The sequence below is a fragment of the Lissotriton vulgaris genome, chromosome 7 (assembly GCF_964263255.1).
Source record: "Lissotriton vulgaris chromosome 7, aLisVul1.2, whole genome shotgun sequence".
In the NCBI taxonomy this organism is placed as follows: Eukaryota; Metazoa; Chordata; class Amphibia; order Caudata; family Salamandridae; genus Lissotriton; species Lissotriton vulgaris.
The window spans coordinates 97,665,949-97,810,127 of record NC_141695.1 but is presented as its reverse complement, the minus strand read 5'-3'; positions in this window follow the sequence as shown (position 1 = coordinate 97,810,127).

Here is a 144,179-nt window from a genome sequence, read left to right as displayed (position 1 = left end):
TTCTGTGCTAACCAGAAAGGAATTTGTTCCCGTTTTAAGGGTGTTTTACCAAGACCAACTCCTCCCCTCCTAAGCGCCTTGAAACCCTCTGGGTACGTAGTGCGCTATATAAATGCTATGACTTGACTTGACTTGACTATGTTCTGTGGTGTAATTTTATTTGTGTTCCCCTGATGAGGGGCCAGCTGTGGTGTATTAACAGCTGGTTGGACTGTTGCAGTCCGCATTACATATTGGACTAATTGCCTTTGTATTTTAATTAGTGTTTTTAGCTGTACTAACAGCTCTTCCTTTGACATTTTCGCAATGTCAGGATGTGGTGTGTAGCTGGCTAGAACCGGCCACATTGCTCCTGGTCTACCTAGTGGACCGAGCCTAGTTATGTGATCATTGTGTTTTAGGGCGCCACTAAACCAGAGCAGGTGCTCTTGAAATTTAAGAGGAATTTCAATCTCCTCGAAAGGAGCGTACTCTTCCGGAGGTTCCCCTATTTTGTAATAGTGAAACTCTTTTGTTCTAGCGTTTACCGCTGGAAAGTTTATCCATGAATAGAATACCTCTGTCTGCCGATATTCGTGAGCCTCTATCACGAAAATTACTGTACCACCTTGTGGTGTTAGTCCGTTTTCTATAAGTTTTAAAGTTATAGATTTTCTTAAGTGTGCCGGGATGATTATTGCACCCGGTACAGTATCGTCAGAATCCTGCTGAGTCGCATTTACTGCACCCCCAGTGGTTCCGTTATTTTCTCCTGGCATTGTATAAATGCAAGGTTTGCAGAGTAGGTCTCCAAGGAGACAAAGATTAGGTGCACAATATTTTGGAACACTGTATCCTTCAACGTTGAATAAACCAGAGCTTTACATAGGAATCTCTTCCTACTAAGGTTGGGCGGATTTTAACCTTTCACCCACTCCAGACGTCTATTGGAGTATTTACGGGAGAAAGGGGTCTGTGTGAAATATGCACGACTGAGTTACTCTAACCGTCTTGCGTTAGTTTATCGCCTTACCAAACGTTGGGCGCCATGTAGTGTAGTTCCTAGTTTCCCACTAGGCCCTGCGCATTGGAATAACATAAACAGTAGTATCGACGTGGAACTGCGTATATTCCAGGCCTCCACTGACTATGCTAAACTTAATTGGGTGTGTTACCAACTAGCTCAGAGGTCACTGGAAATTTTCTTCTCTGCCTGGGAGGTGATCAGCTTCCCTGGCACAGACAAGAAGGGATTCAGTTTTCCAACAACCGTGCAACATGACAACTTTGCTCCTCAGATCAAGAGTCAATCTCTAGGGTCGTGTGAAACAATAGACATGTATTTCACTCAGTCAGATTAGTGCAGTTTACTTTCACGGTATGTAGAGAACAGAGAGACGGGCGTTTGTCAATAAAGGGTTAACATTTATTGAACAGTCTTTCTTCTCGTACAAGAGAAATGAATTGCCACAATTGCAAGACTTGTTATTATAAAAAGTACGTACAGTAAGATAAGTATTGCGAGATAAAACTGTAAAAGCATTGATATGGTTTCTTAGCCATACAATGGTTTAAAAGTAATAAAACATATATACAGTCATATATACATTAGGCTAAAATACTCAACTGGTGCTTCTAACTAAGCCTACCCCAGTGTGCCTGACCTAAGCCTAACACGTGGAAGGGGAGTAAGTAAGTAGCTTTAAGTTAAGTTGGTTTTGACAAGGTTTGCTTCAAGAATTCTCTTCTAAGGGTTTAGTCAACACCATACCTCTGAATAGAATGATGGAGGTTTGGTATCTCCTTCAGGGGAAGCTCGATGTCCCTGTCACCCGCAAGGGTAGACCGGAAACGCCGGAGCTGGATTTCTCTGCAGGAGAAAGGCAGCGGCTCTTCTTCAGCGCGTCGAGGAAGGAGGGGGGACAGCGTCCGCGGGCAGCTGGATCTGCTGGGCTCTTCGCAGAGGGACGGCTGTTCAGCTCCTAAGCATACCACACCATCGTTCGCGCTTTAGCAGCGATAATGGTATCAGTAGCTTCACCACCACAGGGACAGCAGGCTGCAGCGACAGGGTCTTGCAGACAGCTAGCAACAGTAGTTCATTGCTTAAGGCAACGTTGGTAGTATTTATACCTGAAAGGTGCCTGGTTTGACGCAAGTTTGTTGGACATAAGACGTCAATTAAAGATATCACTAGGAAGTGATAGTTATCAGTTGCTCATTAGAGTTCTATTACTAATCAAAACAAAGCAAGGGGGATTTCCCAGTTTGCTGAGTTTTTATCTTGTTGAAGAACTCGGAGTGTTAATCTAGGAATATCAGATAGTGACTTCTGCTCTGTCATTGCACTAATTGGTTGCAAAGGAAGTGGCAGAGAGATATCCTTGAATGTGGCTCTGTTCGTGTGAGGCCAGAGATGACTTTCTGAATATCGCACTTGACTTTCTGAATATCGCACTTGAACGGTTATGCCAATATAGGGAATAAAATAGATTTATAGCCGCATAGGGGCATAAGGTCGCAGTATCGATCAGGAGCCTAGATAAACACGCAACACCCACTCCACGAATTCATGTCCATCAAATTACTAAAACTAGAGCAATTAGATGCATGTGTAACATTGCCCACCCCAAAATACATAAATGCATTCGAAATAGGCGTATATTGTAATACGTGAAATATAGGTACTGTACGTTTTTGAAGCATAAAAATCATTCAAAAATTATTGCATATGAAATCAATGAACGATTATGCACAAAGAATTACACATGAAGTATCTCTGACAGAAGAAGGGCGAGATAAATCATCACATATAAATGCATTCCAAAATGTGTGCTAGAGGCTAATGTAAGTTGTTATGTCTCTAGATGTGTTTTTAGGAATAGAAGTTTGAACTTCTGTTCTCTAAGAATAGTTTTTACCTTAAGCAAAGAATTGTTCGTGCCAAAAAAAGGTGTCAATATTAAAAAATATCCAATTCAACAGAATTATTGCCTGAACGGGGAAAAAGAGTTCCAACGCTTTTTGCAGCTTTTTTTGATCAAAACTGAAGGCCGAATTCAGAGTTCATGGGAACACTGTGTGTCAGAAAGCTTCTCAAAAGTTATTGTTTCTGTACGGGTGAGAACATCGTATCAGACAGGCTCGCAAAGAATTGGTCTACAAATTCAGGTGACAGCTCAACCAAATTTGATAGCGCTGTAACTTGGCAGGTGTGAGAATGATTGCTGTCATCGAAGGCAGGATCAGCAATGCTCACTGAACGTTGTACCTGGATGATGTTGCTTTTGTCACTCGCTCCACTGTTACCACTTGGTTGTAGTACAGAAGTCTCCACGAATGCTGTCATCAGGATTGGTAGCCGCTGGGGACAACACAATGCGTGAGCCGTTATTTGACTGAGCAAAGTATCGACGTCCATTGGTACTGCTGATGGAAGTGAAAGACAGATGTCCAACACGCATTCATCTCCGCAAAGCATACACCGTAGCACAGGTAAGATGCAATTTTGCCATACAGGTCTGAATGAAAGGAACCAGGTCATGTTTAGATCTCTCAGCCTGGCCAATCCAAGGACTTTAGTTATCCTGTCCCGGTAGCGCATTGCTAGGATTGTCTCTTCCATTCCCATGGGAGCTATGTCTGAGTTTCGGCTTGCCATAACGAAGCAGGAGGGTCAAAAATAGGATCCCTTCAATGAGTCCAAAAAATAGTGGAATGCCGCCAAAAACAGAGTGAACAAAATTAGGAACGATCCCCAAAATTGCTTGAAACGGTGTTAGCAGTCCCGTAAAAATCGACTTAAATATGCCTGGGATGATTGTGGCACTATACATGTTAAGGAGTTGGCTTAGCATTTCTACGAAATGCACGGGGCAATTTGTTGATAAAAGTTCATGAACTTCAGTAGCTGTCCTTGCAACTAGAAGATCATACGTCTCTTTTGATGACGTTATAGGCACTGTTGTCTGTAAAAGTACAGATTTCATTTTGCTTAAAGTATCAATTCGTATAGAATAGAGATTCAGACGAGGCCAGATGGGAGTCACTGTGTCTGCAGGCCCACTCGGGAACAATGCCTGCATTCAGCATTTGACCATGGATGTTACGCTTACTAGATAACTTTTCCCTGGCACAAGGCCACAACATCTGTGATCCGTTCTAAGAATGTAACTCCCGTTTGTGAGTTGCGTAAAGAAGGGCTCTATCTGAGTTGCAGGTGTGACTAGCTGGTGGCATGAAAGGTTGTTAGAATTTCCATCACATGCGCCGTGTAAATTAATACCCTGACACAAAAGTATACAGCTTTAGTGAATGTTTACAATTGTCACCACTAAGAAATACATTTTTGTCGCTGTCACTATAGCAAGAATGTGTGTATGGTAATTTCCATTCTGATTTTACATATCCTTTACCCAATTGTTCATACTGGCCAGCAGGTATGTACTCAAGGCACTTTTTAAATTGGAAAGTTGTTATCGGAATTGTGATAATTCCATGTATTATCCATTCAATGACAGGACTCTCTGACATTGTCAATGGTAATCTCTCAAGTTTTTCGATGCTCAGGATTGTATAGTCTGCTCCTTTCTGTGCCAAACTGATCTGTTTATCAGTAAGGTTAAAAATGGAAAATAGTGATGTTGTGTTGATTAAACGCCAAGGCACATAGCCTGAACGAAGATTTTGCAGCGTCCAGCCTAATTGTATAATAGAACGTAATTGAGATTGGCCATGTTGTAACATTAGCAAGTCTCTATCTATCACATCAAAGGCAGAGGATACAATATTGTCCAACGAATATATTCTGGAAGACAGAGTCATTAACCCATTGTCTACTACAGAAAGTGATTTCTCCAAATTAATACGATCAATTTCTCGTATTTTTTCTGCTGTTTCAATTTGTTTGACTTTTAAAGCCTCGTTGTACGCAGCATAGATACTGGTCGCTATGAAACGCTTTTGACGCTGTTTGCGTGGTCCAAGAATGAAGTCGCGCAAATCAGCACCATCTTTTAGTAAAGACAAGTGTTGCTTAATTTCAACCAGTGTGGATGATGTTAGCCATTCGAGGCAGAGTTTCCCTACACTGTATGTTGTTATTATCCCTGGATGTTGTCTCTGGGAATATCTAGGCTCTAGTCTGGTCATTTTTAACCCCTGTGTTTTGTTCAGGAATCTATCTTGACAGTTGTTTGTGTCAATAGGCCAGATTAACCACTTTTTCCAATCAGGAAGTGTTCTGTTCAAATGTAAAATTTGTGTTACGTCTAACTCAATATCTGCAGTTGCATTTTCAGGTATTGGCTTTGGTATAGACGGTTTTTTAAGGTCTTTGATCTTAGCTAGGCCAAGACAGGATGTTTGGTGTATTGTGTCATTTAAAAATAACATTTGTTCTGGTATCATGCAGGTTCTAAATAGTGCTTCAATGCCTTGTACCTGCCAATCTTTTGTACCCCAGATTGTTTTCGTTTCAATGTTATTTTTCCAAAAATCAAAACCAAATGTCATCATTTTTTCATAAAATGCTTCTGAATATATCAATTTAGAATTTGTCAGCATTGTTTTCATTCCTGTTTTATCTAACAGTTTATAATAAAACGTTTCTGCATCACTGGTGTTAAACCCTGAGAAGTATTTGAATTTCTCAAAAAATGCTTTAGAACTGCTTTTAGGTGGTGTAGCACAATGTTCCCATTGATTATACATAAAAACATTTCTAGGCTGTGCAGATTTATGCAAGTAATGATCACCATAGTGTGTGTAACAGAATAACTGCTCATAACTAGATGAACCTTGTAAATAATCATGATCTGTGAATCTAGCTGACATTACTAAATCAGACATCATGTCATTAATACTGTTAATGTCCCAATCATCAGAGAATGTACTAGGTGTTACAAAGTCACTTAAGGAAACCTTTAGTTGATGAGGATACTTCAGGATTTCGACCGGACCATAGATTTCATAGTCTGTTTTCTCCCATACTACCCCACCAGGTATTGGAATTGCTGTGACATTTACTGTTGACAGTTCTCTTTTCTTCACGTGGGATGATCTGTGTGGTTTGAGGACTAAGTTGATGTTCTGACTTGCTGTGTCCATTGTAATATATTTTCCCTCAATGAATTTTCCCAAACAAAGTACCATGATGAGCCAAAGCAGGAGGAAAAATACACCTAGACCGAACCAGAACTCTAGCCAAGGGGAAATAAGGTAGATTTCCTTCAGTTGATGAAAGAGTTCCGTTGCTTTTTCTTTAAAAGACTTTTTTATTTCTGGCATCACTTCGGGGTCATTTAAATCTTCAGAGAAGTTGTCGAAGTTGATGAAATAACCAGAGGCAGTTCTGTCAATTGATGGGATTGTTCTTTCAATCTGTTTCTCCGTAGCACTTTCTGATGCCACATTAGTGTAGACTGGTGTTGTTTCTTGACAAATTGTTTCAATCTGTGTTTCAAGAGGCACGAGTTCCATGGCATTATTGCATAGTCCTTCATTGTGCACTGCAGGCTGATCGAATGTGATTAGTCTTTCAGTTTGAACCTCTTGGATTGTTGCAAGTTTGGGTATTCTGTTGTTTCTTGGGAGTCCACTGGGCCTACTGTTGATTATAGGCCACATGCTTGTGGTTTTACCAGGTCGATGGACACAACTCTGTTCTCCTTTTTACAAGCAAGGGGCGGTAGCACAACTGATCTTGTTCCGGTGACTGCCAAGACAGGTACTGCTTTTCTGTAAGAAGGCCCAAATTCCTTCTTTACCGCGATCTTTTCTCTGACTAGATCCCCAATCTTTGGAATCCAGACAGGCCTTGCTGGGGCTGTTGCTGGTGGTGCCTCGTCAGTGGTATCTGGCTGTTGCTTTAACTTTATGTTGCTTAAGGATTTTCTTGTTTCGTTCAGTTCCTGTAAAACAGCCAAACGATCCTTTACATCAAAGTGCGTTGTTTCTTCTTGTACCACTGACATCTGACTATCGAGGTCCTGAATACGCATTCTAATTCCGAACAATAGTTTGTATGGGCTGAAACCTTTTAGAGAATTTCTTGGCATGTTATTAAGACTAGTCTGGACACTTATTAAATGTTTGACCCACCCAGCGCCTGAACCTAATACCTTCGCTGTTATAGATCGCTTTATATCCCGGTTTTATCTTTCTACCACACTATTCCCTTCGGGGTGCGACGGACAAGAATACCGCAACCCAATTCCCATGCTGACTCAGAGTGTGTATCACGTGAGTCTTTTGTAGTTCTTTTTGTAAAAGAACTAACTGTTCCCAAAGCATTTTATGCTTTATCATGCCACCTTTTGCATCTTTGAAACCGTTTTCCACCCAATTCTGCAAGTATTCATTATAAGATTGTACGCAATAAAAAGAATCGCACACTATTAGTGTGGGGAATTCGCGATCGGTATTTTCTAGCGCCATCTTAAATGCTACTAATTCAGCTCGTTGAGCCGAGCAATCTCCTAGTGATTGTGTTTTGGTGACCATTGGTCTAAATTTACCTTTGTGCCAGCGACCTTTAACAATCGCGCACGCAGCACTGTAAGCTTGCTTACCCCCAACTGCGGGTTGTGCTGATCCGTCAGTATATATAATACTTCCGTATTCTTCGAGAGGCAGAATTTCAATTGGCAGAGGACATTCATATTCATATTGTAAAAATTCCTGTGTTTTTAAGTTAGGATCAAATTCGTAAACTACGTCTGTTGCAGCAAGAGAATTGACCCACTGAATCCATCTTGGATGCAAAGCTTTGGCATTAGGAATGCTTGCTTTAGTTACCGCTTCTAAAGCCGGTATAGGAGTTACGATTATTATTCGTTTACCTTGTGCTAGGGGCCTTTCTTTTGCTACCGCAGTCTGGACCGCAGTTAGAATTTTCTCCGTTGAACTGAATTTTATTTCAGCCTTTGTGTACAAATGTGATTTGTAAGCTATTGGTACCTTTTCTCCCTCATTGGAGGTTACGTACGTGAATCCGCATCTTCCTGGGATGACTCGGATTACAAGATCACGTGTGTTGTCACGTGTGTCTAATTTTGTTTTAGCTAACATGTCTGTTTGCAGTGATCTAAAAATTTCTGTGTGTTTTTGAGTCCAATTGATTTGTTTAAAATCAGGTTTAATTAGTTCGTAGAGAGGTTTAACCCTCTCTGCGTAATTTAGAATCTAAGTTCTTCCGAAATTCAGAAAACCTAGTATGGATTGTAAATTCTTCAGCGTTTTTGGAGCTTGGAGTACAGCGCACTTCTCTAAGAAGTTGTCCGCTAGGCTTTTCCCTTCACTTGATAATTCGTACCCTAAGAATAGTACTGTCAGATGGGCAATTCGGGACTTCTTAAAGTGTATCCAAGTCGTCGTCTGTGAGATAGATATCATCTACGTAAGATAATGCCTCATCATCATAGATTTGTAGTAACTCTGTTACCCTAGCTGAGAATAGTCCTGGGCTGTTCTTGAACCCTTGTGGGAGTCGACAGAATTTTTTCTGTGACCCAAATGCTGAGAAAGCGGTCAAATATCTGCTTTCTGGAGCAATGTTTTGACAAAAGAAACCATTAGATATGTCTAATGTCGTTTTATATTTTTTCCTAACTATATTATTCATTAGGGCTGCACTATGCGAGTTTTGTACTGCAAAAGTTTTACAACATGTGTTGAGATGTCTGTAGTCCAAAACTAGACGATATGAATTGTCTGGCTTGGAGACAGGAAACAAAGGATTGTTCATTTGTGAGGTGCATGTTTCAATCACCCCCTGGTATTCAAGTTGATCTAAAATCTCCCTGACTTGTTTTTTAGCTTCTTGCTTTATGGGATACTGCCGTTGGGCAGTTGGTTCACTTTTTAACTGGATTTTGTGAGGAGGAGAGTCCTCATCCCATCCTACATGATTTTTATAAAATGCAGGTGCCTGGGCTACTGCCCATTTCCTTGCATAAGTATATTTGTTGTGAATCGGAATATGATTCGAGAAGGCAGGCATAATAACTTCTTCGCCACGAGGGCACTCCCTGACAAACTCTGGGGGCCAATCTTTTTCAGCTAACAGAATATCATAGCCTTTTGAGAGTTTATCCCTAAATAGACCCCTAATTTTCCTAGTCTTATCACTCTCCATACGCAATGTTATTTCGTATATTTTATGGGCTCGCTAAGTCTGGTGTCGGCAGTTTCAACCTGAATGTATTCATTCGTGTCCACTGTCTCCAGATGACTCATCAAGATCTTGCGCGCTATACTGATTTCTGCTGCACTGTCCAACATTGTCAATGCCCACTCCCCGTTTTTCAAATGTGTCCTCAGTATTCTCGGCATGGTTGATTACTCTAATACTGGCTACCTTCTTTTTAGGAAATTGTGATTTCTTATTTTGAGCAGGTTCCTTGTCTTTGGACTTGGTGTGCTCTCCTGGGTCTGACCGTCCTCTTCTTTCCGAATTCTGTGGAAAAGATCAAGAGGGACGTGTATCAATACTTTGATATCTATCAGGTTTTTTCAGATTATCCCTATTTCTAAGGTTATATCTTTTCTCAGAGGGCTCCCTCTGGGGAGACTGGTGTTCTCGAGTCGGAGTTCTTTCCCTCCGTCGAGGAGACCTTCCTCTGGTCTGGAAAACTTTTTCCTTGGGATTGGACTGTTTATTTCCATCCCAGTTCTTTTTAGGAGTGTTTAAATTATTTTTAATAAATAATTTTTCTGGATTTTCGAGTAGTTGGGGCTTAACTGGTTTTCCACCCAAGCTGTCTCTACCGAATTCTTCATAGCATTTTTCTTTGATTTTGGCAAGCTCGACAGGCTGCTCTGTTATATCTGTTTCCTTCAACTTCTGGTGGATCGCCACAGATGCTGCTTCTCCTTTTATGTTGGCTAATAATATAGCCGAGACCTGCTTGAAGTCTTTCAGTAATTTCATACCAAGAGTTAAAGCAGGTTCTGGACCGTATTCATTCTGAATCTGTTTTAGCACTTCTGGTATTACCGCCATTGACGGAACACCGTGTGTTTTTGTGTAAATGGAAGCAAAGACTGTACCCCAAGTGTCACAGTCCTCCACGTGTGGTGCGACCCCCATTGGAAGGCAGATGGTCAAGATTCTGTGTTTCTCTATAGGGGTAGTATCAGGAAATACTGCCTCTATTTGAGTGATTTTCTGTGCTAACCAGAAAGGAATTTGTTCCCGTTTTAAGGGTGTTTTACCAAGACCAACTCCTCCCCTCCTAAGCGCCTTGAAACCCTCTGGGTACGTAGTGCGCTATATAAATGCTATGACTTGACTTGACTTGACTATGTTCTGTGGTGTAATTTTATTTGTGTTCCCCTGATGAGGGGCCAGCTGTGGTGTATTAACAGCTGGTTGGACTGTTGCAGTCCGCATTACATATTGGACTAATTGCCTTTGTATTTTAATTAGTGTTTTTAGCTGTACTAACAGCTCTTCCTTTGACATTTTCGCAATGTCAGGATGTGGTGTGTAGCTGGCTAGAACCGGCCACATTGCTCCTGGTCTACCTAGTGGACCGAGCCTAGTTATGTGATCATTGTGTTTTAGGGCGCCACTAAACCAGAGCAGGTGCTCTTGAAATTTAAGAGGAATTTCAATCTCCTCGAAAGGAGCGTACTCTTCCGGAGGTTCCCCTATTTTGTAATAGTGAAACTCTTTTGTTCTAGCGTTTACCGCTGGAAAGTTTATCCATGAATAGAATACCTCTGTCTGCCGATATTCGTGAGCCTCTATCACGAAAATTACTGTACCACCTTGTGGTGTTAGTCCGTTTTCTATAAGTTTTAAAGTTATAGATTTTCTTAAGTGTGCCGGGATGATTATTGCACCCGGTACAGTATCGTCAGAATCCTGCTGAGTCGCATTTACTGCACCCCCAGTGGTTCCGTTATTTTCTCCTGGCATTGTATAAATGCAAGGTTTGCAGAGTAGGTCTCCAAGGAGACAAAGATTAGGTGCACAATATTTTGGAACACTGTATCCTTCAACGTTGAATAAACCAGAGCTTTACATAGGAATCTCTTCCTACTAAGGTTGGGCGGATTTTAACCTTTCACCCACTCCAGACGTCTATTGGAGTATTTACGGGAGAAAGGGGTCTGTGTGAAATATGCACGACTGAGTTACTCTAACCGTCTTGCGTTAGTTTATCGCCTTACCAAACGTTGGGCGCCATGTAGTGTAGTTCCTAGTTTCCCACTAGGCCCTGCGCATTGGAATAACATAAACAGTAGTATCGACGTGGAACTGCGTATATTCCAGGCCTCCACTGACTATGCTAAACTTAATTGGGTGTGTTACCAACTAGCTCAGAGGTCACTGGAAATTTTCTTCTCTGCCTGGGAGGTGATCAGCTTCCCTGGCACAGACAAGAAGGGATTCAGTTTTCCAACAACCGTGCAACATGACAACTTTGCTCCTCAGATCAAGAGTCAATCTCTAGGGTCGTGTGAAACAATAGACATGTATTTCACTCAGTCAGATTAGTGCAGTTTACTTTCACGGTATGTAGAGAACAGAGAGACGGGCGTTTGTCAATAAAGGGTTAACATTTATTGAACAGTCTTTCTTCTCGTACAAGAGAAATGAATTGCCACAATTGCAAGACTTGTTATTATAAAAAGTACGTACAGTAAGATAAGTATTGCGAGATAAAACTGTAAAAGCATTGATATGGTTTCTTAGCCATACAATGGTTTAAAAGTAATAAAACATATATACAGTCATATATACATTAGGCTAAAATACTCAACTGGTGCTTCTAACTAAGCCTACCCCAGTGTGCCTGACCTAAGCCTAACACGTGGAAGGGGAGTAAGTAAGTAGCTTTAAGTTAAGTTGGTTTTGACAAGGTTTGCTTCAAGAATTCTCTTCTAAGGGTTTAGTCAACACCATACCTCTGAATAGAATGATGGAGGTTTGGTATCTCCTTCAGGGGAAGCTCGATATCCCTGTCACCCGCAAGGGTAGACCGGAAACGCCGGAGCTGGATTTCTCTGCAGGAGAAAGGCAGCGGCTCTTCTTCAGCGCGTCGAGGAAGGAGGGGGGACAGCGTCCGCGGGCAGCTGGATCTGCTGGGCTCTTCGCAGAGGGACGGCTGTTCAGCTCCTAAGCATACCACACCATCGTTCGCGCTTTAGCAGCGATAATGGTATCAGTAGCTTCACCACCACAGGGACAGCAGGCTGCAGCGACAGGGTCTTGCAGACAGCTAGCAACAGTAGTTCATTGCTTAAGGCAACGTTGGTAGTATTTATACCTGAAAGGTGCCTGGTTTGACGCAAGTTTGTTGGACATAAGACGTCAATTAAAGATATCACTAGGAAGTGATAGTTATCAGTTGCTCATTAGAGTTCTATTACTAATCAAAACAAAGCAAGGGGGATTTCCCAGTTTGCTGAGTTTTTATCTTGTTGAAGAACTCGGAGTGTTAATCTAGGAATATCAGATAGTGACTTCTGCTCTGTCATTGCACTAATTGGTTGCAAAGGAAGTGGCAGAGAGATATCCTTGAATGTGGCTCTGTTCGTGTGAGGCCAGAGATGACTTTCTGAATATCGCACTTGACTTTCTGAATATCGCACTTGAACAGTTATGCCAATATAGGGAATGAAATTGATTTATAGCCGCATAGGGGCATAAGGTCGCAGTATCGATCAGGAGCCTAGATAAACACGCAACAGCACCTCAGGGCACTGTGGCTACAGGTGAATCTATACATATAGAAAACCCTCAGGTTATAGCGTCTGAATGTCATGTTGTTTCATGAAATATTGCAGGTCTGGCTGCCAAAATGTCTGATGAAAATTGGGTGACCTATATAAAACAATTTATGATCATCTGCCTACAAGAAACATCGGTGGTGGGGTGTGATCTTTTTCTGGTAGGGTACAAGGCCTTCTACGTGCCAGCCACACCATCAACAAGGGGTAGGCCTAAGGGGGGACTTGTCATTTTTCGTCTCTATTTCAATATCCTGTGAAGTACGAAGAATTGAATCACAGCATACAGGTGTGATGGGCTTAGTTTTGTCCGGAGGTAATTGCCATGTTGGCATGGTGAATTTCTATAATGCAAACCAAGATAGTGCAGGCATGAATCAAATTTCAATATTAAACTCTTTTGTTTCTAGTTTTTTTAAAGATCTGGGCCATAACCTCATGATTATGGGGGATTTTAACCCTTTCACTGCGGCGGCTATTCCGCCGCAGCGCTAAGTGGGCAGGGCGGTCGCTCGGCGGCCGCATGCTGGTGACAGAACCGCTCCGTCACCAGCCGCGGTTGAGCTGTGCTGGTGACGGAGCGGTTCCGTCATGACCCGTCCCGCTCATTAAAACTGCCGCGCAGGCGCGAAATCAGCGCCGCGCAGGCGCGGCGGCCAGGCCATGACGGAACCGCTCCGTCATCAGCACAGCCCAACCGTAGCTGATGACGGAGCGGTTCCTTCATCAGCAGGGGAGGGGTTAAGGTGCACCCTTGTGGTGATCCGCTCAAGAAATGCTTATCAGAACTGTATTGTGAACGTATGGGTGGTCTCCATATGGAACACACCAAGGAGGGGGAATTATGTAATGATTTGTTGAATAATTTTGACCTTTCCCTGGCTATGACACTCTGGGACCCGTTACATTGTTTTGATATCCCTACTTTCAAAGGGCATGGCAGGGGTACCTTTATAGATCACATACTTGTCTCTCTGACAATGCAAACTTTCTTATATTCATTCAGCATTGTCTCAGGCGAATTTAGTGACCATAATCCTCTAACAATCTGTCTAAAAAGTTCTTGGGTAAAAAAGGTAAATAAGAATAATAGCTTAGGCAGGTTGGGAACAACAGATGGGAGGAGGCGGCTTAAATGGTCAATGGTCTCTGCGGATATTCTCTATAAAAACATTGCTGAAAGGTGTGCGGAGGATATCAAAGACTGTACCACTGAGGGGGGAGATCCCAGGCAGGTCCTAGCAGCTTATCAAAACGCATCGGAGAAGGTGTCAGAATTATTATCTGTCCCCAATCAGAATCAGGTGAAAGTAGGTCCGAGGTGGTTCATCCACGATTGCACTAAAGCTGCATGCAAACTTAGGTCTGCTTTGTCAGCTACCCCGAGGAACCGGGAGGATGTAAAATTGTGCAGAAAGGAATACAAGGTTATCATTGCTTCCCGTAAGGAGTTTTTAAGAAGAGAGGCCTGGGATGAAATACTTGACCCCTCCACCTTGAATTGCAGCACCAAGTTCTGGGCACTGGTCAAAAAACCTTTTCTGGTAGATGAACCAGGTGACGGACTTGACTGCTGCATAACTAAGGAGGAGTGGGAATGTCATTTCAAAAACCTTTATTATACAGCGGATCCTGTAACCATTGATGTTGCCTCCTCTGACAGGGGAGGCAATATTAAATTTGATAAAAGTGAGGTATTGGATGTCATAGAGGGTCTCACAGCAAATAAAGCTCCTGGACCAGATGGAATCCCACCGGATCTCTATAAATCAGATCCAGACTTTTGGGCACCCATTCTGGTAGCAGTATTTAATGCTGCTGCCACAGTGGGTTGTCCAACGTCTTGGGGATTGTCAACTATTGTCCCTGTTTTCAAGAAGGGAGATAGGGGAAGTGCTCTCTGCTATCGCCCAATATCACTAATAGATTCTATGGTTAAGGTCATGGGGAGAATCTTACTGCAGCGTTTAACAAATTGGTCCGCCGATAATAACATTATGTCAAATTCCCAATACAGCTTCTGTGAAGGCCGTTCTACTATAACACAGTGCCTTAACCTGTTTCTCATTTTGAATAAATATACTGTTGTACAGAAGGAGCAGTACACCTTGCCTTCATGGATCTGTCATCGGCCTTCGACTGTGTCAACAGGGGAAGGCTGTGGCAGACCATGAAGGAGAAAGGTGCTGACAGGGGGATTGTGGACTTTTTGGTGGATTTGCATAGTGACACCAGAGCCAATGTTAGGTTCTCATCTAATGGGGAAACCACGGGAAACTTTAGTATTAAAAAGGGAGTGCAGCAGGGCTGTATCCTGGCCCCATTTCTTTTCAATTTTTATATTAATGACTTAGATGCCGTACTTCAGGAGGTAAAATCAGATTGTCCTAGAGTCGGCAGGAGGGGTATTCCTGTACTTTTATACACAGATGATGCGGTTTTAATTTCAAGAACAGAAAAGGGTCTCCAGGCACTCCTGAATGCTTTTAACAACTTTATGATGGAAAGGGACCTTAAGGTCAACAATTCTAAATCCTACATAATGCATGTTGGCCGTCAATCAAAAAAGAAGTTCATTTTTAAACTAGATGATGTCCTGATCCCCATCACTCATACATTTTCATATCTCGGTGTTTTATTTGACACAAAGCTCAGTTGGGCCCCACATGTGGCTAGAAAGAAGGGGGAAATGACAAGAGTAAATGCCTCCATTTTTAACTTTGCTACTAAATTGGGGAAAAAGCCAAACGCTGCCATGATGAAAATATACAACGCCAAATCGATAGCTACTGCAGATTATGGCAGTGAGATATGGGGCTATGCCAGTGGCGATCAGCTACAGATTACTGAAAACTATTTCTTAAAGCGCCTGCTCTGTGTCCCAGCCAGTACATCGAACTTGGCGGTACACGAAGAGCTGGGAAGTCAGTACTTATCCGACATTGTTGGATTAAGACCACTGACATGTTGGGTAAAGTTGTGGTTAAATCATGATATTCCGTTAACCCACCAGATAGTGAAAGATCTTGTTTCACATGATAATGCAATGTGTGTACCCTGGCTTAAATATTTGAAGTCTCAATTTACTTGATGCTTGGACGCTTGAACCTGTTTGAAAACCCGATTAAGATAGTAAAGGGTGATGTGGCAGCAATTAAGAGGGCTTTTTACATGGACCGAAGGGCCCAAAGAGAAGAAGCTGAGCTCTTGAAACCCAATGTTAGGAAATATGTCATGTTAAGAACTTGTGATACTATGGAACTATACCTAACATGCTCCTTTACCTCCCATAAAAATTTTTTGCTGACACGGTTCAGGTTTAACATCTTTCATCACCTTTTAATCAGACCAAAGTTGGACATTTTTAAGAAAACTGTAGTTCCCTGTGGCTGCGACGGGAAGTCTCCACAGGATATGCTGCATTTTATATTTTTATGTAGATTTTATGAATACCCCCGTAGACGCTATCTTGTCACTCTTTTAAAGAAACTAAATTTTAATCAAATAAGACCTGCACTCATGTACTTACAGCTTTTGCACAGCGACAGTGTCCTCCAGGTGATTGAATTTTTAAAATTAACTGTGAGAATAAGAAAATGTTTAGATGAGTGACTATATATCCCTGTAGGATGAAGCACTAACGCACTTTGTTGTACTTCGGTACTACCTGCATTTTAACTGTGACCTTGATTTTGCCTACTTACTCATTTAAGAAAATTGTATGATTTATGAAATATGCATTATTTGTCCAGATGTAAAGGTGATTTTAATTATGAAATGTTTATTGATTTTGTGCTTTTATGGATTGAAATATATCCGAAATAAAGTCGAATTGAATTGAATTGAATTGAAGTGGCCCTTTAAACATGTCTCAGGCCTGACTTTATAGTCTATGTGTGCATTCTTAAACTGCCATGTCGACCTGGCAAATGCAACCCTTTCCAAAAAAGTGATTCAAGAAAAAATGTCTTGAACAAACTGTGCGCACTGCTGTATGTAGTCCTTTTGCCAGGTTCAAACATTCCTTTTTAATGCATAAAAGTGACCCCTAGGGTATGCCCTGGATAGCCCAGAGGTCGGGGTACAGTATATTTGAAAAGTCGGACACATACTTTCAAGTATTTACATGTCCTGATCAGTATCCCCTCTGGGTTGCACGCGCGCATCCATGCTACCCCAAGCTCGCAGTTTCTAGTTTAAGCGTGCACACTCTTCACTTCGCATCACATCCAGCAAGAGAACTTTCACGCCAGTGCTTTTTAAAAGCGAGCGGCGTGAAAACTGTCATTTGCTTGTTGCGGGGTGAAGTGGAAGCGATCTCGTGGGATGAGGAAACCACCGTGAAAGAGAAGAACCGAGCGGAAAGTAAATTCCTCTTCCACAGCAAGTGGTTCCTGCAAATGCCACTTGCTGCATCCCTTTCAGTAATAGGAGTGCGGCTGTGGGGGCTTGTGTGGCTTTTTAAATACATTAGGGATCATGAAAGCACGTGTCATGCTTTGAGATGGTGCTACTATCTCTCTTTCAGGATCACTAATATCTCTATCAATCATCTCAATCACACCTCTATGGCTGTGAGTTGTTGGTTTGCTGCGGACGTTTCTCTCCACCAAGCAGCCCTTCAAGAAATTATCAAATCTCATTTTGTATTGCAGTAGTTTTTGCAGATTATTTTGGTTTTAAAAAGCAACTGCTAGTGTGTTCCTTGCCTCCCGCAATTTTCAGCCAACTGTTAAAATGTCAAAATAACTCCAATGATTAATGTTCTTCCTGGAGAGAGATCGGAGTGTTGTGAAGCTAAGATTTTTACTAATCGTAAAAAAGCACGGAGGGTTAATATGCCTGCTGCAACGAACGTGTACCACGCAGATCACAAAGTGCATATAGTGTAAATAGGTCAGTGGGTTACTACTGTTCTAAGAGACATCCTTTTGTTACTTGCAGTTTATAACTTAAAATCCTAATATAGAAAAGTGAATTAGTAACTGTCATCAAAGAACTGAATGTGCACTACAAAGTATAGTTAGAGCATAGGTTAATGTTGCAAAAACGGTTCATTTGGATAGAAATTGATTCGTTTGTTTGTACAAGCTTTATTCGAGAAAATTTCTCATAAAAGCACAACATAAAAATGTATTTATTTATTTATTTATGCAATTTTTAAAGCGCTGCAATTACCCATGGGTGTCTCGGCGCTGAGGGCTAAGGGCTGCCGCCAATAATTAGGACTCTAGATAGCAATTAGAAGGATAATGATTAATCGTAACGTTGAGAGAACAGCCATGTCTTTAGCTGTTTTCTGAAAGTGATAAGAGATGGGCTAGATTTTATATTCAAAGGAAGGGAGTTCCATAGCTTTGCAGCTGCTATGGTGAAACATCTGTCTCCCCATTTAACTCTCCTTGTTCTGGGTATCTGAAGCAGATGAGCCGTGTTGGAGCGAAGCGTTCTGGAGGAAGCCAGAGGCTTAAGGGAACTTGTAAGGAATTTAGGTCCCATATTGTTTATTGCCTTATAGACAATACAGAGGGCTTTAAACTTCGTACGACTTCTGACTGGAAGCCAGTGCAGTTGGTCCAGGTAACACGATACAGAGCTAGATTTTGGAATGCCCAGAAGAACTCTGGCAGAGGCATTTTGTACCATTTTTTAGAGATGATCTTTTTTTGTGCGTTGAGGAAAAGGGCGTTGCAATAGTCAGTGCGTGAAAACACCAGTGTAGATATAAGTGTTTTTCCAGCAGTCATGGGTAGATATGGGAGCAGTTTTTTTATTTTCCTTAAGATGTTAAATGATGATGATACTACCGCGTTCACGTGATGATGGAAAAGGAGTTTATCATCAAATATTACTCCCAAGTTTCTGACTTTACTGACAGGTTGCGGTGGGGTTCCCATTTCCTCCGGCCACCATAAGGGGGACCACAAAGGCTGAATACTTCCAAAAAGCATGACCTCTGTCTTAGTTGAATTAAGTTTTAGGCAGTTGGAAGCCATCCAACTGATGGCCCTCATGCCGTCCTTGAAGTTTGCTGCAACCTCGAGTCCATTTCTATGTATGGATAGTACCAACTGGGTGTCATCGGCGTATGTTGTTAGGTTGATGTTGTAAGCTTTGATTACCCTCGCTAAGTCCGAAACATAGATATTAAAAAGGGTCGGACTTAGCGAGGAACCCTGAGGGAGACGTGAAGGTACCTAGCTTTTTTTTTTTTTTTAAACCTTTATTTGGAGACAAGCAGGTACAAGGGAAGTGTACATTCAAAACATACAGTCACATTCGGCCATTACAGTGGTACGTCAGTGCCTAGAAAACATACAAAAAATAAATAAATAAGGAGACACAAGGAAGTACAGGGCAGGGCATCAGTCAATACAAGGAGCACCATCGAAATGTGCAAGAGATATTAAAATACAATGATCCAGCATGGGCAGGCGAGCCAATAAGACAATGCAATATGAATACAGTACATCAGCGAGAACACATGAGCCAGAGGGGACACAAGTATGAGGAGCACTGGATAGAAGGGTGCCGCATAGGGATACAATCTGGATTCCCGATAAACTACCTATCCGAAGGGAGACTCCCACCCCCCTATAGCTCGCAGGAAAAGGAGACAGTCAGCCCCCCCCCCGATATCGAAAGAACAGCAGGTGTCGTGTAAAATCCCAGCCCACCATGTTGTCATCAGCCTATCCCCTCACGGTCCTCAAGTTCAGAATCAGAGTCCCGCGCCGCCCTGGTCAGGAGGTACACCTGGAGCGGACTCCAAAAATCCTTTGGTCTGCATCGAACAGGCATCAAGTCAGAATAGATGTTGTACTGATCCTGACAGTAAATGAGGTCAGTCACCCAGTCTTGAAAGCGCAGCACCCTACCACGACCCCAGCAACAAGCAACCCTACGCTTAGCCAACAACAAGGCCACGTCAACAAATCTACGGTGAGAGGCAGGTACGTCCTTAGAAAAGCCAAGTAACATCACCAAGGGGTCAAACGCCACCCCATCCTCCGCCATAACCTGCAGGGCTTCATGAACCTGAGTCCAATATTCCAAAACCCCCGCACAGCTCCAAGCCAAATGCAAAAAATCAGCGCCTTCCGCTCAACACCTAACACACCTATCATCCTCCGCCAAATGAAACCGCAGTTTCCTCGCCGGGGTGTAGTAGTACCTCTGAACAACCTTATAATGGATAATTTTAAGGCGACAACTAGAAGAGACATTGGCCGTGAGCCCGCAGCAATATTTCCACTGCTCGTCTGTAATAGGAGCACCCAATTCGGCAACCCACTGCTCGCGCACCCGATTGGTCGGGACCGATCGCTGTCGGCGAATAGCCCCGTATAACTTCGACACCAGGTGTCGCCCATCTGAAACCAGCAGCACATGGAGGGGGAGGGTTACCCCAGGCTCCGAAGGGTAGTCCGGTAGCAGAGCACGCATGCCCTGCCGCAGGCGGACAAAGTAGAACAGGTCTAGAGGGGAGCAAGCAGCCGAACCGAAGAAATGAGCCTGCGTACGGAAGGCACCTTCATGAAACAAGTCGCCCCACGTGAGGATACCTAGCCGCTTGCACATTCGCTGAAACCCCGTCTCCAACAACAGCGACAGATCCGGATGATAAGCCAGAGGCAAGGCCGGCGAGTAGAGAAAGGAAACGTCTAGCAAATGAGCCATCCGCTTCCAAGCATCCACCGTGCATGTCACCGTCGTGCGGGGCGTTTCCACATCTGACACCTTGCCCAAAACCATCCCCTCCAGTGGGAGCGGGTGGGCGACCCAATGCTCAGCAGAAATCTGGGGCATGAATGGCGTGGGGCGCATCCAATGATAGGCATAATGCGCCTGAGCGCTGAGATAATAGAGTTCAAAATCAGGGACGTCGAAACCGCCATCAGCGTAAGGCAACGTAAGGGTAGCCCAGGCCACCCGCGGCTGCTTGCCCCCCCAGAACAATCGCAGAAGCTCAGAGCGAAGTCTACGAAAGAAATAAGCACCAGGATGATATGGGAGGTTTTGAAAAAGATAAAGAAAGCGGGGCAGAACCACCATCTTGATGAGAGACGCCCTGCCGGGCATGGAGAGAGGTAAAGACATCCATCTGGTGACATCATCCGCCAGTTTAGTAATGGCCACACCATAGTTGAGCCGAACCGCGTCTCCCCTATCCAAGGACACAACAATACCGAGATACCGCAACTCCGAGTCACACCATTCCAAAGGGTAGTCAAGAGGAAACCTGGCCACCGCAGCCGTGAGGGGGAAAAATTGAGATTTCCGCCAGTTGATATGAACCCCGGATACACCTCCAAAAGCGACCAGCTCCCGCAGGAGCGAATTAAGGTTGTTCTCAGGGTCCTTGACATAGAGTGTGACGTCATCGGCGTATAAAGAGATGCCGACCTGCCGCTGAAGACAATTAAAGGCGCTCTGCTGATGAAACTGACGTATCCTGCAGGCTAGCGGCTCAATGGCGATAGCAAACAAGAGGGGTGAGAGGGGGCAGCCCTGTCGGGTCCCTCTCGTGAGAGGGAACGAGGGGGACAGCACCCCATTCACTACTACCCTCGCCATCGGATCAGTATATAAAAGCTTAACCCAAGAGATGAAGATCCTGGGGAACCCCATCCGACAAAGAACATCAATAAGGTAGCCCCACTCGACAGAGTCAAACGCCTTAGTGGCATCAAGAAAGATAGCGGCAACCGGGACAGTGGGATCGATGGTCGACACAAGCGAAAACAAAGTACGAAGATTGTGAGAGGTGGCGCGACCGGGCACAAATCCCGACTGATCCGGCAACACGATAACGGGCATGAGTTCGGCCAATCTCACCGCCAAGACCTTCGCGAGAATTTTAACATCGCAGTTGAGCAATGAGAGGGGCCTGTAGGAGCCCACATCCAGTGGATCCTTACCCGGCTTGAGCAGCGACGTGATGGCGACCTCCCGCATGGAGCCCGGTAGGCGTCCCTCCTCCAGAGACTCCTCAAACACCTCACGGAGCACAGGGGCCATGATGTCAATATAACACTTATAAAATTCAGCAGGAAGGCCATCCAGCCCGGCGGCCTTCCCATTAGAAAGAGACATGATGGCATTCCTGACCTCCTTCACCTCCAGGGGCCTGCCTAAGAACTCCCGATGACCATCCGATAGCCAACAAAGCGCCAACTCATCGAGGAATCCACCGTATCGAGTCTCACCCGTCTGCTGTGTCGTGTAAAGGTGTGCATAGTGTTCAATAAAAGTGCGCTGAATCTCCGAAGTGTCTCGACAGCGAGTGCCATCCGGAGACACCAATTCCAACACGTCCGACCCATGCCTAGGATGTCTAGTAAGAGCAGCGAGGACCTTACCGGGCCGCTCCCCTTCGCAGTATCGCCTCGCCGTCCAGTATTTCCCCCTGTGCTTAGCCTCACGAGCAGCCTCCTCCTCATACTCGGAGAGCTTAGTGCGGAATTGTGCCAAAAGATCGGGGTCCGAAGTCACCTGCATCCTGCGCTCCAAGTCTCGCAAGTCAGCCTCCAACCTCTCGAGGGTCCGAACAATCAGACGGAGTACACCGCAACTTTTAGAAATAGTGACACCCCGGATCGTGACCTTGAATGCCTCCCAAATGACCTCAATGCTCTCCACAGAGGTCAAGCAAAGCACTCGGAAACAAACGCCAAGGCGGGCGCGGTCTGTGCAACCCGGGGACGGACAAATCAACCTTCACCGGACAGTGGTCTGAATACGTCCTAGCTAAATGTGTGGCCCCCCTCATGCCAGCCACCAACCCTCTAGAGAGAAATACATAGTCCAGTCTTGCCCATGAACGAGCATGTGTGGTGTAATGGGTGCCCTCCCTAGTGGCAGGGTGGGTGTACCTCCAGCTGTCAACCATCCCAGCCTCCTCCACTATCCCCCGCAGCACATCCCTAGCCTGTACATTGTACTGAGGGCTACCCTCAGATCTGTCCAACTGGGCCTGAAATGCAAAATTGAAGTCACCCCCCCACACAATGTGAGTAGCATCCACAGCAAGAACATGACCCCACAGAGTGACAAAAAAGATTGGCGTATCAACATTGGGAGCATAGCAATTAACAAACAGTATAGTGTTCTGCCCAAGCCGTCCCCACAGCAGCACATAGCGCCCCTCAGGATCCCCCATAGATCCAAGTTCCTGAAATGCAAGCGACCTCTTAACAAGGGTGACAACCCCACGAGCATAAGAAGAGTATGAAGCAAACCCCCTGGCCGCAGCCCACCTTCCGCCGAAAGTGGGGGAGGGAGCGGGGCGCAGATGCGTCTCCTGGAGAAAAGCAACATGAATAGCATGCCTGTCCAAATACTGTATCACATTGCGACACTTCCTGGCATCATTAAGGCCCCGTACATTCCAGGACAAAATTGAGATCTGATCTACAACAGCAGTTGACATCACATAACGTAAGGGCCCCACAGGACCCTATAACCAAATACAGGGCATCCAACTACCAGCAACAGCCAACGATAGGTCCACGCCCCAGGGCACGGGCCGACCTCCACATACACTCCATACATGTCCCAGTCATCTCCAAAACAACCAAACAAGAACACAACAACTCCCCCCCAATCTACCCATCCATGCAGCAAGCACTCAGGACAGACTACGCGCCACACGCCGCCAAGCCATTCCACACGGCCCACATCTCGCACACGTGCTACGCGCGCAGAGTGCGCCCCGGCACGTGGCAGCCTAAAATGGCGGCCGGTGCACTCGGGCCCAAAATGGACGAGAGCACGGATCCCTGAACCCGTCCCGTAAGATAGGAAAGTGGAACAGCCCGGATAGCGGGCGCAACGACATTTCTGTGCACTCAAACAACAGTAGCAACTACCAAAGCGAACCAAAAGTCCCAGGCAAACAGACATGGACAGCGACAACCCCCCCCCATCCACCCACCTGACACCACCCCAACTATCAGGCCACATACACCCCCCCCCCCCATCCCTCAACACACATCCAGTCAACCAACTTAGGACTAGAATCCAAACAAAAGGTAAACATGGGGCACACCCTCCGGGGAACCTTCCAGAGGTGCACGACGCCATTCCCTCACACCACGCCAGTGTCCGCGCCAACGAGTATCAGGCGGCCCCAGGCGCAGCGCGGGGGGGTGGGTGCCCAGAGCGCGACATCCCATAACACCATCCTGCGGTGCCATCCCAACCCCACGTAAACAGCAAAAACGCACTCACTCATCGTAATACAGGCACAACCCACGCATCAGCAAAAAAATCAAAAACGGACAATAGCTAGGCCGCAAATACTGAGAAGGCAGCCAACAGGTCTCAATACAAAAGTTACACGTCCACAATACTACAAGAGCCGGAAAAGAGATAAACAAAGTCCAAAGTCACCAAAATCAGGCGACCTCCTCCTCAGCAGCCGATTGTTCACCCTCCGGATCCCGATCGTCACCACGATCCGCAGCAGCGCGCTCGCGCTGGAGGCGCTTCGCAAAGTCCTCAGCATGCTGTGGGTTGGTGAAAAAATGTTGTTTAGCCTGATGCGTCACTCTAAGTTTAGCCGGATAAAGCAAGGCGTAGTCCACTTGAAGGTCCCGAAGCTTCCTTTTCACCCCCAAGAACTTCCGACGCTGGTCCTGCACCAACGGTGTGAAGTCGGGGTACATGGTGAAAGACACCCCTTCGAAGGAGAGAGCCCTGTTAGTGCGGGCAGCCTGAAGAGCAGCGTCTCGATCACGATAGTTCAAGAGGCCCGCAATGATGGGACGCGGTGCAGCCCCAGAGGCCGGACGAGGTCCCAAAGTCCGATGCGCTCTCTCGACGATGAACTGGGACGAGAAAACTTCCGTCCCAATGGCGCCCACCAGTAGCCTCTCCACATAAGTCTCCATTTTGCCCACATTCGTGGACTCTGGCACACCTACTATGCGCACGTTGTTGCGCCTACTCCTCGCCTCCAACTCCTCGTTCTTGGCGGCAATAACACGCAAGATATTGTCCATTCTCGCCAGCTGGGTGGTATGGGTGGCCGCCGTGTCATCATGGTCCGAAATGCGCTGTTCTGCCGCCGTCAAGCGCTCCTCATGCACGTCCAATTTCTGAACGACCGCATCCATGCGCGACGATATCTTGTCCACTTTGTCCACTATAGTGGCGAACCCCTGCCTCATTTCCTGCATCATTTGGGCGAAGTCCGGCGAAGGTGGGTGCGGGACACTCTCAGCGACATTCGGGGGGGGGGACCGCGAAGCCCCAGCTTCCTGGAGTGAACGCGTCCCGCGCCTGGCCCCTCCAGAGTCAAAGGACAGTTTGGACTGTTTAGTGTCCGGCTTCCCCATAACGATGGTACAGAAGGGAAACGAGGCAAATGGGAATCAGGATACAGTTCGGCCAAGGGACCCGGCCAAGCAGTAAGCAGCTCGAATCGTGGGGGCACGAGCAGGCCAGCACGCCCCGCCACTCCCACCGACGAGTAAAGGCCGTCGCCATTCCCAGCCCAAGGGGGGCAAACCCTCAAAATCCAAGTATTAAATCCGTTGTACCTCCGTGGGCGATGGCATCTGGGCAGGCAGATGGGAGAGCCGAGAGATAAGTCCGACAACAAGGGAGAGCCAAGCGTCTCGCCCGGCCAGCGACCGAGCCTGGCGGAGAAGGGCGGGGCTAGGCCTACACCCCACGTGCAGAGCCCCGGACTGGCATGAACAGTGACGCCGGGCAAGAGGGCATCAGACTTCCAGAGCGCAAGTCGGAGAAACTTGGGACCCTCGTAGCTTCGGCCAGCAACCTCCGAATGGCTCAGGAGTTGGACCGTGGGTGGACAGCCGATATCCCAACCGAACCGTGGGGTCAGTTCAGGGCGCAGCGATGGTAATCAGGATACCTAGGCGGATAATAGCTCCGGGCAGCGGGAGCCTCACGACAGTGCGGCCATTCCGCAGTGCGCCCTCTAGCGCCCTGTGAAGGTACCTAGCTTAACTGCCTGTTTGCGGTCGGCCAGGAAAGATGAAATAAGGTCTCTGGCCTTGTGTTTGATACCGATGGCCTCGACACGGCCGATCAAAGTAGAATGATCGACCGTGTCGAAAGCCGCCGATTAATCCAGCAAAATCAGGACAGCCTGTCCGCCATTATCCATCGTGGTCCTTATTTCATCTGCCGCCTTGATCAAGGCAGTTTCTGTCCCGTGACCTTGTCGGAAACCGAACTGGGTGTCATCTAACAGGTCATTATTTTGAATATAGTCAGACAGTTGTTTATTCATGACAGATTCAAAGATCTTAGCTGGGAAGGGTAGGGATGCAATAGGACGGTAACTGGATGGTAATGAAGGATCAAGTGACGGTTTTTTGAGAAGTGGCCTGATTACAGTATTTTTCCAAATAGTGGGGTAAGAACCTGTTGAAAACATAGTGTTACAAATGTGTGTCAGAGGTAAAGTGATGATGTCTGGAATAGTATTAAGTATGGAAGGGTGACAGGGGTCCAGTGGGGAACCAGATTTGATTGACAGAATTAGTTTATGAATGTATTGTGGATGTATTGTAGTAAATTCCGTTAGAGCAGTGGGAACCGAATTTGTCTGAGTATTTAGAGGGTCCGTATTGTTGGAATTTGGAGTGAAATCCTTAAATATAGATGTGACCTTGTCAGAAAAGAAGTCAGCCAAATTGTTACAAAGTGTTTGGGATGTTTCAGGAGGAGGGTTGGAAGGTTCGGCAAGGTGGTTTACGACTTCAAACAATTTCTTCATGCTGCACCTAGCTTGATCTATTTGGGTGGTGTAATAGATATTTTTTTCTGTTGCTATGCTCTGCTTGTAATTATGAAGTGCAGCTTTGTATATTGTTTTGTCTGAAGAATTGTAGTGTTTGCGCCAGTGGCGCTCAAGGTTACGACAATGTTGTCGTTGAAGTCTAAGATTTTCAGTAAACCATGGGGCCGAAGGGACCTTCCTATTATGTTTGGAAGTTCTGGAAGGTGCGAGTACGGAAAATGCCCCTTCTAGAATGGAGGTGTATCTGGTGGCGGCATTATTGGGGTCAATTTCGTTGTCTATGTCCATGAAAGCGTCAGTGAGAATCTGAGTGAGCTGATTGTGATCTAAATTTTTCCAATCTCTGGCAGTTCGGTAGGAATTCTGAGAGGAATTTGTAGAAGCTATCGTTTTAGTTTTAATGTCAAATAGAATGGCAAAGTGATCTGACCATGTTAGAGGAAGAATTTTGTTCTTGATGATATAAGGATTGTTGGTAAAAATACCATCAAGCGTATGTCCTGCCTTATGAGTAGGAGCAGTTATCAGTTGTTCAAGATCTACAGAGAGCAGATCACTAATAAGCTGGTCGGTGTCTTTATCAGTTTGGGATTCGAGATGAAAATTAAAGTCTCCCAAAACAGTGAAGTGTTTATGGTCCACGGCTAACTCACTCAATTGATGGAGTTGTGAGAGAAAAGTAGTGCGTGAGCCAGGAGGTCGATACAAAAGAGTGCCTGTGAAAGATTGATTCGTGGTAAGAATAACCGTAAAGGCAAGTGCCTCACAGCTCCTGTGCTTTAAGTCGATGGCTTTGACGCGGAGGCTGTTGCGGTATATAATTGCAATCCCTCCGCCTTTATGTGCAGAAATGCGGTCCTGTCTATAGACACAATAGTTTTCTGGCATGGCAGCTTTAAAATCTGGTCCAGATGCATCGTCTCCCCATGTTTCTGTAAGAAATAGGAGATCGATGGCATAGGTATTAACCCCTTCCGTGCGGCCGCGATTTTCCCCGTGTGCGGCCGCCGGCAGAACACGGGCGGGTCATGACGAACCCCAGCCGTCATCAGCACACGAGCACCATAGTGCATGACGGCTGGGGTTCGTCACCAGCATCGAAGGGGTTAAGCAACTCTAATATTTCAATTTTGTGACATGGAAGCGAGCGAGCGTTAAGTAGTGCTGCATGTATCAATTTCTGTGGTGTAGGTATAGCCAAATTACAATTTGTGCAAAGAGTGCAGAGAAAAGGCCCTCCAATAGGATCAGATATTTGGCATATGGGGGGGTCATGTATCTTGTGTAGGGTTTTATTTAGGTAGTGCAGTTTGTTTGCTGTATAGACTAACCTTTTTGTCGACAAAGGTGTAAGGGGGGTGGCCCTGGGCTCGGTCCAGGCTCGGACGGGCGCAGACGGGCTTGGCTTAGGCGCGGCTTCGGCGCACGCCCGGCGCGCCCGCTGCGCCAGCCCGCTGCGCCGTCTGGATATGACACACATTATATAGGAAAGTGAGGAGGGCGGGAGTCCTGCGCGACTAGAGCGCTGACCCCGCTACCCCCAAGATGGCGCCCACCGCCGCCAGACGCTGAGCAGCTAGTCGAAAACGGAGGTAGGAAAGATAGGATCAAGCGTGTCAAGAGTGTTAGAGTGCCTGTAGTAATTCCCAGTTAAATCTCTAGTTAGAAACCCCCTGATACAAAGTTTCAAAACGATGTCCAAGTTTCACGTAACAGAATAAAAAACGCTGTTAAAATTAGTGCAATCTCGATTCTGAAATATTGGTGACAAGCAATTAGCTCGCAGCCCCTGTAGCAGTCACAGGGGAGAGCTACTAAGGCAATTGAACATGACAAGTTAAAAGACATATCATTTAACAAATACAAATTCATATAAGCAATTTGTGCAAGCTCATACATACAACATGAAAAAAGTTACACATATATATATAACAGATTAAAATTGAATTTTTATAAAACAATTTAAAACCTGATTAACTGGGCCCCCCCATAGATCGCCGCCTAATTGCCCAGGCCCACCCCAAGTATTTTGCTACCCCGATAACTATCGACTCCTGGGTTGATGTGCACAAAATTCTCAATGCCACTGCGCTATCTCGTGTCCCAAGGTTTTTACATACAGGTGTAAGCCATACCCTCCTAGGTGAAGAATAGGCTTTGCAGACAAATAGAAAGTGGCCTAGGCTTTCCACAGCTGTTTCACATAATGGGCATGACATATTGGTCGACCTCTGCCAACCTGCAGTTAGTTTTTTTAGAGGAATGGAACCAGATCTTAGCTGGAAGACTAGCTTCCTATCCATTGGGACCGTAATAGTGTCCCAGTAATTTTCTAAGATAGGATAGATTTTTGTCTCCAGGAAACGACCCGCCATAGAGTCAGACCTTGCACCTCTTAGCAGATTGTTGGCAACCCAATCCCAATATTGTGATTTGAGGGCTTCCTTGCTTGGGAAGACTTCCCCCGATGGATTAGTCCAGAGATTGGAAAACCCAATGTTAATTAACATGGCCCTTAGATTTTTTAGCCACTTTATTTTGTGCAAATTATCTTCCCTGATTATCGAGAGAAAACCATCAGCATATTGCCTAATCTCAGGAGTTGTCCATAGACGTCTCCAATAGAGAACAGGGCGCAGTCGCGCTCTATCGCTAATTGGCCGTCTACCCAACTCCAGGAACAAGGGTATAAGTGGGGTGCTCTGTGGAAGGCCTGTGATCCCTCTGAAAAACCTGTTTTCAGATGTCTGTAAAGTCGAGAGGTTGTCCCAAGCCCATAACTCTGCACCATATAAGGTCGCGCCTAAGACCTTTGCATCGTAAACTATAAGGGCAGGTTTGATCGGTTTGGTCTTGGATTTTCGATGTTCCCCCCGCAATGCACCTGATAGTTGTTGATGTTTTAGGGCAGTTTTTTCCAGATGATGTGACCAACCTGGACCCTCTGCTATCTGGACCCCTAGATATGTAAACTCCTTGACAATCTCTAATTTGCTGTTGTTCAGGGATACCTTAGGATAAATTTTACGGCGTGGGGAAAAGGCCATTAGCTTCGTCTTCCCCACATTTACTTCTAAGCCGTGCTCTTTACAAAAGACATCAAATATATTTAATGCGCGTTGTAGCCCTGCAGGGGTTTTTGACATGATCAGGGTATCGTCAGCGAACATCAGGATAGGGACCCTGGTGTCCGCTAACGATGGGGCATCTATACTTGCCTCCAGCATTCGCTCAACAATCCCGTTGATGAATAATGAGAAGAGTAAGGGTGCCATGGCACAGCCTTGTCGGACCCCCCTTTCCACCGGGAAGTCCGATGTTGACTCACCATTCCCACCCCACTATACTCTTGCGAAATTAGATTCATGCAAACGCATGATTAGGGTGAGCAGTTCCACGGGGATCCCCAGTTTTTGCAGGACCAGCCATAAGTTAAACCTGGGGACCAAATCAAATGCCGCCCGCAGGTCGACAAATGCGACATACAGGCAGCCCCTGGCAAGTAGAACCGTCTTCCACCGCAGTATGGTAAAGCAGAAGACCTGGTCAATTGTGCTGGTTGCTCGCCTGAATCCTGCCTGATATGGGGAAAGAGCGTTGTTGTCATCCACCCAATCCATAAGCTGATTTGTAACCATTTTCCCCATTACTTTTTGCACGGTTGCTATCAGACTTATGGGCCTGTAGTTGGCAGGGAGAGAACGATCTCCCTTTTTATAAATGGGAATAATGATTGCTCCTTTCCATAGCTCGGGAACCACCCCCCCTTTGGCTAAAGCGTTTCCCAACAAAAAAATGTACCTCGCCCATCTCTTCGTGTCATGCTTGAAGATATCCGGGGGTATCCCGTCTAACCCTGGTGCTCTCCCGCAATGTACAGAGCTAATTGCATTCTCTACTTCTTTAAGGGAAAACATGTTGTCAATAGCAAAGACTGGCAGTATACCCTCCCCCATCCCGGGAAGCATAACTTCAGCATATTGTGGTCTGAAGTACTCAACCCAGGCGTCTTCGGCTACGTTATTGTCAGGTCTTGCAGGGCTACCTCCTCTACCCCACCTGATGATTTTCCAAAAGAGCCTAGAATCCTTGCTGCTAGAAGCCCCCTTTAACTCGGCCCAATGATCTTCATCCCATTTTCTCTTAGCCTGGTAAATGGCTAGTTTGTACAATTTCCTAGCCAGTCTAATTGCAACACTGTCCCTATTTCTAATAGCTTGGCCCAATTCCAATCGTGCGGATCTACACTGGCAATTGAACCACCTACCAACATCCTGGGTTTTTCTCCCTTTATTGGTCTTAGTCAAAAAACATGGTTTAAGAAGGGAAAATAGCTTATTATGGATATCTGTGATATCCCTAGCCCCGGGAGTTGTGGAATCTACCGCCTTCATGGCGGAAATTGCATTATCCACCTCAAGGTTAATGTAGCTCATTGTTTCATCATTTGCCAGTACCCTTGGCCATTTTAGCCTACGCCCAGCATTGGCCATGACTGGGATCTGGTTGTTCCTTAAATGCGCAATTTTGGGTCCAACGTTCCACCAACTATGGGTCACGCAAAGGGGGTTGTGATCACTTTCTATTCTAGGCTTGATAGCCATATCAATAACCCCCTGCCACAACTGGAGACTACATATTACGTAATCAATTCTACTCCTGCTGTTGCCGTTATCAAAAGTACAACTGCCCTCCTTGTCCCCCGGGGTTCTCCCATTCAGGGCTCTTAGACCGTGCTCCATACAAATAGCGTTTAATAACAGGATGTCCTTTGTCCACCGCATGACGGGATTTAAACATAAAGGTGGTACTCCCCGTAGAGTGTCCTCATCCTTCCCTAAGGGATCATTTGTACAGTCAAGAGGTTCAAAAGTCCTATTAAGGTCCCCAGCTACTATTACCCTGTTGTCTTGGGACTTAGTTTCTAAGGAGGCAGACAGCACCTCAAGAGTGGAAGAATTAGCTGAGTTACTGCCTCTTGCGTAGACGTTATACAAGTCCATTAAAACCCCCTTTTCTGATGAAATTCTTAACAGTTGTAAATCACTAGTTCCCAAATCCAACATTTTGATAGTAATGTCCAGGTCCTGCTTTATCCATACAGTAAGACCACCCATTGGTCAACCCCTTCCGCCTTTGGTTGCTGGTATAAAAAAGTTTAAATAACCACAAAGAAAGACAGGGTCACAAGCCCAAGTTTCTTGGAAACAACAGACATCGAACCCATTAATGAATTCAACCCAAGATTGGGAGTCTGACTTACTACCCAACCCAGCAATATTCCAGGATAGGAACGCACCAAAGCTAAGCTTAATCCCACCGGAATTGTTATTGTTGGAACATGGTTGAGAAATCATTGGGTTTTCAGTGTTGTTGGCGACCTTCGCGGAACCATCATTGATATCATCAACCCTGTTTACTATTGGTGTAGATGGTTCCCCAAGACCAGCGTTAGTATTTGCTATCCCACCTCCTCCCATCACAATAAGACTCCCCTTTCCAGCATTCCCAACAGTTGTAGTTGTACCAGCAATAACATCATGATCTTCACAGCTCCCTTTAAAGTCATTGGTATTTCCACCCAAACTACTGCACAGGTGTTGAGGGGTTTGTCAACATCCCATCCTTGATCCTGCCATCCGACAGGAGGGTTATAATTCATACATGTAGTATAGTTTTGGGGCATTGGGAGTGGAGATGTTGGGGGAATAATTTGCCACGGAAGGGTGGGGGGATTTATGGGTCCGTTAAGCAAGCTAGTCAATACACTGGTTGGGCGGGGGTAAAAGAAGGTGAGATCGACAATTCCAATACCTCCCTTGCTTGCACCCCATCCCTGTCTAGTTATCCATCCAGCCACCCTTGGGTCTTGGAAATTAACCACAATACAATCCCCACCCAGATTTTTAGTTGTGTACCCTATCCAATCTATTCTCCTTACCCCTATGATTAGCCCATCGACATCTCCAGGAAGGGGTCGATTCTCTCTTAACCAGTGCATGATCTTGTTTTTAAGCATCTGGAAGGTTTCTCTCTGTCCTACAGTTAATGGTGGGACATTTATAAGGACTGCTACGTAGGGGAAAGAATCTGGGGTAAGGTTCACTGGGGGTTTCCTATGTGGTGGCTTTATCAAGGGTGGTGGGATTGATTTAGTAGCTGTAGAAACAGGGCGGAGTGCAGGTTTATTTGGAGCTAACTGGTTATTAGTTGGTCGGGTAGGTACTGTAACTTTGTCTGCTGGAGGGCATACACTACCCCCTGGCCCAACAACAGAAGGAGGAATTGGTATTGTTGTCGATTGGTTCACCACAGACTGGGCTGGATTTGCAGTGTTAGGAGGGTTTGGAGCAGGGCCTGAATGTAATAATTCAGTGGGCTTGGGAGTTCTATTTACAATCGTACTACCTGACTTGGGCGGTAATGGGGGATTAGGTTGTGGCCTTCTTCCCTTATCCTGGGTAGCATGATTGGTATTACCCTGGAGCTTGATACTTGCATCCGCCATAGCGTGGATTTTAATCAATGTTTTTGTAGAATAAAAATTGTCTAACGTTGCCTGCTCGAAATGATCTAGTCGATCAGAGAGTTTAGCAATTCGATCCTCTATCGGGGAAAGAATCAATCTAAGCAATTTTTCTAGCTCAGGAATTAGGTTTGCAAGCGGTGATAGCTTGTCAGCAGTTGGTGGACCTACCTCAGGAGTAATATTCTTACCAGGGACAGGGCTATCTAAAACTACATTCCCATTATGGGCACTTTCTGTGCTACAACTTGCTTCAATGGCAACCTCTCTAGTACACATAGTTTTATGCAACTTCCTATGCTTTTGTGCTGGTTTAACAACAAATTTACATTTTCTCGGTATGGTAGTCCTTTTCCTTTTAGATCCGTGCTTGGATTCAGCCAAGACAACCTGGACACCTAAGTCAGAAGGCAACGTAGAATCAATTTGACTCCCGCAGGGTGAGATCAGTTCAGTAACATTGTCCTTATTTGTTACTTTTAAGGGTACATCGAATCGCTCATTTACGGCTGGGAGATTTACTGAGGATAATGGTGTGACCAAGGCAGGATATGTTTGAGTAGGGTACTTATCCGTAGAGTTTTTAAGTAGTTCGATGGATAATCTGCGCTCAGCGCGCTTCTCAGCCAGTGATATCTCTTTGTCAATGGATAAAGATGAACGGTTAAAGAAGAATTTATCCAGTGGACCAATTGCCAACGGTCCAGTCTCAACCGGTGGAGTTGTCAGAGTAACACTACTCGTGGAGGCAGACATTGCTCAACTACACACCAACAAAATATAGCACTTGGATATCACTTACTGTAAGGTAGTCCGTTACGCAAATATCAAGGGAGTGGCCCAGCCTGGCCTCCTTTGGTCCCTGACGGCCACAGATGGTCCCGCCCTTGTCCCGGGCTTCTCCCGGCGCCCTCCCGCGCGCTCCCGCGCAGCGGGGATATCCAGTTAATAAAATGCTGTTTTAGGAGCAAGAGGAGGAGCCTGCAGGGAGAGCATCCCAGGTGACAGCAATTGGGAGTTGTGGGCGCTCCTGGGACTTGAAGTCCTGCGCCCACAACACGCTCGCAGCCCTGCAGGTCACAACACCCGGAATCAAGCACCCAGCTGTTACGGCAGAGAAGGAAGCCTCAAGCGAAGCGCGACCCGCGCAGCGGGTTCCGCAAGCAGTTTCCCAAAGGTGCAGATCAGGATTTAAAAGCAGCGTTTGTCCCGGCGTGGAGTCAGCAGCACAGCACAGAGGAAATTGATTCTTATTATTAAAGAGGACCCCCAACTATGGTGTCCATTTTCAATTCTGAGTTTGTTCCTCTCCAGACCAAGCACTCTTAAACTATACTGCCTACCAGTATGGATGACATGTCACTCCTACACTTTGTAGGCCTCTGGCTTATGTAACATTTCCTATATGCTATTTTAAACACCCATGATTGAGTGTCACTGTGTAATGTGTGTGTGATGCAAAATGCTCTGACACCCTACACTGGTATGAATGTCACTAGATAACTAATTAAATGCATCTGAAAGAGAGAGGTTATGGAGACTTGAGGGCCACTGTTAAAAGCTGGTAGTGAGGGAATCTGTGTTGAAGGTAGTCACAATCTCCAAATTGGATGAGGGGGTGCCAACAAAACATTGTCGCACCGAGCAACACTAGTGCTAAAGCCGGCCCTGTGCAGGAAGGCAGAATGGCTTAGCAAATAATTTGAAATTCTGACTCAGATAAAATATGAAAACACATGAACTATATGCACATTTACAGTGCCTCAACATGTTTTTTTCTTCAGATTACTGAGGAAAACGTGGATGGGTAGAATTTGCATGTGAAGCCTGTAAAAATAGCTCACTTGATTGGCATTGCATAGCAACGTAAAGTTCTCATCAAAACGAAAGGGTTCAATGAAGTTGTTTACATGTGGAATGTCTTTCTGTTGCATAAATAATGTGTGCTCTGTGCAGAGTCCATCATTGTTACACGGGCTGTATTCATTTTTAAAGTACGCACAATCAATTGCCTTCTTTTGTGATTAAACTGTAGGATGTGTACAGGTTTTCCAAGACTGGGTGTCAAAATTCAGATCTGCATTTTAAAGTTAATCTGCACCCCTTACATACTAATCTGTGAAACCCATGCCTTGAAAGGGAAACAGCAAAACGATGTGCCCTAGAATGCAAAGTGTTTTTGGCAAATAATGTCATAACTAGCAGTCACCATACATAACATGGGGTCAACTTTGCAGCTAATCTTTGACAGTAGGACAAACTAACAATGTAGATTTTGCATTAATTTCAAACCATCTGACCTGATTTCAAAGCTTGCTATCTAGCAGGTGTCGTAGATGGCCCATCTCAATATATGGACAACTCTTTTAAGGAAGTATGTGGCAATGCTGTCTCCTTCAGCCAGATTTGAAGAGATTTTATGTTTGAAAGATGTGATGCCATAATATCCATTTATGAAACCTCAACATTACAAATTTCAAATCTCCCAGTGCCTACACAGTCTTTTAACTGTCTAAGATAAGCAAAACTATTGATTTCCATTATGCATTAACAGCTGCAACTGAAAAATATATGGCATGGCCTATAATATTCATTTACCAATTTGCTGTGTTCTATGGTTGTAGCCCTCGTTCACTTCATTTGCTTAAACGTACCAAATTCTTGCACAAAGGGGGGTTTTGATAAATGTCTCCCATTACATGGCATAACAGTTTTCTTCTACTCACAATGAAGATTCACTTTAAGTGTCACACATATGGGATGACAAAATGTCACACATGAACACACAGAAAACTTGAAAATGTCACGCATAAACTAAAAACGTGGGAGCTATGTGGCCTTGGCTTTCTCTGTGCCCTCTGTGCCTAGTCTCTGGGCAGAGCTCGCACATTGTCTTCGTGCTGGCTCCTCGGGAGCCCTTTTACCAGAGAACAAGGTGCTCCCTATTGACAAGGCCTATCAGCCACGCAGTACTTGAAGGCTTGCATTGGCATAGCACTTCATTCTTTATGATAGGTGATTGGTGGTAAAAGCGGGAGAGCCACTGCAGGGTCGAGACATGTGCTCTGTGGCTCGGGCTCAGATTGTGGTCCTCTTGGACTCTCGAGTCCAAAGGAGCAGAGTTTTCATGTAGCTTCTGGTTGCCATCCAAAGCATTAATCTTCGATGTAAAAGAGGGGAAAGAAATGTCAATCTAGTGTCAGAACTGCATAATTTGAAAGTAGAAAATATATGATTAATCCCAGCTTAAAAACTTGACCAAATTGTGGGGTCATAGGCAAACAATTTATTTCACTATGCCTCCTTTTTCTTCACTATTGCATATGAGAGCATCTTGCAATATCGAGTCCTGAAAGGCAAACAGTAGTTTTGTAATTTGACAATGATTCTTAGGATCCTTAGAGTTGAGGCTTGTGTTTTTCAGTAGTGGATGACCAAGCAGTTTTCAGCTCTCTAGGAAACCCCCCTCTCTAAAAGATTGATTCCCCATGTTTATTATTATGGGAAGTAGATCTTCAACACATCTATTCATGCTGTTTGATGGGCAAGGACCTCTAGGACTTGACATCACTTTTATGTTCATGGTAGTCACTCTGCGTTAGATCTATGAGAGATAAACATTGGTGAACCTGGAAGAGACTGGCACCATGTTGCTCTCCCCTACTTTATTCATTTTATGTAACGTCTTGTAAGATGTCAAGACCAGCAGTACAACATCATTCTGGAGAATATTCCCAGCCAGGGCACACCAGTGTTCCCGTTTTACATTTCACATTTTGCTTACTCTTGCATTCCTTAACAGAATTAGCTTTTTTCAAGATCATGTAACTATAGTTTTTTATGCAACATATTACTCATGTATAGTATTTGGTGTTAAGCATTGCTCATATGTAATTGTGTAAGTTCAGGTTGTGGCTGGGCCACAATTGAGACCTGTGGAGTTTAGTCTGTACTCAGTGAGAATTCCTCATTGTGCCTTTTCATGGGTCATAAAGGTGATCAGAATACTTATTCATCCAATCCTTGGCCTCCCTGCTGAGCAATGGTGAGGTGCGTCTATTGTAAATGTAATAACATGCAGAAGTGTGTGAATGAGATGCACAGCTGTAAAAACATTGATATGGCACACATTAAAGAAAATGCAAAGCATACAGGTGTGAGTGCATCGTGTGTGGGGTAATTAGTGTGGTTGGTGAAGGTGATACAAGAAAATACAAGTGTTAGAGAATTAACTTGTTTTTAATTAGAAAGTCTTTATCATATTTTTTTTGCATGCCACTTGCAACATCATTTTCATGTGGGATCTGCTGAAGGCTTGTATGTGGCTCAACCCTTCCTGTGAATTTGCTGGTTTACCAAGCTCAACCACTTGAGCAGTTTGAATGCCAAGGAAATGCTGCATCACAGTAGGTGTAATATGCAATGCAAATTTATAAACAAGTTTAGCGTAATGTGTGCTAATAAAGAAGCACCTGTTTATCCTACATTGGAATCTGAGGTAACTCTTTGGTCGCTATTCCTATTGGAGTCTCTAGAACAGTCAAATACAATGTTTGTAACTCATAGAGACTTTGCTAAATATATTGTCTTCAATTGCAGGTTTGCAGTTTGTAAGGTATTTGGATTTTGAATGGTCAGGCATGAGTACCCAGAAAGACAGAGTAATTCGGTTTACTTTCCTGGTTAGATCTGTGTTGTTGCTGGGTAAGCACCCTTTTTTCTTTTGTAGGGTTGTGAGACAGTACTATGCATAGATTTGGACAGGCAGAATAATACAGGTAATTGCTTGTTAGAGTTAAACTGGGGTGCACCTGGTATGTTGTTATATAATAACATGCTTTTAGCCATCTTTTCTTTTGTTGGAGGTTTTGCAAACAGTACCACACACACACATTTGAAAGGACAGACAGGAGTACAAGCAGAAAAAAACAGGTCATTGTTTGGTAGAGTTACCTTGTGGTGAGCATGGTATATTGTTATATCACAATGCGCTGTAACAATCTTTTCTTTTATTGCAGGCTTTATTGACAGAACTACTGTTAGATTTGGGGGTCTCTAGTTGGCACAGGTAGGTACTTGTGACAAATAGGGACCCTTGCCTCTAGTCAAGATAAGAGAATTACACTCCTAAAATAACCCCTGCTCACCCCCTTGGTAGCTTGGCATAAGCAGACAGGCTTATCTCAGAGGCAGTAAGTAAAGCATTTGTGACCACATACAGTAACCCAATGACAACACTACAGATGGACACCACACAAGGTTTTATATAAAAAATAAGTATATTTTATATAGATTTACCACAAGACCATAAATGACAAAAATACACAATACTGTTGCTTTAAGATGGTAGATTTAGCTTAGTTTAGTTCAAGTCTTAAGATGCAACACATTGCGTCAATGTACCTTAGGTTGCGTTGCGCTTCCACAGCAAGCAAATGTTGCAGCGAGGGAAATGCAGCAAAGTTCAGGTGCAAAGAAATAAAGCTGGTAAGATCTTCCAGATGGGGCACGCTTCTCCGGGGATGCAAGAAGTTCTCGGTCCAATGTGTGGACTGCAGCTGCAACATCCTTGTTCCGCGATGCGACGGCAACAGCTCCACCTGTGACACTCTTCTCCCAAAATGCGTGAAGCTTCCGCACAATACGACAACTACAGCGGCAACATCCACGATGCGACGGCAGCAGCTCTGACGGTGGCACGCTTCTCGGGGATATGAGGCGCTTTTCTTTGATGCGGTGCAGTGCGACAGTTCCAGCAGCGACACCTTCCTTTGGCTTGCGACGTCAGGCATTGCGACGGCGACACACTCCGACCTCGTTGCGAGACTCTTCTCTCGATGCGGTGCAATGCAACAGCTACAGCGGTGACACCCTCCTTCGGAGTTGTGACGGCAGCAGCAGTGATGGCGACGCGCTTCCTCTTCGTTGCGGCACGCTTCTCTTGATGCGGTGCAGTGCAACAGCTACATCGCTGACATTCACGATGCAACGGCAGCAGCAGCGACGGCGACACGCTTCTTCTTCGATGAGTCGCACTTCCAGCTCCTTGCGAAACACAGTTCCTCAGAAGGCCCAAAACAGCAGCAGGCACTTCCACAAGAACTCTGGGGAGCTGGGGGTTGAAGTCTGTTGTCCCTGAGACTTCAGCAGGAGGCAAGCTCTTTTCCAAGCCCTTGGAGATCCTTCAAAAGTTGAAAGCAAAGTACACAAAGTTCCTTTGTCCTTCCTTTGGCAGTAAGGCAACAACTGCAGGCCAATCCCCCCAGCAGCACTTCAGCTTGGGAATAGTCTCTCCTCAGTTTCTTCAGGTTCCTCTCCTCAGTAAAGGTTTCTTCTTGTAGTCCAAAAGTGATCTAATTTCATGGGATCAGGGTCCCAATATTTTTACCCCAAAATCATTTGTTCTCTGAGGGGAGAGGGGCCTTTGCCAAGTCCAAACCAGTTCTGAAGCACTCTGGTTACCAGACTTCTCCTTTCCATGCTCAGTGCAGGGCAGGCAGGCACATCAGATGCCCCACAGGAGGTGGAGGGACAGAAAGGAAGGCTCGGGTCCTGTCACTGACTGGCCTGGACCACTGAAATTCATTAAACAAAACCGCTGGCCAGACTGGTTTGATTCCACACAGTACCACACCTAGTATACAAATTGCTAGGTTGGACGACTATTTGATTTAGTCAATTATACTTTATAAACACTCTTTTCGAAAGTTTGTTTCATATGTCATAGAAAAAAGACAGTCATTGACAAATACAGACATTCAAAGGATATTCAAAAACATAATACAAAATGCACAAAATACATGTAACAAATTACTGTACATATCACATAGACAACTGTACAATGCCTCAAATTAATTTATTATGAGGCACCAGTCCTTCATATTGTATATACATGCAGACAAGTGGACATTGAATTTATTGTGAAAGCCTGCTTGTCTAAAAGAGCCAGAGATTATTCTGATCAGTGGGGTCTAATTCTAGGGGAATAAACAGGATGGATTTTGTTTTATGTGTTTATCCCTAGGTGTGCCCCTTCTTTTTTATCTCCGGCTCGGAGTCAATGCGTTTCGAACCACTGTATTGTTTACGGGTTCTCCTCAGGACACGGACTGGGGGTGGCTGTCACTGTTGAAAACTTCACCGACCTCGAAGGTCAAAAGTTGTCAAAACGCCAATGAAAATTCTTTATATGTTGGCAATATAGACACGAGGGAGGATTCCGGACTGTCTTCAATGCTCGGTTTTCTTTGACCACTGTGTTACTGACTGGTTACCAAGCGATACTTATCGGAGATGAATGCGCCGCAACTGCGTACTTTATTTGAGCGAGCAGCACGGTTAAAATCCTGATTGGAGGGGGAACTGTTCACTTCTATCTGCCGGCATCCATTTCAAATGTGTTTGACGCTTTGTGCGAGGAATTAGACCCCACTGATCAGAATAATCTCTGGCTCTTTTAGACAAGCAGGCTTTCACAATAAATTCAATGTCCACTTGTCTGCATGTATATACAATATGAAGGACTGGTGCCTCATAACGAATTAATTTGAGGCATTGCACAGTTGTCTATGTGATATGTACAGTAATTTGTTACATGTATTTTGTGCATTTTGTATTATGTTTTTGAATATCCTTTGAATGTCTGTATTTGTCAATGACTGTGTTTTTTTTTCTATGACATATGAAAAAAACTATTGAAAAGAGTGTAATTGACTAAATCAAATAGTCGTCCAACCTAGTAATTTGTATACTAGGTGTGGTACTGTGTGGAATCAAACCTGTCTGGCCAGCGGTTTTGTTTAAGGAACCACAGGAGGTGGAGCCAGCATTGTGGAAGGCAAGTTAAGTCCTGGAGCACTATGTTTACAGGACTCCTTCTCTTCTATTAGTGTGCAGGGAAGAGACATCAGCCGCTCCCCAGGAGGTGGAGCCAGCATTGTGGTAGGCAAACACAGCCCTATTCAAAGCTCAGGTGCAACTCCTCCCTCCCATCTAGATGAAGATCTTTCTATTCACCACTTGGCTGACTCATCCTGTCTCTTGGAATCCCCCAGCCCTGTCACTCACAAAATCAGACAAGGAATACACAACCCAGCAGAGGCAGGCTTGAAAGGTTAGACAAGCAAATACCTACTATCTAAAAGTGGTATTTGCAAACACAGAATGTTGAAACCAACTACACTAAAATATGTATTTTATCATTCTGAGTTCAGGAATAGTAAACTTGAATTTCTACCAAGTACTCTGAGTCAGTTAGGATTATAAAATGTAATAATTCTAACAGACCATTTTGGCGTATGGAGAACAGGTAGCTTTTCAATAGTGAAACACGAAAAATGGCTGTAATTCAGTATTAGGACATGCCATACACATCAGGGCTTGTTCTACCTTTTTCTTACAATGGACCCTGCCCGTCGGCCTACCATAGGGATGACTGATATGAAGAAAAGGGAAGGTTTAGGGACTGGCAAGTGGGTGCACTTGCCCAGTCAGCATGACAGTACCAGACCTCACACAGGCTCTGCAATGGCAGACCGTAGACACATTTTACAAGGCTGCTTCTGTGGGTGGCACAACCAGTGCTGCAGGCCCACCAGCAGCATTTGGAATACACTCCCTTGGCACACTCAGTGCACTAGACTAGGGTCTGACAAGTGAACCAAATAGCCAAACATGGAACCACTGATTAATACATTAATTTACAATAGGGAGCACTTGCACTGTGGCATTGGACTGCAGTGGCACAGTGCCCAAAGCATCTAACACCAGCAAAAATACATTAGGCAACAGAAAAAATGGAAGGGAGACCCACGCCATTGGTGCCAGGTCTAACAACTACATATACGTTTGGAGTAGCAAATCTGTCTTAAGACTCCCTCACGTGTTGCTGTATGTGTGGAAATGCACCTTCTTTTCACTTTTTTATGCGAACATTTAGAGTGGTATTTACACTGATATGCATGGTCTGGTTTTTGGTGCACAGAGACCTTAAACTGCCACACACAGATGAAAAATATTGGAGGGAACATTGGTCTTGGTAGTGAAAACCTCTTAAATTCATATTTCACCACTGCATGGCCTACCTCTCCCATAGCGTAACATTGGAGTTACCTTATTATATTTAATAGGCTGTAACTTTTGAATAGGAGCAGATTTCCCATTCATGTTCACTGTTTTTGAAATTGCAATGGGAAATCTTCTTTCATGGTCAAGTCAGATTTTCAATTACAGTTTTCAAAAGTGCCACTTTTAAAAAGTTGCAAAAAAAACAATTGTTGGACATAATGCAGAACAATGTCATAAATTCATCCCAGTACAGAGATCCATCGTTGTTTTGCTCACCTTGCCATTCCAGTTTGGACCCAGCCATATGCAAATCAGCCCGAACTGCCAGGTCAGGTCCTCCCTGGACTATAAACAAGCACCCTAGGACCCTCATCAGCCAGGATAGCTTGACTCCACTGGCATGGAGAGCACTGGACCCACATCTGGGCATACCTGTCCCACTCTTGGTGACACATGCAAAAAGAACAATTGATGGACAGAATGCAGAACAATGTTATACATTTACCCCAGTACAGATATCTGGGCCTAAATCCATCATATTTTTGCTCACAATGCCATTCCAGTTTGGACCCAGCCACATGCAAATCACTCTTGACCCTGCTCCCAATGCGAAGAGTCTAGCCTGAATAGCCAGGCCAGGTTCTCCCTGGACTGGAAACAAGCATCCTAGGACCAGTTTCAGGCTTTCAGCCCTCATCAGCCATGATAGCTTGACTCCAGTGGAATGGAGAGCACAGGACCCACATCTAAGCATACCCGACCCACTCGGGGTGACAAATGCAAAAAGAACAATTGATGGACAGAATGCAGAACAATGTCATACATTCACCCCTGTACAGAGATCTGGGCCTAAGGCCTTAGTTTTTTTGATCACCATGCCATTCTAGTTTGGACCCAGCCCTATGCAAATCAGTCTTGACCCTGCTCCCAATGGGAACAGTCCAGCCCGAACTGCCAGGCCCTCTTGACTGGGGGTGAATGTATGATTGATTCAGCATTCTGTCCATCATTTGTTTGCGTAGCACTTTTCGCCGTAAGTGGGATGGGTATGCCCAAATGTGGGTCCCTTGCTCACTGTGCCAATGAATTCAAGCTAGCCAGGCTGATGAAGGGTAATACCCTGAATACGGTCCCAGGATGCTTGTTTCTGGTCCAGGGAGGACCTGGCTTGGCAGTTCGGTCGGAACAGTTCCAAAGAGGCACAGGGTCAAGACTGATTTGCATATGGCTGCGTCTAAACTGGGGTGGCATGGGGAGCAAAAGAAAGATGGATTTAACCCAGATCTCTTGTCTGTGGGTGAATGTATGATTCATTCAGCATTCCGTCAATCATTTGTTTGCGTAGCACTTTTTGCCCTAAGTGGGATGGGTATGCCCAGAGGTGGGTCCCTTGCTCACTGTGCCAGTGGATTCAAGCTAGCCTGGCTGATGAAGGGTAATTCCCTGAATCCGGTCCCATGATGCTTGTTTCCGGTCCATGGAGGACCTGGCTTGGCAGTTCGGTCTGGACTGATTTGCATATGGCTGGGTCTAAACTGGTGTATCATAGTGGACAAAGAACGATGGATTCAACCCAGATCTCTTGACTTGGGTTGAATGTATGATCCATTCAGCATTCCGTCCATAATTTGTTTGCGTAGGACTTTTAGAAAGTTGGCATTTTCCTACCAAAGCAGTTTAGTGTCTACAGCTTGTACCTGGGTCACATGACTGGGTGTAACTGACAATTGGATATTCCTTCTACACAGCTACACAAATTGAGAGCTTAGGTGTCTCTGGATGGGCCATCACTGGCATGATGGGAGGAAGGTACTGGGCCTAGCCCCACTCACACGTGAATAGGCTGTGTCCTGTCTCCACACAAAGTGCTGCATACCCCTTGTAGTTAGCAATGAGCCAGGACAGGGATATCAGGATGCCTGGAACTTCCAAGGGAAACCTCTAGAAGCTTCTCCCCCACTTCAAATGCACAACTGGGTATATATATTGTACTGTCATATAAAAAAAAAAAGCATACCCGACCCACTCGGGGTGACAAATGCAAAAAGAACAATTGATGGACAGAATGCAGAACAATGTCATACATTTACCCCTGTACAGAGATCTGGGCCTAAGGCCTTAGTTTTTTTGATCACCATGCCATTCCAGTTTGGACCCAGCCCTATGCAAATCAGTCTTGACCCTGCTCCCAATGGGAACAGTCCAGCCCGAACTGCTGCTTTTCTATATACTGTGTTAAGTTAGCATGAGTTTTTTAAGTGCTCAAACGACATATTTTCCTTTGGCTTCAGTTTGCACACAACACATAATTGTTATTATAGCTTTCAACCTAGACGAAAGATGTGCTTTATTTGAGAATAATATGTTATTACAATGATATCAGTCGTGCTTGGTACACTGTCTGAACAGTGAGTGCTGAACCCTCTAAGAATAACATAACACAAGGTTGCTGGGAGCTCTGATCCTCGCACCACTAGACATAACACAAATACAGTTGCTGCCAACATTGGGCTCTAAGCGGGTTTAAGATAGAGTTACTGAGAATGCAAAAACACACTTGATGGTGCTTCGCATGCAGAGAGCTGGTAGCAGATGATGTGATCCTCTCCTCCTGACATTTTAGAGGTATGGGCCTGCCCTGCTAAAACCCAAATGAGACCTTCTTAGATATAATATAGTATGCTAAATAGGGAGTGCGAGAAATAGGTGATACAAATTTCTATTGATTTTTGCATTATAATATGCTATCACTGTTTGCTTATTATGGATTAGTGACTATGCTGATAACTCTGATTTTTATAATATGTCTTCTTGTATTATATAAGATACTGCATTTGAGAACCTTGCATTGAATAATAAATATTTCAAAATTGCACGTGTCCTCTTTTACTCCACGTTCTGGTTTGAAATGATTATAGAGCGAAAGAGTGTTCATGTGTTCCACGATACCTGAGGTAACCTAAGTTCATGTTCTGGTTTGTCTAAGTCATTGGGAGTTTGTTAGGACCAATGAGACACTGTAGCTAGCTGGGTAAGGGGATTTTGGATACTGAGGTGTGTTTTGGGTCACCCTAATTCACTGAGGTTCCTGATCTCTATGCGCAGTTCTGTAAGAGAACGGAATCCCTGCTACTCTGCGCTTGCATCTCGGGAATTATCTACCTCTCCCCGAAGCACTGTAGCCCCCATCACAGACGACTAGTGGTCTGGCTGGGATCGACTACTCTGGGCGCCATCTTGTGTGAGGCGAGGAGCCGGCGAGCGGTCTAGTGCTCGGCCCCTCCCGCCCCACAAGCATAAAATCACCGGCTCTCTCCTCACTCAGCGATTAACAGCTGTGTCCTGAGGCGGAAGCCGGGACTCTGCTTGAGAGATTTGTTGTTTCTGTGATTTGGTGCTTACTATTTTAAACTTGATGCAAAATTGTATTTGCTGTTTTTTATTTTCGTCCACAATTTTAAAAATACTCATTGTCTTTCTCGCGCACTCTGCGCTTGCATCTCAGGAATTATCTACCTCTCCCCGAAGCGCTGTAGCCCCCATCACAGACGACTAAGGTCTGGCTGGGATCGACTACTCTGGGCGCCATCTTGTGTGAGGCGAGGAGCCGGCGAGCGGTCTAGTGCTTGGCCCCTCCCGCCCCACAAGCATAAATGGTCCCCTGGCACCGGAAGCGCAGCGGGCGCGCCGGCGGCGCGCCGAAGGATCGCCAAGGGCGAGCCCGTCTGCGCCCGTCCGCGCCAGCTCCGTGCCTAGGGCCAGCCATGCTGCTGCTCCCCCTACTTCCCATTATCAATCTTGGTCTAGATCCCAGCTCATGGCATTAAATCAGGCCCCCTGCGTCCCTGAGACCCGATGCAACTTGGCCTCCCCATGAAGCTCTAATTTTAAATGTAATAAATGCTCTTTTGCTTTTGTCTCGTATACCAATTCCCCCTTCCCCATTCTAAAGCCCCCCCCTTTTCTATTCGATCCCTCACAGCTGGCCTACTGAACTGCCGCTCTCTGCCATGCCACTCGAGCGGCATTTGGTTATTATTATCAGCTTCACCCTGGGATCTACTTTTCCTCACTGAGACCTGGATTAAGGACACGTCCAATCCAGATATTGCTCTAGCTATCCCCCCGGGCTATCACTTCACAGGAATTAGCCGCGAGGGTTCGAAACCAGGTGGGGGTATTGCCGTTATTCTACGGGACCACTTTACCAGAACTTCTAGGAAAATTCCTAACGTAGAGCCTATAGAGGCTCTCTATTTTTCCATCACTGAGTCATCTGCTGCAATATTCTCAGGACTGTTGGTATATAATACCCCTCGCTCCCATCAGTCGGCGCTGACCTCGCTAATAGCCACTACGGCTGATCTCTCCCTTAAACACTCTGATTTCATTGTGCTGGGGGATTTTAATCACCATGTTCATTCGCATGACTGTCTGCCTGCTAAAAATCTTCTCGACGCTATGCAGGGTCTGAATCTATCTCAAAGGGTGAGCGGTCCGACCCATTCTGCAGGCCACACCCTCGATCTGATTTTTTCAAATCTGCCTGACCTTAAAGTCCTTCCGTCTGTGCCCCTCACGTGGACTGATCATCATTTAATCCCGTTTGAGGTGTCTATGTCCAAGTCATCTAGGATAGAAACTATTTGCAGAGTCAAGGGTAGAAATTGGCACAAAGTTACCTACCCTGCTTTGGAACAGGGATTTAAGATCACTTCGGCCCTCCCAGTTAACGATCTCAATGAACGTGTTGCCTCGTTTAATAAAAATCTTCTTGATGCTATTGAGCAGATTGCCCCCTTGAAAAACCTCTCCTCTTTAAGATCCAAACGTTCGGCCCCTTGGTTCACTCAGTCATTGCGAGAAAACAGAAGCAATTGTAAGAAACTGGAGCGTAGTTGGCGCCGAGGTTATGACCCGGCAGCCAAAGCCCGCTACAGATCTGCTCTAAAAGAATTCCACAAATTGAAAAGATTGACTATGAAAGAGTACTTTGCAGATAAAATTCAAAGAGCAGAAAATTCTACCAAGATCCTCTTTAATATTGTCAAGGATTTTGCTAATCCTTCCGCAATGGCCTCCCCTATCATCCCAAGCCAATCACTCAGTGAAGAACTTTCCGACTTTTTCTATGAGAAAATAAACAAGATCACAGTAAACATCCAGCATATTTCTTTCACTATACCGCCAGCTCAGGCCATCAACCGTGCGGAAGTGTTTACCTCATTTAAGCCACTAACGGAAGACCTTGCTCTATCTCTGTACCTGAAATGTAAATCTGGCTCTCCTTTAGACCATGTCTTGAGTGACTTAGCACCAATACTGGTTAAGCCCTGCTAGATATCTGGAACTCTTCTTTGCAGTCTGGTCTTTTCCCTTCTTTATGGAAACAGGCACTATTGATACCTATTCTAAAAAAAACAGGCGCTGACCCATTATGCTTTAACAACTACCGCCCCATTTCACTGCTCCCCAAGCCCGCAAAAGTGCTGGAGAAAGCTGTACAGGAGCAGCTGTCTGAATATCTAGAAACTAACCACCTCCTTCATGACACTCAGTCAGGATTTAGGCCTGATTTTAGCACTGAATCAGCTTTGTTGGAAGTGTCTGAATCTATCCGTGAGTGTGTGGATAGGGGCGAGGAGGCCATGTTGGTCCTCCTCGACCTATCCGCTGCATTTGACACCATCTCACACGACACTCTACTGATTCGCTTACAGGAGGTGGGTGTTGGTGAAACTCCCCTGGCTTGGGTGAAGTCTTTTTTGTCAGACAGATTTCAACAGGTCTCCCTCGGACCCTTTGTTTCCTCCAAAAAACCTCTGAGATGGGGGGTTCCGCATGGATCTGCCCTCAGTCCTCTCTTATTTAATGTATACCTGAGACCTTTGGCGGAGTTAGTCGAGGTATGGGGCGTCAGAGTGATCTTTTATGCTGATGACACTCAGCTTGTGTTTTCTTTCAAGGATCACTCTGACAGCTCCATGGCACACTTCCGCCACTGTCTGGTTAACATCGCCTCATGGATGTCAATCAACAATTTAAAATTAAATACTGACAAGACTGAGGTGCTAATTTTTTAATCAAAAATCTCCCATCCCCTCCAATATTTGGTGGCCATCTCAACTCAATCCCCCCCCTGTGCCGGTGCAAGCTGCCCGCAACCTGGGCTTTCAATTTGACACAGCACTGTCCTGGAAGACCCAAATTAATAAGGTGTCATCAGCTTGTTTCTGAAAACTCCGAATGATTAAAAAAATCATTCCTTTTTTACCTCTCGAGTCCCGCAGAGCAGTAGTACACGCTCTGATTACATCTCACCTGGACTATTCTAACAGTCTATATGTTGGCGCCCCTGCATATCTCATCAATCAGCTGCAACTTGTGCAGAATTCAGCGGCCCGGCTGATCTGCAACATCCCTTACCGCCACTCGATCTCTCCCCATCTGGCCAAACTCCATTGGCTACCTGTGAGATATCGCATCCAGTTCAAGGCCTTGGTCCTTGCCTTTAGAGCTCTCAATGGCTGTGGCCCGGCATACCTAAGGCTCAGAATCAGGTGATCTCTAGCCACAAGGGATCTTAGATCCAACCATCTCTGGCTTATGTTCTGCCCACGTTTTCGTCTGTCTCGCACAGGCGGTAGAGCATTTGTAGTAGCCACTTACATATTGTGGAATACCCTTCCAGTAGAACTCAGATTCCTTTCATCCGAGGTTGCTTTTCGCAGGAAACTCAAAACTTGGTTTTTCTCCCAGAACTAGCCTGTTGGAACTCTCTGTTGGACCCTTTAGGACTACACACGCTGTCAGCGCCGGGACACCCCCGTTGGGGGTAGCTGTTCGCGCTCTACAAGTGACTAAATAAATAAATAAATAACCACTACTTCAGTATACTTATTGGCCAGTGGATACTCTGCCAGGAAGAAGGCCTGCTGTGCTGCTGAAAGCACTGCCACTCTGCTTCTCTGAAGGGCTGCTGCCCTGCTGTGCTGACCTGCTGGCTGCTGTCCTATTGCCTGGGTGAGCAGGATTGGACCTCAATTTTTTGAACCCAGCGGCCCAATATGACTCCAAGGGCTAATCTTCTGATCTGAAGCCTCAGAAATGTAACAGCCTTCAAACAACCCAGCATCTGCACCTGTACTCTGCCATCTAAGAGTCTACCCTGCTAAGTGGAGCAACCCCTGTCCTGCCATCTAAGTGTCTGCCCTGCCAAGCGGTGCAACTCCTGTCCTGGACCCTTAAAAGTGGGCCTAAGCTGCTTGCCAGCCTCTGTGGATCCAGCGCAATTGACACATCTCCTTTGTTGTTTGGCACAAACCTGAGCAGAACTAAAGCATCGCTGCTTCGTGGATTGAATATGTTGCAAAGACTAGCATCTCTTCTGCAGCCCTGACTTCCTTTGGAGCTGCCAATGCATGATACGGTATACAGACAAGAAAAATATCGAGGTAGTTAAATATTGAGTTGTGAATATCGAGTAGACAGAATATCGATAAGACAAAATATAGACTACAAAAATATCGAATAGAAGGACAATAATATTGAATCAAAAATATAGAATGGACAGAATATCGAATGGACAGAATATAGACAACAGAAATATCGAGGAACAGAATATAGACAACAAAAATATCGAGGGACAGAATATAGACAACAAAAATATAGATGGATAGAATATAGACAACAAAAATATTGAATTTTAGGTAAGTAACTAAGTCAATTTATGGTATTTAATTTTTGCGTAATATAATTCTGGAGCGGGTTGTGGGTTTATAGGGAAATAGGGTGGGAAGTCATTTACTTATATTTATTTAAATATTTTAACGTATTGGTATTTATGTACAATTAATTGTTAATTATTTATTGATTGAAAATTAATTAAAATATAATTGGTAAATAATTTTTATTAATTGATTAATTGATAATTATGTAAATTTTATTTACTTATTTTCTGGAGCAGGTTGTGTGTTTATAGGGGAATAGGGTGGGAAGTAATTTAATTATAATTAAATAAATATATTAATTTATTTGTATTTATTTACAATTAATTGTTTATTATTTTTTAATTGGCAATTAATTAGAAAATAATTTGTAATTAATTTTTATTAATTGATGATTATGTTAATTTTATTCATTTATTTTCTGGAGTGGGTTGTGGGTTTATAGGGGAATGGGATGGGAAGTAATTTAATTATAAATAATGTAATAATTTTTTTGGTATCGTTATTTATTTATATTTAATTGTAATTTCATTTGGAAATTGGTAATTATTTAATTTTAATTGGTAATTCATATTTATTAATTGATAATTATGTTAATTTTATGTGTATAATATTTGTAGTGGGTTGTGAGTTTATAGGGGAATTGGGTGGGAAAACATTTAATTGTAATTAATTACATTTATTAATATATAAATTGGTATTTATTTTGAATTATTTGGTAATTATTTTTAAATGCTTTAATAATTAATTGTTATTTATAAATGTTTTGTATTAATAGGTAATTATTTTTTTGTAATTAAATTAATTGTATTATTTTAAATTGAATAATTATTATACGATCTTAAATTGGGAATTAATTTTCATTATTTTGTAATTGGTATTAATATTTAAATTATTTTCAAATATATATGAAGTATTTACTTTCCCTACTGTTGCACTCACTGGAGTGGGAATAGTAATGTTTTCCCCTACACTATCCAACGCTTTCTCTACTGTTGCACTCTCTGGAGTAGGAATAGTAATTTTTACCCTCCCGCTATCCAACGCTTTCCCTACTGTTGCACTCTCTGGAGTTGGAATAGTAATTTTTACCCCCACGCTATCCAACGCTTTTCCTACTGTTGCACTCTCTGGAGTGGGAATAATAATTTTTAATCTCCCACTATCCAACGCTTTCCCTACTGTTGCACTGTCTGGAGTGGGAATAGTAATTTTTACCCCTACGCTATCCAACGCTTTCCCTACTGTTGCGCTCTCTGAGGTGGGAATAGTAATTTTTACCCTCCCACTATCCATCGCTTTCCCTACTGTTGCACTCTCTGGAGTGGGAATAGTAATTTTTACCCCTACTCTATCCAACGCTTTCCCTACTGTTGCGCTCTCTGGAGTGGGAATAGTAATTTTTAACCTCCCACTATCCAATGCTTTCCCTACTGTTGCACTCTCTGGAGTGGGAATAGTAATTTTTACCCCTACTCTATCCAACGCTTTCCCTACTGTTGCGCTCTCTGGAGTGGGAATAGTAATTTTTATTCCTACGCTATCCAACGCTTTCCCTACTTGTGCACTCTCTGGAGTGGGAATAGTAATTTTTAACCTCCCACTATCCAACGCTTTCCCTACTGTTGCACTCTCTGGAGTGGGAATAGTAATTTTTACCCCTACTCTATCCAACGCTTTCCCTACTGTTGCGCTCTCTGGAGTGGGAATAATAATTTTTACCCTCCCACTATCCAACGCTTTCCCTACTGTTGCACTCTCTGGATTTGGAATAGTAATTTTTACCCCTACTCTATCCAACGCTTTCCCTACTGTTGCGCTCTCTGGAGTTGGAATAATAATTTTTACCCTCCCACTATCCAACGCTTTCCCTACTGTTGCACTCTCTGGATTTGGAATAGTAATTTTTACCCCTACGCTATCCAATGCTTTTCCTACTGTTGCACTCACTGGAGTGTTTATATTAAATTTAACCCTCTCGCTATCCTACGGTAAAAATATTGTATATGTTTTGTTAATAATATGTGTATATATATATATATATATATATATATATATATATATATATATATATATATATATATATATATTCAACCTGGGTTGGTTCAAGTCTCCTTCCGTGTTTGGCACTACTTGCAGGTGCGTGGCTTCATGCGGTGGAACCAAACCGCTATATATCCAAACTGCGTTTCCCAAAGAACACAAGATCCCCCGGCAAAACAAATGAAGCCGCCACTCCAGTCACTCGATTTGTGTGAGACAACTTAATTTATTCTTAAGTCCTCTGCAGCATTATTCACAGCACTAAACCAACGCATTTCGTTAGCTCCCCACTAACTTGATCACAGTTGTTTCAAACACTGTTTGCTGGTTGTGTTTTAAAAAGGGAGTTCACGCCCACCTCGGTCACATGATTACACCAATCTGTTAGCATTCACAATGGTATTCTGGGATCTGTAGTTTACAGTTCAAATTCATATAAACATCATGCAATTTATCACCAACTTTGTACCTCACGTTCTGGTTCCCTCACCCTGCTGTCCTTAGTTTCAACACTCTTTAAAGTTTATTTCCAATTTAAATAGGTGATACCCTCATAATTTTTAAACAGTTTTTAAACAAAAGCAACTAACAATGAACAGATTCCTAAAAAGAAAATATGGGAAAAACTTGACTAAAAAATGTTGGGAGAGAGCAAATGAGAAACCAAGAGCAGAGGCGGAAGCCGGGAACTGGAGGTACTCTGCTATTTTTAAAATTTACTTTTCGTGTGGTGTCACATTATTGCTCCTGTGTTTTTAAACAAAACAATCTACTTCCTACCTCGTAGCGCTCGCTCTCCCTCTTCGCGCACAGCTGATGTCAATAGCTGTTGGCGCCATTCTTTGATCTATCAGCCTGCCGCCGCCATCACCACCGGCGTGCACGCTGACTCCGCCCCCTTCTCAGGCCACGCCCCCCGACCCTGCTATAAATACCGCTGATCCAATTGCGGTGGTTAGAAACCTTTGACCCAGTTCCTGAGGCGGAAGCCGGGAACTGGAGGTACTCTGCTATTTTTAAAATTTACTTTTCGTGTGATGTCACATTATTGCTCCTGTGTTTTTAAACAAAACAATCTACTTCCTACCTCGTAGCGCTCGCTCTCCCTCTTCGCGCACAGCTGATGTCAATAGCTGTTGGCGCCATTCTTTGATCTATCAGCCTGCCGCCGCCATCACCACCGGCGTGCACGCTGACTCCGCCCCCTTCTCAGGCCACGCCCCCCGACCCTGCTATAAATACCGCTGATCCAATTGCGGTGGTTAGAAACCTTTGACCCAGTTCCTGAGGCGGAAGCCGGGAACTGGAGGTACTCTGCTATTTTTAAAATTTACTTTTCGTGTGATGTCACATTATTGCTCCTGTGTTTTTAAACAAAACAATCTACTTCCTACCTCGTAGCGCTCGCTCTCCCTCTTCGCGCACAGCTGATGTCAATAGCTGTTGGCGCCATTCTTTGATCTATCAGCCTGCCGCCGCCATCACCACCGGCGTGCACGCTGACTCCGCCCCCTTCTCAGGCCACGCCCCCCGACCCTGCTATAAATACCGCTGATCCAATTGCGGTGGTTAGAAACCTTTGACCCAGTTCCTGAGGCGGAAGCCGGGAACTGGAGGTACTCTGCTATTTTTAAAATGTACTTTTCGTGTGGTGTCACATTATTGCTCCTGTGTTTTTAAACAAAACAATCTACTTCCTACCTCATAGCGCTCGCTCTCCCTCTTTGCGCACAGCTGATGTCAATAGCTGTTGGCGCCATTCTTTGATCTATCAGCCTGCCGCCGCCATCACCACCGGCGTGCACGCTGACTCCGCCCCCTTCTCAGGCCACGCCCCCGACCCTGCTATAAATACCGCTGATCCAATTGCGGTGGTTAGAAACCTTTGACCCAGTTCCTGAGGCGGAAGCCGGGAACTGGAGGTACTCTGCTATTTTTAAAATTTACTTTTCGTGTGGTGTCACATTATTGCTCCTGTGTTTTTAAACAAAACAATCTACTTCCTACCTCGTAGCGCTCGCTCTCCCTCTTCGCGCACAGCTGATGTCAATAGCTGTTGGCGCCATTCTTTGATCTATTAGCCTGCCGCCGCCATCACCACCGGCGTGCACGCTGACTCCGCCCCCTTCTCAGGCCACGCCCCCGACCCTGCTATAAATACCGCTGATCCAATTGCGGTGGTTAGAAACCTTTGACCCAGTTCCTGAGGCGGAAGCCGGGAACTGGAGGTACTCTGCTATTTTTAAAATTTACTTTTCGTGTGGTGTCACATTATTGCTCCTGTGTTTTTAAACAAAACAATCTACTTCCTACCTCGTAGCGCTCGCTCTCCCTCTTCGCGCACAGCTGATGTCAATAGCTGTTGGCGCCATTCTTTGATCTATCAGCCTGCCGCCGCCATCACCACCGGCGTGCACGCTGACTCCGCCCCCTTCTCAGGCCACGCCCCCCTCTGGCCCCCATAAATGTGCCTGCACAGGACGCGCAGCGGACGAGCGCAGCGGGAGCGCCGTTTGCGCGCCGAAGGCGCGCCTAAGGCAAGCCCGTCTGTGCCCGTCCGGGCCCAGACGGCCTTAGGCCTAGCTACTATGCCCAATCCGCAAAATCGCATCTCATACTCCAGAGGCACACTGCTTGCCTGGAACCCGGAAAAACAACCCCAGTGCAAATACATCCTCAAGGAGGACACCCCCTATGTAGGACGTATCCTCTGCGATAAACTTGAGGAAACAGAACGCCACCAAGGACTCCGGCTTGCCCTTCTTAATTGCAGATCCTTAGTAAAGCATGCTCACAAAATCAACATCCTCGTTCAGGACTCGCTCCTAGATCTATTGTTTCTGACGGAAACCTGACTGACTCCGCATAGCGACTTCGATGTGGCTAATGCAACCCCCCCCCCGGTTACCAAATATGTTGCCTGAATAGATCAATCGGTAGAGGTGGCGGCTTAGCCATACTCTACAAAGATCACCTTAAATGTAGAATCGAGACCGGAACTGTGAAAGACTGCGAGAACTGCCACTTCACAATCCAGATCTCACCATCTACCTCCCTTTCGGGACTGCTTGTGTATCGACCTCCAGGCTCCCTAGGCGAATTCACCAGCACTTTGATGGACTACATCTTACTCAAGACCATCTCAGTCTCTAACTTTCTCCTCCTAGGGGATTTTAATATGCACTTCCTGGACCCCACGGACAATGCCGCAGCAAACTTGCTCGCGGATCTCACCACAGCTGACCTCCTCCTCCAAAACCCCAAACCCACCCATGAGAAAGGTCAACTCCTGGACCCCATCTTCTCCAACATCGGGAACCTGTACGCCCAGGACCCCACCCCTCTGCCTTGGACAGACCATATGCTAATTCCTATGCAATGGTCACTCGAAACGAAACCCGTGCCCAAACAAAAAACAAGGGTTCAAGCCAGAAGATGGCACAAGCTAGTACCAGAGGAATGGGAGGCCAAACTACGCGACACCATCGCCCCTTTGTCCACAGACCCAAACACCGCTGACAGAGAATTCATGAATTGGCTAGTCCGACCCCTAGATAGCTCCATTCCACTGACTAGCACGCTCAAACACGTGGAAAAGAATCTGCCCCTCTCCCTGGTACACACCCGCCCTTACCACTCTTAAAAAACAATGCAAAAAGACAGAACGCACATGGAGGAAAAACAAGTCAGCAGAAGAGAAAAGCGTCTATCACCACTCCATGAAAGCTTACAAACTAGCCTTACAAGACGCCAAAAGGACTTACTATGAGGAAAAAATAAAAAACTCCTCCTGCTCTTCCAAGGAGACCTTTTCCATTCTCAAAGATCTCCTCCATGTCCCGGACCCCCCACAGAAACCTATGGACCCCAAAGAAGCGGGGGAAAAATGCGTCAAGTTAGCCACCTTCTTCGACGAAAAGATTTAAAAAATTCTAATCTCCCTCCCACCCGCCACCTCCGATGCCTTAGAGAGAGACAAGGAGCAGATACCCAACGTCGACAAACCCTCCCTGGAGTCACTTGGCCCAGTTACAGAAGAAGAAGTAAGAGTCATACTTACCTCAATTAAGAGCGGAGCCCCGAGTGACCCAGTCCCCATACGTTTCGCCAAAAACATCACGCAGACTATAGTTCCCCAACTGACAGCCCTGATTAATATCTCACTGGAACAGGGAGAGGTCCCATCTAATTGGAAGGAAGCTGTCGTCAAAGCGCTCCTCAAGAAACCGTCGCTCGACCCCACAGACCTCTCCAACTATAGACCTATCTCACTTCTTCCTTGGATAGGGAAAGTCGCCGAAAAACTAGCAAATAAAAAGCTGTCATACTATCTTGAGTCAAACCATCTCCTCAACGACTCACAGACAGGCTTTAGACCAGGTCAGGGCACGGACACTGCTCTTCTCGTGGCAGTAGAAAGAACTAGGGAAATCATCGACACAGGAGGATCAGTGGCAGTGGTCCTCCTAGACCTGAGTGCAGCCTTTGACACGGTCAGTCACCAGGTCCTAACCCACCGTCTAGGGACTGTTGGAGTTAAAGGCAGAGCTCTGAAGTGGCTATCGTCCTTTCTCTCTCGACGCTCCTACCAAGTATGGGAAGGCGAAAGTCGCTCCCCTTCTATCCCCCTCCAGTGCGGCGTGCCTCAGGGCTCCTCCCTGAGCCCTACGCTGTTTAACGTTTACATGGCCCCACTGGAGGAACTCGTCGCACCCTATGGAGTCACCATCGTCAGCTACGCCGACGATACACAACTGGTGGTGACACTCTCCCACCCCAAGCTTGAGCCCTCCAATCTCCACGACTGCCTTTCCAGCGTATATCAGTGGATGAGTGACTCTGCTTTAAAGCTAAATGGCTCTAAGACAGAGATCCTGCTCTTAGGACAAAAAACCACGAACCTCCCCTCTAACATCTGGCCCGCCTGCATGGGTGAACCCCCCACTCCGAAGAAGGAGGTCAAGAGTCTCGGAGTATGGCTGGAGACCGACCTGACTTTCAGGACTCAGGCAAGAAAGACGGCCGGCACTTGCTACGGTCTACTTAAATCTTGCAGGAAGGTAATTCCACTTCTACCTTTCCAGTCGCGCCTCATGCTGATCCAGGGCCTAATTCTATCGAGGCTGGATTACAGCAATGCCATCTACCTGGGCGCCCCAGAATCCACCCTGCAAACGCTGCAAAAAGCTCAAAACGCCGCAGCTCGTCTCCTGACAAACACCCCGGCCAGATCATCTGCCAAGCCCGCCCTGAGGAAGCTGCACTGGCTTCCGATCAGGGAAAGGGTCATTTTCAAAGCCCTCTGTCTCGCCCACAAAGTTCTCCATAACACTGGCCCTCCCATACTAAACAACTGGATCTCCCCCTACAGACCCACGAGAGCGCTCCGCTCGGAGCACGGAAACCTCATTACGATCCCCAAGGTAAAAAAGGCCCGCATAGGTGGCCGCCGCTTCTCGGTAAACACTGGAAACAAGTGGAATGCACTCCCTCTGAGCCTCAGAACAGAACCCAACCTCCTCCGGTTCAGAAAAGCCCTCAAAACTCTACTCTTCCCTTAATCTGACACTCTCCCGAATTTCACCTTTCGTGAGTAAAAAGGTTTTTTATTTAGCGCTGGGATACCCACTGGGTGACTACGCGCTCTACAAAACAATAAATAAGATTGTCTAAAGTCACAAACAAGAGAGAGTACAATGGAAGAGCCAATCAGACTCATAATGGATTACAGCAAGGAGTCCAAACAAGTAATCCATATTCTCAAAAAAAATTGGAAAATACTAAAACTTGACCCGACGATAGGCCCAAAAATGGGGGATCATCCGGTGGTAACATATAGAAGAGTAAAAAACTTGAAAGACCAACTGATCCATAGCCACTTTGTCAACCGGAAAAAAACATCATGGCTCAAAACCGTTGGATTTACCAAATGCTATAATTGCAAAGTCTGCGAGATAGCGAAACCCACCAAACAAGTAAAGATGGCAAACCGAAAGATCTGGAAGATAAAGGAATTAATCACCTGCAAAAGCCAGTATACTGTCTATATGATTGAATGTCCTTGTCAGCTACGATATATAGGAAGTACAATCTGCGAGCTGAAAAAGCGAATCTTGGAGCATGTAAGGGCCACTACAAACAAGGACAGAGGAAATGCAGTGGCCAGACACATGGAGACACATCATGACGGAAACTGGCGACTGTTAAAATTCCTGGGATTGGAAACGATGGCACTGTCAGACAGGGGTGGACATCGTGAAAAACTTCTATGCCAAAAGGAGTCACGTCACATTTTGAACTTTCGAACAATGACCCCTTTCGGGCTGAATCAGTCGGAAGAACTTTATGTACATATTTGAAAAAACCAAGACTGCTTCTCCAAACAATCTCCATAATTTTTCCATCCCAAAAGTCCACAGCATAGGTCAACAATTGAACATCTGGGATAATAAAACATAGAGACCCACAAACATTTTCTCAAAAAACTTTCTATACCCTCATTAATGTCAGCCCACTAGAGGGCTCCAAATAGGTCTAATGAACAAGACTTGGGAATGTGACCCTGCGTTCGAAGGATTATATTTTTTTGTTGCTTTTGTTTAAAAACTGTTTAAAAATTATGAGGGTATCACCTAATTTAATTGGAAATAAACTTTAAAGAGTGTTGAAACTAAGGACAGCAGGGTGAGGGAACCAGAACGTGAGGTACAAAGTTGGTGATAAATTGCATGATGTTTATATGAATTTGAACTGTAAACTACAGATCCCAGAATACCATTGTGAATGCTAACAGATTGGTGTAATCATGTGCCCGAGGTGGGCGGGAACTCCCTTTTTAAAACACAACCAGCAAACAGTGTTTGAAACAACCGTGATCAAGTTAGTGGGGAGCTAACGAAACGCGTTGGTTTAGTGCTGTGAATAATGCTGCAGAGGACTTAAGAATAAATTAAGTTGTCTCACACAAATCGAGTGACTGGAGTGGCGGCTTCATTTGTTTTGCCAGGGGATCTTGTGTTCTTTGGGAAACGCAGTTTGGATATATAGCGGTTTGGTTCCACCGCATGAAGCCACGCACCTGCAAGTAGCGCCAAACACGGAAGGAGACTTGAACCAACCCAGGTTGAATACTGTGAATTCCTTTCGTGGTGCTCATCGCAACCTACACAAAAACCGAGGGAAGCAGATTCGAGAAGTACGTGTGGAGGACGGGAACCCACGCTGCCCGGAGATCACATCCGAGGTAAGAAGAGATCCCCCTCTCTCCTTCTTGGTACTGACACAAAAAGGCATCAGATGTGCATATTTCCCTACGGAGTGCAAACAGAAGCATAGGAAAGCCTAGCGATTAAGCAGCGGCAGTAAAAACAATGGGAGTGTTTTAAGGGCGTATAAATTGTAATTAGCGCGGTACACACAGTGGAAACCTCGCATTTTTCCTATGAAACTCGTAATCACTACGTAGCCAACATCACCCCATTAAGTTTTAAAGCCGACAGTCACAATAAGAGACACAAAGATATCAAACAAAAGAATTGATCCTAAACTGCATATCGCAGCAGCAGTAAAATGGAGAAAAAAGAAGCCAAAAGAAAGGAACATGTCACAAATATGTTCGAGAAGGGAAATATGGAGAAAGTTCAAACCAAACAAAGTGAATCACCGAAGGATGACATAAAAAGCAAAATAAGACATTGGGAAAAACTGAACAGAAAAGAAATCAATTAATCTTGGGAATTGATAGCATTACAAAAGTACCTGGAAGCGGAAAGAGTTCCAAGGGGACTCAGAATCATGCTGATGCCCAGTCAACAGGATGCGACCAACGAACTAGTACAGGAATGGGGGGCGTTTATTTTGAATTTGTCACTGGGCTTGATAAAGATATTAAATGTAAATGTAAATGTGTTTCGATTTATATAGCGCACTTTAACCCAGGGGCCTCAAGGCGCTTGCTTAGGGAACCCGTCCTGGTATTCTCCTGTGAGATACCCCGGCCGGGTATCCACAAGGTGAAAGCCAGGCATCCCGCCGCGAGGGGCCGTAGTGGAGATTAAGCAAGCTATTGCCCAGAGTCGCAGAGTGTGACCCCGTGAGTCAAGTAGGCACCAGAGCGAGAATTGTCGACTCCGTGGAATTTTTGAGCCCAAGACCCGCCGAGGCGGGGAATCGAACCCTGGTCCACGGCCGATCTCAGCTTCTGGGTCTGCCGCCTCTAACCACTGAGCCACGCTTCTCCACAGTCAAGCATATTGAAATTGCCTTGGATAAAATAAAGGAACAACTCAAAGAAGTGGAAAAAGAACTAGAAGCACTAAAATTAAATCAAGAAATGACAAAATTCAAAGAGGACCTGGAAAAACAAATAGATCAACATGAGGAAACTGTGAGATTGAGGAAGCATAATAAATTTGTAAGGGATGCAAACGATTATGCGGAAGGAAGAATTTTCACATTCGCCCGAAAATATGATCCTTTCAAAAAACAATTGGATACAAAAACTATCTCATCCTCCAGTCTGTCTTCAATCACATCCAATGAACAAACAGAAGAGGATTTAACCCTGGATGATGAACAGAGGCGTTTTTTAGGGGATATGCGCCTCGTGCTCCAACAACGACAGTGGGAGCAGGAGCAGGGGGCGCCAAGACAAATGCGAGGAAGAGGAAGAGGTCGAGCAAGATCATGGCAACCCAGACAAAGAAACCAACAACGACTAAAAAAAACAGAAGAGGCTGGAGGAGAAAGCGCACAAAATCAACAGAGTGGGATAGAAACGAGGGGCATGAAACAGAAGAGGGGCAAATGAGTGAAGAACTACAAGTGGTCAATTTGTCCAAGAGGGAGATATCACCAGCGGAAACTGCCTTACTCAAGAGAGGCATCAATTTCTGTCCAACAAGAAAGATGGATTTGGCACAAACAAGGATAGATCTGTATTTGTACATTCGGAAAATCAAGCTGGCGAAACACTTCCTAGAGAGAAAAAACAAGCCTCAAATTGACAGAACTCCCCAAAACCCGTCCTCAGATCTGAGTGTAAATGACGCTGAGGGCTATCTAGCTCTCCTGAACCTAGATGTGGAGGAAGAAAATGAAATAACTTTGGAAGCGGCAATACCTCAACTAGGAGCAGGAATCAGTAAAATGAAGGCGAAGTCAAAATTTTACCCACAACTCATTCCTGGAAACAAAATCAACATCTTCCAAGAGGCAGTAATACAGGAACTATATAACATCCCTAAAACCAAATTCAAAGATAACCTAACCCAACAAGAACGAGAAGCATTGGCAACCCTTATCAATGATAAAAACTTGGAAATAAAAATGGCAGATAAAGGGGGCAATGTGGTTATTTGGGATAAGGATTTATACACGGAGGAAGCGATGAGTCAACTATCCAACCCCGAGTATTATTTATGAGCAATTACCAAAAAATCCAATGGATCAAATAAAGAGAGAGATAGATCAAAAACTTACAACTTGGGAAAACAGAAATCTAATTGACTATGAGGAAAAGAAATATCTCACGGTTGATTTCCCACGTACAGCCACTATGTACTTTCTGCCAAAGATTCATAAAGATCCCACTAGACCACCAGGAAGACCGATTGTATCGGCAAATGGCTCGCTGATGGAACCAATGGGTAATTTCATAGATTTTTTTTCTGAGACCCTATGTAGAGGATTTGAAATCATACCTCAAGGACACAACTGACTTTTTATGTACATTATCCAATCTAAAATGGCAGGAAAATTATCTTCTGATATCTATGGATGTCATCGCATTGTACACGAACATTGACAATGACCTGGGCTTAGAGGCTTGCAAATACTTTCTCAAAAAACGCAACATACACTACAAGGAACATAATGATATGCTGTATGAAATGATCACCCTGATGCTAACCAATAATATCTTTCTCTTCGGTGAACAACTCTATCGTCAGCAAAATGGCACGGCAATGGGCTTCTCATTCAGCCCAAGCTATGCTTGCGTAGCTATGGGTTGGTGGGAAGAGGAGATAGCCTGGAACTCCCAAAATTCAAGATTCACCCACCACATTATACAATGGAAAAGATTCATTGATGACTTGTTTATAGTGTAGGACGGAAGCGAGAAGGAGTTTGATGAATACTTTGAACTTTTGAACAACAGCACTCGAGGATTGAAATTTACTTACACAAAAAGCAGGGAGCGCCTATCTTTCCTAGACACAGAGGTATACGTAAGAAATAACAAAGTGGAGACAACTCTGCATAGAAAGGTAACAGCTACAAACTCCACCCTTGAAGCTACGAGTTTTCATCAACCGGCTGTGATCTCAAGTATACCCTATGGAGAATTTCTTCGCATTAAACGCATCTGTAGTGAGAAAACAGAATGGGAAAAACACAGTGTAATAACAATGAACAGATTCCGAAAAAGAAAATATGGGAAAAACTTGACTAAAAAATGTTGGGAGAGAGCAAATGAGAAACCAAGAGCAGATTGTCTAAAGTCACAAACAAAAGAGAGTACAATGAAAGAACCAATCAGACTCATAATGGATTACAGCAAGGAGTCCAAACAAGTAATCCATATTCTCAAAAAAAATTGGAAAATACTAAAACTTGACCCGACGATAGGCCCAAAAATGGGGGATCATCCGGTGGTAACATATAGAAGAGTAAAAAACTTGAAAGACCAACTGATCTATAGCCACTTTCTCAACCGGAAAAAAACATCATGGCTCAAAACCGTTGGATTTACCAAATGCTATAATTGCAAAGTCTGCGAGATAGCGAAACCCACCAAACAAGTAAAGATGGCAAACCGAAAGATCTGGAAGATAAAGGAATTAATCACCTGCAAAAGCCAGTATACTGTCTATATGATCGAATGTCCTTGTCAGCTACGATATATAGGAAGTACAATCTGCGAGCTGAAAAAGCGAATCTTGGAGCATGTAAGGGCCACTACAAACAAGGACAGAGGAAATGCAGTGGCCAGACACATGGAGACACATCATGACGGAAACTGGCGACTGTTAAAATTCCTGGGATTGGAAACGATGGCACTGTCAGACAGGGGTGGACATCGTGAAAAACTTCTACGCCAAAAGGAGTCACGTCACATTTTGAACTTTCGAACAATGACCCCTTTCGGGCCGAATCAGTCGGAAGAACTTTATGTACATATTTGAAAAAACCAAGACTGCTTCTCCAAACAATCTCCATAATTTTTCCATCCCAAAAGTCCACGGCATAGGTCAACAATTGAACATCTGGGATAATAAAACATAGAGACCCACAAACATTTTCTCAAAAAACTTTCTATACCCTCAGTAATGTCAGCCCACTAGAGGGCTCCAAATAGGTCTAAAGAACAAGACTTGGGAATGTGACCCTGCGTTCGAAGGATTTTTTTTTTTTGTTGCTTTTGTTTAAAAACTGTTTAAAAATTATGAGGGTATCACCTAATTTAATTGGAAATAAACTTTAAAGAGTGTTGAAACTAAGGACAGCAGGGTGAGGGAACCAGAACGTGAGGTACAAAGTTGGTGATAAATTGCATGATGTTTATATGAATTTGAACTGTAAACTACAGATCCCAGAATATTATTGTGAATGCTAACAGATTGGTGTAATCATGTGACCGAGGTGGGCGGGAACTCCCTTTTTAAAACACAACCAGCAAACAGTGTTTGAAACAACCGTGATCAAGTTAGTGGGTAGCTAACGAAACGCGTTGGTTTAGTGCTGTGAATAATGCTGCAGAGGACTTAAGAATAAATTAAGTTGTCTCAAACAAATCGAGTGACTGGAGTGGCGGCTTCATTTGTTTTGCCGGGGGATATTGTGTTCTTTGGGAAACGCAGTTTGGATATATATATATATATATATATATATATATATATATATATATATATATTCATTATCTGGTTAGGTACTGAAAAGGAAGCAGTGGAATTCATTAATAAACTGAATTCAAATAGCTATAACATAAATCTGACATCCAACATCAGTAACAATTGTGTTGAATTTCTTGATACAATTATTGAAGTGAGCAATGGTCATCTTGCCGCTAAATTGCATAGAAAATCAACCTCAGGGAACAGTTTACTACATGCCCTCAGTGCTCACCCAGATCCCTTGAAATGGAGTATACCTTATGGGGAGCTCTTGAGGGCAAAAAGGAACTGTAGTAACACAGAGGGTTTCCTCACTGAACAGGAGGCAATGTTAACTAGGTTCAGAGAACGGGGTTACCCAGAATGGGTCCTTGCAAAGGCGGTTGCCAAAATTGGAGAAATCAGTAGATCTGAAACCTTAGTACCCAAACCTAGAGCTGACCCCACATCAGAGAGTACAAGGATTATCACTACATATCACCAGGATTCCAATAAAGTACGCAAAATTATTGCAGACAATTGGAAAATCCTCAAAGCTGATAACATCATAGGCCCTAAAATAGCAGAAAGACCCCAGATCACTTACAAAAGAGGTAGGAACTTGAGGGACATCCTGGTTAAAGGAGACATCACAGAGACTAAAAAGCAGCATATTCAGGGCCTCAAGGGTTTCTATCCCTGTGGACATTGTCAAGCATGCACAGCCAGCTTCATGGTTAAAGACATTGAAATCCCAGGCACCCAGGAACATAAAAAAATCAAACAATTTCTGACATGCATCACGAATTACGTGGTGTACGTTTTAGAATGCCCATGTAAAATCAAATATGTAGGGAGTACTACCTGCATGGCTAAAAAACGTGTACACGAACACCTTAGAGCCATAACTAATGTGGATACTAAATATCCTATTTCCAGGCCTTTCCAGGAGTTCCGCCAATCAAATAATTCCTTATTGAGGTATTATGCAGTGGAACAGGTTAACCTAGGTAAAAGGGGAGGCAATAGGGAACTGGCTCTTAGAAAGAGGGAATCTAGATGGATCATGATCTTAGAGACCATATTCCCGGGCGGCCACAATATGGATGAAGAGCTGGCAACTCATCTCTATACTGAATAGTGTTGTATCATGCATACTAAGGTTTCAATGCATACAAGAAAAGGATGAATCAAGGTTTTCCACTAGATATTCTTACGTGTTGACAATCCTGTATACTGTGTACATGTGTGTAGTATACTTTTAGTGTACTTTTTAACCCTGTTTTAATTATTGTTTTTGTCATATATTTCTTTTAGGAGATAAGGAAGGGGGAAGACAATATAGAAAAAAGTATTTTGGAAATTCCTGTTTGGCCCCACCTATCTCCAATGGGACGGAGGAATTCACTTAATTCACATTAAGATAAGACTTTAATCACTTTAAGCTTGGGCACTGCCTCCCCTCTTGGGCTACCAGCAGCCTTATACACGATTGTTCAATTAAATATGCACATTCCAGGATGTCAGTCAAATACTGTGTGATACATACTGTGAAGATATGTATGTCAGGTATAGATGAACCAGTATATTTTTGTTGAAATTGGCACTAGACCGGATACAGTGGTTACCTCAATTCGAGAGTCATATTAGAACTTTTGTAGTTAAAGAAAGGCACTACATCGTGCTAGTTCTCTTCTACCACTTTGGATACCTCTTTTGAAAAATTACATGAAATAATGGAATTGAATTCAATAGATTGAATTTTTTCAGATGGTTAATACAATGATACATATTATTCTCATTAGGCATATGTCACTTTAAATATGGGAGACACATTGTGAAGGATATGTTTGTTATGAACAGATGAACCATATCATTATAGTCAGATCTGGCACTAGACCGTATATTAGTTTCACCAAATTTGGGAGACATATTAGAACCTGTAGAGTACAAGGAAGGCACTAGTCCGTTTTTTTGTTTCTCCCTTTTCTATATAGATAATTTTTGTTTGGAAAGAATTACAATAATTATGAAAATTGATTTTCATAATTGTGATTAACAGATCAGTTAATACAATGTATTAATCATAGAGATCACAATTAGGCCAACTTTATGCACTGTTCATAACTAGGCAAATTGACTAGTTTAAAATGGCCGATTGATTTTCTTTAACTGACATATTCACCAGTATCCTTGTTGATGTTTATTATAATTCATTATGTGACGTGTATATAATGCGCTGGCAACAGGGGAGAGGTCATTGTGTGATCAAGACACCGGGGGATGTCGAAACGCGTAGCGTTATCTGGAAATAAATATCTTGTGACTGCATTTACCTGAGTGCGTAGCTTTGCTTACTTGCAAAATTGAAGAAAAGCGGATATATATATTTAAATATATATATGTGTGTGTTTTAAAAAAAAATTATTTTAAAGTTACATTAATTATTTAATAATTTTACATGTCTTTAATTATTTTAAGTATGTTTAAATTGATTATATTTATTATTATATTACTTTTAAATTAATTTTAAGACATTTAAGAAATTCGATATTTTGACAGTCTATATTTTTTACAATCGATATTTTGGAGTCGATATTTTTATACTTACCTGTTTGTAGATAGGCAGTCGATATTCTGTCATTCTATATTTTTACCTCGATATTTTGGTAGGTCAAAATTTTGTCTGTCGATATTATGTCAGTGATCCGCATGATACATCCTTAGCGCAGGGCCTCACATCTCTCGTCAATGGCAGCCTTGACAATGATGCTGCATCCGTATCCCAGCCTATCATCTTCTCGGAACCGACATATTGCCCGACCTATGCACCACATCCTTGACGCCGGAGGATGGTCTTGTTTTATTTATTTAGAAATTACTCTATTTTTAGGTCGAGCGTAGATAGCGCTTACGCTGTTGCTTACCAACTGACCTGTTATGTATGCTTTATCAGTTGAACTCATCACATTGCTGCCAGATGGTTTTCTATTTGGCTCTGTTACTGTCCTTCAGAAAACTTGTTTGCCAATGGGTAATCCTCCTTTTATGTCCCTCCTTTAGTTTCCATTTCGGCCAGATGCAGCACCGGCTAAGTACTATATTGTTACGCCTTATGTATTGATATCCTCGTCTGAGGACTTCTTTTCTTGTTTATTTCAGCTGCAAGTTGGCTGAGCTGGGATAATGGTGGGCTTACTTTTCTTCTGTTCATTGTTTTCACAATAGTGTGAACACAACGCTAAATATGTAAAGTAGTGGCCGTGCTTTTGTTTTCAACATTTGAAAGATTTGTTTAATTCTTTTTAACAACACTGCATACCGCGCTTTCACTTTCATTGTATCGGATGAGCTCTGTGTCCTCTGATATTGCTGCATCCTCTGCACCACATGACACCCCGTTACCCCGCCCCCACTAATTAAAAACCGCAGTGCCACCGGTTACAAACGACATAGCGTTGCCATCATTACAGAAGTGGCAAAGTCTCTTGCACGGGAATCACATACATTCCCTTTGTATGCAGCATGTACTCGCAAAGAAGCATTTCTTCGTCTTCTTTACAATTGTTACTTTATGCCGCTGCTTGCATTTGTTGTCCATAGCTTTCCTAGCGTTGGGCTTCTTTTGATATGAGTCAAGCATGTTTGGGCGTCTTTCCAAAGCTATTCCTGCATGCTTTGGATTCGATGCCTGGCGGAGACACAAAGAAACAAGTATTAGCAGGTGCAGGAAAACCTGATGTGGGAACACTGACCCATTCTGAATCAAGCAGAGCAGAATTCCATACGCTAGTTTCCCTCCGCCTGACTCAATATACGTGGTCTTTATTGTCTTTCAACACCCCACATAATGTATAGTGTGCTGTTGCTCCCTAGTTAGGTTCCCATTATAAAAAAAAGCAATAAATACGTACACCTAAGTCATAAAATTGTGTTGAATAAAATAACATTGTCCAAAGAAAACACTGCCTGTCTTAAGGCTGGATAAATCACAGTGGAATCCCAGTTTAAGATAACGGGGCTCAGTGTTATCTGAAAGTTCATTCCTGGCCATGCTCCTTGCACCTTTACAAACCATATCCAAGTTGTTAGTGGTAAATTAGAAAGCTAAAGTCCTGAAGCACCATGTGCTGCTCTCTGGAATCGGCTGGCTTGCTGTGCCAATGTTGGCGGCTCTAGTCAGTAGACCACATCTTCCCTCATTTGCTGTGCATCATATACACATACAATACAATACAAACGTACATGCATATACATGCATTCATGCATGCATGCATTTATACATACACATTCAGATACGTACATACATGCATACATGCATGCATTCATACATGCATTGATACACACATACATGCACAAACGTACATACATCCATGCATGCATTCATAAATGCATTGATACACACAGATACGTACATATACACATACAGACACGTACATGCACACATACAGACATACACACACGTTGATAAATACATACATGCATACACACATGCATGCTTTCATACACACACACCGACATGCATACCGGTTCCGCAGCACCCACTGCCAAGGCTCTCTGGGCTATGGCAACCTCCTCATGATGTCAGCACAAGCCGCTGACTGGAGCTGCTCTTGCCCTTTCAGTGTCTCTTGGTTTCTCGCTGAAGGATTACATTCCAGAGCGTTTCTGCCTGCAGACTCTGCCTGGACCTGTCATCCCGTGGAGCTGCAGCCAGAGGGCTTTCCACTCGAGCGTACAGCTCACTGCTGAGGCTGTCACTGCGGCATTCCGTGCAAGTCCCAGGCAGGCCTCGGCTGACATGGGAGGAGGGCAGCAGGGGCAAGCGGCCTGGGCCTCCCTCACTCTGAGGCAGGTGGATGACTGACAGGCCAGTGCACAGCCACGCAGCAAGCATGCCATGATGGGTCGGGGTGCACGCAACGAAAGTGATCCCCTTCACCGATGTGTCGGTAGTAAAATACGGCACTGTCCAGGTTTAATGTGCCCCTGGGACGAGGCGCCACTGCACCTGCTGCACCGCACGTCGGAAAAGGCCGGCAGGCCGGGGTAATATCAAAAGTCTACCGAACAACCAACCACCTGCCACAGGGTGACAGAATGCTGCTCTATGCTAAACAAGGGTGGCCGCAGCCGTGAAAGTTAAAGCAACCCTGAGGGCACCACTCAAAGGTGGTTCAGTGGCGCGCGCGCTGCCGGAAGTCCATGTATGGCGTTTACCTCGCGGGAGCCAGTGTGATAATTACTAACAGATGGCCGCTGCTGGCTCCTGCGAGGTAAACCCCATACATGCACGAGCACTAATAGGAAACAGTGCAAAACATGCACGAGTTTCACGTAAAGTGCTGAGCGATTCCAAGAGGTCCCTCTAAGCAGTGCCGACGCACTGCGTAGCGCGGACCTAAAAAGCACGCACACAGGTTCCTGCAAAGAATTAATGTTTCAAAGTAATTCAGCTTGATAGCTGTGTTGCATTATATGCGTGAAATGTGCACATTTGATTGCACTGGTGAAATGGGAAATTCCTTGACTTGCAAAATTGTTCTTTCGCTTTTGATGTGAACATTGTCAGGTTATGACTTCATTTAAAAGGGCGGTGTGTCTCCTGGAGGCGGGGTGATTACAGTGTGGGGGAGTGAAGTATGAGGTGACAGGGCCTCAAACGTGCTGGAAACTGTTTACATTTATACGATTCCGCACTCCCTGTTTAGGGTGACCAACCGTCCGTAAATTTCACGGACAGTCCGTAATTTCGGCCGTCTGTCCGTTGTCCATGAAGGAATCTTTAACGGACGCCATTTGTCCGTCATTTTAACAGGGCACCGGTTGCTCCACCCTAAAGCCGGCACAGCTTGCACCCACCTCTTTTCTTCAATCCGATGCTGCACCAAAGATTATGTTTGGATTCTTGCGGGAGCGACTGGCTCTCAATCCGGAGGTTCCTAGAGGCCGTATCAGAGGAGAACAGGCATCTGCTGAGAAAAGGCGTTCTGTATGGTAACGTTACCGCGTCAGTGCTTTGGCGCGTCTTGTATTTTAAGAAGAGCGGTTCGCTCTTGAGCCGTTGGCAAGCATTTCTGTTGTCTCGCTTGTTTGGTGCTACGTGTTACATCTCTCCCTTCAGTGAACTTGGTTGTGCATTTGTTTCGGGGTCGAGTTGTTTATCCAAGTGGCGGAGTGCAGGGGGGGCTCCTCCGCATTGCCGTCATCAATACATGACGTTTTGCATTTATCTATCCTGTGGAATACAAATACCAAAGCGGACGGCGTGGTGTTGGAACTATGCCCTATCGTGTTTGGTTTTACTAAAGAATTTGGAGATTTGCTCATTTGTTTTCAATCGGTGTTGATGAAGAAATCTGTACCGGTTGCCTAGGTACCACCTTAGGATATCCCTTTTGTTTTACGTTACATTATTTTCATTTTACAAGGAAGCTGGATTTTAGTCAAGAATTGTGACTAACCTACTATGGTTGATATATGTCGGAGTTCTTAACTCTTCAGGGGTATGTACTTTGCATTAGCATTCCATACATAGGACTATGTCGCAAATGCAAACAGTGTATACTAACTGTGGTCCTTGTGTTGTTTAAGGAAGGAAGGCGCGAAGAGTATGTCGCTGCATGGATGCTCAGAAGCATAGACAGCACTGTTGACACCCATCGTTTTAGTGAGAATTTAATGAGAGTAGGATTAAGGAAGTGTACTAACCTGTTGTGTATTTTGTCCTACAGCTTCCCTTCCCTGCTGTCCCCTTCCTTTCCCTTTCCCGGTTTTTTCCCTTTGGGGTTTTCTCCCTCACCGTATCACTTGAACACCCTGTGTTTAAATATCAGGGTGTTCGGGAGGTCCGGAGGTGGAGCTTTATTACTGCGAGGGGATCCTGCAGAGTGCCAAACTGACAAAATTCTCTATGTTTAAATCTTGGGCAGCCTATAGGGGATTTTTGTCGTCCTCAGCCTCTCATATAAGGGACTGCCATATTTTTAAACAAAAATTTACAAGCAGATTATGTTAATTTTGGTAAAGATCAACAGGGGAGGTGGTGTTAGGTTACATGTTCCTTTAGATCAAGATTCAGCCATTTGACATTTGTGAGTTTTTATGCACCTTTGGAGGATAATTATAAAGTATTTGAGCAGCTATGTCAATCGCTGACTCATGTTCCTGGAGATATAATCGTGGGGGGGATTTCAATATCTCGATGAAGCCCCATTTAGATTCCTCTGTGCATGGGAAAAGACAGATTAAACCTAAGTCTTTTAACGTTTTGCAAAATTATAGAGCAGATTATGTTAATTCTGGTAAAGATCAACAGGGGAGGTGGTGTTGGGTTACATGTTCCTTTAGATCAAGATTCAGCCCTTTGACATTTGTGAGTTTTATGCACCTTTGGAGGATAATTCTAAAGTATTTGAGCAGCTATGTCAATCGCTGACTCATGTTCCTGGAGATATAATCGTGGGGGGGATTTCAATATCTTGATGAAGCCCCATTTATATTCCTCTGTGCATGGGAAAAGACAGATAAAACCTAAGTCTTTTAAGGTTTTGCAAAATTATAGAGCAGTTTTAAATCTGGGTGACCCCTGGCGAGCAGTATTACCTTTGGAAAGTAAATTCACGTGCAGGTTAGGCCGGTTTCGCTCCTCATCCCGCATTGATTCTTTCTGGATTTCTCAGTGTTTAATTTTTTTTTGCAAACATTATTTTACAACGGTTTCTCCGATCATGCAATGCTGGCACTGGAAATCCACTTGGGGGCAGGTATGAGACATGCGAAGCGGTGGATTTTAAATAAACAATATTTTAATGATGTGGATTGGGTGAAGTTTATGGACTCAGAGATTAAAGAATTCTTAATTCAGAATATTAAGTCCACAGCATCAAATGTAGTCTGGGATTCACTCAAGGCTTTTGTTCGGGGGTTAATAATGGGAAAAGACGCAGCAATTTAAAAAAAAGGTAGGTTTGATAAGGCAAAATTGGAAGATAAGTTCCAAGCATTCCATGAGGCATTTCTATATAGCCCCTCTGCTCCCATTAAAACCCAGAATGAACAGGAGAAGCATGAGCTTTGCTCTGTGTATTACACCCAAAGTAAAACTATTTACCAACAGTTTCGACAGAAGACGAATGAGGAAAGCAATTTCACGGGCAGACTCTTGGCGTGGCAGGCCAGAGAGCAGGTGGATGCGAGCCAAATTAAGGGCCCTATTAGGATGGCGGACGGACCTGCATCCGTCCGCCACCCCAGAGTCGGAGGCACCGTCCGCAGGGGCAGCGGCGGTCCCTCCGTACAAATTAGGATGTGACCGCCACCCTGGCGGTCACATCCTATTTGTTTAACATTGCGGCGGGTGCTGCTTGAAGCAGTAACCGCCGCAATGTTAAAAATGCAATCAGTGCATTTGCATGCACAAAGCGGCAAGCACCGCGCGGTGCCTGCCGCTTTGTGCATGCAAATGCAGGGGGGTACCATAGGTACCCCCCATGTGCACCCCACCCCTCCTTCAACCGGGGGCCCCGCAACGGGCCCCCAAAGAAAAGTCTGTATGCCTTTTTGTGGTGGCATTGCCGCTGCGAAAAGGCATTACAAGATTTGAATCCTAATATGGCTGGCGGTGTCTGATAGACACCGCCAGCCATGTTAGAGCTTTTCCGCCGCGGTCGGAAGGCGACGCGGCGCAAAAGGGGCGGACGAAAAAATGACCCCCCAGCCATCCTAATCTGGTGGGGGTCATTTGTGTGTCCACCGCGGTGAATCCGCATACACCGCAATCATAAGGAGGCCCTAAGTCACTAAATTGCCCCCTGATTTCTGTGTGTACAGAGGACCCAGTGAAAATTGGGGACATAATGCTTAATCATTATGCGGCTGTTTATGGTAAGCTTCAGATGGTGGATGACCATTTACTAGAAAAATTTCTCCATGAGAATCCGCCACCAATACTTTCTGAAATGGTGTGGTGGCATTGCCGCTGCGAAAAGGCATTACAAGATTTGAATCCTAATATGGCTGGCGGTGTCTGATAGACACCGCCAGCCATGTTAGAGCTTTTCCGCCGCGGTCGGAAGGCGACGCTGCGCAAAAGGGGCGGACGTAAAAATGACCCCCCAGCCATCCTAATCTGGTGGGGGTCATTTGTGTGTCCGCCGCGGTGAATCCACATACACCGCAATCATAAGGAGGCCCTAAGTCACTAAATTGCCCCCTGACTGCTGTGTGTACAGAGGACCCAGTGAAAATTGGGGACATAATGCTTAATCATTATGCGGCTATTTATGGTAAGCTTCAGATGGTGGATGACCATTTACTAGAAAAATTTCTCCATGAGAATCCGCCACCAATACTTTCTGAAATAGAGAAATTATCCATGGTTAATCCCTTTTCCTTCAAAGAACTGGAGGAAGTAGTGAAGAGCCTACCTAATGGGAAGGCTTGCGGCCCAGATTGGCTTCCATCTGAATTTTATTTAAAACATTTTTATTCATTTTCAGATTTTTTTTTTCATTTGACTAATTCCTTGTTGTAAGGAGGGGTAGTACCTGAATCCTTTAGACTGGGGAATATAGTGAGTTTTGTGAAGAAGTGCAAGAATGGGAGGGACCCCAATTCCTATCGCCCAATTACATTACTTAATTCTGATTATAAAATTGTCACCAAACTTTTATCACTTAGGTTTAATAAGTATACGGTCAATTTGATCCATTTAGATTAAAATGGGTTTATCGCTGGCTGACAATTAGTTACTAATACCCACTTTTTGTCAGAGGCCTTGGATTACTTCGATATACAGAAGATACCGGTCTTAGTTTTACTATTGGATGCCGAGAAGGCTTTTGACCTTGTGGTTTGGGAGACACTGTTTACGATCTTGCAGTCTTTTGGTATTCAGTTGCAGATTATATCTTTGAGCCGTAATTTGTATGCGAATGCCATAGCCAAGATAGTTATCATTTCGCCATGGCTGGGTCATTGAAAATTAAACGAGGCACAAGGCAAGGGTGCCCTTTATTGCCAGTTCTGTTTGCCTTTTTCATCGAGCCCTTGGTAATAGCCATTCGGAACTGTACTAATATCTGCCCCCCAATTCCATCAATGGCAAAATTAAAACTGTATGCAGATGACATCATGCTCATAATTGAACCAACAATTGAGGTACAAGCCAAAGTCTTCCAGTTGTTTGAACACTTTGAAGCATTAGGTGGCTATTGTATAAATAAAGGGAAGACCGAAGTATTACAGTGTGGGAGGGTAGCTCTAGATCTGCACCCTGACATTCATAATTCTGTAAATATTAATCCAAAGAGATATCTGGTGTTTTTTTTCTGAGTCTGTCAACGATTTATACCAATTGAATTTTGTTCCTCTCATTAAGAAAGTTCAGGGTTTATTCTCTCGGTGGAGAATGCTCCCTCTTTCTATTTTGGGACGAGTCGTTTTAATTAAAATGTCTGTCCTTCCATAATTTAATTTTTTGTTTTCTTCAATACCATGCACTTTATCAAGTTCTTTTTTCACTCAGGTAGAGTCCATGTTTACAGCTTTCCTCTGGGCAAAGAAAACTCCTTGAATAGCACTCAGCACTTTACATGAGGATTTGGATCAGGGAGGGTTAGCCCTTCCAAACCGTAGGGATTACCACGATGCGTATTTTGCACAATATCTGTCCAGATTTAAACTGCAACCACACTTTTATTGTAATAACTTTATGAACATAATGTGTAGACAGCCAAATCCACTACCCCTTGTTGATGTTTAGATCCCCGAAATTGGTACGTTATAAGTGCCTTCACTGTTTTTTTCAAAAACTACAGTCTTTTTTCAAAAAGTACTCTATTCCTGCAATTAATTCAGCTACTTTGTTAGAAGGAATCCTGCCCTTGTTAGGGGTAAGACAGCATTTTTATCTGGCATCAAAATGGGTAGTAGCTGGGTATACTAAAGTTTCGGATTTTGTGAGAAATGGAAATTGGGTGACAGTAGCTGAAATTACACAATCGATTTCAAATGACTTTATTTTAACAAATTCATATAGTATTTTATATAAATATTTTGCAGAAATAGATGTTTCTTCTCTAATGGAACAGAACCAGTTGGTTGATGAACTACCAGTTAGAGCATCGGATAATAAACCACGCGCTTGGAAGAAATACCTAGCTACTATAAAGGGAGTGGATCTTGAGTTAAAAGCTATTAAAAAATGGGCCGAACATGAGAACTGTGATATGTCACCCCATATATGGTCGACCATTAATAGACTTAATTTTAGCTCAATGAGAGGGGCGAATCGACGCAGGATGCTGTTTTTTAGCAAATGGTTATTGTATTGAACTCCTCATTCTCTTTCGAAGATGTATGCCAACCAGTCCTCTCAATGTTTTCGATGTATAAATCATCCATCCGGCAATTGGTCGCATATTATGTTGAGCTGTCCAAAAGTTAATAAGTATTGGGTAGATCTATTTGGCTATTTGGAACAGGAATGTAACATCCAATTGGAAGTGAATGATAAATTAATTTTATTTGGTTTTGATCCTGACCTCTCTTTGACGGATTCAATGATAACATTCTTGTATATAGCAATGGCAGTAGCAAGGTCGCTGCTATTGCAAAAATGGCGCATGGATTTGATTCCCTCGGTCCTGGAGTGGGGTCATAAGATGAAATTAGTTATGAAAAGTGAATGCATTTTTGCATTACGGATGGGAAGTACCAAGAAATTTAATAAAATATGTGGTACCTATATTGACTGAAACAAGGGGGGAGACTGTTTTTATGTTATTTTTGTGGGTTGGGTTGCCGTGTTGGATTTTATCAACTTTTTGATTGTGTAAATGTTGGTATTGGTCCTTTCTGCGTGTATTAATGATGTATCAGGAATTTGTTTAAATTGTCCTAGAGGAGATTTCTTTAATGGTGTAATGATGCTATATTGATATGTTTATGTTTTAAGTTTCCGGCTTCAATAAAAAAAAATTTAAAAAATTAATGGGTTTCAGGAACCTGTAATAATAAAAGACATTGTCATTTACAATGCCAATAGGTCAAAGTTTTAACAATGTGAGACCTATTGCATTGCAAATGCTTGTTCTGAGTGCTTTCTCCTGCTTTTTTCTTGATTCTACCGCTTACTCCTTCCTTTTCACCTATTTTTCTGCATGCTTTCTCCTGCTTTTGCATCGTTTTAAATTCATTCTCATTCCTTTTCCCCGTCTTTGAGTGCTTTCTCCTGCTTTTATCTCTTTCTTTTTTTACTGCTTTCTCATTCCTTTCCCCCATTGTTTTGAGAGCTTTCTTGTACTTTTTCCATGCTTATTTATTGCTTTCTCTTTCCACCTCCCCTGTTTTCATGAGTGCTTTCTCCTGCCTTTGCCTCGGTTTTTTTACTGATTTCCCCATCCTTTCTCCCCATTTCTCGGAGTGCTTTCTTCTTTCTCACCTTGAAGCAGGTAGCAACTACAGCACCTTGAAAACCTCATGGGTGATTTGCTACGCTTTATAAATCCTGATTGATTGTTCTTTACATTATCAAACATAATTTCTGCCACATCAGTCTGATGGGGGTTTACCATTGCCCCCATCATACTAAAGTATTTGAAAATAAAATGATCTTCCAGTAGTTGGTAGTGTGAAGGTAATCAAATACACAAAATAACTTGAGGTTGACAGCATTGTGCACCAGTAGCATTGGCCGTGTTATCCAATTGACTTGGTTGATCTGGAGCAAAAGAATGGATTGTGTGTTGTTGACGAGTCCTAGAGGTGTGCAAGAGTTAAGACTTTTAGCCTTCTCTTGAACACATCTCTGTAAATTAGTGGGACAAATTACAGAGAGGACAAATTACAGGGGGTGGGGGGAAATTGCAGCTTGACCTATTATTGAGCAGAAGCAAGAACCTTGTGAATATCAATCCCAATTTTGCATTGAATATATGGACCTGCAGATAACTATGCTGAGGTAATGCATCAACAGTTACTGTGATGGAGATGGGCTTTGCCTTTACACTGTGTTAAGTTAGCATGATCTTATTACATTTGTAAACATTATTTTTTCCTCTTTGCTGCTTTTGCACACGGCACACAATATTATGAATGTTTAAAGTCTTGCTGACTATTTTGCTTCACACGACAATAATATGTTTTCAGCTTTGCTTGGTAAGCTATGTCTGAACAGTGAGTGCTGAGGCCTTCAATGTTATTTCAACACAGTGTTTTGTTGTTCGGTCTGATCAGCGCACGTCCTAGACATAACACATATGCAGCTGTGGCCAACTCTGATTTTCGCGTTTAATAATGCACTGCGCAGAGCATGCACTCACACTTTGAAGAACATTTGCATGCAGAGAGCTGGTGTAGAAAATTATGTGATCCCTTTCTACTAGAACCAGAGGTATGGGGCTGCCCTTCTAAACCCAAAGAGACCTTCTTTAGATATAATATAATATACTATCAAGGAAGGGTAAGATATAGGTGCGATTTAGCCTTCTTCCCTTTAGCATTTTACAATGCTTTCACCATTTGTATTTTATGGAATAGGAACTATGCTGATAACCTCGTTGCTTACAATATGTCTGCTTGTATTAGCTAAAATACTGCGCTTGAGAACACGGCATTAGAAATAAATATTTCAAACTTGCACATGTCTTCATTTACTCCTCGTTTTGGACTGGTATGATTGTATAACGAAAGAGTGTTCATGTGTTCCACGTTGCCTGAGGTGTTCTAAGTCCATTTTCTGGGTTGTCTAATCATTGGGGTATGGAAGAACCAATGATACAGTGATTGCTAGTCTGGTAGGGGATTTTGGATACTAAGGTGAGTTTTGGTACACCCTAATTCACTGAGGTTCTTAGTCGCTATGCACAGTTCTGTGAAGGAGCAGAATCCCTGCTACATTACCATGAAGATATTTTTTCAGTCGATATTATGTCATGATATTGTGAATATCTTCACCGCAGTATTGTGTCATACAGCCGATAGGTAATGAGAGCCTTTATAGAACACTAGCAGCCCGTCCGACGTTGTCCGGGTATGAATTGCTGCCGGCAAGTAGTATAAAGTTTTGTAGGATTTCGTTGTGATAGCATTTCTTATCTGTGACAGGCCTGTGAAACGCTCCGATTCACAGTGCACTGCTGATGCACTTAAGAGTGCAGGTTCAGTAGTGTGTGAACTGGAGTTTTCCTACTTTATTTTTCCTTGCAATATTATATAGCGCAAACTCGACAAAATGGCATGAGCACAATTTACATTACAGAAGAACACATTCATTTGTGGTAGGCACGGGGAGACAAAGCGATTTGCCTGGAATCACAGGAAGTTGCGCTGATGCCGAGATTCGAACGTAGCTCCCCAGTTCTAAAGTTCGCAATTCTAGAACTTGTGGCGGGAGGTGTATCTAAAAGTGTATGTCGTGCTGGCCATCAATGAGAGAGACCTGTACATTTTTCGAATGGGTGGTGAAAAAATATGAGTATGTTGCTGGAGATGTGGGCCGCAGTGCCACCAATGTACTTACCGGAGAGGGTAAACACTCATTATTCCGCAACTTTCTTTCTGCATACCATGACTCAGCATACTTTCATTGCGAAAGTACCATGACTCCGCAATGCCATTATAACGCATGGCATTACATTTTTTATGCTTTTACCACGCATACATTTACAACGAAATTCGTTGTAAATGCATGAATGGTAAAAGCATGTTTTTTTAAATGTTTGGATAAGGTAAGTATGGGTATAGGAGTATATGTTTTGGGGTACTGAGGTATTTGTTTTGGGGTGTTTGGGTATTTTAAGGGTTCAGATATAGTTTTGGGTTATTGGGTACATGAGTAGTTTTAGGGTTTAGGGATACGTATGGGTTTTGGGGTACAGGGGTATTTTTAGGGTTCAGGGCTAAGTTTTGGGTTTTAGGGTATAGGGGTAGTTTTAGGGTTCAAGGGTAAGTTTGTGTTTTGGAGTACAGGGGTATTTTAAGGGTCCAGGGCTAGGTTTGGGTTTTGGGGTGCAGGGGTATTTTTAGGGTTCAGGGCTAGGTTTGGGTTTTGGGGTACAGGGGTATTTTAGGGTTCAGGGGTAGGTTTGGGTTTTGGGGTACAGGGTTATTTTTAGGGTTCAGGGGTAGGTTTAGGTTTTGGGGTACAGGGGTATTTTTAGGGTTCAGTGGTAGGTTTGGGTTTTGGGGTACAGGGGTATTTTAAGCATTCAGGACTAGGTTTGGGTTTTAGGGTACAGGGGTATTTTAGGGTTCAGAGGTAGGTTTGGGTTTTGGGGTAAAGGGGTATTTTTAGGGTTCAGGGCTAGGTTTGGGTTTGGGGTACAGGGGTATTTTTGTGGTTCAGGGGTAGGTTTGGGTTTTGAGGTACAGGGGTATTGATAGGGTTCAGGGCTAGGTTTTGGCTTTGGGGTACAGGGATATTTGTAGGGTTTAGGGATAGGTTTGGGGGTACAGGGTATATTTATAGGGTTAAGATGGGTTAGTGTTTAAGGGTGTTGGGGTATTTTAAGGAGTAAGGGTGGGTTATGGGTTATGATTATGGGGTGCAGGGGTATTTAAAGGGAGCAGGGTGGGATTCTTTTTTAGGGTGTTAATGGTAATAAAATAAAATAATAAATACAAATAATATAAATAATGCAATTTAAAAGAATAAATGTTTTAATTAAATTTTAAAAAACGTGTATATATATATATATATATACAGCACGTGACTCCTCTGGATCTCTCTGTGTTTCAGCAACCACGCAGCACACCAGCAAACAGGAAGGAGACGGACCACAGCACATCAGCAGAGTTGTTTTTTATTGAACAACAGAAAGCAGCTACGCGTTTCTGGCAAGATGTGCCCTTGTTCACGCTGCAGTGGATTGCGGGTGCGCAAGTGATAGTGAGTCCAACTAACTATAACGTGGGAATTTCAATGGTTTTGTATGAGTAAAATGTTCAGCTAACTATAACTGGTGTGAAACCTATGTTTTTTTTTGTGAATTTCAAAGGTTTTTTAAATGCTAATTCCTTACTATAATGAGTGTTAAACCTATGGTTTTTTCAGTAAATTTCAAAGGTTTTTTAAAAGCTAATTCCTAACTATAACGAGTTTGTAAACTACGGTTTTTAAAGTGAATTATTACGTTTTTTTAATAGCTATTTTTTATAGCTATTAATAATTATAATTTTAATAAAATTAGTTTAAAAATGTTTATTTTTCTAACATTCATCTTTCAATGCATTTTTTCTGTGTTTTTTTTATCTTTTTACCCCGGAGCGCTCAATGGACGCGCACCCGTAAACGCACCTCTACACGTAGCGAGAGCGCTATTCCCGCGTGCAAAAAAAATATATAATTATGTATTTAAAGTAAATAATAATGCAAGACATTCAGTAGCATACTCATAAAAGTAGTATTTTCTATTTTTATAAACCGTATTTTATCTTAGACACATGACCAGGATGTTACATGTAATCTACCATGTCTGTCTCTGCTTGCAGTTTGTGTGCCTGTGCTCATACTATCTTACTGTCTCTACTGGCAAAAATCAGAACATATATATATACAAGCAAGACATAACATTCCCTTTTCATTTCAACAGCACGCCCTGGATCTTTATTGCACAGCTTAGAGTCTATTTGGGAACTAAGAGGCCTGACGGACATGCTGCCTAAGATTCTCTACTAGTACACATCTTAACGCCTAACTGACTTCAAGAATACATGTTTTCCCATATTTTTAAACAAATCAACTAAGCAAATTATTCACCCAGATACATTTAAAATCAAGCTTTACTCACAGTGTGATCTTAGACACATGACCAGGATGTTACATGTAATCTACCATGTCTGTCTCTGCTTGCAGTATGTGTGCCTGTGCTCAAACTATCACACTGTCTCTACTGGCAAAAAACAGACCATATATATATATACAAGCAAGACATAACATTCCCTTTTTTATTTCAACAGCACACCCTGGATCTTTATTGCACAGCTTAGAGCCTATTTGGGAACTAAGAGGCCTGACGGACATGCTGCCTAAGATTCTCTACTAGTACACATCTTAACGCCTAACTGACTTCAAGAATACATGTATTCCCATATTTTTAAACACATCAACTAAGCAAATTATTCACCCAGATACATTTAAAATCAAGCTTGACTCACAGTCTGATCTTAGACACATGATCAGGATGTTACATGTAATCTACCACGTCTGTCTCTGCTTGCAGTATGTGTGCCTGTGCTCAGACTATCTCACTGTCTCTACTGGCAAAAAACAGACCATATATATATATACAAGCGAGACATAACATTCCCTTTTCATTTCAACAGCACACCCTGGATCTTTATTACACAGCTTAGAGTCTATTTGGGAACTAAGAATACCAATTTCCAAAATACATTTCCAATATGCACCATTACATTTTTTACCAGCATTACAAAAAAACATGACACACAATGCAAGAATAAAAAAGCTCAATAGGCTTCCTAATCTTTCCCATAGTGCATACAGCACTCTATCTATATTAAATGAATCATTACTCACCTTTAAAAATGCTTTTGAAGATTTAGAACAGTGTGAGTCACACACACCAGATGTTCTTAAGTAGAATCTCTGAAATGCACCTCAGACCCTGCAACAACAAATGGCCCTGATTCCCTGTAATTCTTCACACATATCCCTGGACTTAACCAATTAAAATTCTTCCCACACTATTTCAAAACCAAACTGACATTTTAATTGGTTTTACATTTCATCACTTTCAAACTCACATAATATTCACCCATCCCCCCAGTGCTCATTCAGCCTGTTACCATGGTAACTCCCACCTAACTCAGCACACAGGTGAAAAGTTCATCATACTATGTTGCAAATGAACTCAGCAAGGGTGTTTGAACTCTCAATATACTAGCTAATCAAGTGCAATGTTTCTTTCAATGACTTTTTCTCAACCATTAAAATTACTTCTTTTAAAAAACAAAAGCATGCACCCTAATTTTCAGTGGATAATTTTAAGAAACCACCAATCATTTCTGCTTTTTCAAGTGCACTGAATCTCAACCACTTTTTTTCATAACTCCTACTTTTCAAACTGCCATTTTATTTCCACAACTCATCTGAATACAACCACATCTACCTTCAAGATGCCTAATGTCTGGATTGTGGGTCATAGCTTTGTTCACTGGAGTGAAAGATATTCAGCAAACAGAGGTATTCACAACCAAATGTGGAAATTATGTGGATTGGCCAGAGAAGTTTGAGATGTCACCAATTCATACCATTGGTAAAATCCTTTCTGCATCTACCACACCCTGACCTCATAATTGTGCACTGTAGTGGCAATGACCTGGGCACTTTGACTGGGGTAGGTCTGGAAATGCTTTTAAAGGACACCTTTGGGCAATTGATGTCAATTTTTCCAAAAACTGCCTTGGTATACTCTAATATATGCCAAAGGCAAAAATGGAACTGGTCCAACCAATTTTGTCCACAGATTGAGAAAGCAAGGAAACATGTGAATAAATCTGTTTCTGCTTTCCTGAGAGACTACGGTATGAGTTCCGTATACCACAATACCTTGTGTTACAACATGCAAGGCATCTATAGGAGAGATGGAGTACATTTTACAGATGAGGGGAACAGAGTCTTCCTCTTGAATTTTAGACTCTGCATCGGTACCTACTTGTAGGTACTTAAATCATCCACATAACACAACAACTCTTTTCAGAGCTACCCTACCTCTAAGCACTCTAAATCATTTGTTTACTTTATTTTTTTGCACTGTTTTTCCCCGTGGTGCGCTCAGGGTACGCGTACCTGTAAACGCCCGTGTAAGCGCACCCTGAGCTTACTCCGAGAAATTAAAAAAAATAATAATAATAGTGTTTTTGCCCTTCAGGGTCCTCCTAGGCCACCCTAAGAATACCTAGGGGATCAGGGGGTCTCTACCCTGTCCCTTTTGGGTAGGTTGAAGATTATGTAAGTTTGAAAGTGTTGATCTGTATAACCAATTAAAATGTTAGTTTAGTTTAGTATTTGTGTGTGAAGAAATTTGATTGGTTAGGGACGGGTATAAGTGTGAAGAATGAGAGGGAATGACAGCCATTTTGTGATTGCAGTGTCTGAGGTAGATTTGTGAGGAGTTTTTGGTTTTCAGTTTCTGGTGTGAGAATTTTCAACAGCATTCTAAAAGGTTAGTTGGTAATTTGTAAGGGGTACTATGTTGTACACGTTAAGTTAATAAGAATACTGTTTTTTAATATAAACATTTCTTACTCTCACTGTCTTTCTCTCTCTCTCTTTTTATAGTACCCTAACAGCAATGATGGATCTTAATGAGGAGTCAGTTGACATTGTTTTTGAAATTTCTGCAAATATTTTAGACAATTTGAATGATCCAGTTAATGTGAATACACATAATGAAGACCTTATTGAAGAAGGAGATGGCATGGGGGATTTTTATGATGAATCTTTGGATTCAGAATTAATTGAATATTTGGAGTTCCAAGATTCTTCTTTTTAGACTATCAATGACAAAATTTCTGACGAATTACTGTTAGAAGTTCTTTCAAATTACGAAAATTCAGTACAATAAATTAATATTTAGTAATTAAAAATTGTTAAAAAATGTTATTTAAAATAAATATTACTTGTAGGTACTTGATTCACCCAGATAACACAACAGCTCTTTTCAGAGCTACCCTACCTCTAAACACTCTAAATTCATTATTTAAACTACATTTTTTTCTCTGTTTTTCCCCGTGGTACGCGTACCTGTGTCATATAGAAATTGGAGAAGTGTGTCAGCGGGTGCGCACACCGCTTCCGTTAAAGCCCCTGAAGAGAAGCAGATGGAGCTTCGAAACGCGTCAGGCAGATCCATTACGGAGCGGCATCTACAAGTGGATCCCCGTCCTCATCTACACATAAATTAAGCTGCTGCTCGTGTGCTACTCAAGAGGTAGACAACCTGGAGCGACAATTTACACGCGGCAGTCCAGCCACGGAGTATGCACCACCCCGTTACCCTTGGGGGTCACGGAAGTGAAACAGCAGCCGTACATGGGATCGAGGACGGGCCCACTTATGGGGTCCATACAGGACTTGATTGTGTGCTTCCCGCACCACACTTCCCATAATGCACAGTCTCATCGGAGCCTCCCATGGGCGGGTGTGTCATATGGAAATTGGAGAAGTGTGTCAGCGGGTGCGCACACCGTTTCTGTTAAAGTCCCTGAAGAGAAGCAGATGGAGCTTCGAAACGCGTCGGGCAGATCCATTACGGAGCGGCATCTACAAGTGGATCCCCGTCCTCACCTACACATAAATTAAGCTGCTGCTCGTGTGCTACTCAAGAGGTGGACAACCTGGAGCGACAAAACATATATAGATATATATATATTTAGTAGCAAAAATAATGACGCCGCACTCTTCTCGGGTAGATTACAACAGGATTTATTCCAGCTCTGACATACTTCCTTCACCTACACGTTTCCAACAAAACTGTTCTTGATCACGGTAGTTACAAGTTCGTTTTCAGTTTCATGTATTTATACTCTACACACCTCTTTGACAGTTATGAAGCATTGTGAACTTTGCTTATTAAAGCCTATCGATGTCCTTGCGCAAACCATTAGCCAAATTCAGGTTATATGTTTAGTTGAGTGGCGATGGAATAAACGCCATTTCGGACTCTTGTAAGGTAAATATGGGCTGAGTTCCAATTTACAAAATTTTTATTAGGGTGTACATTGAGGTGTGCCCTATGGTTTTGATAGTTCTAGCTAAGTGCTTTTGCGTACATTGTGAGTTGTAGCTAGCTGATTTGCTAAGGACAGCGATATTGATACTCATGTTTCAAGATGATTGGCAATTAAGGAAAAAGACCGATATGTATTCAATTCATCTTAATATTAACATAACACAACTTATATAAATCAGTTTGATTAAGATCATGAAAAAGCCGGGTCTCGCTCCCAGCACGCAGAACTTCGCCCAGGCAAGGATAGCACGGACACGGACCAGTTAAGTGCTTGGTTTTTATTAGTGCAAATTCAGCGGCATGTCGTTTCTGCTCCAAGGAGCCTTGCTCACCTGGCCCTCTGGTATTTGTAGTTTTAATGGTTGCAGTCTGTATGCCTCAAGTGAGTCCAGTAATAAAGACGTGATGGCATACAGACTGCAACCATTAAAACTACAAATACCAGAGGGCCAGGTGAAGTGGCCACGCCCACTGTGGCGGTTATCACTAACTTTAAGAAGGGTTGCAGTTACCAATCAGTAAACACGTGACCGTCATTGAAGAAGAGTGCACAACTCGAAACGAGTCTGGCATTAGAATACGGATGTCAGATTACCGAACCTGTATGCAGCCTTTGTGGAATAAAAGACAAAATTTACCTACCCGCCGAGGCTCCTCCTTTGCTGAGCAAACTTGTGTTTTGGATGTTAGTGGTCCACTCTGAACGTGGAGGAAGCCCCGCTGTGAGTGCAGCATATCCAGAGTGACGCCACATGATGTCACCAGTGTTGCGGGTGAGGTGTCGTCCATGGAGGTCTGAGAATGCAGCAGAGTGAAGGAGGCTGAACATCACCCCACTGCCGTTTTAATTTTGTATACATCACATCTTTAATAACGAACTTACTTGAGGCATACAGACTGCAACCATTAAAACTACAAATACCAGAGGGCCAGGTGAAGTGGCGACGCCCACCGTGGTGGTTATCACTAACTTTAAAAAGGGTTACAGTTACCAATTAGTAAACTTGTGACTGCCATTGAAGAAGAGTGCACAACTCGAAATGCGTCTGGCATTAGAACAAGGATGTCTGTTTACCAAACCTGTATGCAGCCTTCCTGGAATAAAAGACAAAATTTACCTACCCGCCGAGGCTCCTCCTTTGCTGAGCAAACTTGTGTTTTGGATGTTAGCGGTCCGCCCTGACCGCGGAGGAATCCCCGCTGTGAGTGCAGCGTATCCAGAGTGATGCCACATGATGTCACCAGTGTTGCGAGTGAGGTGTCGTCCATGGAGGACTGGGAATGCAGCAGAGTGAAGGAGGCTGAACATCACCCCACTGCGGTTTTAATTTTGTATACATCACGTCTTTATTAATGGACTCACTTGAGGCATACAGACTGCAACCATTAAACCTACAAATACCAGAGGGCCAGGTGAAGTGGCCACGCCCACTGTGGCGGTTATCACTAACTTTAAAAAGGATTGCAGTTACCAATCCGTAAACACGTGACTGCCATTGAAGAAGAGTGCACAACTCAAAACGCGTCTTGCATTAGAAGACAGATGTCGGTTTACCGAACCTGTATGCAGCCTTTGTGGAATAAAAGACAAAATGTACCTACCCGCCGAGGCTCCTCCTTTGCTGAGCAAACGTGTGTTTTGGTTGTTAGCAGTCCGCTCTGACTGTGGAGGAAGCCCCACTTCGAGTGCAGCGTATCCAGAATGACGCCACATGATGTCACCAGTCTTGCGGGTGAGGTGTCGTCCATGGAGGACTGAGAATACAGCAGAGTGAAGGAGGCTGAACATCACCCCACTGCGGTTTAAATTTTGTATACATGACTTCTTTAATAATGGACTCACTTGAGGCATACAGACTGCAACCATTAAAACTACAAATACCAGAGGGCCAGGTGAAGTGGCCACGCCCACAGTGACAGTTATCACTAACTTTAAAAAAGGTTGCCGTTACCAATCAGTAAACATGTGACTGCCATTAAAGAAGAGTGCACAACTCGAAACGCTTCTGGCATTAGATCACGGATGTCGGTTTACCAAACCTGTATGCAGCCTTTGTGGAATAAAAGACAAAATTTACCTACCCGCAGAGGCTCCTCCTTTTATGAGCAAACTTGTGTTTTGGCTATATATATATATATTTAAAAAAAAATACATATATATATATATATATATACATATATATGCGTATAAGTATATATATATATATATAGATAACAGTCAGTCAGGACCAATCACACAGGGAACAGATATGTTTTCAGACATTTGCGAAAGCGCAAAGTGCAGGTCTCAGCACGCAGTTTTAAAGGTAGGGAGTTCCAAAGCGTCGCTATGTTTACCGAGAATCTTCTCCCGCCCGTAAGCGCCCTCTTTACTCTGGGGACAAGGAGGAGATGTTTCTGGTCAGAACGCAGCGTTCTGTTCACTTTGTATGGCAGTGCTAGATTTCTCAAAATAGGGGGTCCTATCCCCTGGAGAATTTTGTGGGCTGTACAAAGTGCCTTAAATTTTACTCTTTCATGCACTGGAAGCCAGTGCAATGCCTTTAGGGCAGGTCTAGCTGACTCGGTTCTGGGAGTACCCATGAGCAGTCTGGCCGCCACATTTTGGACCTGCTGTAGTTTGTTAAAGGTAGATTCAGGGGCACCCAAAAAGAGGGCATTGCTATATTCAAGTCGCGATGTTATAAGCCCCTGAATCAACAACTTCCTAGATGGAAAGGGAAGAAGCGGAAAGATTTTACGAGCTGAACGTAGCAGGGCGAAACAAACTCCTGCTGTTTTTTTAGCTTGGGTCCTGAATGAAAGATCTTGTTCCAACCAGACCCCCAAGCTCTTAATCTCCTCTTTCAAACTAGGGAGATTGCCCATACAGCTAGGCCAGCTGGTCAATGGGAATGAGGGGGCTTTATTCCCTAATAGCATTATCTCTGTCTTAGAGCCGTTCAGCTTAAGAGCTGATTCGTCCATCCAGGTATGAACTTCCGACAGGCATGAGTGCAGCAAATCGGGGTTCTCTACCAGTTGAGAAAGGGCGACCACTAACTGAGTATCATCAGCATAGCTGATGATCTTGATGTTATAAGGGGCCACCACATCCTCCAGGGGGGCCATATATACATTAAACAATGTCGGGCTAAGGGAGGAGCCCTGTGGCACTCCCCACTGGAGGGGGATAGATGTAGTCCGATTGCTGCCTTCCCAAACCTGATATGAGCGACCATCAAGAAATGACCTAAGCCACTTCAAGGCGGCCCCTGCCACACCCACCTCTGACAGTCGCTGAATCAGCACCTGATGATTTACGGTGTCAAACGCCGCACTAAGGTCCAGGAGGATCACTGCCACTGATCCTCCTGAATCCATAATGCGTCTGGATTCTTCTACGACTGCCAGGAGGGCAGTGTCAGTGCTCTGGCCTGGACGAAATCCGGTCTGCGAGTCTCGGAGCAGTCCATTCGACTCCAAGAAACTTGACAGTTGAAAGTTTGCTAGCCTCTCAGCAATTTTGCCGAGGCCTGGCAGCAGAGATATGGGCCTAAAATTTGCCTATTCCGCCATGTCCAGGTTAGGCTTTTTTAACAGTGCCTTAACCACTGCTGTTTTCCAGCTTGGTGGCACCAAGCCCTGGGAAAAAGAAGCATTCATCAGATCAGTGATAGGAGTCACGATGGAGGATGCTACTTGCTTTAAAAATTTGATAGGGACCGGATCCATAGGGGAGCCACTTTTCATAGATCCAAGGACTTTCAATACTTCGGCCTCTGAAACTGGGCCGAAAGTATCTAGAAAGGTAGATAGCTCTCTAGGCTGGGTTAAGGAGTTCTTTTCCTGTGTTTGCTGAGGCTGTATAGTCTGAGGCAGGGAACTAAGTATCTTCTCTATTTTTGTGTAAAAGAAGTCTGCCAACTCCTTACACTTCTGATTGTCATGTGTAGCCACTGGTTCGGGAACTTTAAGGAGTTCTTGCACCACTTTAAAAGTTTCCCTAGATGAGTTTGAGGCCGATCTTATGCGTTCCTCAAAAAATTGGGCTTTTGCCAGTCGGAGGGCAGCTTTATAGCCCCTCATCGCTACACGATATTCCTCTCGCCTATTTGCCTCTAATTTCTTTCTACATACCCTCTCCAATTTTTTGAATCCTTTCTTAAGCAAGTGAAGCTCGGCCGTGTACCATGGAGCGGAACCCATTCTTTTCTCCCTCTTTTGTACTCTTTTATTTGGGATGAGGGCATCCAGCGAGGCGGTCAACCATTGGTTGAAGTTCGCATCTCCTTTAATCGGGCCTGACTCGGGCGGGGGGAGCGAGTCTACCAGTTTAGCGGACCAGTCATTGATCGATAATCTGGACCAGGCTCTGTCCACCAGGAACGCTTGATGAGCAGGTGCTGAGGGTAACTCAACTTGCCATTCCGCCAAAACCAAAAAGTGATCAGACCACGGTAGAGGATATGCTGGCCTGGCCGTGAGACGAGGGATATTAGAAAACATTGGGTCTAATAAGGGACCCTTATCATGCGGGCTCCTGTATTAATTAAAGGCAGCTCACATGCATTCAAGTCACCTTGAAGGTCTCTGGCTATAAAATCTGTGGTTTCAATAAAATGGAGATTAAGATCTCCCAACACAATAAAGTTAGTTGTCGATGAGGCCAGCGTTGTCACAGTTTCCATTACGGAACTTACGAAATTGCCCACACCGCCTGGGGGCCGGTAAATCAGTAAGCCTGACAGTGCCACTGTGGGAGATATCTGTAATAAGAAATGGCAGCTCTCACAGTCAGCAACTAATCCCTTCTGGGCCCTACATACATAAGTCTCTCTATATAGGATAGCAATGCCACCCCCACGCCCCTCAGGTCTATCCAGATGAAACAGGAGAAAGCCAGGCGGGAGGGCTTGCACGATGTCGGCGTCGGAACTGGAAGTTATCCAAGTTTCCAATAGAAACAGGATATCTAAGTCCTCATCTTGTATAAGAAGATTGACTTCCACTGAATGCCTCGGGAGAGACCTGCAATTCAGCAAACCCAACAGCAGGGTATTCTTACCTGTCTGCGGAGGAGCCAGCGTGTCCACCCTGCCAAATGGAGGTAGGAAAAGTCCATTTTCAACCGGGAGAAGATAGCGCAAAGCGAAGAGCTCCTCCCGGGAGTACGTAAATCTAGATGCCAAATTATTAGGCATAGTGCCAGGCCCCAGGCCCGTCTGAGCCCGGACGCGGCCCCGCTGCGCGTCGTCATAGGAAGGTTTAAATAGGGGCGTGTAATCCTGGCGTAAAGACTAGGGCGCTGCCCGAAATGGCGCCGCGGTAAATCCCTGCCTCACCCAAGATGGATGCCGAGAAGAGAAAGTGTGTTTGCAGTCCTAAGTGACCCGCTCCAAACAGCGGTGAGTGACCAAAATTAAAATGCGGGTAAGCGTTATATGTCAGGGAAATAAAAATACAGTTTTTAAAGATTAGCCAAAAATTTTAAAAAAGCGCGTCTAACGCTGTCTGATTACGCCGCAAGCGAGTCCTCAAAGCTCCGTGCTGCGTTGTAGATAGTACCTCGTCCAGGGCTGGCAAGGCAGGTATGCTCGCCTTAAATAGGGGCGTGTAATCCTGGCGTAAAGACTAGGGCGCTGCCCGAAATGGCGCCGCGGTAAATCCCTGCCTCACCCAAGATGGATGCCAAGAAGAGAAAGTGTGTTTGCAGTCCTAAGTGACCCGCTCCAAACAGCGGTGAGTGACCAAAATTAAAATGCGGGTAAGCGCTATACGTCAGGGAAATAAAAATACAGTTTTTAAAGATTAGCCAAAATTTTTTAAAAAGCGCGTCTAACGCGGTCTGATTACGCCGCAAGCGAGTCCTCAAAGCTCCGTGCTGCGTTGTAGATAGTACCTTGTCCACCTTGTTTGTATCAGTGTTTCACTTTGTGTATAAGTGGCTGAATGGGTTGGTGAGTAGCTACATGTGTGTGTATATGGGTTATTAGATTTTTTTTTAGTATCAGTATGAGTGTCTGTATGGTTTGGTGGTGGTGTTACTTAACACATAGATGCATCAATGATTGACTAACTGTTTCTATGTCTTTTGAAGACAGCATATGTGCAGGACTGTATGGGTGGATGTTTGTGTATATGTGTGTGCTAGTGAGTGAATGACTGTCTCACTAGTGTCTTTATCAGTAACTACATATGTTTTAATCTAGTATATGTGAGTATTAATGTATATAAGTGAGTATATGTGAGAGTGAGAGATTGAAAGAGTTCCTGTTTCAATAAGTATGTGTTTCTATAAGTGATTGTTTAAGAGAGAAAGTATGTGTAAGTTTCCTTAGAAGTAAGGTGGTAGTGTGTGTATAGCTGTATATTCAAATAAATGGATGTTCAATAGTTTATTTGCATGTGTGAGTATGTGTGTGATTAACTTTTGGATGACTGTCGGTGTGTAACAGGATGTATATGTGTATCACTACATATGATGAGTGAGTATATGTATGAGTGACTATATAGAACTGTTGCTGAATGAGAGGATGTGTATATAGATGGTGGAATTACTGAATTGGTTGTTGTAACTGGTATGGGTATCTCCTTTTTTTTTGAAAATGTTAGTTTCTATTTTTGATTATGTTTTTCAAGGGTTACATTACACTGAAAGGAGGTCTCTCACTCTGTCACAAAGATGGTGTCATCAGTGATGTCATGAGTGATGTCACTGACCATGTCATGAGTGATGTAATATGTGACGTCATCAGCAGTGCATTGCAGGTGCGCAAGTTATAGTGAGTCCAACTAACTATAACGTGGGAATTTCAATGGTTTTATGTCAGTAAAATTTCCAGCTAACTATAACTGGTGTGAAACCTATGGTTTTTTCAGTGAATTTAATAGGTTTTTTAAATGCTAATTCCTAACTATAACTGGTGTGAAACCTATGGTTTTTTCAGTGAATTTCATAGCTTTTTAAATGCTAATTCCTAACTATAACTGGTGTGAAACCTATGTTTTTTTCAGTGAATTTCATAGGTTTTTTAAATGCTAATTCCGAACTATGTATAAGGCCCCAAACCTATGTTTTTTTCTTTGAATTTCAAAATGTTGTTAATAGCAAATGTCTATAGCTATAAAATGTAATATTTTTGAAAATGAATGAATCCTATATTTTATTTGTATTTAAAACAATTTTTTCAATGTATATATATTTTTTTTTACCCTGGAGCGCTCCCGGTGAGCGCCCCGGAAAGCGTAGTCTTTTGAAGCGCCCCAGGGAGCGCTCCGGAGAGCATCCCGTTAGCGCTATTGCCGCAAACGAAAACATCATCGTGACGTATCGCGTAGCCGCGTCCACGTGATACGCACGGCATAAGCGCACCCGGAAACACTCGAGCGAATACGACCGCGCAACGTAAACATGTGACGCGCTTACGCGACGCACCCAGGGGCGCGCCGCGTAAGCGCGTCGGTCATGTGACCTGAAAATAACACTTTTTATTGGTGCAGAACAGTTTTGGTTTCATAATGATGAAATCCCTGGTCTTGTGACCTGAAAATAACACTTCTCATTGGTTCAGGCCTTTTTTTTCCAAATGATGAAAGACCCCACCTTTTTTCCTTATTCTGACTTTGTCCTTTGACTTAGGAAGACCTCTTTTGCAATCTTTGAAGTATATTTTGTACTTTGAAATGGCTTCAATAGCAGCAGCAGCTGGAGCATCTGCACCACCACCACCACCACAACCCCCAAGAGGACCACCACAAGATTACATTGGTGGTCAACAAGAGGAGGAGGAGGAGGAGTAGGAGGAGGAGGGGAGGAGAAGATGGCTGCAAGAACACAATACCCCTTACCAGCCAAAACCACACATTGTATGGGAGTTTTTTTCGATCCCAGAGGGCAAGAAAAAAGTCAATGCGGCCAAGGTAACTTGCCTAATCTGTGGCATGGAACTTTCCAGGGGGAACCCTAATAAAAAATACTCTTTTGGAAACAACACAATGATTCGCCACATGCAGCGCAGGCATCCAATGAACTATTCTGCTGCTGAGATGAGGGAACTGGCCAGTAACCCTCCCCAATCTTCAAGCACGACCTCCAAAAGAAATCAACCCACTCCATCGGGACCAGAGGCAAGGGAGACGATCCCTTGCATTCAGCCACTGTTTGCGGATTTCCGTATAACATGTATCCATTGTGGTAAGACCATCTCCTATGGTGAACTAAGCATTAAGCTTATTCTCCTTGCTGGGGACAACCACAAATGCTCCAGTTGAGCCATTTTCAATTCCCTGTTTTTTCGTTTCTCCCCATAAAAATAACAAAAAAAATATAAAATAGTTCATAAAAGCCCAAAAAAGTACAAGCCTTCAGTCTTCTACTCATGCGTCATATTAAATATATGACGCATTATGTCGCAAGTACTTACAGATACATCAGTATTCCAGACGTATCTGTAAGCGCAAAAGTGATGCATTGCTGGAGTGTGTCACAAAAATGATGCAACTCTAGCAATGCATTCTTTCACATGGGGCCAGTCCCATGTGAAAGGGCCTGCGTCAGTCTTACGGCTGCTGTTAAGCAGGCGCAAGATTTGGACGCAACAGCGTCATAAAAGCGACGCAGTGATATCTCTTAGATTTCACTGCGTCACCTCTACGACCCTTTCTTGCGTCAATACACCCCTTTTGTATACATTACACCTGACGTAGGTATAATGTGGCGCAGGGGTTTACAAAGTGATGCTTCTACCTAGATGCGTCACTTTGTAAATATGACTCAATAAGGTGCATTTTTTACAGCACTGGTGCGTCACAAAAAGTGACGTACCGGTGGCGTAAAAGTGACGCATGGCCTCATAAATGAGGCCTTCAGTCTTCTATTCATGCGTCATATTAAGTATATGACTCATTATGTCGCAAGCACTTACAGATACGTCAGTATTTCAGACGTATCTGTAAGCGCAAAAGTGATGCATTGCTGGAGTGTGTCATAAATATGATGCAACTCCAGCAATGCATCCTTTCACATGGGGCCAGTCCCATGTGAAAGGGCCTGCATCAGTCTTACGCCTGCTGTGAGGCAGGCCCAAGATTTTAACACAACGGCGTCCTAAAAGTGACGCAGTAAAATCTCATAGATTTCACTGCGTCACCTCTACGACCCATTCTTGCGTCAATACGCCCCTTTTGCATACATTACACCTGACGTAGGTATAATGTGGCGCAGGGGTTTACAAAGTGACGCATCTACCTAGATGCGTCACTTTGTAAAGATGACTGAATAAGGTGCATTTTTTACAGCACTGGTGCGTCACAAAAAGTGACGCACCGGTGGCGTAAAAGTGACGCATGGCCTCATAAATGAGGCCTTCAGTCTTCTACTCATGTGTCATATTTAATTTATGACGCATTATGTCGCAAGTACTTACAGATACGTCAGTATTTCAGACGTATCTGAAAGCGCAAAAGTGATGCATTGCTGGAGTGTTTCACAAAAATGACGCAACTCCAGCAATGCATCCTTTCACATGGGGCCAGGCCCATGTTAAAGGACCTGCGTCAGTCTTACGCCTGCTGTGAGGCAGGCCCAAGATTTTGATACAACGGCGTCCTAAAAGTGACGCAGTGAAATCTTATAGATTACACTGCGTCACCTCTACGACCCTTTCTTGCGTCAATACGCCCCTTTTGCATACATTACACGTGACGTAGGTATAATGTGGCGCAGGGGTTTACAAAGTGACGCATCTACCTAGATGCGTCACTTTGTAAATATGACTGAATAAGGTGCATTTTTTACAGCACTGGTGTGTCACAAAAAGTGACGCACCGGTGGCGTAAAAGTGACGCATGGCCTCATAAAGGAGGCCTTCAGTCTTCTACTCATGCGTCATATTTAATTTATGACGCATTATGTCGCAAGTACTTACAGAAACGTCAGTATTTCAGACGTATCTGTAAGCGCAAAAGTGATGCATTGCTGGAGTGTGTCACAAAAATGACGCAACTCCAGCAATGCATCCTTTCACATGGGACCAGGCCCATGTTAAAAGACCTGCGTCAGTCTTACACCTGCTGTGAGGCAGGAGCAAAAATGAGGCCTTCAGTCTTCTACTCCTATTTTTTCTTTCACTTTCTCTGTTTCTTCACTGCCTTACTTACCTTGTCGCACAATTACTTGTCTTCATCCAGTCTGTATCTCCACTCTTTCCAAAACATCACTGCTCTTTTCTTACCCTTCCACACCCTGTTCCTTTACTACATTTTCTTCGAATATCCACATTCCCCATGTTCACTCTCCTTCTCCTCACTCTCCTTCCCCACACTCACCTTCTTTCAGTCCCCCTACTTCACTTCCTTTCTCCTCTCGTCCCTTTCTGTGCTTTCTTACTCATTTTCCTCTCCTTTATCAATGCACTCCACTTCACTTACTCTTTTTCATTGTTTTAAGAACATAGCTCTTTGATGAGAATTGGAGGTAGTTCTGAAAATAACTTTTTTTTCTTCTTTTTACTATTTTTAGAACAAAAACAAAAACAGGGAATGGAAACTGCTCAACAGGAGCAAAAAAACAAAACAAATTGAGGGCTGGGAACGGCAGCGATGGTTCTCCAATGCTCGAACCATGAGCAGAACACTTTGTTCCCCATAGCAAAGTAGCTGATCACAGTCTCTGCATTTATTTATTTTATTTTTATTTTGTCAATTTGTAGGGCGCAACAGCTACCCAAGAAGGGTTTCCCGGCGCCTAGACACAGCTAGAAGCGAAAAGACAGAAACGGAGGGAACTTATGAGGGATTATTGTTCGTACAACCAGGTCTTTACAAGCTTTCTGAAGCTATGGTAGTTATCTTCCTTCCGAATGCTTGGAGGAAGCGTGTTCCACAGGGAGGGTCCAAGATAGGCAAAAGATCTGCCCCCTGATCTTACACGTTTGAACCTTGGTATACAGAACAGTGCTGCTGTCTGGGACCGGAGGTTTCTCTTAGGTGTGTAAAGGCAAGCAAGGGATTGGAGGTATTTTGGGGCTCCTCCTGTTTTTATTTTGAACATGTAGTTCAAGGCCTTGAAGCGAACTCTGTTCTCAATCCTGAGCCAGTGAAGGTCTCGGCGATGGTTCGAGACACCAGCGTTCCTAGGAATCTTACGCAGGAGTCTGACCGCAGCGTTTTGCGCCACTTGTAGTCGTCCAATGACAGCTTTATTTGCGCCTAAATATAGGATGTTGCCGTAGTCAAGCCTTGATGTGATAAGGGCATTGACTACGGTCTTCTGAGTTGACATAGGCAACATCCATAGGATTTTTCTCAACCATCTGGTTATGGTGAGACACATTCCAGTAACTTTGCTGGCCTGCTTATCCATGGATAAGGCGTTGTCTAGTACAAAACCCAGGTTTCGAGCATGGGACACCGGGGTAGGAAGAATACCCATCTGTTCTGGCCAATGCGCGGGGTTCCAGAGATCTTTGTCTTTTCCCAAAATCAGAATTTCCGTCTTGTCCCCGTTCAGTTTTAACTGGTTTGCTGTCATCCAGTTCAGTATTTTTAGTAATCCTTCCTTGAGTAGTGACGGGGAGTGGGGACAAGAATTAGACAAGGAAAAAATGATTTGGGTGTCGTCAGCGTATTTCATGAGTGTGAGCCCTAGCTTCTCAACAAGTTCTACCAATGGTTTGAGATAGATATTAAAAAACAGAGGGCTCAGAATGGACCCCTGTGGCACTCCATGAGCTGCGGGTAAGGTGTCTGATTCGGCCTGTTCTGATGCGATCTGAAAGGTTCTGTTTGCCAGAAAGGATTTGATCCATTCCAGAGCCTTTCCTCTTATGCCATTTGTGTGTAGTTCTCTAAGGAGCGTTTCGTGGGAGATGGTATCGAACGCCGCGCTTAGATCCAGCAGCACAAGTGCTACCGTTTGGCCTTGGTCAAGACGTTGTTGGATATTTTCAGTGACACCTAACAGGGCGGTCTCCGTCGAGAAACCAGCCCTGAAACCAGATTGCGATGGGTGGAGTAGGAGGTTTTCTTCTGCAAAAGTGGCTAGCGTGGAGTGTACGTGTCTCTCGAGGCACTTAGAAAAAGCAGGAAGCAGAGATATAGGCCTATAATTGGCCAGTATTTCTGGGTTAGCATTAGGCTTTTTCAAGAGGGGTGTCACCATGGCATGCTTCCATAAGGCCGGGACAGTAGCGAGGTCGAGGGACAAGTTTAAGAGGTTGGCAATGATATTCAGGGACTGGTCATCCAATTGTTTTATAATTTTAATAGGGATGGGGTCCCTAGGGGAACCCGATTTGACAGTTTTTAGGATTCCTTTGAGATTCTCTAATGAGAGATTCGGCCAGGCTTCCAGCAGGTTTTTGTCAACAGTAGTGGGCTGAGGTAGGCTGGGGTTAGACAGAGGGGGAGGATCATCATTAGATATTTTAGCATTGATGTCTGAGATAATTTTGTCGATTTTCTCAGTAAAGAAGCAAGCTAATGCCTGACATTGTTGAGCGCTTAAGGGGGGTGCAGCGGCTGTAGTATGTGCGCCCGCCAATTCCTTAACTTTAGCAAAAAGAGTTTTGGGCATGTTAGTTGCTTCGGTGATTGCCTTTGAGACGAAGGCCGCTCTTGCCTTTGTACATGCCGCGTGATAGTGGTTTCTGGCTTCATGATAGCATTTTTTGGCATAAGGGTCGTACTTTTTACGCCATTTACGTTCTAATACTTTGCATCTTGACTTTTCGGTTTTAAGGCTGTCGTTGAACCATGGAGCCGGGGGACGATGTCTACTCCCTTTGGTTTGAGTAGATGGCAGACAGCTATTCGCGGCATATGTTAGCCAATTTTGTGTCTCAATTGCTACGTGGTCCATGTTGGAGTTTGGGCTAGGAGGGTTTAGTTTGAGTGCCTCATTTAAGGCGTCTATGTCGACTGACTTCCAATTCCTTCGATTAGTGGCAGTAATATTTTGTTTCGCTCTAGGGGAGGGTGGAAAAGAGATGCTGAAGCTGATGAGGTGATGGTCGGACCAGCCAGAAGGTACGGTGGCAATGTACGTGAGTTCACTGATGTTAGTTATTATGGGGTCCAACAAGTGGCCAGCTGTATGAGTGGGGCTGGAGTTGATAATAGATAAATTCAGTGCAGCTAGATCTTCCAGAAAATTATGGCATGAGGGGATGGTGGGATCTTCCAGGTGTAGATTTAGATCACCTAGCAGAGAGAAATTGCTAGATGACATATAGTAGGGGGTAATAAGATTTGCGAAGTTTGATACCCATTGAGAGGGGTTACCTGGTGGACGATATATCAGAAGGCCTGACATAGTGAAATTGGGGTTCAAGGTAATTTTAAAAAGACCCGCTTCACAATCTGGAATTAGAACAGGTTCCAAAGTACATTTGTAGTCTCTGTTAAAAATGATGGCTATCCCGCCCCCAACCTGTTTTTCCCTATCGAGTCTGGCAATGGCGTAATTGTCAGGGAGGGCAATAGCAACGTCTGGGCCAGCACTGTCATGTAACCATGTCTCGGTTAGGAAGATGGCACTAGGACATTCTTCAGTGAGGAGATTAAAGATTTCATGCTTGTGCTTGGGCAATGATCTGCAGTTTGTACTGTAAAATACGTATGTTGGCTGTACATTATTACGTGGGATTTTACATTTCCTGCGTCTCCTAGGTGGGTCAGAGTAGGGTTTCCGGACGTCAGTGGATAGTTTACACTCGGAGCAAACATGGGTTCCGACTATGTGAAGGTTGGACAGAGAGCAGTTTGGTTTAGGGGTAGGGCGCAGCGCTCTCAAAGCGGAGGATGTTCTTACCAATCGGGAGGGTGCAGTTGGAGGGAGAGCCTCGCCCTCGTGCCCCGTCCTGACACGGACGGGCACAGACGGGCTAGTCTTTGGCGTGTCTTCGGCGTGCTGAAGGTGTGCCCGCTGCGCTCGACCGCTGCGCTGTCGGGTCCTGTGCATAGTAAAAGGAAATGAGAGGAGTGGGCGTGGCTACGAGGGTGGGCGTGGCCCCGTGTCACGTGATGCAGCGGCGCTGAAAGGGACAAAGGACTTCCCTTTTCAGGCGCTGTTTAGAGCGTTTTAACAGTCAACAAAAGATCGAGTTTTAAAATGCAATTCTAATGTGCAAATGAGCAAGTTTTAAAAATCAGCAGCGTTTTAGTAGCAGACTAGACACCCCGGCTTCCCCCTCAGGGTCCTAGCTGGTCAACACCGGCTTCTGGCAAGCACAGTGCTATAAGGCTTCCTGGAGTGGGCGTGGCTACGAGGCTGGGCGTGGCCCCGTGTCACGTGATGCAGCGGCGCTGAAAGGGACAAAGGACTTCCCTTTTCAGGCGCTGTTTAGAGCGTTTTAACAGTCAACAAAAGATCGAGTTTTAAAATGCAATTCTAATGTGCAAATGAGCAAGTTTTAAAAATCAGCAGCGTTTTAGTAGCAGACTAGACACCCCGGCTTCCGCCTCAGGGTCCTAGCTGGTCAACACCGGCTTCTGGCAAGCACAGTGCTATAAGGCTTCCTGGAGTGGGCGTGGCTACGAGGGTGGGCGTGGCCCCGTGTCACGTGATGCAGCGGCGCTGAAAGGGACAAAGGACTTCCCTTTTCAGGCGCTGTTTAGAGCGTTTTAACAGTCAACAAAAGATCGAGTTTTAAAATGCAATTCTAATGTGCAAATGAGCAAGTTTTAAAAATCAGCAGCGTTTTAGTAGCAGACTAGACACCCCGGCTTCCGCCTCAGGGTCCTAGCTGGTCAACACCGGCTTCTGGCAAGCACAGTGCTATAAGGCTTCCTGGAGTGGGCGTGGCTACGAGGGTGGGCGTGGCCCCGTGTCACGTGATGCAGCGGCGCTGAAAGGGACAAAGGACTTCCCTTTTCAGGCGCTGTTTAGAGCGTTTTAACAGTCAACAAAAGATCGAGTTTTAAAATGCAATTCTAATGTGCAAATGAGCAAGTTTTAAAAATCAGCAGCGTTTTAGTAGCAGACTAGACACCCCGGCTTCCGCCTCAGGGTCCTAGCTGGTCAACACCGGCTTCTGGCAAGCACAGTGCTATAAGGCTTCCTGGAGTGGGCGTGGCTACGAGGGTGGGCGTGGCCCCGTGTCACGTGATGCAGCGGCGCTGAAAGGGACAAAGGACTTCCCTTTTCAGGCGCTGTTTAGAGCGTTTTAACAGTCAACAAAAGATCGAGTTTTAAAATGCAATTCTAATGTGCAAATGAGCAAGTTTTAAAAATCAGCAGCGTTTTAGTAGCAGACTAGACACCCCGGCTTCCGCCTCAGGGTCCTAGCTGGTCAACACCGGCTTCTGGCAAGCACAGTGCTATAAGGCTTCCTGGAGTGGGCGTGGCTACGAGGGTGGGCGTGGTCCCGTGTCACGTGATGCAGCGGCGCTGAAAGGGACAAAGGACTTCCCTTTTCAGGCGCTGTTTAGAGCGTTTTAACAGTCAACAAAAGATCGAGTTTTAAAATGCAATTCTAATGTGCAAATGAGCAAGTTTTAAAAATCAGCAGCGTTTTAGTAGCAGACTAGACACCCCGGCTTCCGCCTCAGGGTCCTAGCTGGTCAACACCGGCTTCTGGCAAGCACAGTGCTATAAGGCTTCCTGGAGTGGGCGTGGCTACGAGGGTGGGCGTGGCCCCGTGTCACGTGATGCAGCGGCGCTGAAAGGGACAAAGGACTTCCCTTTTCAGGCGCTGTTTAGAGCGTTTTAACAGTCAACAAAAGATCGAGTTTTAAAATGCAATTCTAATGTGCAAATGAGCAAGTTTTAAAAATCAGCAGCGTTTTAGTAGCGTTTAAGAACGCCTTTATTAAAAGTAGGCTGAATGTTCGGAATCAGCTCTTGCGATCGCCCCCTCACTGAAGTAGTTGCTCCTCCAGTTGAAGTAGAGGCCCCATCACTAGGAACCTCTCGTGCCAGGGCCCTGACACTGTCCCGGGCAAAATTCTGGGGGTGCCTTCTCTCCACATGGCGAATCATTGTGGAGTTTCCAGAAGAATATTTCTTAGTGGGGTCACCCCGTGACAGGACAGTGTGACAAATCCTGCACTCCACTTTTGGAGCATTTACTTTCTTCTGGTCATCAGGAATTGAAAAAAACTTCCAAATGAAGTGTTCTTTTACTTTCGGCTGAGGAACCTCATCATCAAGAAATTCATTGGAGTCATCTTCACTGCTGGATGGTCTGGCAGCCATGATAATCCAAGATATTATTTCAACAAAGATCGTACAGCAAAAAGGCAGGTCTTGCAGTCACAAAAGTGAAAGAAGAAGTGAAGGAAATGGGAGGGGATTTCATTCTTTGTAAAAAAACTGTTATTTTAAGGTCACATGACTTGACGCGCTTACGCTGCGCGCACCGAATCGCTTCCGGGGGCGCTTACGTGGCGCGAACATTGGCGCGAACGTTGGCGCGAACGTTGGTGCTTCGGGGGGGCGCCTAAGTGACGTTTCGATAGTTTCACGGAAATGCAAAATCATTTTCATTTTGTAAATCATAAATACTGCTTTTATAAGTATGGTGCTAAATGTCTTGCGTTATTATTTACTTTTCATACATATTTTTTTAAACGAACGCAGAAATAGCGCTCTCGGTGTGCTCTCGGCAGAGCTTACCGTTGCGCGCACCCTGAGCGCCCCAGGAAATAATGATTAAAAAAATAAAATTGGGGAAAAATGTTATTTAAAAAATACATTATTAATAATTAATACTTACACAAAACAGCAAATAAAAAAAAATCGTAGGTAACAAACTCAATATAGAAAGGAATTAGCTTTTAAAAAACCTAAGAAATTCATTGAAAAAACCAGAGGTTTCACAATCATTATAGTTAGGAATTAGCATTTTAAAAAAACACTGAAAAAAACATAGGTTTAACACTAGTTATAGTTAGCTGGACATTTTACTCATACAAAACCATTGAAATTCCAACATTAGAGTTAGTTGGACTCACTATAACTCGCGCGCCCGCAAGCCACTGCTGATGATGTCACATATTACAACATTCATGACATGGTCAGTGACATCACTGATGACATCTCAAATGACATCACTGAGGACATCACTAATGTCATTTTAAATGTCATCATTGATGACATCACTGATGACATCATGCATGTGATAATACGATGCACCTCCTCACACTCTAATCTAACCTTTGATACACCCAGTGTTAATTACAAACTACCATTCCTGAATTATTGACACACCAATACCAGTAACTACATACACACTCACTGATTTCTAGGTCTACACACATATCCACTCATTCATCCATACAATCAATCATACATACGGTCACTCATCAATAGAACACTATCATATCCAGTCATATACCTATACAGACACTTATACACTGACACTCATTCACAGAGCTACTCAAACACCTAGTCCGTTATGCAGAGAATCAATCCCACTCCCATTTCCTCAACTACAAAGTTATACACACTAAACCTTACTTATTCAAATATATAGTAACACATACTAACTCTCTTTTACAATCACTGAAACAAGTACACATTGAACCATACAGTCACTTATGCAATCACAGGCTCTCATGTATAGTCATTTATATATGGCAACTCTCATATGCACTGTGTTTTACATATGTACCTACTTTGACATGTAGCACTGAGATAGCCATTCACTCACCAACACATTCATGCAGACAGTCAACCCCCCCATACAGCTCTTTCCACATGCACTCTTGAACCCATATACCAAGAGAATCAACTACTCACATATAATAATAATCACTCAATCATACAGTCAGTCACGCACCTAGTAAATCCTTCATCCAGACACTCATACATCTACTCATTCTTCAACATGTAAATTATTAACTTTAACTTAATTGTATTTTTATTTTTCAGAAACACACAGACACTGGATGATGCCATCAGTGATGTCCTCAGTGATGTCATTTGAGATGTCATCAGTGATATCATCAGTGATGTCACTGACCATGTCACGAATTATGTAATATGTGACATCATCAGCAGTGGATTGCGGGCGCGCGAGTTATAGTGAGTCCAACTAACTATAATGTTGGAATTCCAATGGTTTTGTATGATATAAATGTCCAGCTAACTATAACTAGTGTTAAACCTATGATTTTTTTCAGTGAATATATACATATATATATATATATACATATATATATATATATATATATATATATATATATATATATATATATATATATATATATATATATATATATTAACTACTGGCGGTCGCCAGTAGGTAGTTATAGTTAGGATCTACTTTCCATAGGAAATCTGCAACATTCTATTGGGAATAACTTTGGCGCCGGTGGACGAATCTTCGTGAATTTCTCAAAGAAGATGGCCCGCTCCGCTCCCCTCCATCCCTGAAAATGTTGGGGGGATTCGTCAAGCGGGGGCCGAGATAAAAGGGGGGTCCCAAAACGTGTTTTCCCCATGTCAATTTCCATAGGGCTGTTGGACTTACTTTTAGCCCGAATGGCTGAATGGATTTCAATGAAACTTGGCAAAATTGTAGGGACTGGTAGCCCCATGTGCCTTTGCTATGTCTCAAGATATGTGCTCCAGTGGATTTTGAGTAATTTACGTTCCAAAAAAAAAATATATCTATATATCTATAACCGCGCCTTGACGCCCACTGGGCTAAGTTGCGCGGTTATAAATCACACTTCATTCATTCATTCATTCATAAGCGCGCCCCGGTACGCGCACCAGGGCGCGAACCGGGCGCGCTACGCGAGTTCGCGAGCGGAAAGCTGATTAGCTCTCGGGTGTCTGTAAACATTCCAAACAGTCCGGAGCGGCCGCCATCTTGTGTCTCGGTAGGATCGAGACACAAGAGGTGGCAAAAACAAAGGGGGAAAAGACCATAACGGGGTAGAGTAGACCCCCCCAATCCCCTAGGTTTGATGTGGGGGACATAAAAGGGCCCGGCAGGGCAAAAACATTTTTAAAATGTTTTTTCGATTTGCGCGGCGGGAGCGCCCGGTACGCGCACCGGGGAGCGTACCAGGGAGCGTACTAGGGGAAAACCCAGTGAAACAGTAAAATAATAATTTTAAGTGCTTAACCTCTTCGCCGCTAATGACAAGGGTAACTCGTCATGGACTTTCCATTGATTTCAATGGAAATTATATGAGAAGAAGCATAATGCCTTAGCAGTAAAGGGGTTAGAGGTAGGGTAGCTCTGCATAGAGTTGTTGTGTTGTGTGGGTGATATAAGTACCAGCATGTAGGTACCAATGCAGAGTCTTAAATTCAATGTAGACTGTCTCCTCTGTAGATAATTTGCATGTCGTTACAGAAGTTTTTGTGGTATATGGAATCTATACTATAGTCTGTCAGGAAAGCAGAAACAACATGGAGGCAGGAGTTGAAAAAGAGATGTAAAATACACATTGGAGATAATATAGTGGGAGAAAGGAAGTAACTATGAGCAAAATTACTATGTAACACAAAAAAGTTGCACAGTATACTATAAGTCTCACTTTATATTATATTCATTTTGGTACTATTTCATGACTTACATATTAAAAAGAATAATGTCTCGAACAATTTTTAATTATTAAATAAAAATTTATTGCTGTGATTTTTCAAAATTTAAAAGAATTTCCAACATTATATCGTCAGGTATGTCCTCATTTGGATTAGATGATTCCATTTCTTCCACACAATTAAGTAACTCTTGGTCCAGAGACTGATCCAAAAAGTCTAAATCATCAATCTCTTCCTTAGGATTGTTCTCCAGATCAATTTCGAATGAAATATTACATTTGTTTTGTTCTCCTTCCATTTTCTTGCTGTAAATTGCATAAAAAATAAATATATCAGTAGAGATAGGGCACTGTTGGGTTTAAGTTCAGACAGGTACTTGTGAGTTTTTAACAGTGAAGTTATCTTTGGGCAGTGTAGGGTATGAGGCAGGAAGTAGAAATATAAAAAAGTGTATGTGAAGAAGACTAAGAAAATTCATAATTATACCAGAGAAGCCTAACTCAATCTATAACTATAACAAAGAAGCCTATCCCAATCTGTAACTATAACAGAGGGACAGTAAATAACTGTCAGAAAACGTTTTTACAAATGAACTTAAAGTGCCCCTTACAAATTAACAACTTACCTTATAGAAAGGTGATGAAGATAAATGAGAAAATCCTTTAAAGATGTATCTCAGGTAGTTGTAGTCAAAATGGCCGTGTTTCCCTCTCATTTTTCATTTATATTCATGTACATAACCAATCAAATGTCAGGAAAAAAAAGTAGAAAATGAAAGTAACATTTTAATTGGTTGTAAATTGTAACACTTCATATGTGTTTTTGTCATGTAATTTACCTCAGGATATTTAGACAGGGCTACAGCCCAAATGGCTCAATGAAATTCCACCAAATTTGGGAAAGTGGTAGGGACTGCTATGTAGTAGGGCCTATTCTATATTTGGTGTAAGTGTCTCCAGTGGTTTTTATGTAAATTAACTTCCCACATTTTTTTGGGAGAGCTTACCGGTGCGCGCCCCGGTACGCGCACCAGCAGCGTTACGGGAGTCCGCCATTTTGTGTTTCGGTAGAATTGAGACACAAGATGGAGGACAAACAACGTTGTGAATGGATACAAGGTGGCACGGTAGACACACCCTGACCGTCTAGGTTTTCTGAGGGGAGTTTAGGAGGTACATATATGCCAAACAAAAAAATATATATTTTTCGCGGGGGGAGCGCCTGGTACGCGCGAAAAAAGTTAGAGTAAAATAATCATTTTGAGTGATCAGAGGTAGGGTAGCCCTGAAAAGAGCTTTTGGGTTCTGTGGCTGATTTAGGTACCCCTATGTCTTTACTCTGCTTCCCTTACTTATTCTTATCCTCCATGTTTACTTCTCTTTTCCATACTTTTCTACCACATTCAACTTCTTTCAGTTCCCTTTGCTCACCCACACTCCCTCACTTACCTTTTTATCTGGTTCACTTAGTCCCTTTTGTCACTCCTTCCTTTACTCTCTCTGTTCTTTCTCTCTGTCACGCCCCATGTCTTACCCTTATTCACTTTTATCCACCCTCTTTCACCCCTCTTCACTTACACTCACTGCTCTTTTCTTTCCCTCCCTCACCGCTGTTCCTTTTCTGTTTCCATCACTATCCATCATTCCCCATCCTTTACTGTCCTTTCGTTTACTTTCATCACCCATTCACATTCTCCCAGAACCTCTGCTTTAGTCTTCTTCCTCTTTCTTCTCTTCTTTCGCTCCCTTATTCATTTTCCTTTTCTCAGTTACTTCCTCTTACACCTTTTCTCTGTCTTACTATCTATTACACAGTCCCTCTGTGTTCCTCCCTCTAGCTCTCTTTCTCTTTACACCACGCTCTCCGTCCCCTTTCCTCATGCTCACTCCTTCATTACTTTTTTTTTCTTTTTTTTGGGGTGCGCTAATGGGACGCGCCCCGGTACGCGCACCGGGGCGCGCCGAAATACTGCGCTTACCAGTGCGCTCACCGGTACGCGCACCGGGAGCGCTCCAGGGTAAAAAAATACACTAAAAAACACATAGGTTTGAAGCCCTATATATAGTTAGAAATTAGCATTTAAAAAACCTATGAAATTCCCGGAAAAAACCATAGGTTTCACACCAGTTATAGTTAGGAATTAGCATTTAAAAAACCTATGAAAATCACTGAAAAAACCATAGGTTTCACACCAGTTATAGTTAGGAATTAGCATTTAAAAAACCTAGTAAATTCACTGAAAAAACCATAGGTTTCACACCAGTTATAGTTAGTTGCAAATTTTACTGACATAAAACCAGTGAAATTCCATGTTATAGTTAGTTGGACTCACTATAACTTGCGCGCCTGCAATGCACTGCTGATGACGTCACATATTACATGGTTTTTTCAGTGAATATAAATATATATATATATATTCACTGAAAAAACCATAGGTCATAGACCATATATAGTTAGGAATTAGCATTTACAAAACCTTGAAAATTCACTGAAAAAACCATAGGTTGTAGACCATATATAGTTAGGAATTAGCATTTACAAAACCTTATTTTACTCACACAAAACCATTGAAATTCGCATATATAGTTAGTTGCACTAACTATATATCGCGCACCCGCAATCCACTGCTGATGATGTCACATATTACATCATTCATGACATGGTCAGTGACATCACTGATGACATCACTGATGACATCATCCAGTGACTGTATTTTTCTGTAAAGTTAAAATATGTCTTACATATTGAAGAATGAGTGGATGTATAAGTGTCTGGATGAAGGATTTAGTAGGTGCATGACTGACTGTATGAGAGAGTGATTAAATGTGTCTCACTGAGTACATGGGTTAGTGATTAAACTGTCTTAATGTATGCATCATTATATCTGTTGTTCTGTAAAGTGCTGCATGTGTTGATCAGTACCTTTATGAGTAACTATATGGGTTATTGATTGGTTGCCCAAGTATTTGTATGGGAGAGTGAGTGTGTGTGTGTGGGTGGCTGGGAGGTGTGTGACTCTGTGCATAGATGTGTGAACAGTTGATTCACTAGATGTATGGGTTCAAAACTGCATGTGGAAACAGCTGTATGGGTGGTTGACTGTGTGCATGAGTGTATTGGTGAGTGAATGGATATCTCAGTGCTACATGTCAAAGTAAGTACTTTTTTTAAAGCTAGTACTTGTGAGAGTTGACATATATAAATTACTGTGTATAAGAGCCAGTGAATGTGTGAGTGGCTGCATGGATCATTGAAAACTTGTATCAGTGATTGTAAAAGAGAGTAAATATGAGTTAGAATATGTTTGAATAAGTAAGGTGGGTATAACTGTATAGTTGAGGAAATGGAGGTGTGATTGATTCTTTGCATGACTGACTAGGTGTATTAGTAACTCCGTGGATGAGTGACAATCTGTGAGTGTCTGTTTACACTGAGTGTATCTAAGGTTATATTAGAGTCTGAAGAGGTTCATCGTATTATCACATGAATGATGTCATCAGTGATGTCGTCAGTGATGTCATTTGAGCTGTCATCAGTGATGTCATCAGTGATGTCACTGACCCTGTCATGAATGATGTAATATGTGACATCATCAGCAGTGGATTGCGGGTGCGCGATATATAGTTAGTGCAACTAACTATATATGCGAATTTCAATGGTTTTGTGTGAGTAAAATAAGGTTTTGTAAATGCTAATTCCTAACTATATATGGTCTATAACCTATGGTTTTTTCAGTGAATTTTCAAGGTTTTGTAAATGCTAATTCCTAACTATATATGGTCTATAACCTATGGTTTTTTCAGTGAATTTCAATGGTTTTTTAATAGCAAATATCAAAAGCTGTAAAATGTATTCTTCTTTTAATGGAAAAATATATTTTATATGTTTTTAATATAATTTTTTTTATGTATAGAGTGTATGTCTTATGTATTTTTTTTAATCTTTTTTTGTTTCAATACCGGTCCGCGCACCGGGTAGCTTCCCGTTAGCTCAATTTGGTGCCGCGACCCGGTCCGCGAACCGGGAAACGTTCCGTTAGCGCAACTGCCGCGTTCGAAAACATCATCGTGACGCGTCGCGTAAGCGCGACATATCGCGTTGCCGCGTAATGCGTCTTATGACGCGCCACATTAGCGCACCCGGAAGTGTTCCGGAGCGCGAACCGAGGCGCGAAGCAGAGCACCCCGGAAGCGCTCCGGGTGCGTAGCGGGACGCGTAACGTAAGCGTAACAGGTCATGTGACCTGAAAATAAAACTTTTTATTGGTTCATTTCACTTTTGGTTTCCTAATGATGTGAGGCCAGGTCATGTGACCTAAAAATAACACTTTTCATTGGTTTAGAACATTGTTTTTCCCAAATGATGAAAGCCCCCACCTTTTTTCTCACTCTGACTTTCAACTTTGTGAGAGGAAGACCTGTTTTTCATTGTTAAGTGATGGCTTCAGTAGTAGCTGCAGCTGGTGGACCCCCACCACCACCACCACCTCCTAGGAAGGAAGGACCACCAACACAGTTCCTTCCCAACCCTGAGGAAGAGGAGGAAGAAGAGGAAGAGGAGGTTCAGGAAAGACAATTCTTGCCTGAACAGCCCCGGAAATCCCTCCACAAAGACAATTTTATTTGGCAATTTTTTTCATTCCCTCAAGGCCAAAAAAAGGTCAATGCCCGAAATGTGACATGCCTCATATGTAAAGGAGTTCTGTCCCGAGGCACAGATAAAAAATATAGTTACGGGAACTATACTATGCATCGCCACATGCAAAGGTGGCATCCAATTACAGCATGGCTGAGGTGCGTCACCGCCGCGAAAACCAACCAACTCCTGTGGCCACCACCTCGACACAGGAAAGTCTTTCGGGACAATAGGCGAGGGAGATGGTCCCCAGTATCCAGAGAAATTTTGCACACATAAAGCTAGTGTGTATTTATTGTGGAGGACTACTTTGTTATGGGGAGATGAGTGTGAATTTAATGAACAGAGCATATGAAAACCACAAGTGCTCAAAACGCCCCAAAAAGTAAATTTTTTTTTTGCTCCTGTTGAGCCGTTTCTAATGCCTGTTTTTTGTTGATCCCCCTCAATAAAAACAAAAAAAATAAAATTGTTCAAAAAATACAACAACAAAAAAAATTGTTCAGAAAAATAATAAAAAAAATATAAAACAACAAAAACAATAAAAAAAAAGTTCTTTTCAGAACTACCTCCCATTTATAAAAAATTGCTAAAATGTTTAGCACTCTGGCAATCTCTTTTTTTTTGATTCGCTTCCTGGTTCGCGCGCCGGGACGCGAACCGGAAGCGAACCAAAAAAAAAAATGAAAAAAATAAATAAAGAGTGAATATAAGGGAAGGAGACAGAGAGAATAATGTTAAAAGAAAGACAGATAGAGGGAGTAACACAGAGATACTGTATAATAGATAATTATACAAAGAAAAGATGTAAGAGGGAAAAATTGAGAAAAATTAAATAGAAAAGGAAGTGAAAGAAAAAAAGAGTGTAGAAGAATAATAAACAAGAGTTACTTGGAGAATGTGAATGAATCTTCAAATTAAAAAGAAAGAGAGTAAAGGATGTGGAGTAAGAGGTAGGGATAGAACCGGACTAAAACAACAACCCTGAGGGAAGGTGTTAAAAAAACAGTGAGTGAAAGTAAATAGGATTAAAACAAGGTGTATGATAGTGAATAATGTTAAAACATGTGGAATGACAGAGAGAAAAAACAGAAAGAAGAAAAGAAGAAGTGATAGAAAAAGAATAATTGAAGCAGCAAAAAAATGTAAATAAGATAGTGTGCTTGAACTACAGAGAGAAAGCATAAAGAACAACTAGTAAAAGAGTGAAGAGACAGAGACAGTGAGAGTAAGAGAGACGGACTGAGTGAAACGGAGTAAGGAACTGTGAGAACAGGGGGACTGACAAAAGGAGTGGAATTAGTGGAGTAAGTAAGTAATTGAAAAGGAATGAGGGAAAAAGCAAAGGAAGGAAACTGAGGGTTAAGGAAATAAAGCAGTGGAAGTAATAGAAGTTGAATGTGATAGAGATGTAAGGGAAAAAGTACTAAATACTTACTTTATAGTTGTTGTTAACTCCATCACTTATAATTTTTTTACTTTCAATCTGTGAAAGAAAGAACAAACATTTGAAAAATATTAAAACATGTATTTAAAAAATAGAAAAGACAAGGCATAAGGTTGAAAATCATACAATTTTACAAAGAAATAAAGTTAGAGATAAACATTCAGAAAGGAAAATAAAGTAACGGTGAAAGACAGACAGAGTCAAAAAGAAATAGAAATAGAGTAAATTACTAAGTGAATAAAAAGGAAGATAGATTCAGTGACAGAAAAGAAGGATAGAAGAGAAAAATAAACTAAAGATGTGTAAGATACTAAAAGAATGTGAGTACGGTAAACTAAATAAGGAAAGGGTGAATAAGGAAAAGAGAGTGAGGGAGAGAGGGGACAGAGAAAGTGAAGGAAAGAGTGTCAGATACAGACTGAGTGAAGCAACAAAGAAAGATAAATGAGTGAAGGTGAGTTATACTAACTGATTGCAACAAAAAAGGAGAACCCAAAATTATTTAATTTCGAAAACAAATGGGAGAAAAGATGGAAAAGAGAAGCGAAGCAGAGGGTCTAGAAAATGGTGCATGAGAGAAAAGAAAAAAGCAGAGTTGGAATAAGGAAACAAAGGTTGAAAGATAAGTGGAGTTAGAGAACAAGGGTGAAAGAGAATAAAAAAAAATTCAATGTGAGTATGTAAAGAGAATTGATATAAGGTAGTAAAAGACAAGCGAGCATGAGACAAGATGAGTACAAATTAAAAATCACAATACAAAATATAGAATTAATTATACATGTTAAATGGTTTATTTTTGCTGTTCTCAGAATATATCAAATTTCACTAAAAACAGTGAGTTGAAGGTATTCATCATATAACTGCGGGGGAAAAAAAACACAATCAAAATGATTGTGTTTAAAAAACCCATATAATATAACAAATCAGAAATCAGAACTCATCAAAAGTACACTTACTTTCCATGACGTCGAATGATATGCGATGAACAGCTTATACTCTGTTGTGCTCTAAAAAATCCGTGCCCGCCACTTTCTGAAAGAAAAGCTCTTTCTTTTTGAGTAATATGTTAGAAACAATAAATGACTTTTTGCTCTCTACCACACTTCTCCTCAAGGCCAAATCGTGTAAGAGCCATGTTAATCTCTTCGAATTCCTCAAAGCAAATCCCGTCATTTTCTTTTTCCCCGACTTTCAGAAAGAAAACGTCCAAAATCACTTTCACAATCTTGTACTAATAATATCTCCCCTTCTAGTTTACTCATGTTTCACATTTCCTATAACATTGATTCCACTTACTATGAGGCACACTTACACTACCTCTATGACTTTTCCAATTTTTTCATTCTCTTGATCTCAGTTACTAACAAAGCAATTTAAAACAACAGAGTAAATCATATCAACTCTTTGAATCATTATAGACCAGTTATGTATCTCTTTGACTACTTTACATTTTTATTTATTATGATCACTCTAATTCACAAAGCAATTTAAAACAGCAGACTAAAATTTATCAACTGCTCCAATCTTCGTAGGCCACTTTCCTTCCCTAAAATTTTGGTTATAAAAACACTAGGTAAGAATTTTTTAAGTCAAACGGTAAACGTTTTTTGAAAGTTAAAACAGAATTGTTGCAGAATGACCAGCCGTTTCCAGATTTTAAATAAGCTGTGTAATGTCCTGAAGTTGTTGAAGGATCGTCATGATATATAATTGCTGTAGTTACAAAAGTCCTTCCTGATATTGACAACTGCGAAGCCACAAATTTTTTAATTAAAGTTGTCAATTTAGTTCCATCAGACCTACATCGTTGGAACATTAAAATGACATACTGGCCATAACTTCGTATAAATAATGTGGACAGCATTGCAGACTTACATTGGGTACACTCCATGTTTTGATCGGCTGCTTTTACTAGCTTATTAAAGGATACTGATTTACTGTCAGGCAAAGTTAAATATTTAAATCTTTCTGAGTCTACACTAGTAGAACTTGATAACCTACAGTTCTCGCAGTCATGCTGCCATTGATAAGAAAGGCCAAACAGATAATCTACATCTACACCTTCATCTTGCAAAACATCAAGCATATACATTAAAAACTCCTGACAATCCCGCTGAATATTTTGAGAGAATTGCGTTTGACCTGAACATTTGTCTAAGAGATTTCGAATTTCAGATACACTTTCTATTTTTCTTCTATCAGTGCTACATTTCTCTAACACAGAATTTAACAAACAGCAAAATCTTTGATCCGAATTGACCACAATCTGTTCTTTTAATGTTTCTAGAGAAAAGACAACATTAACCACTACATTAGCATAGCAGTTGACACCAGAACTATTTTCAAATTGAAAACCAACAACATCTTGAACAGCATCCATTTTCTTTCTGCTTACAATTTCGGGTTCATTGACTTTTCGTGTTTTGGCTACAACCTCCCTACTATTGGTCACAGTTCTTCGTTTCCGGCCTACCACACGTTTTACAAACAAAGGATATTGAGGCAAATGTGGCGCATACTCTCTTCTTAACCTATTGTATTCCTTAACACAATCTAGATCTGCACAAATATTTGTCTCATCACACTCAATCAAGTATAATCTAGATAAAGTTCTGACTCGTGGTAATGCCACATAAGCCATACCCTCCTTGAACACAGAACTGCCAATATTCTCCAAAGCACTGTCTACACTTAAACCTTGCGATTTATGGATTGTCACCGCATATGCCAAGCAAACAGGAAACTGCTTACGGCGAACATATAAGTCTTTAACAAGCAAAAACCTAGCAGAGCAACGACCAATTTGCTGTACATCCTCAATGCCATCAAATTTAATTTTTATAAATTCAATTCCATCTCTATTTCTGTATTTCTCAAAATCAACAGCATTACCCATTGATCCATTTACCAGACCTCTTTCAACATTTAAATTCCTTCTCAAAATAATACGGCAATTTAAGCACACATTCAGAGTCTTTTCAAAACCCGCAGTTTTAGATATAGTCTTCTCTAATGAATCCAATTTAAATTTCAAATTTTCAGACAAAAGAATTGTTGCTCCCATGTGCTCAATTCTGTCAATAGCTTCCAGTTTCACTATGTCTTGGTTTTCTAAAATCAACATTTTGTTGTTGAAGATTGAACATTCTTGCAGAGTTGGCATCAAACATATCCCAGATTTCTTCTCAGTAATTTTCTGAAAAATATTCTCTGGCAGAACGTCTTCATCTGGATACAAATTTGACAATAATCGTGCATGTAAATCTTCCTTCCCATGCTCAGTCACTTTTCCAATTCTAACATCTTGTAGAATATTCTTATAATCTTCATCCTTCGCCTGACGCATATTTTCATGCAGTTCAGCATAATTGAAGTTTAACCATATATTGACGTTGCCAATGCTCCCGAGGCACTTCCTGGTATCTTCATGCGTAAGTAGTTTAAACACTGGTTGTCCTTTCACTGGTGTCAGCTGCAGAAGATCACCGAAAACAATGATGTGTTTGCCACCAAATAACACATCATACTCTGTTTTAAGAACTTCTTGCATTCTCAAATGCACAAAGGCAAGCATGACATTGGAAACCATGCTTACTTCGTCAATGATAAGAAGTTTCATCTTCTTTAGGACTCTTGAAACTTCACAACAAGCATCTCCAGATAACTTGTGGTATTGTAATTTGTTATCATGCTCCACTGGCAGCATCAGTAGACGATGCAAAGTAATACCTTTAATGTTATGTACTGCCAGACCAGTGGGAGCGGTGACAACACAAGACAGCGATGACTCAGTCCTTTTCTGCAAATAACATGAAATTGCTTTAATGAGGAAACTTTTTCCAGTTCCTGCTTCTCCACTCACGTACAGTCGGACAGGCTTCAACGACGTACACGAGCACTCTTTCTTCTCATGACTTAATCCATGATCAATTTGGTTGGTAACTTCGTCATATATTTTCCTCTTCTCAACGTTGAGTTGTCTTTCCAAATCTTCTAAGTTAACCGCATCTTCCTGAGCATGTGCCATGGCTCTTTCTACTTCAATCATGGCAGTGGCAGCTTCATTTTCGATAACTGGTCCTCCTAGCGTATCCTGACTCAATGAAGTGGAACTCTGACTGTCCTAAGAACTGTCTCTAGCAATCTCGGCTGCAATTGTTGCTTCCTGCTCGGTTTCTGCATTCAACATTTCTAGATATTTTGGAAAAACAGGACATTCTATGGACTCCTTGGCTGCATTGAAAGAATCTTCATAACAGAGGAAATCTCCAAGCAGTTCCTCTTCTGCACGCCAAGGCTTGAAAAGTTGCAAAAGAGCTAAATAGAAAAACTCTTTTCTTTCAGGAGATTCGCAACTCAATTTTCGATGATTTACCAATTGGCATTTTCTTTGCTTGACCAGACATCCCTCATTTCCAATTACAGCATACACTCCTTTATCAATATCTTCTTTGATGTTCCTCTTGAATATGTAATTTTGTAGAACCTCATACAGACAAACATTCTCGAGGTGACTGCTTCTATTTGGACAATATGTATCCAACATGTTGGTCTTCAAAATATCTGTACTGTTTGGCTCCTTCTCCGCCAAATACTCAATTTCCCATACAGGTTTCAGAACTCGATTACGTGTTGCAGCAAGACCAAGACTCACCCAAATTATACTCCTAGATTTGGCAAAGAGACTTGCTGAAGATAACCGATCAGAACATTCGTATGCTCCGATTTCTCGATGCGACAACATCTTTAGACTGAAACTGTACAACTTCTTACTGAGGCTCTTTTCATGTGAAATGTCATCCCACATATCCTTCAGTTCTGTCTTTTCTTTTTTTGTGATATAAGACGTCACATACGGAGCCACAGCCATACAGTTGTCAGCCACAAACTGTATATCCATGTTAGCATTCCACAATGACAAAATCACTGGGTTGTAGTCGTTGATGTACTTGGACTCTTCGTTTCTTTTTAAATTGTATGTATTTTTGGGTGATTTCCTCGTCACATTATGTCGCAGCGAAGACATCAAATTGTTCACTCTTCCTTCAGATATCACTGATCGTGGAAACCCAAAACGACATTTTGTATAGAACTTGTTCTTGTTTCTGAATTTATGACGACAGTGCTTTCCACAACGATGGTTTTGAAAGCGTAAAACTTATTCTCTTAAACTTTTGTCTTCCTTTGTCTTTGGAACAGCACATGTAGAATACTGTTCTATGAAACTCATCACTAAGTCATCCGGATCTGTTCCAAATTTGGGTGCATCTTTGATCCATAGCAGCATATGTATATGAGGAGCAACTCTTGCTTGATACTCCTTTCTCCAGAAGAAATCCAACACCTCTCCAAGAGGTGGGTTTTTCTTGTTCGTAATGAAAGACATCATAGCTTCAAATCTATGATTGAAGTACCTGCATACATTGACTGGATCCAAAGAGCACAGTTCTCCGGGTGTCTTGAATTCGATATTTTCAATGTTTCCATTTGCCTCTCGTGGAAATTCAAGTAAATCTTCCCAGCCATACTCGGCACAGCTAAGAGTGAGGAACCATGTGGGAGTTCCTAAGTTCCTCAGCATACATTTTAAGTCACCATGACGACGGTACCAATACTCATTAGTACCACGCTGACATGCCATGAGATTAATCAGGTGAGAATCCAAAATACTGTCTTGCACATTGACTTTATCCATAAACTCCCTTGCCGAGATATTTTGCAGCTGTACACCACTTTTCAGGATGTGGTTCACTGCATAAGACAGTCCAGACAGATCACTTTCATACAGTAGATGAAACAAATAGGGAATGCATTGACGAAACCTAGGATCTTCTGCATACAATCGTTAAGTCCGGTATTCAGAAGCAGGAATTTGATCAGGTCGCTCATCATATCTTCCTCCTCGACCTGTTGGAAATAACTGTGGGAAACACCGAGCTTCCAAACTTTCCTCCCAAACACTAATGGGACTCCCTTTGGCTTGTTTCATTTGAAACAACTCAATAGCATTCCCCATGACTTCTTTAGAATGCAAAGGATGAACACTATAATGTTCATATATTTCTTCATTTTTAGAGGCATCTACTTTCTCTATTTGTCCAGTACACAAATCGCTGTCCTCTTCTTCACTTAGTTCGTCTTCTGCAACACATACATTCTTGTAGTACTCATTGTTTTTCATCAAATACAACGTTGCCTTTTTGACTTTCCTAACATCCACTAAATCTTGCCAGATTTTCTTACTCTTTGTCGGAACCCCATAAACTAGGAAAACCAGAGGTTCCTCTTCCACTTTGTCTACACCAATTGTATCAATATTTTTCTTCAAATCCAGAGGCAAATAAACAACTCTTCCCTTTAATCCTCTCTGTAAATCTGAAGGAGGCAATTTCCCTGTCTTAGGCTCCATTCGAACAATAGCCTGAAAAGGATGCACACTTTGAATAAAAATAGATTCATAAGTATTTAAATCCTTCAGTTCAGAAGGAATGTCAACCAATTCCAGATTATTATGAACCGCTCTAGCAGGCATCCGGTTTTGATTTAATTTGTTAAAACAATAAGTACACATACGTTGATCTGATCCCAAATCAAAACAATTTTCTACCATCAAGTATGTTGCAAAATCCTTCCATTCACTATTGTTTACCATTTCACTTTTTGTATATAAATCCACTAACTTAGTCTGATTCTTATAATAAGTCCGTCGACAACACACACAAGTGAAATTAGGCCTCTCTCTTGATTTCACCATAAACGTGGAAATTTCCTTGTGAAACTCACCTGTACTGGAAATCTGTACACTCTCTTCCACATTACCTTCTTCTACTGGGTCAATTTCAACATTGTTCTCTTTACTAGCAAAGTAACAAAACTCAATTTCTTCACAAATATTCTTCACATCTACTTCAGAACCATGCAAAAGAGCAGTACTTAATTGTTTAAGCATAATTGCTGGACTCTTAGCATAATACAACATTCTAACTAATTTCCTCACTTTATTATGATGCACTGCAAGCATCCTGAAATGATGAAAAACACTCTGGCATACTCTCCTGGAAAGACAAGCCAGTGAATGACCATGCAAACCTGTCACTTCTCTCACTCTGCAAGGATCTAATTCTTGCAACAACTTCATTTTCTGTTTTAAACTTTTCTTATTAAATGTCCGTACAAAATCACAAAGCAAATTGATGGAATCCTGTCGCACACTGCAAATACTACTACACTTCCAGGTGTAGACTGGTCCCTTAGGACGTCTTCCTAAAACTTCATTACCTAACACCTCTTCTGCCTCTGTTGACACACGTTTTTCTTTTTCAACCGGACAACCGTCTTTCACCTCATATGCTTGACCACTGGTGTCAACTGCATGCACACTGCATATACTACTACACTTCCAGGTGTACACTGGTCCCTTAGGACGTCTTACTAAAACTTCATTACCTAACACCTCTTCTGCCTCTGTTGACACAAGTTTTTCTTTTTCAACCGGACAGCCGTCTTTCACCTCATATGCTCGACCACTGGTGTCAACTGCATGCACCAAATCATTGTCCTGGAAATAACTCTCCTCATTAAAAAATGCCTCACAACTTGAACTATGCATCCATTCTCCTGAAAAAACTTCACAAAAATTACTACGATTAACTGTTCTCTTCCATCTACTATTTGATTTAAAATCATAAATTGCCTTGTTTAGTTTCCTAATTCTATTGATTATCAAAATAAATAACTTTCGCTTAATTTCGAAAGCCTGATCAATAATGTTCTCTACATTTTTCTTTCTCTTATAAAAAGCCACTTTCTGTTGACCTTTCTTAATAATTTTTAACAAATTGCCAATTATCCTGTTGCGGAACATTCGTCTACGAATGTCTCTAAACAGATTTTTCCTTCTACTACCATGCACAGAGTTATCTCCTGCTCTAGCAGTAACATTTTTGAGGGGCCTTTCCTTCCCGTTTAAATTGGCTCTCTTCTTCTGGACTAAAACATGTTCTGTAGTGATACTTTTTCGTCTGCAAATGTTTCTTAAAAAAGATTTTGTTGTCTTACCCGGAGTTTTTTTGGTGACTTGACAAGTTTTTATTGTAGAGGACTGCTGCAAAGGTTTACCAAGGTGGGGTGTAAGTCGCTTTGCTTCTTTTCTTTTTCTTTGCCTTGAGGGCATGTTTGAATTTGTCAAAAGATCTTGAGTTGAATCTGTGGTAAATTAAAAAAAAAATGTTATTAACCACTATTACCAAACAGAAAACCAATAACAGTAAGCAAACAATTAACACACTAGTTGTCAATTCTACCTAAGGTAATTTAGCAGCATAGACAAATGTAAAACCCACAAATAGTAGCAATGGAATGGAATGCTTCTACAATAATTTGCTTACTGGATATGTTTAAAATCATTTCTTGAAGTCACTTAGGTTTCTGACATGAAAGTGACTCAAAGGCCTTGTAAATATTCCCCATGCTGGCTATGAACCTATAGCAGTACATATCAAGAAACCTAAATGACTTCAAGAAACGTTTTTAAACACATCAAGTAAGCAAATTATTCTCCCAGATTCATGGGAAAGTAACTTAAAATGCCCTAACACAGATGAGGGCGTATTTACAAAGCCCTTGCATCACTTTTGCGTCACTTTTAACATGGGGAAAATGACGTGAAAGTGACTCAAAGGCCTTGTAAATATGCCCCATGCTGGCTATGAAACTCTAGCAGTACATATCAAGAAACCTAAATGACTTCAAGAAAAGCTTTTAAACACATCAAGTAAGCAAATTATTTTCCCAGATTCATGGGGAAGTGACTTAAAATGCCCTAACACACATGAGGGCGTATTTACAAGGCCCATGCACCACTTTTGCGTCACTTTTAACATGGGGAAAATGACGTGAAAGTGGCTCAAAGTCCTTGTAAATATGCCCCATGCTGGCTCTGAAACTCTAGCAGTACATATCAAGAAACCTAAATGACCTCAAGAAACGTTTTTAAACACATCAAGTAAGCAAATTATTCTCCCTGATTCATGGGGCAAGTGACTTAAAATGCCCTAACAGACATGGGGCGTATTTACAAGGCCCTTGCACCACTTTTGCGTCACTTTTAACATGGGGAAAATAACGTGAAAGTGGCTCAAAGTCCTTGTAAATATGCCACATGCTGGCTATGAAACTCTAGCAGTACATATCAAAAAACCTAAATGACTTCAAGAAACGTTTTTAAACACATCAAGTAAGCAAATTATTCTCCCTGATTCATGGGGCAAGTGACTTAAAATGGCCTAACACACATGGGGGCGTATTTACAAGGCCCTTGCACCACTTTTGCGTCACTTTTAGCATGGGGAAAATAACCTGAAAGTGACTCAAAGGCCTTGTAAATATGCCCCATGCTGGCTATGAAACTCTAGCAGTACATATCAAGAAACCTAAATGACTTCAAGAAACGTTTTTAAACACATCAAGTAAGCAAATTATTCTCCCTGAATCATGGGGCAAGTGAAATATTTGTTTAAAGAAGCAGACACCATTTTTTCCTTATCATAAATTTAAAAAGCATTCCTTTTCCTTAAAAACGATTTTCAAGTCATAATTTGAAAACACAGCACAGCTCCTATATACAAGCACACCCTGTCAGTACTAATACTTCACATTATCTCCAATTACAATTTCTCAAAGAAACAAAATCTTTTTGTAAAACACTTGACACAAAGCAACATTTTAAATACACAACTGTCTTCCTAATTTTCTCGCTAAAGCATACTAGTCTCTATCTAAATTAAATGAATCTTTTCTCACCTTAGCAAATGCTTTTTGAATTTCAAAACAGTCTCAGACACACACCAATTTTTCTTTAGCTGAGCAAAGGGTATGCACTCCAGAGGCTGCAACCAACAATGGCACAGAAATGCTGTGATTCATCACACATATCTCTCATGTCACCCAATCAAAACTCTTCCCTCACTTTTTTCAAATCAACACCCTTCCCCCCTCTGCCCTTTCTGCGTTTTTTCCATAGCAACTACCTCCTGAAAGACCTCTCATGTTTACAAGTTCACACAACAATGTTTCAAATGAACTCTGAACTCTCAGTACACCTGCTTATCCAGTGCAATGTTTCTTAAAATGATTCTTTCTTAACCATTCGAATTACATCTTTCAAAGAACACATTCATGCACCCTAACTTTCTGTTTTCAGCAATCAAAATCCACCAATCACTGCTACTGAATCATTAACACTGAAACTCCACAGTTTTTTTCATTACAAACTCCTACTGTTTCAACTGCCATTTCATTCCCACACTTCATCTGACTGCAGCAGAACCTCCTCTCACCATGTTTTCTGTCTGGATTCTTGGACATAGCTACATCCACTGGGCTCACAGGTATGCTGATAACAGAAATTTACACAACCTCAATTTACAAAATGTGGAAATCAAATGGATTGGCCAGAGAGGATTGAGATGTCACCAATTGATACCATTGGTGAAAACCTTTTTGCATTTGCCAAACCCTGACCTCATAATAGTGCACTGTGGAGGAAATGATTTGGGCACTTTGACTGGGGTAGGTCTGGAAATGCTTTTAAAGGACACCTTTGAGCAATTGATGGCACTTTTTCCTCAAACTGCCTTGGTATATTCCAATATATGCCAAAGACAGAAATGGCGGTGGTCCAATCAATTTTGTCCACAAATTGAAAAAGCGAGGAAGCATGTAAATAAGTCTGTTTCAGCTTACATGAGAGACCATGGAATGGGCTCCATCTACAACAATAACTTGCATTACTACATGCAAGATATCTACAGAGGAGATGGTTTGCACTTCTCAAATGAGGGGAACAGACTGTGTATTGGTACCTACTTATAAGTACCTAAATCTTCCACAGACCCAAAAGCTCTTTTCAGAGCTACCCTAACTATGATCACTCTAAATAAATTTTAAATGTAACTTTTTTTTACTAATTTTCACGATTTACGCTTTCCGGAGCGCTACCCGGTTCGCGCACCGGGCGCTAACCGTGTGAAAATTTGAATTATTTTTCTCTTTTTTGGGCATATATGGGCCTCCTCAACCACCCTCACAAAACCTAGGGGGTCAGGATATGTCTCCCTTGCCCCCTTTTACACAATCCCAGCATTGTTTATCATCCACCTTGTGTCCAAATTAGACCTTAACGCAAGATGGCGGACTCCCGTTACGTTTTTTTTTTGCCCGCTGGGCCCTTTAATTGCCCCCACATCAATCGTAGGGGGTCAGGAGGGGTCTACCTTGCCCCCTTTCATTCATTTCCCCCTTCGTTTATTTCCACCTCTTGTCTCTCGATCCTACCGAGAGACAAGATGGTGGCCGCTCCGAACTGTTTAGAATGTTCACAGTCACCGGGGAGCCAATCCGCTTCTCCTCGCGAAGTTCCGTTACGCGTCTGGTACGCGAACCGGGGCGCTAACCGGGACGCCGTCACTGATATATATATTTTTTTGAACCTAAATTACTCAAAATCCACTGGAGCACATATCTTGAGACCTAGCAAAGGCACATCGGGCTACCAGTCCCTACAATTTTGCCAAGTTTCATAGAAATTCATTCAGCCGTTCGAGCTAAAAGTGAGTCTAACCGCCCTATGGAAAACTCAATGTTAAAAACACGTTTTGGGACCCCCCTTTTTCTCGGCCCCCACTTCACGAATCCCCCCCAAACTTTCAGGGGACGCTCAGAAACAAAATGTGCCATTTTCCTGAATATTTCAGCCAATTCCGTCCTTCAACGCCAAAGTTATTCAACATAGAATTTTCAGAAATCCCTATTCAAAAAAATCCTAACTATATATACCTACTGGCGACCGCCAGTAGGTAATATATATATATATCTATATATATCTATATATATATATATATACAATTTTTTTTAATTTAATTAAAACATTTATTGTTTTAAATTGCATTATTTATATTATTTCTATTTATTATTTTATTTTATTACCCTTTACACCCTAAAAACGAATCCCAACCTACTCCCTTTAAATACCCCTGTACCCCATAATCATAACCCGCCCTTACTCCTTAAAAAACCCTAACACCCTTAAACACTAACCCATTTTAACCCTATAAATATACCCTGTACCCCAAAACACAAACCTATCCCTAAACCCTAAATATACCCCTGTACCCTAAAACCCAAACCTTGCCCTGAACCCTATAAATTCCCCTGTACCTTAAAACCCAAACCTACCCCTGAACCCTAAAAATACCCCTGTACCACTGTACACCAAAACCCAAACCTAGCCCTGAACCCTTAAAATACCCCTATACCCCAAAACCCAAACCTACCCCTGAACCCTAAAAATACCCCTGTACCCCAAAACCCAAACCTAGCCCTGAACCCTAAAAATAACCCTGTACCCCAAACCTACCCCTGAACCCTAAAATACCCCTGTACCCCAAAACCCAAACCTAGCCCTGAACCCTAAAAATACCCCTGTACCTCAAAACCCAAACCTAGCCCTGAACCCTTCAAATACCCCTGTACCCCCAAACCCAAACCTACCCCTGAACACTAAAAATACCCCTATACCCAAAACCCAAACCAAGCCCTGAACCCTAAAAATACCCCTGTACCCCAAAACGCATACCTATCCCTAAACCCTAAAACTACCCCTGTACCCCATAACCCAAAACTATATATGAACCCTTAAAATACCCAAACACCCCAAAACATATACCTCAGTACCCCAAAACATATACCCCTATACCCATACTTACCTTATCCAAACATTTAAAAAAACATGCTTTTACCATTCATGCATTTTCACCGAATTTTGTTGTAAATGTATGAGTGGTAAAAGCATATAAAATGTAATGCCATGCGTTATAATGGCATTGCGGAGTCATGGTACTTTCGTAATGAAAGTATGCGGAGTGATGGTATGCGGAAAAATGGTTGCGGAATAATGGGTGTTTAACCTCCCCCGGTAAGTACATTGGTGGCACGGCGGCATACATCTCCAGCAATATACTCATATTTTTTCACAACCCATTTGAAAAATGCACAGGTCTCTCTCATTGATGGCCAGCACCGACATACACTTTTAGACACACCTCCCGCCACAAGTTCTAGAATTGCGAACTTTAGAGCTGGGGAGCTATGTTCAAATCTCAGCATCAGTTGAACATCCTGTGATTCCAGGCAAATCTCTTTGTCTCCCCATGCTTCCCCATGCCTACCACAAATGAATGTGTTCTTCTGTAATGTAAATTGTTCTCATGCCATGTTGTCGAGTTTGCGCTCTATAATATGGCAAGGAAAAATAATGTAGAGAAACTCGAGTTTACACACTACTCAACGTGCACTCTTAAGTGCATCAGCAGTGCACTGTGAATCGGAGCGTTTCACAGGCCTGTCACAGATAAGAAATGCTATCACAACGAAATCCTGCAAAACAATATACTACTGGCCGGCAGCAATTCATACCCGGACAACGTAGGGACGGGCTGCTGGTATATAAATATAAATACACATATATACAAACATATATTTGATGCTTTAATAATGTACTTTTACAATGTATATGACTTTACCACACATGCATTTGCATTATAATGAAAAGCGTGATAAAGTCATATGCATTGTAAATGTTTTAGAAATTATGTCTTTGCAAAGTAATAGTCCTGCGTTATAAAAATTGCAGAGTGATGGTATGCGGGATGTTGTTTTGCGAAATATCATCACATTCTCCCGAGGGAGGGATAGTCCCTTTCTTGCTATTTCCGTTGAGGCGGGCCTTGTGTCCGGATATGCGTGGCGCGAAGTGGAAAATCTCCAGTGTGCGCTTCAGGCGTCACCGAAAGTTAAGGCGAGATTACATTTCCTGCACAATGGCCCCTGTTTGCGCTCCTTCCGGCCCTTGGGAATAGCGCCATGCCTGACCTCCATACAGTAAAGCAGGTGCATATCACTGGGAGCGCGGGGCCACCACACCCGAAGCTGGAATGTACAGAACCTGGGAAGAAAAAACAATGAAAATATTGGGCACAACGCTCGCTTTTCTTTCTGTAATCCCACACCCCGCACACGCCCATGCCCCCAGCACACGCCCACAGCACACAATATGAGACATGGCATGAAGGGCAGAACGTACCACACGCCCCCAGCACACATCCACAGTACAATGCAGACACGCCCACAATGGACTACTTTGCTGGCACGGTTCTGTTACCTTTTAAAAGTATATGGTGGGCGTCTGCATAGCCTATGTCCTTCTGCTGCAACTGCCCTTTACAGCGCTGTATTGGGTGTTGTGATTTGTGCTGTGGTTCCCGAGATTACCCGCCTCAAAGGTTAGGGCTCTCTCTTTATTATATTAGTATATATATAAAGATGTGCAATAATTCTCCACTAGGTGGCACATTTGTTTCATAATGTTTGCTTGAATTTCAAAAGAAGTCAGTAAAACGGAAAAATCCACAATTTAAATGCCACACTGCTTCTGTACCAGACAATATTGCCAGCATGATAAAGAACAATTACCTCCTACGGCTCTCACGAAAACGTGCATACGGACAATTAAGAAGTACAAGGGGTATTATGAACTGTTATCTTCACATAAAAAATGGACGTTTCACCACATTCAAAGGAAGGGAAAGGAGCGATTTATTGCATCTTAAATGAAGAGTCCATAAAACTTAAAATGTGTGTCTGAAAACCGCAAGCTGCATTACAGGGAAGGTTCAAAAGCTGCATGCCCAGGAGTAGCGGGCTCCTGGTGCTCAGAGCCAAGCATCATTTACTTCAACACCACCTCTTTGTTCATGAAAGGTTAATTTGTCTTGTGGATGTAAGTCACAAAGGATAACTAACTTAGGGGCATAGAAACAACGGCCTTATCCCCGCCATTTTGGCTTTAAAAGCCAAAAAAGTGGAGATAAAACTATTGCCCTATTTACAAGTGGATGCTAACATGTATTAGGGCATGTTAGTACTCGTTTTCCTGACACCTCGTTTTGCATTTTTAATGATATGTAAACTAGGTGTCACTGGGCAGTACTGCATGTAAAATATCGCTGATGTGCACATCACAATATTTACAAGGAGGCCCACTCATTTTAGCAGACGTTCTTTTTTGGGGAAAATTGTGGTTTTCGCCAAAAACGAACGTTTGCTAAAATGCTGACTTACGTATACTTAACATTGGGGGTGGACTATGCTGATATGACCACAGGGTCGTATCAGCAAGGTGAAGGACTGGGCTAGTTTAAGACCCAGCGGTGCCAGGGGACAACACCTGAAACCTTCGTGGGTTACCTGTTCCGGCGTACAAATTACAGAGACACGGGACACTTCCTTCAGCGTCAAAGATCAGCGTTTATTTACTGCAGGGATACAGAAATCGCTAGAAGTACAACAGAGTGTAGGTTCAGAGAGTCTGCTTCGAATTGCAAAAGTGGATCGCTCCTTTTATACCCATTTTCGTCATTGCACAACATAACGAACAAAAGGTTACAACTCAGTTCCCACAGTAAACTTCAAAAGGATCGCATTCATGTTTCAGAAGCCCGGAACATATTTACAGTAACATGTCAGTTCCCAACTGTAAAAGCACGCTATCCCACCATTAGACACATTCCATTCTAGTCATAAATGGGCTAAAAGAAGGGACAGGAACAGGTGCAAGGAAAAGACAGACAACAGATTGAAAAGAGTGTAGGGGCAATATCGGAAGCGTGATCACAAGATCAAAGGATTCGAGCCTAACGTATGCAAGGCTGAAACAATAGACCGGCACGGCAAGATGAGCCTCGAGCGGAGCCATCTGCCTTAGCCGTGTCATTCCCCTAGTCATAAAGGCACACTCAAAGGAATATGCATCTTCCGCAAGAGCTTGGGAAACCCAGGGTCATCAAGCGAACATTTGTCCGTTCGCCGGCTACGTGAGGGCAAGAAACAAAATGGATGCCGTATCTAAAATGGAACCCGAGGGTTCAGATGGAAGAACCCGTAAATAAGACGAACCCTTTCAAGTAGTGTAACGAAAACACGTACACCTACTAAACTCGTCATTTGCGGTTCATAGACAGCAAACTCGCCCATATCCGAACATGCCCAAAACGTCGTTCCAATTCTCACGGAACCTCAGACGCTCCTTTTGCCCTCATGTAGGCAAGCACTAGTCGATATCAGAATCAATTTCGATATTCATCAGATCGTTCAAATGTTGCTGGAACATTATTCTATCCATCAATGTCTCTTTGGTAACAGATGGCCTTCTTATACACGTTGTAGCACAAAGGCCACATAAGGCTGGACCACACTGTACACAAAGACAACACGTGAACAGAAACGTCACAACAACACCTACAATCATCAGAATCTTCCAACCCCAAGTCGACATCAGACCCCAAAACCATCCTAAAAGTGTCCAATCACCTTCGTCCACGTGTATGGACTCGGAGATTTTATGCAACTTCGAGATGGCTTGATAAACAGTTGGAGGATTATCAGGTATGAAAATACAGCAGCTCGAATGGATCACCTTGCACACACCACCTCTATCTGCGAGTACAACGTCTAGAACCATACGGTTCTGTAACGTCATAAGTCTATCCGCTTGAAGCTCTGCTGTCAGGTTACCAAGAGCACTTGCAGTTATGTTAGCAGTCGATTCTACCACACGAGTCAACTGTCTCAGGTTCCTACTATTGACCATAGGTCCCCAAAACGGTAGGAAACCCTTAAAGAAGTCTCCTGCTTCTTGACCGGCAGTATCCTCTTTGCTAATAACGCCTCTCACAACTCTTGTCTTGTGATAGTCTGAGGCGACTGTAAAAGTCGGTGGCAAAAGGTTTGCGATATAACATGTGCCCGAGAAATCACGAGGCAACCACGTATAAGCGCGATCATAACATACAAAATAAGTACCCTTGGCAGTCAGAAAGACAGGGGAAGAGAGCATCGGTAAAACGTATGTCTCAGTACAAGCACTCTTCCCAAGCTGAGCTCTCGGATTTCGACCAAGACCTTGCAGGCAGAAATGACCAAGGTGAGGTACGATCCAGATTGGAGACAAGCTCTTAAGCTGTCTATCACCCACTGACATACTATACTCAACCTCACTAAGATCCTTGTAGGCTCGCACCTCTTCCTCTGGAATAAGCGATGAATCAAAAATATCTTTATCCAGATCGGCAATCGCTATTGCCAAAGACTTGTGGTACGGGCCAGGACCAAGGTCTGTGGAGCGTGGCTCTCGACGGGGGTAGGAATCTAGTGCACTACGGAACAGGGTTTGGAATGCTCGAGCTGATCCCTGGGAGCTGTAGGGAAGAACCAAATACGGAATACCCGTATCCATGGTATGTGGCGTTAACCCACACACCCAACAGTTGGTAGTGTTCATCACCAACTGATGTTGATGCAGAAGTTGGACAAAGGAGTTGTTCATAAATTCCGCACGTCTGACCTGTTCATGTATGGGCAGAAGATTAAAGGAATGTGGAGAAATAGTGGGAACGAGAACAGAATTCAGATTATAAGAAGGAGAAGTAGGTGAGGTGGAAGGCAATAACGACTGAATCCCAAAATACACTCCACCCATCAATAACATAGAAACAGTTAGGAATAACATGAAAACCTGAAACAGAAAACATTTTGTTCATAAAATCTTATGCAGTTTAGATCTTTGCACCGACATCCTCTCTATTTCCAACAGCTTAGAGAACTCCATCCTCTAAAGACCGTCCGTAACGTTCTTGACGCACCTGGTTCTGAGTAGCGATTATCAATTCCCAGGAGTTCCCAGGAGTCGACAAAAGTAGCCGACCTAGTATCAGAAACCTGCTAAACAGAAGTAGGTACCCGCACGGCCCTACGGCCAACCCAGATGATAGGTTTTAATCAAATAAACGTTCAATTAATATAAGTCTCCTAGCTGCACAGAAGAGGAACACATGTGATATGTGAAACAAAATTAAAGAACTCAAAATCAAGGGAAAATGCAAATGTCCACAACGTTCATAGCAATAGTGAGGGGAATAATGTATATTCAAAAACAAAAGGGAATTTTATTTGTCCATATCACGCGATCGAAGAAAATACCGACATTTTCCTGGTCGAGTTTGTTCTTCAAACAACGGTTCAGATGGCAAAACACTGTTCGATTGATCAGGTGACAATTCAGAACTTGAATTCTCCAATGCTGAAGACGAAGGTACAGTTCCAGATAATTCAACAGGTGTATCTGACTGAACTGAATCGTTCTCTACAGGTTGAGCATCACTAAATGGCACATAGTGTGGAATGGCATCGGTCTCAGTCGGGGCAAACCCCTTCTTTATCCAGTTATCTGCTGGCAATGGAAGCGGGACATTCTTCGTATGGGTGGCATGCACCCAATGCTTCCTGCCGTCCAACCGAACTGCAGTCCTCGTTACCAACAAGACTTGGTAGGGTCCCACGAACCTTGGCTCAAGATTTCGTTTTCTCCCAAAGTTGCGGGTTAACACCCAATCACCAGGTTGGAGCCGATGTCCGGGTCCTTCTGTTTGTGCCGGTAGAGCTTCAAAAACCTGTTGATGAATCAAACTCAATTTAGCAGTCAGATCATAAAGATAGTCGATCTACATTGGATATTCAAGTCTGTCGAACTCTTTAGGCCTCGGAACTCCCCAAACGTTCACAGGACGGCCGAACACAATCTCATATGGGCTAAGCCCTACTCGAGAGTGCACAGTCGCCCTGGTCGATAAGAGAGCTAGAGGCAATGCATCGGGCCATGATAAACCAGTCGTTGCTTGGATTTTGGCAAGTTTCAGTTTCAGAGTACCATTGTACCCTTCCACCAAACCCGCCGATTGAGGATAGTTAGCACTATGGAATTTTTGGTGGATTCCCAGACCCTTACACACACTCTTCATCACACTTCCTACAAACTCACTTCCATTATCCGACCATACGATCCATGGCATGCCATACCTAGGGAAATATTCCTTGAGTAGAACTTTTGCTGTGGACAGGGCAGTATTATCCTTAAGAGTGAAGTAATTCGGGGTTCCCAAGGCCTACACGCTCCGGAGATAACCCACTTACACTCAAGAACTGTTGGCACGGAAACTGTAAAAGGCAAAGAACAAGTTTATTAAGACCCCATGGGGTGGTGGTACACTCAAACAGCACCCTTCGGCAATGCAAGAGGTATCACACCGAACATCGGTGTGACCCCGTTTTATATACAGTTTTGGGGCAATAAAAGATAGGCAGCACAAGTTAAGACACATTTTCGAGACATATATGGTCATGTTTTGGAATACTGCCAGCTCATTGGAGGGGGCACAACTCCACTGGTCAGTTTGGTGCACATTCCTGAAGGTCTACGGGTCAGTGGGAGCTGCGCATGTGCGGCTTGACCAGTACTAAAAATAGCCTGTTGCTGGGCAGACAAGAGTGGTCAGTGGAACGGACAACGGACTAAAGGGCACGTCGGCCACGAGGCCGCTCATGATCTAAGATGGCCGCCGCAACATTCAAAATGGCGTTATCGTATATAGCCAAGTTAAGGAGGACAACGTGTAGGTTCAGCTAATTGCTAACGCGGCCGGGCCAATTACGACAGACGACCCTTTTAGCGTTTAGCTGAATCTACCTCATAATGAACATAATCAGGATGTTCGTCCTCGATGTCTATTACCATAATTTGTGTCACCTCTTTGTGCAGCATCATTTTATCGTGGGCAAGAGCTCGCCTTGATGGTAAGCAGGCTGATAAACACATTGAACATAAGGCTGGGCCACATTGAATACATAAGCATATAAAAAACATTGCTCCCACAAGTATACAGAGAACTGTCAACAGTTTCCAGCCCCAAGTTGCAATCATAGACCAGAACCATCCCGAAAGTGTCCAAGTTCCATTGTCCGGGTGTATTTCAGCAGCTATTTTATGCAGCTTGGAAATAGCATCATACACAGATGGAGAATTGTCCGGAACGTATACGCAACAGCTGCTTCCGATAATTCTACATGCCCCCCCTCGATCAGCCAAAACAACGTCCAATACCATTCGATTTTAGAGGGTGACAATTCTGGAAATCTGTAGTTCCTCGGTAATATTCCCCAGGGCAATGGCAGTGTCATTCGCAACAGCCTCGACAACACGTGTCAGTCGTCTGATTTTCCGGCTGTTCAGTGCAGCCCCCACAAAGGAGAATAGTCCCAGATTAAAATCCACATACTGTTGTAATGCAGTGTCCGTTTGGTCAATGTCCTCCAGGGCAACAGTTCGTTTAACCCTATTCAAAACGAAATCATGGTACAGTGTATAATCGTTGTTGTACATCGGAGGGGCAATGAATACAGGGGGTAACACAAACGATACGTAGCACGTGCCCAACCACCCCACTGGAAGCTGATGGTATCCCTTCGTTCCACAGATAAAGTATGTATTTCGTGATGCAACAAATGAAATGCCATTTGGGCTATCAAACGTGAGAGTAATGTTACATTCGCTTTTCCCCACTGCAATCGTGCCCTTGTTTCTGATACATAAATCGGCTTTTGTAGCAATGACATTTATGACATGAGCACTAGATACATTAACATTCCGCTGATTGCTGTATACACGTGGGGCAGATACATTGTCAGGCCTATACTCTTCCCATTCGAAACGTGTGCCCTCAGCCCGGGGAAACCCATCCTTGTCATGGGAACATACTTTATTCAAACGAAAAAGCACCCCCCCTTTAGTTGGCCATCTCAGAGTAAAAAGGAGGGTGTACCAGGCGTTGCATGACCCATTGTGTGAAAACGGGAGTGGAATAAGTGGGGTGCCCCCTCTCTTCTGGTGCCCAGGCAACATTCCACACACCCAGCAATTCGAGGTATTGGTCATGTTATGCGTGTGGTGAAGAATCTGAATGAAGCTGTTATTTAAATACGTTTGGCGATGGCGCTCTTCATGGAAAGGCAGTGTAAAATGAAAATGTTCAGACGGTGCCGGGGTAGTCGGCAGCAAATGTTCACGTACAGGCACCACAAGTTCGACTACCCAGGCTATAACAGCTATCACCACAATAGTCAAGACAAAGAGAAAGGCACCCAATATTTTCTTATCACGAGATGCCGTTGATGCCATAGTTCAAGAATGTTCGTGCAAAGTCTCAAATAGCACAAATTATTCGCAAATTGTTCACAAATTGTTCACAATGTCTCAGATACACGTACGTGTATACCTAAAAAAAAGAAAAATGCGGTGCTGAACTCCGAGGTAGCCGTTGTTTTCTTCTCCGGGCCAAGACGGGTGTCGCTATTCTGGCAGAACTGATCCCCCCCCCCCTTGGAATTCCCGGTTTCCGTTTCACAAACCTGGAGCGGTAACCAACCAGTCATTAAAAAGGAGCAAAAAAATCTTCTTATCGTGGACGCAGGTCGTAGCGCTCTCTTCCGGTAGCAAATTGGTCCGGGAAGGCTCCCTCCACTTCGGCCGACGTCACAGCTGGGCTCTTTTCTTTCTCCAAGATCTCCTTATAATCAGTCAACACAGCAGGAGTCACCAGATCCGGAGAGACCCGGCGACAATGTGTCGAATGCACCCACCGCTTCCTGTTTGTCACTCGAACTGCGGTACGGGTCGCAAGGAGGACCTGCTCGGGGCCCTTCCACCTGGGCTCCAGACTGCTTGCTCTCTCAAACGAGCGGACCATTACATGGTCACCAGGACGAAGATCATGGCCCTCTCCAGTAGAGTTGTCAGGGAGCGCTTCTCGAACCGGTTGATGAATAGAGAGCAAATCATTTGTTAATCGTGCCAAATAATCATTCATCATAACACAAGGCACATCATGTATTAATCGCGGCTTGGGCACCCCCCAGATATTCATAGGGCGGCCAAACACCCCCTCATAGGGCGTAAGGCCAGTTCGTGAGTGGGGTACTGATCTAAGAGACAGTAGCGCTAGCGGCAAAGCATCTGGCCACTTCAACGATGTAGACGCCACAATTTTGGCCAGCTTAAGCTTCAACGTGGCATTGTACCGCTCGACCAAACCTGCTGACTGAGGGTGGAATACAGCGTGGAACTTTTGCTGAATCCCTAACCCCTTCAGTACATATTCCACAATCTTTCCAACAAAATGGGGCCCATTATCGCTCCACAAAAATTTACAAACTCCAAAGCGAGGAAAGAATTTCTTAAGCAACACCTTAGCTGTTGTCAAAGCCGTATTGTCTTTCGTGGGGTAGGCCTCAACCCATTTGCTAAAAGCACACACCACCACTAGGACGTACTTCAGGTTATTGCAGCGCTCGAGTTGAATGTAATCCATTTGAAGCACCTCAAACGGTGCAGAAGGTGGAACGAACCCTCCTTTCGGAGTATGGGTCCCCTTTCCAGGATTGTGTTGTAAACATACCAGGCAGGTCTGCACTACTCTCTTTGCAGTATTCGCAATCTCGGGATGTTCCCAAACTCGTGTTAAAAGCCGAGTGATTGCAAGAGCTCCAACATGAGCCAGTCCATGTGTCATCTGGACCATCGCCTGTAAGTAAGCCGCAGGCAATTTCCACTTCTCCATATCTTTGCTTCTCCAACAACCCTCGTCATCTAGTACCCCATCTGCTGCCCAAGCCGCAAGTTCAGATTCTGTGGCTGATTTTTGAATATCCCGTATTTCTGCTCTAGCATCACTCCATCGCTCAGCCTGTGATTGTACCACGTACATGGGGGAGCTAGTTCGGGACATAGCCGTTTGCCTTGCTATGCTGTATGCAAAGGCATTTCCTTGACCCACTTTATCCGTAATCTTCTTATGGGCACTGCACTTCACGATCGCTACTTTCTTAGGGCCAAGCAACGCATTTAGGAGATCACGCACTAGCTCTCCGTGCATAATGTGCTCTCCGTGTGATGTCAGAAACCCGCGTTCCCTCCAAAGAAGCCCGAAGTCATGGGCCACTCCAAAGGCATACCGGCTGTCCGTGTATATGTTCACACATAATCCGGCACTCAATTCGCAGGCTCTTGTTAAAGCTATCAGCTCTGCTGCCTGAGCCGATTTTTGTGGTATCCTAGCTGTTTCTACCACTGTCTTAAGCGTCGTGATCGCATATGCTGCGGAAGTCGTACCATCTGGCAGCCTTAAACACGATCCATCAACCCACAGTTCCCCATCCACATCAGGAAGTGGCACATCCTGTAAGTCAACACGACCCTTTGTCTGTTCCTCAGTCAGGAAAACACAGTCGTGATGTTTTTCTTCCTGACCCTCCTTGACCGGATAGGGCAATAAAGTGGCAGGGTTCAAAGTAGCGCATCTTTTCAATGTTATATGTGGCGCTAAGAGTGTCAGCTCATATCCTGTAAGTCGTGCACTCGTAAGGTATTGAGTCTTTGTTTGGTTTAACAGGGCATCTACCGCGTGAGGGACTAACACCAACAATTTGTGTGATAACACTATGCCCTCACTCTGTCGTATGGCTACTGCTGTTGCTGCTACCGCTCGAAAACACCCAGGCAACCCTCGTGCTACAGGATCCAAAATGGCAGAGAAGTATGCACATGGTCTCTGCTTATCCCCGTGTAATTGCACTAACACTGACAACGCGCACCCATCATTCTCGTGCACGTACAATGTGAAAAGTTTCGTGTAGTCTGGTGTACCTAACACGGGTGCGGAACAAAGGGCCTGCCTCAACTGCTCAAAAGCTTTCTGACATTCATCTGTCCACTCAAGAGGCATCGGTGTGGCTTTGGACAGTAATGCTAGCAAAGGTTTTATGATATGTGAAAAACCCATGATCCATTGCCTACAAAAGGACGTCAACCCTATGAAGGCACGCACATCTCTCTGCGTGCGGGGGACTGGTGTGTCTAAAATTGCTTGAATTCGATCAGATGTTAATGCACGCCCCTCCTTAGACAACAGATGACCGAGGTAGGTCACCTGGGGTCTACAGTATTGGAGCTTTTTCTTGGAAACCTTGTGATTGTGTTGCGCCAAAAAGGAAAGCAACGCAAGCGTACTCTGTTCACATTGCGCATAGGAGTCAGCGGCAAGCAGAAGGTCATCCACGTACTGGATGAGCGCAACGCCAGACTGCAATTTAAAGGAATCTAGTTGTCTTTTCAAAGCCTGGCTGTAGATGCTAGGGCTTTCAGTATATCCTTGGGGAACACGACAAAATCTATACGATTTATTATTGAGTGTAAAACCAAACAGATATCTGCTATCTGGGTGAACAGGGATGGAAAAGAACGCATTCTTTAAGTCAATAACGCTAAAGGTGGTGGCCGTCGGCGGAACCAAAGTAAGCAAAGTCGTGATATCAGACACCACCGGGTATTGGGGAATGACAATTTTGTTTATCTCACGCAAATCAATAATAAATCGATAGATCTTGCCATCTGAGTCTCTCTTAAGAATCGGTAGAATAGGGCTGTTACAAACATTATAAGGGACCTCCTTCACCACCCCTGCAGAAATCAAGTCCTGAACAATATGTGTCAATGCAATTTCACCTTCTCTCGAAATCTTATACTGTGGCACTCGTGGCAGAGGGGCCCCCTCCTTAACAGTAATGTGTATTGGTGGAATACGCATCTCTCCCACATCCGTATCTGAGGTCGCCCACAACGTGTGCGGCAGAGAGGCCAAAGCAGGGATGTCTAAAATGGCATAAAATCTGTCAGGGTCAGGGTAATCGTCAGGGTCAGGGTAGTTGTCATTTAGAATAACCCGCACTCCCTCTGGAGCGCAACGTATTGTCGCTCAAAAATATTTAAGCAAATCAATGCCCAGGATATTGTCTGGGGTATGGGGTGATAACAAAAATTGGCCAAAACTAAAGTATTTGTCAATGCATAGTGCAAGGGGCTTGGACAATGGGCTGGGGGAGGGTGTGCCATCAAACCCTACACACGTAATCATTTCGCCAGACAGGGGAGCCCTCGGAACCAAGTTTTTCGACAGAGCGCTACGAGTAGCTCCTGTGTCGACTAGAAATTGATCAGTAGAACCCAAAATACCCGCTGTTACATATGGACCTTGCTGATCTACCGGCACTTCAACTGATTCCTTACCCCATCCTACGCAATCCTATGCATGCACATAATCCTGGTGTTCCACATTCTCTCCTTCCGAAATCTGATATTGATTCCGTCTATCAAACGTATTTCGTTCGTCCTGGCCACGGCCCCTCTCCTCAACCTTTCTACGATCACCTCCGCCACCTCTCGCTCCAGTATAACCTCCTCTCGACCTTCCACTTCCTCGACCACGCTGACTACGCTGTTCGCGAAGTACCGGACAATCTTCGGCCCAATGCCCAAACTCCTTACAATAAGCACACTGATCCTCCGCAATGTCCGTACGACCATGCGATGCGTTTCCTCCACCTCGTCTACCTCTATCATTCCCTCTACCCTGTGTTCCCCGAACCTGCGCCAACATCACCTTCGTTTTCAATTCCTTCGCCTTTTTCTCTACACTTTCTTTAGCCTCCACTTCCTGCCGCTCATAATACTGAGCCATAGTTAACAAGGACGCAGGGGTCGCCGTGGCCCAGGAACTTTCACTCGACTTCAATCGCTTTGCAATCTCTGGGAGGAGATTAGCTACATACTTATCTACAAACAAATGCCGACCGTATCGTCTGTTAAAGATTGACCACTATAATCATGAAAGGCTTCCTCGAAGCGTGTAAAGAAATCTGAAACCGTTTCATCGGGTTTCTGCTTGCACGACGTTAACATGGTCCAATCAATCTTTTTGGAGGGAACAAGCGTTTTTAATTTATTCAAAATAGCTGCCGGCAGATCTAGGATTAGCTGACAGGGCTTACATGCCGGTTCTCTATCTAAATCTGCAGCATTTATTTCTTTCCATGTCGCTCCCAATATCGTTTCATCATTATTTTTACGAATTTGCCGCCACATATCAGGTGGTAATATCAGCCCAAAAAACAAATCTATGTCTACGAGAGTCATCACACAAGACGATATAGCCCCCTCCACCCCCTCATAAAATGCCGCTGGATTCTTCCGAAGATCAGGTAAAGAATTTTTCAATGCCATGACATCTGCTCTATTCCATGGCGTGTAAACCCAATTATACACAAAATACCCTTTCGCATCCTTCGATAATTTATCCTCATCCGTACCTTCCCCCCTTGGCGGAACATACAAAGGCGCAGCTTCACGCATAGGCATAACATGCAACGCAGAACTCTTATCTGAACCACGGAGAGAACACTCTTTGGCCTGCCCATTATTCTCCAATTCAGACTCCTTTTGCCTCCTTTTCCGCTCCTCCCTCAATCGAGTTGTCTCATCCCGCAGCTTGATCAATTGTGCAAACAGGTCATCAACATATGAAAGATCAAAATCACCTTTAGTCAAATTTTCACGATACACTGACAACGCTTTGGGTTCTAACGTATCAGAAAGATCACGATATGCGCCTATAACTTCATCCGCCAGACTAGACAAAAAATACATCAATTCAAGATCCGTCCACCCTTTCTTTTCTGATACCAATTGATCCTGAGTAACACTACGCTTATTCACTTTACGAGCCCAACTACGTAGATGAGCGGACCTCTCCGTAGTAAACCTGAGAGCAGATACACTCTTCTTGTCCGACTTATCCTGTCCGTCGTCATCAGAATCCGCAGCCGGAGCCGTCGGCAAAACGTACGGAGGCGGTGACCGATCTAACAAAGAAAAATCATCAATTTCATTATTAAGGACAGGATAAAGTGGTCGGCGAATAGGAAACTGACCAGTCGTTTGCAAATTACGTTCCCGTTCCTCCCTTTCTTTCTTCTCCTGAGCCTCCTTTTCCTCAAGCTGTAAAGCCTTATCCCGAGCAGCCTTGCGCTGCTCTTTGTCCGCCAAGGCAACCTCACGCTTCATTCGCTCACGCGCCGCTTTCTCCCCGCCGCTTTCTCCCACATTCGCACGCAATCAAACATGTTTTGTCTAGACCTGCGTTGAAACATACATTGCTCTACAAATTGTATTTTACTCAAATCATAGGACACGTGTAGAGGCCATTGCAATTCAGGATCGGCCTTGGTGTATTTATGCCATAATTTACTGTACATTATAGGGGGAAGGCCAAATTTTATGTACATCTCCCTATTTGGTGTTCCCTCTGGGGGAGCCGGCTGTGATTCCGCTAACCTAATTGAGGTACCTTCTCCAAGACAACACATTCCTCGGAGTGTGCTGAAAACAGGCATGTTCAAAAAGTATCACGAAAGCGTGACACCGGACAAAATGGCACTTACAGTTCTTCACACGATTGTGCCGCTCAAAGGAAAAAAACAAAGTTAGAGAAACATCTCTACATGCCTGCCTATGTGAAGTGCACTACACATATAAGTTCAAAGATCACAAATTCACAATGTTAGCTAACTCAAATCAAAGATCGTAGGACTTCGGCAGGCGTCCGAGGACTACCTTACCGATCACAAAGCACAGATTTTCAGTAAGCGTCCGAAGACTACCTTACCGAACACAAATCATAGGACCTCAGTAAGCGTCCGAAGACTACCTTACCGATCACAAAGCTTACCAAATTCCCAAATGTCCAGATTCCAACTGCCAAGGTCTTGTAAGCCAAATCAGCCAAACGGCACTTTCTCAGCGATGCAGACACTTCGAAGACTCAGTCGGAGACCGGCGCCACCTGGAAGGTCAGATCGGAAGGAAAGGAAAAAACACCGTGGCAGCCAAGACTCGGGTCACTCGTGGCAGCGCGCGCCCATGGCGGGTTTCCAAGCCTTCGTCACGACCTCTCCTTCGGGCATCCGAGTCGCCGATGAGTCCCACCAGAGTCGCCAATTGAAGTAATTCGGGGTTCCCAAGGCCTACACGCTCCGGAGATAACCCACTTACACTCAAGAACTATTGGCACGGAAACTGTAAAAGGCAAAGAACAAGTTTATTAAGACCCCATGGGGTGGTGGTACACTCAAACAGCACCCTTCGGCAATGCAAGAGGTATCACACCGAACATCGGTGTGACCCCGTTTTATATACAGTTTTGGGGCAATAAAAGATAGGCGGCACAAGTTAAGACACATTTTCGAGACATATATGGTCATGTTTTGGAATACTGCCAGCTCATTGGAGGGGGCACAACTCCACTGGTCAGTTTGGTGCACATTCCTGAAGGTCTACGGGTCAGTGGGAGCTGCGCATGTGCGGCTTGACCAGTACTAAAAATAGCCTGTTGCTGGGCAGACAAGAGTGGTCAGTGGAACGGACAACGGACTAAAGGGCACGTCCGCCACGAGGCCGCTCATGATCTAAGATGGCCACCACAACATTCAAAATGGCGTTATCGTATATAGCCAAGTTAAGGAGGACAACGTGTAGGTTCAGCTAATCGCTAACGCGGCCGGGCCAATTACGACAAGAGGGTAGGCCTCAATCCATCTGGAGAACGCACAAACCACAACCAAGACATACTTCAAGTTATTGCATCTCTCCATATGGATGAAGTCCAACTGGATAACTTCAAAGGGACATGTAGGAGGAGCAAAATGACCAGGTGGAGTGGGGGTGCCCTTGCCAGGATTATGCATCAAACATACCATACAGTTCTTGACCACTCTCTCAGCACACCTAGCAATCCCATCATTTTTCCATAGAGGAGACAACAACTTACATATACCTTTCACACTAATATGTGACATGCCGTGGCCCATAGTAACAACGGCAAGCACATACGCATCCGGTAACATCCATCTCTGATATTCTGACAAATCAACCCAACATCCATTCACGTCTAACTTCCCCGTGCTTTCTTTCCGCTTAGTCTTTTCAGTTTCGGTGGCCTCATTCTGAATCGCTTTCACACTCTCAACTGTGTCCTCACACATACCAGTCTCCGTTGGCCATCTCACTGAACTCGTAACATACATTCGGTTCGTCAAATTCTTGGCCGTTTCCTTAGCAATCTCATCTGCAAACGCGTTACCACGACCAACATCATCCGTAACCTTTCGATGCGCGCTGCATTTAATGATTGCCACCTGTTTAGGCAATGTAAGTGCATCCAAAAGATCGTTCACGAGCTGTCCGTGTTGGATCTTCGTGCCATGCGACGTCATGAATCCTCTTTCTCTCCACAATCGACCAAAACTATGCGCTACGCCAAATGCATATTGACTGTCAGTAAACACATTCACTCGCTTCCCTTTAGACAAAACACACGCTCTCGTTAACGCAATCAACTCTGCCGCTTGCGCTGAATTCTGACTCAATCTCGCAGTTTCCACAACCGTATTCAACGTCACTACAGCATACGCAGTCGTCACATCACCATTCGGCAACTTGAAGCATGAACCATCAACATACAAAGTACCATCGGGATCTACCAATGGAGTGTTTATCAGGTCAATACGACCCTTCGTTTCTTCTTCAGTTCTTAAGTAACAATCATGTGGTGCTACGTCACCTGATTCCACATTAATCTGCAACAATGTCGCTGGATTCAGCACATTACAACGCTTTATCTGTAGATGACTTGCCAGAAGTGTCAACTCATAACCGGACAACCTTGCGCTCATCAAGTGCTGAGTCTTCGTTCGATTCAAGAGAGTGTCAACTGCATGCAGAACCATCACTGTAAGCATATTATCCATGACCAGACCTGCGGACTGACGAATGGACACTGCAGCCGCCGCTGTCGCTCTTAGACAACTCGGCAATGCTCTAGCTACTGGGTCTAAGGTCGAAGAAAAATATGCACATGGACGCTGTTTGCCGCCAAATTGGTGCGTCAAAACACTTAACGCACAACCTTCTCTCTCGTGGACATATAGTGTAAACGGCTTACTGTAATCAGGAGTACCTAACACAGGGGCCGAACACAACGCATCACGCAATTCAGAAAAACTTTTCTGACACTCTTCAGTCCATGGCAAAAGAGTTGGAACATCCTTGCATGTGAGAGCTAACAATGGCTTCGCTAACAATGAAAAGTTTGGAATCCATAGTCTGCAGTATGACGTGATACCTAGAAAAGCACGTACATCTCTCTGAGTTGTTGGCACAGTCATTCGAGCAATCGCTGCAATTCTTTCTGGGGTCAACCTTCTTCCCTCCTTTGACAATAAGTGACCTAAATAGGTTACTTCTTGACAACAATACTGTAGTTTAGAAGGTGACACCTTGTGATGTAAGTCACATAAATGCTGTAGCAGCGATACTGTAGCAGTTTTACAAATTTGCTCTGTGTCGGCAGCCACTAACAGGTCATCAACGTATTGAATCAAGGCCGTACCAGCAGGTAACACAAAGGCATCCAATTGACTCTTAAGGGCTTGACTGTAGATCGATGGACTCTCACAGTAGCCCTGAGGTGCGCGTTTAAACCTAAAACTGCGACCACCTAATGAGAAGCCGAATAGATCTCTGCTTTCCTCAGCAATCGGAATACTAAAGAAAGCATTCTTTAGGTCGATCACCGAGAACCATGAAGCAGAGGCTGGAATCAGGGTTAGCAAAGCTGTAATATCATGCACCACTGGAAATCTGTGGAATCACGATTTTATTCACTTCTCTCAGATCAATTACAAAACGATACACAGGAGGCTTGGATGGGTCAGTTCGTTTCAAAATAGGTAACACAGGACTATTACACACATTTCCCCGAGTTTCTTCGATGACATCCTTATCGATCAAATCAAAAATGATCGCTAATAACGCTCGCTCGCCATCAAGAGAGATACGATATTGGGGAATACGTGGTAATCGCACATTTGATCTCAATTGGACGGCATAAGGTGGTATGTCCAGTAGGCCCACATCATTGGGACCCATTGCCCATAAAGACTCAGGAAGGGAACTCAATTCCAGTGGGAGCCTATCAGTTGACAAGTACATAGGAGAGATCACTCTCTGACCTAATGTAAGATCCACTCCCGTAGGGGAGCAATAAAGAGTCGCATATAACCGCTTCAACAAATCCAGACCCAGAAGATTCTCACCACAACCAGTAGTTAAAATCAAAGGAGCCTCTAACTCACATGGCCCGATCGTAAGGGACAAAGGGCTAGAAACTGGATTGCTAACCGGGGCGCCAGAGAATCCAACAGAAACGTTCGTTAAGCCAGACAAAGGTGCGCCAGGGAGTTTCGAATGCATGATGGAACTTTTTGCTGCACCAGTGTCCAACAGAAAAGGCTCAACTACGCCCGAAGTGGCAACTGCGACGTAAGGCCCTCTCTGATCGACCGGAACTGATACTACTCCCTCTCTTTGTCTATGGCTGTCCTAGTAATTGTTGTCTACATCAATCTCATGCTCAACATAATAGTCATCCACATGGTACTGTGCAGATCTACCGGACGATGTATTTCGCTGATCAAAACAATTGTTCGTGTCCGATGAAGGAACAGAACGCTCATTTTGATTTTGAGAGGTACCACGTCCTCTACCTCGAGAGGCCTGCAGATGACCACCACGACCTCCTCGGACCGAAACACCATTCGTTCGGTCACGCAAAACAGGACAATTAAACTTTAAATGGCCCTCACCCTTACAATATGCACACTGATTATATCCAAGCATAGATCTGGATGCAGAGTAGTCAGAGCGCGACTGCATCCTAGAAGACTGCGCCTGCGGACGATACTGCACATGCTGCTGTTGCGAGTCATTTTGATTCAAGCATGGAGGATTCGCTTGCTGCAATAAGACCTTAGTTTTTAGCTCTTTCGTTTTCTTGTCTGCACGATCATTCTCCTCTTTTTCTCTATTTTCATAATATTGGGCCGTTGCTAATATTTGAGCTGTGGTTGAAACAGCCCATGCACTTTCAGAATTTTTCAATTTGTTGCATAATTCAGGCAACAAATTTAACACAAACTTATCGACAAACAATCGCTGACCTCCCTCAGTGCTCATATCCTGACCACTATGATCGATGAACGCCTCCTCAAATCTAGTAAAGAAATCGGAGACACTCTCGTCTTTCTTTTGTTTGCAAGCAGACAATTTATCCCAGTTCACCCTCATCGCTAGCATGAGTGTTTTCATGAGCGTAATAATTCTTTGGGGCAGATCCGTGATTAACTGTTCAGGCTTAGACCCACCAACTTGCCGTCCATCGGCCGCTACAAATGCAGCCCAATCACCACCTAACTCAACTGCATGATTCTCTTGACGAATTTTTGCCCAAATTGGCTACGGTACTACATTACCAAACAACATATCGATATCAGCAAGGTTCATAATAGAAGCATCCACAAGTTGGGATAACTCCTTGTAATAACCTGCCGGATTCTTCCGGGGGTCAGGCAAAGATAGTTTCACCTGCAAGACTTCTGAAAGCTTCCATGGGAGGTGTATCCAAACTCTCTGGAAGTGTGGTAAAATTGCAGGATTAGCAGCAGCATCACCCGGCATCCACACTGGGGGAACCTCTCGCATAGGATACTGACCAGATTTCGCTTTCGGATCATCGGAGTCGTCATCAAATGACACTCGAGAAGGCACTGTGGATCTAAAAGCTAACAAACGCTCTAATGCACGCCGTACATCACCACCTACAATCATACCGTTCGAAAACTAACTCTGAAGTTCAGTCAAATCGGGCGGTACGTTATCTAGCTCATCATTATCCCACTCTTCTCTCAATGATTTACACATCTCTTCGAACACGAATCTCTGTGTGGGCTCATTAAACTGAGAGAACGTATCGAAAACTATGCGCAAAGTGTACTTAGCAGGGTGTCTAACCCACCTGCGCGCCATAGTTACTAACGTTGCACTCTCCCTTCCACCAGGCATTTGACTTCGTCTCTGAGAGATTTCAGAGACATCGGATTCGAATAACGATCCGCAAAGTGGAGAATAGAGAGTAGCAACAGAATAAGGCATACGTTTACGAACAGAAGGAGAAGGGGAAAGAAGAACAGGAGAAACAATATTAGTAGTAAACGTAGGGGCAGTAGTAGTAGCCAAAATAACAGGAGTAGTAGTAGCAGTATGCTGAGGAGTTACAGGGAATGGAGCAGTAGGAAGAAGAGGTAGTAAAGGAGCAGGGCCCACTTCAGGAACAAGGGGATTCGGAGGAACAGGACCAACTACAGGCTGACCAGCAGCCACCGGAACAACAGGCGGAAGAACAGGAGAAACTATAGGAGCTATAGTACCCTGTACATAAGGAGGTGGTGACTTTAATAAATAAGATAACAAAGGATCCTCTTTCGATGCTTCTTCCTTTTTTTCAGAACTCAACGGTAAAACCGGATAACATTTATCCACCGCCATGCTATGCTGTCTGATAGAAACTTCATTTTCCTTCTCTGCTTTGTCTCGCTGATGCTGTTCTGCACCTTGCATCATCTTAATGAGACCTTCTCTCTTATTTTATTTAATCTGCTTGATTTCTTTCTGTATGGCCTCTTTGCGCCATAACCGAAAGGAATCGAACATGGCTGGCCTAGCTTTCCTTTTAAACAATTTTACTTCGAGATTATCCAAAATCTCAGTGTCAAAACTACCATGAGGTGGCCAACTAAGGACACCATCTTTGCTAGTATAACGGATCCAACATTCATTATATACAATAGGGCCCACTCCATGTCGACTATAGAGCTCATAAATCCGGGTTCCAACTGGAGGTATCGGACATGAGTCCTCCAACTGGGAATCCGTGCTGCAACATTTAAAGAAACCAAACAAAATACTACGGCCAGGCATCGTGCACACTAACCGAGTTTCAAACTTCAAGGGTTATCGATTACGATATCCTCGCAAAAATACGAGACCCTCGGTTTTTGGCAATTGCAATTGTCAAAGAAAAACCCAAAAAGAGAGAACCAACAACTAAGGACCACAAATGCAATGGAACCATGCAAACAACCAAGTTTCAACAACAACAACCAAGTTTCAAAGTACGAAGCAAACGTCCCAAAAAGGAACCAAAGAATTAACCTAAGGACTGGGAGCGACCCACAAATACTTAACTGAAAGAACAATGGCGTCACCAGGAAGGCCCGTCTATCGTCTTGCCGTACAAAGGACTACGCCAGGCGCCAAAACAGGTCGACAGTCAGGGCATCAGTCCGTCGCAGACGTCAGGAGGCGGGAATCTTCGCGGGAAAAATCTTCGGACCA